Source organism: Mixophyes fleayi, chromosome 2, assembly GCF_038048845.1.
Source record: "Mixophyes fleayi isolate aMixFle1 chromosome 2, aMixFle1.hap1, whole genome shotgun sequence".
Lineage (NCBI taxonomy): Eukaryota > Metazoa > Chordata > Amphibia > Anura > Limnodynastidae > Mixophyes > Mixophyes fleayi.
The window spans coordinates 249,963,513-250,107,691 of NC_134403.1; the positions used below are offsets into that span (position 1 = coordinate 249,963,513).

The 144,179-nt window shown below is 42.4% G+C and overlaps 2 protein-coding genes across 6 annotated transcripts; both read right to left on the reverse strand.

Annotated features, from left to right (window-relative positions):
* Positions 1-8,642: 8,642 nt before the first annotated feature.
* On the reverse strand, positions 8,643-68,489 carry SYTL1 (synaptotagmin like 1). Of its 5 annotated transcripts, none has more exons than XM_075195798.1 (15): positions 68,388-68,489; positions 50,704-50,926; positions 26,973-27,121; positions 26,753-26,852; positions 26,363-26,408; positions 17,642-17,687; positions 16,749-16,837; positions 16,539-16,643; positions 15,343-15,509; positions 15,100-15,157; positions 14,190-14,351; positions 12,105-12,183; positions 11,812-11,911; positions 10,679-10,884; positions 8,643-9,121 (listed from the first exon to the last, which is right to left on the reverse strand). In XM_075195798.1, exons 2-15 carry the CDS (start codon positions 50,826-50,828, stop codon positions 8,985-8,987), a joined length of 1,569 nt encoding a protein of 522 aa, XP_075051899.1. In that variant the 5' UTR covers positions 50,829-50,926; positions 68,388-68,489; the 3' UTR covers positions 8,643-8,984. The 5 variants fall into 5 exon arrangements, with proteins under 5 accessions (XP_075051899.1, XP_075051896.1, XP_075051898.1 ...); XM_075195795.1 differs by having other exon boundaries at positions 15,055-15,157; XM_075195797.1 differs by lacking the exon at positions 68,388-68,489 and adding an exon at positions 52,421-52,451 and having other exon boundaries at positions 15,055-15,157.
* Positions 68,490-107,852: 39,363 nt separating this feature from the next.
* On the reverse strand, positions 107,853-117,939 carry TMEM222 (transmembrane protein 222). Its single transcript, XM_075195800.1, has 6 exons — positions 117,774-117,939; positions 115,778-115,862; positions 113,266-113,297; positions 112,112-112,208; positions 111,872-111,999; positions 107,853-111,789 (listed from the first exon to the last, which is right to left on the reverse strand). Exons 1-6 carry the CDS (start codon positions 117,893-117,895, stop codon positions 111,702-111,704), a joined length of 552 nt encoding a protein of 183 aa, XP_075051901.1. The 5' UTR covers positions 117,896-117,939; the 3' UTR covers positions 107,853-111,701.
* Positions 117,940-144,179: the final 26,240 nt, after the last annotated feature.

Genomic DNA, 144,179 nt, shown 5'->3' on the forward strand with positions numbered 1-144,179 from the left:
TGCTTATCGCCTGCCTCCGGAGGAACGCTCCAGAAGACGCTCACTAGGCCTTTGTTGATATTGTGGCTAACCAGGCCACCTAGTTCGTTCCTGTCCTAACAAGGCAGGAAACGCCAAAGCCTAAGCGCTGGCGAAGAGGTGCGCTTAGGCCTTCAAATTGTCTCTTCAGAAAACTCTTTGTTGGACCCTGGACATCTAGTCTTCCGTGACAAATCCGCGGACCTAAAAGCTTTCTTCGAAAGCGGTGCAGCAGATAACTTCCTGGATATCCACTTGGCTCAGATGCTTGAGATTCCGGATATCAAGTTGGGATCAAGCATTACCATCTGCGGTTTGGATGGTAACCCCTTGCCTGGGGGTAGAATACTCGTGAAGACTTCAATGGTTCGGTTGTTTGTTGGAGCCCTCCATGCGGGGGAGCTCTCATTCTTCCTAATTACCTGTCCCTTTGCTCCGTTGATTCTGGGGTATCCTTGGCTTCGCAGCCATAATCCTCTTATTAATTGGAAAAGAGGGGAGATCATCCGTTGGAGCCCAGAATGTTCCGCTTCTTGCCTGACTCTACCCATTAGAGCTCTCCAGCCTAGTCCAGATTTGCTGCCTGCACCCTATCGGGACTTTAGTGACGTATGCTGCAAAAGGAATGCTGACTCACTTCCACCACATCGAGAATATGACTGTGCGATTGATCTTGTACCGGGTTCCAAGCTGCCCAAAGGGCGTCTATATTCCTTATCCATCTCTGAGACTCAGGCCATGGAGCAGTATGTGGAGGAAAACCTGAAGAAAGGATTAATTCGCCCCTCTAAGTCTCCTGTAGGAGCCGGTTGCTTTTTTGTATCTAAAAAAGATGTCAGTCTTAGGCCTTGCATCGATTTCCGTGGTCTCAATAACATCACTGTTAAGAACACGTATCCTTTGCCGTTGATTTACGTTCTGTTCGACCAGCTTAAAGCAGCCACTATATTCTCAAAGATTGACCTCCGAGGTGCCTACAATTTTATTCAAATTAAAAAAGGGGATGAGTGGAAAATTGCCTTCAACACTCAGTCGGGACATTATGAGTATCTTGTAATGCCATTCGGTTTATGCAACGCTCCGGCAGTCTTCCAGGACCTAATCAACAATGTATTACGGGAATTCCTTGGAAAAACAGTCGTTGTCTATCTGGATGACATACTAATCTATTCCAAGTCTTTATCTCAGCATCGTCAGCATGTTCGCCAGGTTCTATTGAAATTACGGGAACATTACCTTTACGCAAAATGGGAGAAATGTGAATTAGAGGTGTCCACAGTGGCCTTCCTGGGGTACATCATCTCCTCATCAGGATTCGCAATGGATCCCGCTAAAGTTCATGCAATTCAAGATTGGGTCCTCCATACTAACCTGAAGGCGATCCAAAGATTCCTTGGATTCGCCAATTATTATCGAAGGTTTATTGGCTCATTTTCCTCTTTGGTGGCTCCTATCAACGCTCTCACCCAAAAAGGAGCTAACCCAGCTTAGTGGCCCCCAGAAGCATTGGCAAGTTTTTCAGCTCTCAAAGCTGCATTCATCTCTGCACCAGTTCTTAGACACCCTGACCCAGAACTTCGTTCATTGTGGAGGTAGACGCCTCGGATGTTGGTGGAGGTGCCATTCTCTCGCAAAAAGACCCGCAGAGTAAAAAATTACATCCTTGTGCTTTTTTCTCTAGAAAAATTTTCGCCTGCTGAAATTAGCTACGATGTTGGAAACCGTAAATTGCTGGCTATTAAGTGGGAATTGGAGGAATGGCGACACTGGTTAGAGGGAGCTGCACATACCATTACCATCTTCACTGACCATAAAAACCTCCAATATAACCAGACCGCAAAAACTCAATCCCAGGCAGGCCCGCTGGGCTCTGTTCTTCACCAGATTTAGGTTTCTCATCACATTCCGCCCAGGTTCCAAAAATACTAAAGCCGATTCTTTGTCCCAAAGTTTTATGGCACGTCCTCCTCAGTCTCCTGACCCACTGCCTATTGTCCCCTCGACCTCTATTCATCTTGGACTAACCCGGGATCTGGGAGCCACACTTCGACAGGTCCAGATAATTGCTCCAGTTCAGACACCTGCTAACAAATTATTTGTTCCGATTCAACTAAGAAAATCCGTCCTCATGGAGAGTCACGACAACCGCTCAGCGGGTCATCCTGGAATTCGTAAGACCATTGAAATTCTTTTCCGCTGGCTTTGGTTGCCCACCTTATCTGCTGATGTGGAGGCTTATGTCCGTGCTTGCCCTGAATGTGCCAGAAACAAATCTGCTAGAAAACGTCCTCCTGGTCTACTGTTACCCTTGCCTACTCCAAGCAGGCCATGGACCCATCTTTCGATGGATTTTATTGTTGACCTTCCAGTATCCGCAGGTCATAACACCATTTGGGTAGTGGTGGACCGATTCAGTAAGATGGCACATTTCCTTACCCAAACTACCTGATGCCAGGACCTTGGCCACCTTGTTTCTTACACACATCTTCCGTCTCCACGGTCTTCCAGAAGACATCGTCTCGGATGGACGGTCCCAGTTTATTGCACAATTTTGGAGATCCTTTTGTAATTCCATTGGAATCAGTATCAGTCTGTCCTCTGCTTATCACCCTCAGTCGAATGGTCAGATGGAAAGAACCAACCAGTCCTTGGAACAGTTCCTACGTATCTATGTTTCCAAGTTCCACGATAATTGGTCCTCTGTTTTGCCATGGGCGGAATTCGCTTATAACAATTCCTGCCATTCCGCAACACACACATCCCCATTCTTCTGTAACCTCGGGTTTCACCCGAAATTTAACTCTTTTTCTTCTACTGTTCCGAGTGGTGACTCCGGAACACCTGCCTTTACTGCCAGGTTGAGGTCTGTCTGGAAAAAGGTGCGCTCTGAAATACGTTAAGCCTCCTAAAAATCCAAAGCCTTTGCTGAACGCCATCGTGGTCCATGTTCGTTGAAGGTGGGGGATCGAGTCTGGTTGTCCACACGGAACATCAAATTAAGACAACCCTGCAAGAAGTTGGGGCCCCGATACATTGGACCATTTACCATTGAAAAACGGATAAATCCAGTAGCATTCAGGCTTAAGCTACCACCTTCTTTAAAAATACCATGTACGTTTCATTGCTCTCTTCTTAAAAAAGCTGTTGCTCCTAGCAAATTCAATCAGCCTTCCTCTAACAGGCCCCGGCCTCTGATTGTGAACGGAGACCATGAATACATCGTTGAGAGAATCCATGATTCAAGCAAAGTTCAAGGCCAAGTCCAGTTTCTTGTACATTGGAAGGGCTATGGCCCGGAGGACCGATGTTGGATACCACATAGGCGTCTTCATGCTAAAAGACTTTTTTAAGAATTTTTTAAGAAGTTTCCCACAAAGCCTGGATGTTGGGGTTCCTTGACCCCTCCTCAAAGGGGGGGCACTGTTAGTCGCAGTTGCCGCGGGCACCAATGCGACTGCTACTTTTCCTTGGTTACCGTTCCGGCCGTCGTATGACGACTGGGACGTTACATCCGGTCCCGACATCCCGGTTGCCTAGGCAACAACCGGGACGCCTGCAATCACCTGTCGCACTGCCCGGCCAGCTGTCAGATAGCCGGGCGCGTGCGCACAGGGTTAGTAAAAACACAGCCAATAGTGGCTGATTTAGGGGGCCCTTGTGACTTGTTTCTGGCTGTTGCCAGTGATTCATTATGCAGCTACTGGGCTGATTATTACTGCTGGGTGCCTTTTGGTCTCATTGGCCAATAGTAACACTATAAATTAGGTTACTCCTGTGGAGGTTTCTTGGGCATTGTTCTGATTGGTCCTTTGTACTATTTAAGGCAGTGAGGACTGAGCCTCACTGCCGGTTATAGCGTACTGTTTCAGTACTGCTGCCTGCTTCTTTGTCCCTGTGTTTAACCTAAGATTGATTTCCCGTGTATGACCCTTGCCTGTTCCTGGACCCTGAACCTGTGCTTCTGACCCTGACCTATTGCCTGAACCCGGATTCTGATTCTCTGCTAGTGACCCTGATCTTACACCTGTCCCGGGATCCTGAACCTATGCCTGTGACCCTTGACCTTGGTTTGTGCTCTGGATACGTCGTCTACTGCCGACCCCGATTCTGGCCTGGACCCCACGCTGCTGTCTGTCATAACACTCTATTCCTGGGTTCTCCTTAGCCGGTACACATCTCTCGACCCTCTGTTTGTCTGCAGCCAAGTCTGTCCCTTTACAATGCAGCGCCGCTTTAAATTTAATCGCCGAAGACGCTGAACACGCCGGAGTTGAAGAATCCGGACATTAATACATTTACCCCTTGTAGTGCAAAATCAGAAATATATAATGCTGGTATATTAGAATTTCAGCACCAGAAAATACCTTTTTTACAAGAGGGGAATATCTGACACCCCAAACACTTGTAGTGCAAATTCAGAAATATATAGTGCTGCTATATTACAATTTCAACACCAGAAAATAGCTTTTCTCGAAGAGGGGAATATGTGACACCCCAAACACTTGTAGTGCAAATTCAGAAATATATACTGCTGGTATATTAGAATTTCAACACCAGAAAATAGCTTTTTTAGAAGAGGGGAATATGTGACACCCCAAACACTTGTAGTGCAAAATCAGAAATAAATAGTGCTGGTATATCACAATTTCAGCAGGCAGAAAATAGGCTTTTTTTAGAAGGGGGGAATATCTGACACCCCAAACACTTTGTAGTGCAAATTCAGAAATATATAGTGCTGGTATATTAGAATTTCAACACCAGAAAATAGCTTTTTTAGAAGAGGGGAATATGTGACACCCCAAACACTTGTAGTGCAAAATCAGAAATATATAGTGCTGGTATATTAGAATTTCAGCACCAGAAAATAGCTTTTTTAGAAGAGGGGAATATGTGACACCCCAAACACTTGTAGTGCAAAATCAGAAATATATAGTGCTGGTATATTAGAATTTCAGCACCAGAAAATAGCTTTTCTACAAGAGGGGAACATCTGACACCCCAAACATTTATAGTGTAAATTAGGAAAAATGCCTCCTCTATACTACTCTCTTCCTGCTCTCTTCCTACTCTATTCCTACTCTATTCCTGCAACCTAACCCTTCTCTCTCCCTCTCTCAAATGGCGCTGGATCGCTGTGGAGGCGGCTATTTATTTGGTCTAAAAATCGCGAAATCCGACGACATCACAATGACGTTTTGCCTCGTTTTGGAATCTGAATAGGCGGGAGAGTACCGAGCCAACTCAGCTCGGGACTCGGATTCCGGGCAGGTTCAGTTCGCGGGGGAACCGAGTCTGCCCATCTCTAATTTGGAGGGAGGGAAATAGGTTTATATACTTAATGTGTTTGCTATCTAATGTCAGGGTTGGTTGGAGGAAAAGAGATCTATTTAGCAAATGTGAATATTATTATTTTAATGTTGTGGCTGGAGGGAGGCCTAATTATAAAACGTGGGTGCTATTGATTTAACACTGGGACTGGTTAGAGTTTTCTTAATTTTATGTACCCAATTTTTTTACAAATAGGGCCTAAAATATTCCAGGATCCAGACAACCAGCAAATGAGCTAAAGTAACCAGCAGCCACAAGTGGTGAAAGTAACAAGAACAGGTAGGAGAGAGCAGGATAGTCTGCCAACTGTCCTGAATCTGGTGGGACAGCCCCGAAATTGGGTGACTTTTTCGCTTAGGACAATTTGGAGGTATGTCCCGCTTCACCATGTACTGCTCTTGAAGGGAGAACTGTGTGCACCTAACAGTAGTGCACACAGTATTGCCTGTGCATTTGTCTAAAATGATAACCATGCTACATCATATGGGGTTACCCTGTCTAAAGTGCCCAGGCCCCCCAGAACCTTAATCCAGCTCTGGGCCTGGGCATAAAAACATATATATGGATTAAGTAACACTAAAATAGCCTCTTTATATATAGACAAATATATATTGTACCAAAAACCATACTTTAAGTATGGGCCGCTACTTATGGGCCAGTGCTGTGTGCTTGCCCCCCGGGCTAAAGTCTGCCAGCCATCCCCTGCCCCCTAATTTCTGTTCTCTGGAGACTCATCTATCCATTGTTTCTTTATGTGCAGTTATAGAGGTATTGTTTCTTTTGTGAAATAATATGTCCCTGTTAACTTCCAAATAATTAACAATGCAAAATCCATAAACCCCTATATATAGACATATTGTTTATCCATGATTATGTTTTTAGCCTGGTTTTCAAGTTGTTGTTGCAAAAAGGAACACTATATATGGGTTTTTCACCCTTCTATTCACTATTGTCTATACATTTATACATTGAGACAATCTGGATTATTTGCAGCATATGCTGTTAGTACAGAATTATATCTTGCAGACAAAGAACTTCTCCAGCCAGTAAAAACTTGTTTAATGAAATGGGATTCAATGAGAAACTGTTTCACTGAGATTGTAAAAACAGTTTATCTCACTGAATCCCATGTGTGGTGCCCCAAAGCCCCGTTTCACAGCACAGAGGAGTGCATAAGCGCTTTTAAAATGCAGGGCTACAAGGGGTCAATTGTGCTCCTGGAGACTTGTGCCCAGGAGTGATTGACAGGAGGAGGATGAAGGTCCTGATTGGCTGGGGGAGTGACAGGAAGAGGATGTGCTGGAAGGAGGAAGAGAGAGCCGCATGGTAGAAGAAAAAAGGGGGCTGATGTGCAGCCGAGCAGAGAGGAGACTGAGCTGCTGCCGGAACCGGTGACGTTGCCAGCAAAGCGGACGGAGAACGGCTGGGGACACGCAATGGGGCGCCAAAGACAGTCTCCACTAACTGCAGAACACTCTCAAGGTAAAACCCTAGCCTGCAGTGTACTGCCCACACCCCAGTGTCAGGGGGAAGAGTGTTAAGAGAATCTACCCAAAACTGCCATTTCATTCTTGTACAAAGCAGGATACTGTTCCCTTTGTGGGAGCTCTTCCCCCAGATCATACCTTTACACAGGCTGTAGGGAACAATAAGACTGTCGTTTCAGCTATATCCTGTGTGTTGCTGATATCTGGACCCTATCCCCTGTTTCAGAGCACATGTGCTAGTAGAGATTTATTGACTGGTGAGAGAACAGCGCCATCTTGTGGCTGAACTGAGTAACAGCCCTGTGTTCTACTATAATACTCAACCCAGCCTACAGTTTTTAACAGCTCCCCTTTTCAGAGGAAGTACAGAGACTTAACCGGGACTGTTAACCCTTCTGGAAACCTCTGCAGGACATTTGAACACTACCAAATTCCTGTGCACAGGTCAGCCCAGGACTGAGTGGAAAATATGATAACACTACCGGGGATAATATTGGTGCACCAAATGTTTTAGAGGGATGTTAATGTTATGTGATTTACCTAAGAGTTGATTTATTGATATTGAGGGTGTGACATTCAGCGTTAGTGATACCGCTGCGATTCAAGTTAACCCAGTAGTAGATGCTAAGAGTGGGGCGCCTGACCCAGAGGGAATAGCACGGTACCCCAAACGCTTGAATTGGAAGGAGCCCTCTAGTGGGCGCGTAAGTGACCGTAAGAGTCTTGATTGGTTATTATCGATGGTTACTTGCATCATCACCAGTCAGATATCGTTAACTTGAGAGTAGTACCTGTGATTACCAGTGTGCCTTATTAGACAAAGTGCATTGAAGATGTTATCGCTATTGTGAGTTATACTCACCAGGTGTATGTTATATGTTAAATGCTATTGTGCTCTATACTGACAAGACGTATTATTTTGTCATTACTATTGGGCTGAGGGGGTCAGTGGCGCGGTGGCTTACCAAAACTATCCGTACCGCATTCTCAATAAACCGAAGTTGTTTGACCAACCCTTGTCCCTTTCATTGAAGTATTTATCTCCTGGCAACCGGATATCCAAAACAGAAAAGAACCTGACTATAGAGTACTCGACCACCACACATGTGTCTCTAAACAGCCTTCTCAGAGCCACATTTATTTTTATGCCTGAAAAACAAGGACCCTGATGCTGAGTGAGTACTATGCCAGTTTATGTAGCGTATCTTGCATTAAATCGCTCAGAGCATGCCATGAAAAGTGGGCACACACATTTGTATCTATGCAGATTGCCCTGATTCCACCATTTACAGCCACTTGCATCTAGAGAGGCGGGACATGGAAGGGAATGGGCGTCCTAACGTAGACCTAGTACAGTAAGGCAGTGTTTGCGCATATGCAAACGTATGCAGACCAGGACACAGACACGTATTTTCCTGTCCAAACTGTATTGTTTGAGAGTGGTGAAGGGCAGTTGCAAATAGTGGATAATGATGGTCACCAGCAATAGCTAACCATTTACAGATCTCGTGATTGACTGTGTGAGACTGCTCCGCTGACGCTAATATGTGCTTTCTTCATTGCACGTGCATGTGCTTTTGTACGCGTGTTTAAGCAATTAGATTATGCTACTGGTGCAGACCCTCATGTCTCTTGCACCTTTATTAGTGAATGCAATTTGCAGTTGCGATTTTATGCGCAGTTGCCGCCAAAGGTGTTTTATAATGTTGTGTGATAGCAAGGTTAGTGCTTCCTATAACCACGTCTATTTATTTAAATAACTACTTAAATATTAATGTGTTCACAATTTAAATATGCTTGAAAAACATATACATAAAAGTACACATCTTTTATTAAGTTTTTGTGATACAGATCTTCTTTTACTATAGTTTTTATTTCAGGGGCAGTGTCTCTGAACTAAGTGTGATTTTTCTTTTTCTGTATTGCACATTAGCAGAGCTGTTCAGGTGATATAATGGAGTACATAATTTCTGGGTAATCTAGTAGTCCTAAACAGTGTCTGGGATTAAAATGTAGTTTTTCGTTAGGAAAAAATCCATTGTAAAATAATATTTGCCATTTGTGGCAAATATTAGTCTATCAGTGTTGTGAAAGATTTGTCTGCTGGGGTCTGAATGGGATCTCATCTCAGACGTCTGGACTGCATGGAAATCAGCGAGGAGTCAGGTTCTGTCTTAGAGGCAGTGTCACTTCTCTCCATTCTCCTGGATTTTTTATGACTGTCTCCCAGAATATCTTCTCCTGTTCTGTGGAATCCATCCAGCTGACCGGAACATTATAACTGCTCCCTGAAACATCCAAGAAGAATTTTACAAAACATTCAAGATATTACCTCACCTAAGAATAATATTAATAAACTGTAGAACATGTAAACCATTGCTAAGACAACAGTGTATATTCCCAAGCACAATGCTTACAAAAAAAACAATAGTGCTGCTTAGTGGACACAATAGGAAGGACAGACATAACAGAAAAATGTAAGCACATTCAGGAAGTAGCTATTACTGAAGAATACAACTAAATGGAAGGATTGATAGGCCAATGTGTTTTTTATTAACATTGTATGTTTCATAATTATATTTTAATCAAAATACAATAGTGGTCAATTTATTAAACTTGAATTTGTCTTGGTATACTCTCACCATACTGTGGAATGAACAGCATATGAAGGTACATGAATACTCTCTCATTCATTGTGCCCCACAGTTATTGCAGATTAGCGTTTCAGGACATTCCTAGCATTCAAGTATTATTCTGCTCAGGGGATGGCTGGCTTATTTTAGCCCGGGGGTCAATATTCGATTCAGCAGCCTATAAGGTACATTTTAAAGAGAAAAAAATGCAGGTGGCCCAGTGATAAAGCCCAAGGTAGTCCACTATGGGACCGGTCCGGGGGGCAGATGCCCCGCAGGCCCCAAGCCTAGCCTGCCCCCGATTCTGCTGTCATAAGGGATGTACTTGACCAGCAACAATGTACAGATATAATGTTGCATTCAAGCTCTACTGTGAAATTGCAGGAACTGGGATGCCTCATGGCAATGTTTTTCCATTTGTCCAGTGTTTACATTCTGTAGCTTAATGAGTAGACTGGGGCTTTGGCTGCCATACCCTATCTGTGACAAGATTCCGCTAACATGCAGAGTCACTTAAGTTTTGTTTTTTTTACTATTTTCTCTCTCTATATATATATATACATTAATAATTGTCTGTACATATGATGTTGTCACCTAATAAACTGGCTTCTCACACTATTCTGAAAAATATTCCCTCTCTTACATTATTATAGTAACTGAATTCAGCAGAAATTAAATTATATGTTCACTATGTGCTTGGGGTATAACATTGTGACAGTGATTCCCAACCTGTGTGCCAGAACAAATCTTTGTGTCAACTAAGAGGCTAGATATGTCATAAGCACTTAGGTGTTATAAAGAAGTTGAAAAATATGCAACAGTTCATATGTGAACTATATTTTCATAAAAAGCTAAAGAGTCAGCCTACATTTGCCATTCATTTTACATTTACTTATATTTCTTTCTGATTATGGTATATTACAATAATTTAACACAGGTATGTCCACCTAGAAAGCATATCACAGGAATTATGTTGACATTATGTTGCTGTTATAGTGACCCAGAAACCCACTAGACATTTGAAATGAAGTGCATTTGCACATTGTAATTATGCATCTCATACAAGATTTGCTGCACTGCATGGCATGTGTGCACACCTTGCCGCTGCATTTTCATCTACACATATCTGACACTTGTGGCCCCTTGTGCTTTTAATGGTAGATATGGGGCGTTCACGTGCGAGTGGAGTACAGTGAAGGTGTTGAGTTTTACCTCGACCAGTGCTGAGACGAATTCCTCCCAGTGGTTGACTAGATATAGCTCCTTGATCCCAGACTCTGAATTCCACACAGGCTTCGGCCAAGTCCTCTACACGGAAACCATCATAAACCATAGTGTGATTGTACGCTGGTCTTAAGCTACGTGGGATCACTCGTGTGCGCTGAATACTGGTAGGACTGTCATCTGGGAGCACACAACTGCACAGAGGGAAGTCAGGGGTGAGAAACTGGCAGGACTTAATAAAGTTGAGTCACATATGAGGTAACGGAAGAACCGGATAGATGTAGAAGTGCAAATGGAGTAACATACAGCTGCAAGTATTAGGGATTTGAGAAGTGGGACAAGATTAGGTGCCGTAGTTTGTGTAGAATCGCTCTGCGCTTGCCCAGAACTGGACCATATGCCAGTGATCGCTACAACATCCAATTAATCTTCCAGTGCAAAGGACCCTTACTATGTACAGCCTATGATTTCATGGGCGGAATGGGGAGGGGAATGGGCGTATGCACGTAGTCAATGTACAGTAATGGAGTGCCAACCTCGATCACACTTCTGTTGTATCACTTGCACCAGCTACAGGTCGGGTGTAAGTGCCAATTACTAGTGATGATAACTGTGCATGTATGCTAGATCATGCGTTTGCAATCAGGAGCAACTATAAAAATGCATTTTATGTATAGTAGACATTCATAACACCCTAATAAATCTCTTTTATGGAGATTTTTTTTTTTTTTTTTTTAAAAAACAACTTTTCTTATGTTTTCATGTTTTGTCATTAATGACTATATTATTAACAGGTGACATTAAATGAATAGTTTTTTTTCTCTGCATACTTTTGGGACTTTATATTCCCCATATGTATTGAATGTTATCCTGCAGTGTATTGTCTATCAGAGCAGAGCGCTGATATCATATATAATATATATCTGTTTCTAGAACCGTATTCAACAAGAAATATTTCTACAGATGCGCTCCTAGTTCAATACAGACGTGTCTTTGCCAGATTTACGCGTGCTTTTAAAAAAAGGCAATTTACGTTTGTTTTGTGTGCTGTAATGTATCAGAAGTGAAAAGGATGAAAGCACAAATTTAAGTGCAAAAATTCACTTTTTCTGTAATTATACCATTTTACGTAAGAACTGACATTCCCAGCTTTATGAGGAACAAGCTGTTGAGCCTCCTTCACCCAAATGTTCAGTTCTCCTGTAGGTGGAAGACCTAAACCTGCCAGAAGGGAGAGAAAGTATTACAATGGTAACTCAAATGAAACAGGTGAAGGAAAAGGGGTTGGCTTACAGTATAACTTTTTGGGGGAATGAAGAGAGGAATAAAGATGAGGCAGTCATAAACTATTTAAGGCATGGAAAATAAAAAACCATGAATAAAGAGAGTAAGCATAAAACTTTGGAAAACTTACCATCAGCACCCTGGGGATTGAATTTGACAGCCAAATTGAGCCTTCCTCGACTATACAAAAAGTCTGGTGAAAGTGGTGTCTGTGGGAGACAAAAGAGATCAGAGAAGGTCTCCAGGTTGTTAACTAGAAGGGCATTTCTAGAAGGTCAAACATTTCATCAGATTACAGAGGGAAGTAAAAAAAGAAAGCAATGTGCATAGTAACGAAACAGTTAAGGAGCAATAGGGGATATGTAGCAGTGGATAAAAAAACAGCTGGACTGTTAAGGATGGATCATTGCATTAATGGCTTGATATAAGTCAAAAGGGCATAGGACAAATAAGCAGAGGTGACTAATAAAGGGCTCACTGTGTATGTTCCCATAATCTTCACATCAACCTTAACAACTTCTTAAACATTTATATCAAATAAACACACAGAGTCATATATAAGTTTGCTAAAAATTGGAGGACATTTATTATTATATTAGTATTAAACTAAACCTATGGTGGCGGAGAAAGGGCACTGCGATACAGCTCCCAAGCTGATATGACCAGATAACGTGGAAAACTGGCGCAAACCGCCGTACATCCACTAACCATGGGGAACACATCCCAAACTATTATGCGCTGAATTGGCGTCAGAGTGACTGCCCCTTCTAAACTCACGCTGCCCTCCCTCACCGAGCCTGACAAGGGACCTTCCTGACCGAAGGACCAAAAAAGGAGTTACTGGTGCCTCTAAGGGGACAGTGACCTGCGGCCAACTACCTTTGCGCCCACCAGGGCCGTAACTAGGGCTGTGCGACAGGGGCGATCGCCCAGGGTGCAAAGATGAAGGGGGCGCAATTTAGGAATATTTTAGGTTCATTTGGTTAAACTTGAGGATTAGGGGGGCGGCATTTGTCTTTCTCGCCCCAGGCACTAGAATTCTAAGTTACGGCTCTGGCGCCCACTAATCAGCCGCTGAACGCAGTGCCTTCCTACCGCAAACCTTGCCACAAATGATACTTTAACTAAGGAGTGGTTGGGTGGGATCTCGTGCTGAAGATTGAGGCAAACCAGGAAGTGCCGTCTGCTATATTCAATCCAGGACCCTCCCACAGGAGCTACCATTGGTCGGGCCCCACCCAATGTTAACCCCTTCAGGTAAGTGTTTAGCCTGTTACAAACCCTGTCGCCCTTTAAGTGCGTTCAACCTAAAAGCCTCACTTGTCATTACAGCAGAGTAGAAACAAGTTGGATGTATGAACTCTGTTTCACACAGAGGCAGGGGCGGATTGGCCATACAACCTACTGGGACTTTCCCAGTAGGGGAACTAAAATGTTCCTTGCCCCGGAGGTAGGTTGGGCCGACCAGAAGCATAGGCTGTGGTATTTTGTACGGGTGCTGGTTAAGCCCCGGAGTTATGTTTGGCAAACCAAGAGCGCGGGCCTTGATGCAGCTTTAACGTGGCAGGGGAACATTTTACAGGATAAACAATGTGGGTGAAGCGCACATTCATAATAGCAGGATTTGGAACCCGTTTCCTTCAAAGAGTCAACTTAGATTCAGTGCAAGTATAGCTACTTCAGGCTGTCTTGCGGAGCGTTAAATTTAGCCCAGAGGGGTGTTGGTTCCGGGCGCCTGGGGGACGGTTGTCCCGATAACATACAAATGCTAAAGGCGCTTATAAATAGACATGCAAAATACAGTGTTCTCCCGCTATCATAATTATTATTAAAATAATAAACAAAAGATTTAAATTTGCCAGCAAAGTCGGTGTGGTGTCTTTTATTATAGCACATAATGTTTGAGGTTGAAGCAGAAGGTCTGATGTTATGTCATTTTATGTATACTGTATCAAAAGGAACATATGATGCCAGCTTGCCCATCTCATAATATACATGAATCATTATAATAAACATTAATCACTCTATTTATGAAGATGTAATTGTCAATATGTACCTAAAGTCATATTTTAATATGGCTCTCTCAAATGTGCTTTTCATCTAATTTCTTCAAACTATAATAAAAAAAAAGGGCATAATTTAATTATGGCACAGCGTAGCCTATCTTTCTGAATTTTAGACTGAGGACAGATATCTCTTTCATGATGAGACTCACTCGTGGCTGAAGGTTGTGCCAGGCAGGCTGAGTTTGGCTCCAGTCCCAGGTTGCAAGATCCAACTCTACCTCTCCCAAGAAAATGTTCCTTGCTAGTGATCCCCGATGCCACACGGACAGGTTTAGGAAACGGCTTTGTAGCTCTGACCTCTCAAGCTTGTACTGTCATGCAAGGAGAGACAATATTGGAGATACTCTCGACTTACCTAACTGTTACATTTCTGAAATTTTGGTCAAAGTCACATATATTACACAAGTAAGGAAGTGCAATCTGTTTTAAGTAAAATTAATAATGTTTAAGTATAATCTTTCTGAGATCAGTCCCGTTTTTTTTAAATCTGTAACGAGAGTGTTCACTTTCAAGAATTCAGACAGCTGGTACATTGGGGTTAACAAAATGAGTTGAGGCATGATCCTAAAGCATGCATGTGGCACTGACAGGGTAAGTCAGAATGAACAAGAGGAACCCAAACCCCCACTCTGGCATATACATTATATTTAACAAATGCCACAGACTCTGCTAGGTGTAAGTCTTCATTAGGTTTTCTGCCATAGTATATAATAATTCATGGTCAATACATGTACCTTGATAGTTACTTGCCAGAGCCGTAATTTAAAATTCTAGCGCCAGGGGCGAGAAAGACAAATCCGGTCCCCCTAGCACTCAGTTTTTACCAAATGAACCTAAAATATTCCTAAATTGCGCCCCCCTTCAGTGCTGTGCCCTGGGCGATCGCCCCTGTCGCACAGCCCTAGTTACGGCCCTGCTTGGCACCCTATGACACTGTCATCGTGTCACTAAGAATCCTCTATGGCTATAATGACATAGTAAGGTAGACTGAGGTTACATATTAGTTAAACCAACCTTAAGGGTTTCATTGAAGAGAGGATCCAGAGTTTTTTTCTTCACCTTTGTTTTCCTCTTGCCTTGCACAGATTTGTCAGGGAGTAAATAACACTTCACATACCTAGGGTATAGAGAAGAAAAGAGAAGTTAAATACCCCTCTTCTGTCAAGACCCTTTCAATAATAACACGGAGAGCTGAATTTAAGTGAACCATAATTTAGGTCACATCTCTTTAACAACTAATGTATCTCTACCTCTTGAATATATTAATTTTCTCAGTAACACTCTGCATTCCCACCCACTCACGAGTTAGAAGTCTGCTTGTGTGCTGGTGTTAGGTCCCTGCACTGTATAATCAGGACTCTCAGCTCCTTCTTGGTTGCATCGTATTGAAGAGAGAATTGGATCCAGCCTTGGACCTCTAGTGAACGGAACTCTCCTGCACTGAACAGACTCATCATGCTGCCTGAGAGCTGTAAAATAAAGAATGGGTTTCATAATCTGACACAAGAAGTACAATTCAGGTTAAATACTGCAGCAGGAGCATTTGTTCACGGAGCAGAAATGCTTGTTCCAAAGCACCTCATAAACAAAAACCCAAAATGTAGACTTCTAAGTAGAATTAAAAACATTGTGATTTCAGATTGGATGTTCTCATTATCAGGAAAGACTAAGGGGCATATTTACTAAACTGCAGGTTTGAAAAAGTGGAGATGTTGCCTATAGCAACCAATCAGATTTTAGGGCCTGATTCATTAAGGATCTCAACTTAAGAAACTTCTTATTTAAGTCTCCTGGACAAAACCATGTTGCAATGCAAGGGGTGCAAATTAGTATTCTGTTTTGCACATAAGTTAAATACTGACTGTTTTTTCATGTAGCACACAAATACTCGATAGCTTATTTGTACACTGAAATTTAAAGTTGATATTTGTCTGCTACATGAAAAAACAATCAGTATTTAACTTATGTGCAAAACAGAATACTAATTTGCACCCCTTGCATTGTAACATGGTTTTGTCCAGGAGACTTAAATAAGAAGTTTCTTAAGTTAAGATCCTTAATGAATCAGGCCCATAGTTATCATTTATTTAGTACATTCTACAAAATGACAGCTAGAAACTGATTGGTTGCTATAGGCAACATCTCCACTTTTTCAAACTTGCAGTTTAGTAAATATACCCCTAACACTTCAATAAATCTGCCATAAATGTTTCTTGATGTGATCTTAAAAGGGAGCTCAACTTATTTTTTTCTATTTATCAAATAAACATCCCACAAGTATTACAACGGCAAGGAATAACTTTCCTGGCTAACAGATTAAAATAAAGAGTGTATGCTGGCCAGGTTGTCAGTACAACTGATTGGATGCCAGCCATGGCGTGTCCAATAGAGACACACAATTGCATTAATACACTGTTATACAAAATGATGCATTTGCATATCATGATCATAACAAAAACAAAACAAAACAGTGCAAAGAACAAATACATTTGTCTTACAGATTTACTATCCAACGTTGGCACAGATGGACTGTTGTTGAGACTCCTACGTCCTTTATCTCCTGGGCCCTTCATGATAGCTGGGTCATGTTCAACATGATTTTCCTGAAAAACAAGCACGTCAAACACTGTAAACTACCATATATACTGTATCAAAATTTCAATAATGCTGTTGTCACTATGATGTTCAGTATTTCTTGGCCAACTTACCTCTCTTGCCAGAGCAACTGGAGATAAGTTTATCTCTTCCATATCCATTTCTCCAATGCTTGGGATACGACGACGGACAGGAAAAAGGTCTTGTGGTACATGGTGAAAAGTTGTAGAGACAAAATGAAGCAGTAAGTGAGTGTCAAATGTGCTTTAAGTATCAAACTCTCTCCTCCATTACCTCATAATAATTCACCTAAAGAATTGAAGTTTTTAAGTTGATTCTGCAACTACCCCTCAAAAAAACACAGTTTTTCTGTCATCAACTGACGGCTTAGCAGGGGCACACGCAGGGGGTGGGGGGGTTGTGGGTCTCCAGAAACCCCTCCTCTCCACTAAAGAAGTGCCTTACATAGCGGCACTGTACTATACAGCAGCCGTGGTGCTGTAAAAGAAGCATCCGCTGTATAGTACAGTGCTGCCGAAACTGAGCTGCGCGGGCGCATGCGCGGCAGCTCTCTCGCTTTTTTTTGGGGGTGGTGGAGCGGAAACCCCCCCTTAAAAATCCTCCATACGCCCCTGCTTAGTGGTACTTAAATGTTAGGTCATGCTCAAATGAGTGTCTCAGAAGAGTAAGACATTGCTAGCAAACTCTTGTAACCATTCTTTAAACTGTGATAGTGTGAGTTCAAGGGAGACACTACTTCAATCCCCACAGATTTCTGGACACTCTGCAGTCTATGGCAATAGTCACACTCAATAATCTCCACAGAGCAAAATTCTCTGCATAATCCTTTTTTCTTATTGTTAATTAAATATTAGCTTTATAATGTGGCCACTGTATGATATGATGTGGGCATTCTATAAACCTTATTTATAATATGCTAAGACTTAAGTGGGATGCGACAGTGACAAACTGAGCGGATGGGTGATGCAAAGGTATGGTTACTAACCTGGTGTGTCACTTTCCTCTTCCTCTTTTGAAGAGCTGTAACCATCCTACAAAGGAAAGAAGATCTATTAACGACAAAACCTGCCAGGCCTGAATCCATGCTATAAGTGTAAAGCAATATGTGCTAATTAAGACAGTATTTCTACCACCAATTAGCTTCAGAAAAATGTGCTCAAATCTGAGAGCTGACACACTAATGACTGAGACTAGCTGGCTGTCAGAATGCATTTCAGTTATTTGTGGGAAAATATTATATTGGGCCCCACAAAATATTTTTGTTTACTCTGCAACTTTGACCAGTTTGTGGGCAAGGCAAAGGAGGTATTTGTCATGGGCTCTCATGGATCAGGTTTTCAATATAAATGTAAAAGGAATAAGGCTATATTTGTTTTTTAACCAAAGTTAAAAACAAAACGACTTATTTAATCTGACTATTTATAAAAGGCCAAACAGCATGTGTGAATAATTTGCCTAATTTTGTGATGGGATTTATTGATTGATGCCTTGGGACCAGGCCAAGCACACAATTGAGTAAATTTTAGCTTTGAAGTGGGAAACAGACCTGAGAGCACATCTCCTGGAAGTAATTCGGCATGAACTTTAAAGATTAAGGAGGACATTTTCCAAAGGCCATTTTGGTTAATGATTTTGAGAACATGAAAGTCGATGGATTTCCTATCCTGTGCTTTGGAGGGTGAAAGCAAAATCAGGGGCGATAAACCAGTGGATACTGCAAGTGATTTCCCCTAAACGCTGATAACTCCCCCTAAACCACTGTCATTTTTCTGAATTTTTTTTTGAAAAATTAGTTTAGCATAGATAATTTTTATTGAGCCCTAAAAACTTGAGCGACAGACCCACTAAAAAAGACCTCCCATTTACTAATTTTCAGCGTATACCAAAATAATAAAGAAGCACAAAATATACGCAACTCCTCTGAGTTGCATTGACTCAAAGTGTAAATTGTATGTTGCGTATAAAAGATAGGTATAAAAGATGCGTTGTGGAAAAGTTAGCATACACAGAAGCATCTCCAGAAGGATATAAATACATTAGAAACTGTACAAAGAAGGGCAGCTAAAATGGTGCATGGCCTACAGCACAAAACTTACCCGGAAAGACTAAAAGAACTTAATATGTATAGTTTGGAGCAGAGAAGGGAAAGGGGGGACATGCTAGAAACTTTCAAATATATCAAGGGTTTGAAAAAGGTACATGAGGAAAATATTTTTCAAAATAAGAGAAGTACTAGAACACGTTGACATGCACTGAAACGGAAAGAAGTAGGTTCAGAGGAAATTTGAGGAAAAACTACTTCACAGAAAGGGCAGTGTCATGATTTCTTCTGTAGCACAGTTCTTTCCTCCTCTCCAGAGCCGGTGAGTGCCGATGCAGACTTTCCCGAGTGCTGGACTGCACTTGGAACGCAAGGCGGAAGTGAACGGATGCTGACACAGATCAAAAGTTTAAATTGTCTAATTCTTGTTGTTCCAATGCGTTTCATTCACAAACAGACTTTTTCAAGGATACTACTTGCTGTGAGTTGGGACTATATATACTTCTGCCTCCAATTGAATATACAACGCTTTGACTTATTAAAAACTTCACTGACTTCAATAGAATAAAAACAATAATACTTTGTCTTATTTAGAGTATATTATCACATTTGGGTACATAATGAAATAAAAGATTAAATTACATGAATTTTGATTATATTATAGTTTGTAAGAAATGAGCCTAAATCAAAATTTAGATTCAGACCCATTGGGGCAAGGGTCTTTAATGCAAAAATCCGTCTAGTTACTATTTTGGAAATATGTCTGCTATAGTCACCCCCTCTCCAGTCTTTAGTTACATGCTGGATTCCTGAAAAAATTAGACCATCTGGATTTTTATTGTGGTGGAGTAAAAAATGATTGGACACGCTGTGGGTGGTAAGTCCTTTTATGATATTATTAATGTGCTTCGCAATGCGGATTTTAGTTTTTTTTTGTTCGGCTCACGTATTAGATTCTGCATCGGCACTCTTTATCCATCTTTAATATACGCCAATGTTTCTTAATAGATGTTTCAAGTGGTTTGATATTACTGCTATACTTTGTGATAAATAATTTTTCCATTTTTGATGATGATTCTCTGGATTGTTTATAATTCAAAAGATCTTTCTAATCTTGGACCTTTACTTTTTCTAAAGAATCTTGAACCAATTTTTTGTTATATTTCCTTTCCAGGAATATCTATTTCAATTCCTCTCTTTGTTTTACGAAAGTTTCCCTTTGCATACAGTTCTGTCGAAGTCTTTTGAATTGGCCTCCAGGAATGTTCTTAATCCATGTTGGATGATGATTGCTGCTAACTAGCAAGAAATTATTGGTGTCAACGCAATCTCCGAAATCTTCTTACGGGTAGTAATATACCATTACAAGAAGATAAAACTACAACCCTTAATAAAGGTGTTTTCTATTGTAACAACTGAGTGGGATATAAAAAGAAAGGTAAATTCACAACTAAACCCATTACAGAAATCACATCTAAGGTTAATCATGAGTCATTTTATATAAAAACCCATATGGATTGCATAGAAGAAAGAAGAAATCATGACAGGGACAGTGCTAGTTTAAGATGATCTGTGTTTTATACTCAATTGTTGAAGGCGATCCCACTGTTATGTGCCTGCCAACGAGGTACTCCATCCTACTCATTTCATCTGTAAAAGAGCTATAACATTTACCCACTAAGGAATTAGTAAGGGCACCTTGTGTATGCTAACTTTTCCACAGCACTGATACTTCTTTTATACCTATTATTTATACCCAACATACAATGTACACTATGAGTCAATGCAACTCAGAGGAGATGCATACATTTTGCGCTTCTTTATTATTATTTTGGAATAGAATGAAGTTTGAATAGAAGCTGCACTGCATCAACATAGGGAGTGCTCATTATTATATTTTACTGATTTTCAGCGGTTTGACAGTGAGTACATTTGAGATTGTTGAGAGTTTTCTGGTTGTTTCTTGTACTTTTGTTCTTTATTTGTCTGTTTATTTATTATATTCTGTCTATTTTACTTTATTTCTTGTCTGTTTTTGTGTGTGAGTGCTTTCTGAGTGTCAGTTTTGTTTTTGGGCTTATGTGCTGTGTTGGTACTTCATTGAAGTTTTTTAATTGAACATATGAAGTTAGAAGCTTCTACTGTTTTTATTACCAGCATACTTACCACCATCACCAATAAGTTATTGCTATATGTATGAATTTTATTAAAGTGTATCTCACATACAATGGTTATATTAGCATTTTATAAATAGAGATTGCTGATCTGTAATTATGCTGTAATTATCTACTTGCTACCATGCAGGCCTGATCCAGAGTAAGTGGTCAGGAGAAATGCCTGGCAATCCCGGGGAGATAGTGAGCCCTTAGATAAGAGAAACAATGTCAATGAAGTACAGAAATAGGTAGCTAAAATTCAAAGGATAAAGCAGCAATTATCAAATATGCAGCTAAGACATCTGCTTTTATTATTTACTTAAATATTGTCTCACGCCTGTCTCCCGTGGCTGCCGCCCGGGAGCCGGCAAGCCTACCTTTCTCTTGATTCCCCACTCTCCTCTGGCTGTCATGTCGGCGGCGGTTCTGCGCATGCGCAGAGACCGTCTCACCTTTCTTACCTTCCCTGCTCTTCCATTGGCTGTCTGTTATTGGCACTCCTTTATAAGGTTTCTCCCCTCACCTCTCTGTGCTGGTTCTTCTCGTTAGACTCCTGGCCTGGAAGCAGCTACTGTGTCTCCCTCTGGATCGCTATCTCTCTAGTGTACTGCCGCAGATCATTGCTCACCAGAACCACTCATTAGTGGTAACTACCGCAGATCATCGCTCTCTATCTCTCCAGTGTACTGCCACAGATTATCGCTCACTACATCCACTCCTTAGTGGTAACTGTTGCAGATCATCACTCTCTATATCTCCAGTGTACTGCCACAGCTCATCGCTCACCAGATCCACTCCTTAGTGGTAACTGCCGCAGATCATCGCTCGCTATCTCTCCAAGCCACAGATCATTACTCACCATACTCGCTCCTTAGTGGCAATCTGGTACCTACCTTCACTACCTGGTGCTCGGTTCTCTCACACCTCTCACTGGGAACTTCCCTAGAGGGTCACGACCTGCAGGGTGGAAGCCGTGAAGCCCAAATTCCCTTGCGGGAAACCCTGGCGAAGACCTTCCACTCTGTTAGACTCCACGCCTCTGGGTGAAGTACTGCCAATCCCAGCTGAGACCCAGAAGGATACCACTCATCCTAGTAGATTTGTGACAAATATAGATTTTACATTTTACATTAGGTCTTTTTAACTCCAGAGTTCAATGCCACCTCCTGGTGAGAGCACTACTGTGTTGCATGGAAATGTTGAAGACATTGATTGACAACAGTGCCAACAGTTAAATGATTGGCATTGACAGCTAAAGACTCTTTGGTCCTAGTGAAAAATGTACACATGGTGCTGCCCATGAAGAAGCAGGGCTGTTGAGTAACCATTAGAGATGTTCTAGTCTTGAATTCTCACCAGAGTGCTATGCTGTGTTCTCATTGCACAGTGCTTTTAATTTAGAATGCCTTCTAAAATCAGAACATTCTGATACTTCTTTGGTGGCAAAAAGAGCATAAGAACCAAGCGATCATGGTCAGGCTGCCTGCTTAAATAAATACTTTGGTTATTTATTCCTTGTGTGTGTGGATTCACCTTCATTCTATCTGCTTGTGTACAGATTCCAGCTGTTATCTTCTGTGTGGATCCTCCTCTCATCAATCTATGCCTGTCTCCCCTACTGGCTATCTGGGGTAGTAGCTTCTGGAGCCATTTCTGAGTCTCGGGGTTCCAGCTTCCAGTTCCAGGCCTACCCCAGGTTCTGAGTTCTGAGCTGTCCAGGGCCAGTTCCAGGCTTAGTCTGTTCGGGAGGTTGCCATCCCTGTATATCCTCTTCCTGAGTTCTGAGTCTTTCCAGTCCCAGTTGTGGTACTTTATTTGCCTCAGTCGCTGAATTATTGGAGGTTCTGAGTCTCTGGTCATGGATTCAGGTCCTCCCTGTTCCCTCATCTAGGTTCCAGTCCATCAGGTCCAGATTCCAGACATTTATTTCAGTATGGAGTCCAGTCCAGCATTCCTCCTCCTAACATCCATTATACGGGATTAGAGCAAACTCTATGAGCAAGACATTCATCCGGCCTCTCAGTTTCCACTAGACTCCTGCCACAGCTAGTCCCAGGGGTCCCGAGACGGATCCCAGAAACCCTAATGCCGTGACAGGGAAGGCAGTGGTGGATTAACGTAGGCAATGAACAGTAAGGGCATTTCAACGCAGATGCGATCGATCTAAGTCCTTGGTTTCTCGTAAGTATGCTTGGTTTCAGCTGTTTCATTTGCATCAGCTACAGGGCTGGTGTAAGTGCCAACTGTTAGTGATGACTGACATGGCAAAGTCTTTGTTTTAAAAAGCTAAACGTATGCATGCCACTATTTAGCACATGTGTATGTAAGATACACTATAGAAAAGCATTCTTTGTACAGAACATATTGAAAGCATCTTGATTTATATATTGAATGTAAAAATAATAAAAATGTTTTCATTAAAAAATTATAGTTATATTAATATTGTATAATAGTTGTTTGTTTATTTTATAATGTAATATAATATTTTTTGTATGTGATCTGATGTGAGTTTATATTACACATCTGCTTGTACGTATACTACAGTCTGTTCTGTCTGTCTACGTAAGGCAAGTACCATTTAGGCAGAGCATACTTACACCCCGATTCTAATCGAAATGCATCTTGAGATCCACTTTAAATTGAATGTGGTCGGAACTATGCTCAAATTCCGTGCTCTCTTTTAAAATGCAACTTTCATGCAAAGTGTGTCCAAACATGAATCAGGCCTCTTTTGTGGGATATCACTGATTAAAAACTAGTTATAAGCATATGAATATCTTCTGTTTTTTATTGTATTACTTATTACAGGTCCTTGTAGTTCGCCATGATGTTAATGGATGATGTATTAGTAATATTAAATAGGATTACCATGTGTGGAGTTTAGTCTCCAGCCCAAGACCTGGAATATTAGCTCACACAGAGCCCGGCGCCACAAACTTTCTCAACTGACAGATCCGCAGATCCTGCTAAGTGTTTACGATCCAGATGTCCCCCTCTCTCTCTCAGTAATCTTCACTCATATTTTATACCCTAGTCACATTTTTGACCACCTAAAGTCTTATAAGGGCTGGAGACGAGATGTGGAATTCCCAGCACACAATGGGGCCTATATATTAAACCTTCAATTGGCGTCTATTCCTTGAAAACAGCAGTTTTCGGGGAATAGACGCCAATTGAAGTATTTGCCTCATCTATCAACAATGCATCTATCAACAGTGCATTCTGCTGCACTTTTTTTCATAATACATAGCAGTCCCCATAGATGTCTATGGGGACTGCTATGTACCGCAATTTAGCAAATTTTGAAAAAAACTTTTGCACATGTGGTAATGTGGTACCGTTTCTGATCCTTTTCAGCACTGTTATGCTCTGCTCCAAAGAGCAGAGCTTTACAGCGCATGTGCAGCCCTGTCACATGACCCAGGTCCTTCGGGTCAGTGCTGTTTTGATGCCTGTGTGCATGCCCGAGTTATCAATCGGTGCATGCGCACAGGATTTGACAGGAGTAACAAAGAAGCCATCCTGGATCGCATTACGAAGATGGAGTGGTAAGATGTTTTTTTTCACAGGAACAGTAGTATATCGGAACTGCTGTTCCTGTGTTGGTTTTTAATAAATTTGAGAAATATCAATGCAATAAGGATTGAAAGATATTTTTATTTTTTTGCAAATATGGATAAATGTGCCCCTATGTGTTTGATCGGATTAACAGCAACTCTGGGGGTAGCAAGGTTGCTATTTAATGTAGCAGACACATTGTATTCACATGTCTCCATATACACACAGGGGACATAGCAAAAATACTCTAATTTATTAATTAAACATTTTACTACATATTAAGGAACCATCTTAAACACAGTGGTCTCTTAATAAGTGTCGGTCTGTCAACAATGACTGTGTGGATACTGGGCAGCACGGTGGCATAGTGGTTAGCACTTATGCCTTACAGCACTGAGGTCATGAGTTCAATTCCCGACCATGTCCTTACCTGTGTGGAGTTTGTATGTTGCCTCCCCGTGTTTGCGTGGGTTTCCTCCGGGTGCTCCAGTTTCCTCCCACACTCCAAAAAACATACTGGTAGGTTAATTGGCTGCCAACAAAATTGACCCTAGTCTGTTTGTCTGTATGTCTCTGTATGTGTGTGTGTATGTTAGGGAATTTAGACTGTAAGCCCCAATGGGACAGGGACTGATGTATATGAGTTCTCTGTACAGCGCTGCGGAATTGGTGGCGCTATATAAATAAATGATGATGATAATCTATTTACCTGCTCAACTGCACAAAGTTTCACCTGGGTTTTATAGTGCCACAAGATCTCTCTGAAAGTGCTATTTTAAAAATATATGAATGCAGCAGTATGGTTTTCTGCACAGAATACGCCATACCTGCCAACTCTCCCGGAATGTCCGGGAGACTCCCAAAATTCAAATCAGTGTCCCGGGAGAGCAGACAAGTCTCCTGCATCCCGCAATTCCCTGGCCAGAATAACGCGATTTGCAGTGAATCACGGCATTTTTACAACCCCCCCCCAACAAAATGTCATTTCCGTCGCGGGGGCGGGCCAAAATGACCAGACTTGCCTGAAAGTAGGCAAGTATGGTATATGCATATGGACATCACAGTACATAATGCAGGCACATTTAAAACATATATGAAATACATATGCCCCCTTTGACTTGGGCATTAACTACAACATATTTTCTATCATAATGAAGTCTGTCATGATGGGACCAGGGATAATAGTATCATCCCCTATTAGTGTGAGGAATGAGGAACAGATTGTCTGGGTGATAAGGTGATAAGTGTCTTTTTGTTTCCTCACATATTACAAAACCAAATCAATACTACTACTCTTAAATGCTTAGACATGTGAGTTATTTTAGACACTTTAAAAAAAAAGTTAAGAATGTGGGGCCTGATTCATTAAGGATCTTAACTTGAGAAGCTTCTTATTTCAGTCTCCTGGACAAAACCATGTTACAATGCAAGGGGTGCAAATTAGCATTCTGTTTTGCACAGTTAAATACTGACTGTTTTTTCATGTAGCACACAAATACTTGATATCTTATTTGTACACTGAAATTTAAAGTTGATATTTGTCTGCTACATGAAAAAACAGTCAGTATTTAACTTATGTGTAAAACAGAACGCTAATTTGCACCCCTTGCATTGTAACATGGTTTTGTCCAGAAGACTGAAATAAGAAGCTTCTCGAGTTAAGATCCTTACTGAATCAGGCCCGTGGCTACTAAAGATTAGGGACATGGGAAGGGAAGACACTAGGACCCTGCTAGCCCTGTTCTAGATGCATGATTCTGTCTCAAGTTCTGAACAGTTCATTTTACAATTATCCACAACATAAAGGCTACGGGCCTGATTCATTGGACTCAATGGACTCAATCATTTAAATGCACTTTTATTATAACATGCATGATGACAATTCCGTAGATCCATATTAAAATACAACACAAGTGGCTTTATAATTTAATTTTCGGTTGTACGCACATACCTGTATATCATCATGTGGTTGTTGTGGGGGAGGCTCGCTGGACAACCTGTGACAAATTCCATAAAAAACGTACTAGATTTAAAATAGTTGAAAATGCATGCTGTGAATTTATAACCATAATATAACGTATGCATTATTCAGAGGAGATTTCCAAATTCATTGAGTTAGTAAGAAGAAGCCTTGTATTGCTTTGCACAATTTTTTCAATTTTTCGCGCATTTATGAATACATTGTGAATTATTTATTCTGGAAGAAATATAAAAGCACAAATATATTATTAATAATTTATTGTATGTCAGCTAATAACCTCAGAATGTGTCATAAAGCCAGTGTTCCATCCTTCTCCTTTCATTACATTTAACAGTAAACTCTTGTCCCTTCATGTCTTACCTTGTTACAGGCTTTTGTGTTTCATACTCTTCAGGTTGCTCACTCTCATAATCCCCATTGACTTCTGTGTCATCCAGGCCCCAATTATGGTCCCATTCACCTTTTAAAACAAGATTGTTCAATTATTTAAAATCCCTGTTATATGGATGCACTTTCTCCTAACTGTTTTATGGTCACTTCCTAAACACAATGCTAATAGGTATGAGGAACAATGCCCGACCTCTGGTCTTCTTCTTCCTCCGGATTGATGCCCTCACAATATCAACTCCACCTACTTGACCCCAAGGACGTGTTGTCCTCACATCACTGAACCAATCACCAGAAAGTCGTTTCAGTGCACGAGGATCTGAAAGAGATGACCGTAGCTTTCTGCAAGGAGAGAGAGGAAACTACCATTTACTGCTTTATTACATTTACTAATTATGCATATGTAAACAGGCCTGGATTTAAAATGTTTCCTCCTTCCCTAGACCCTTTAGCAGTTTCACCTCACACAATATGCCCTTATATCTCATCTATATAAAATAAGCATTCTCTCCAAGCAGGGCCGGACTGGCCATCTGGCACTTCTGGAAAATGCCTGAAGGACCGATAACTACATGTGCCAGTCTGCATGCCCACTCGAGCAGCTGCTTGGGTGGGCATGCGGATGGCTGGATCGGATGTAACACGGTAAGTGTGTGTGTGTGTGTGTGTGTGTGTTTCCCCACATGTTGCTATAGTGTGTGTATGTGTCCACATGTTGCTATAGTGTGTGTGTGTGTGTGTGTGTGTGTCCACATGTTGCTATAGTGTGTGTGTCCACATGTTGCTATAGTGTGTGTGTCCACATGTTGCTTTAGTGTGTGTGTGTGTGTGTGTGTGTGTGTGTGTGTGTGTGTGTGTGTGTGTGTGTGTGTGGCCAGGTTAATATAGTGTGTGTGTGTGGCCCCATGTTAATATAGTGTATGTGTAGCCCCATGTTAATATAGTGTGTGTGTGGCCCCATGTTAATGTAGTGTGTGGCCATGCTAATATAGTGTGTGTGTGTGTGTTGCCCCATGCTAATATAGCGTGTGTGTGTGTGGCCCAATGTTAATATAGTGTGTTTGGCCATGTTCATATAGTGTGCGTGTGTGTGTTTGGCCATGTTCATATAGTGTGCGTGTGTGTGTTTGGCCATGTTTATATAGTGTGCGTGTGTGTCCACAGTATTTTAAATATAGTGTGCTAGCGTGTGTGCACATGCAATATTTTAATATAGTGTGCATGTGTGTGCATGCGCGCAGTATTTTAACATAGTGTGCGTCCATGCAGTATTTTAAAAATAGCATGCCTGTGTGTGTGCGCGGAGTATTTTAATATAATATGTGAAGGAAGAGAGGATCTTAATATAGTGTGGGAGGTATGCTATTTAACGGTGGAATGTAGGTGGGGGCTAATTATTTAAGGTGAGGCGAAGGAACCTTTAATTTAATGCCAGGGTGGTTTAGGGATATCAATTGAATATGGGGCTGATTTTGGGGTGGAGGGCTATTTATTAAATGTGAATATGAATTATTTATTGCCGGGGAATGCTGTGGAAAATGGCTATATTTATTAAAATGTAATGCTATTTAATTTATTGCTCGGACTGTTTGGAAGGAGGGAAATATGTTTTGAGTAAATGGGTATACTGTTAATTTAATGTTGGGGCTGGTTGGAGGGAAATAAGTTTGCTTTTTAAATGTGAATATTATTATTGTGGGGACTGGAGGGAGGCCTAATTATAAAACGTGAGTGCTATTGTTTTAACACCGGGGCTGGTTGGCGTTTTTTAAATCTCATGTACCCATTTTTGTTTCAAAATAGGGCATCCAATATTCCAGGGTCAAGACAAGAAGGAACTGAGCTAGAGAAATCAGCTGCTACAAGTGGTGAAAGTGACCAAGACAGGTAGGAGAGAGCAGGACAGTCTGCCAACTGTCCTGAATCTGGTGGGGCAGTCCTGAATTTGGGTGACTGTCTCACTTAGTCAGGATTAAGTCCGACTGCAAGGATAGTTGAGAGGTATGTCCCGCTTCACAACGTACTCAGGGCCGGATTAAGGGAATGGAGGCCTCTGGGCTAAGGGGACCACCATTCCTCCTCGAGGCCCCCCTATGAGAGCCGCCAACCCGTGCCCCCCCCCCCCTGAGAGCTGTATGCTCCTTACTGAGGAGATCTCGTGAGAGTGAGACTCACAAGATTGTCTCAGTAAGGCGAATACTGAGCGCCGCGGAAGAACTACAGTGACAGCAGCATTGATCGGGCCGGGGGCGCCCCCGCCCCGATCAATAATGCTGCCGAGCACTGTCAAGGGCCTCCTGGATGCCCAAGGCCCCTGGGCTGTAGCCCAGTTAGACCTCAGGTTAAACTGGCCCTGAACGTACTGCTTGTGAAGGCAGAGCTGGGTGCTTCTAACAATAGTGCCTGTGTATTTGTCTAAAATGATAACCATGTTATATAATAGGGGCCCTGTTGTCTTAAATACCCTGGGCCCCCTGAACCTTAATCCAGCTCTGGTTAGGGGAAGGGAACTGATAGCTGCTCCCAGTTCCCGGACAGGACACAGACTTAAGAGCAAGCCGAGGAGCTCTATGTATCACAAAATTTGGTAATTTCATGAGACAAAAAGCTTCCCTGCTCACTCTACAGGAAGTTCCCACCCTTATGGATGTCAACAGCACCAGAAGCATAGATAAGTACACTGGGCTGGGGTGTCATAATATGCATGGGGGGATGGCGTGATGTGGCTGGGAGGGCGTGATAAATGTAATGTTTTATTATAATGAATGTATTGATGCCCCATGTTGGCCACACCCACAACACAATGTGGTCACTCCCTTTTCGGCGGCGCCACTGCGCGGTGGCACATAGTTCTTTCCTGCTGAAACTAAAGTGGGCCTGTGTATTTTAAATGCCAGGGCTGATTTTTAGTCCCTGTCCGGCCCTGTCTCCAAGTGATTAAAAGTGATTCTGAATGTTTTACTTAGGCGAGAAATATTCTCCCAATTCCAGGAGAAGTACAGATACATATAAAATAAGAAAACACAAAAAAAATTATATTTATATAAAAGCTGCCAGCATGAAGACACTCTGGCTGAAAACACCCATAAGGTATATACTGCCTTAGTAGAACCAAGATATTCCAAGGTTCAGTTGTTGCACACTGACAATGAGCCACCAAAGTGCATTTGGTATCCATGTATCTGTTCTGCCTTAGATGCCTGCAGCCCCACTTGATGACCTACATAGCAAGCTATTAGTGTGTCAGATTGTCTTCATGGTTGAACCCTTTGAAGATAGGCCGACAAGCATATTCTCAAATCAAACATTTGCCCATTCTTTTCCTCATTGTTAGAATGTGATAATGAAGCCAGTATAATCTACTGCTATGATGATTATTAATTATTATTATTATTATTATTATTATTAATATTTATTTGTATATCGGCAGAATGTTTCGTAGTGCTTTACAACTGGGCACAAACACAGTAATAAAACTAGACTGGGTATTACAGACAGACAGAGGTAAGAGGGCCTTGTTCGCAAGCTTGCAATCCATAGGATAATAAGAGTTTGATATATGAGGTTAATTGCTACATATTGCATATTGGTCCTGTCAAATAGTAAGGCTCTGAAGATCTGAGTGTCACGGTCGTCTGAATTTCTTGATCCGATTCGGGACCCTTGGGACTAGCTGGAGCAGGAGTGAAACAGAACTTAGCAGCCTGGATGATCTTCTTGCTCATTGTAGAATATAGCAGGGGAATGAGCAGTCTAGAAATGTTGACAGGAACAGTGCACTAGTAATGCAGACAGGAACAGTGCACTTTGTAATTCTGACAGGAACACTGCACTTGTAATGCAGTCAGGAACACTGCACTTGTAATGCAGTCAGGAACACTGCACTTGCAATGCAGACAGGAACACTGCACTTGCAATGCAGACAGGAACACTGCACTTGTAATGCAGTCAGGAACACTGAAGCCAAAAACTATCCTCTGGAGAGAAGTGTGTTGTTCTGTCAATGAACAGATCACAGCAGCAGGTTTAAATAGGATGTCCCAAACAACTATTGGCTGATCAGTTCATGTGATCACAGCTTCTGAATCTGGTTGGTTTGGAATGATCACCTGACTGCATCCAAGATGGCCGCGCCCATGCAGTAGAACAAACAGTATGTGTTTGTTTACAAACGAAGATGTGGAGAACAGGAATGCTGCAGATGACCAGAAGGGACCCAGGTAGCCATGATATGACAGCGGCGGATGAGGTAAGTGCGGCTAAAATCCCGATTTGTGACACTGATCATCTATATCACTGATCCTTTGCATTGAAGTGATGGACACTAAGAATACAGTTTTCCATGGTTATGGTTTTAATTATATGGATTGCAATGGCTTAAAAACTAGATTGACAATACCTTGCTCTGTTTTTAAGTGGAGGCTTTCAATGTTTCCAGAAAATTAATTACCAGAGAAATTTTGATCCAAAGCTGTTGTTTGAGATGGCGACACGTGAGTATTAAACGTATATGTCTACATAGACCGGCGGTTCCCAAAGTGTGCGCCGCGGCTCCCAGGGGTGCCGCGGCGCTGTCACTGGGGTGCCGCGGGTCAGCCATAGAAAAAAGAAAGCAAACAGAAACTTACCAATCTGCGCGGCGCTAGGACCCTGCAGCCTCCTCTCTCCCGCAGCTGTCACTGAATATCAACGTCAGTGACAGCTGCGTGAGAGAGGAGGCTGCAGGGTCCTAGCGCCGCGCGGATTGGTACGTTTCTGTTTGCTTTCTTTTTTTCAATAGCTGGCACCTGGCGCGGGGCAGAGGAGGAGGGCAGATGGCAGAGGAGGGGACAGAGGGCAGAGGAGGGGGACAGAGGGCAGAGCAGGGGGGCAGAGGGCAGAGGAGGGGGGCAGAGGGCAGAGGAGGAGGGCAGATGGCAGAGGAGGAGGGCAGATGGCAGAGGAGGGGGACAGATGGCAGAGGAGGGGGACAGAGAGCAGAGGAGGGGGACAGAGAGCAGAGGAGAAGGGCAGATGGCAGAGGAGGGTGACAGCATGAGAGAGGGCAGAGGAGGGTGACAGCGTGAGAGAGGGCAGAGGAGGGTGACAGCGTGAGAGAGGGCAGAAGAGGGTGACAGAGGGCAGAGGAGGGGGACAGCGTGACAGAGGGCAGAGGAGGGGGACAGCGTGACAGAGGGCAGAGTGCCTGGTTGCAGAGGGGGCAGTGTGCCTGGTTGCAGAGGGGGCAGTGTGCCTGGATGCAGAGGGGGCAGTGTGCCTGGATGCAGAGGGGGCAGAGTGTCTGGATGCAGAGGGGTATTTTTGCATACACCTAAATAAGTATTTCTGTCGTGACCTAAATACTTATTACAATTTTTTGACCCAACTACTTCTAAAACAGGACTGCTCAGTAATTATTTTGGAGGGGTGCCTTGAAAAAATTTAGAGACTCTAAGGGTGCCGTGAACTGCAAAAGTTTGGGAACCACTGACATAGACCCTTTTCTAGCCCTGTTTGGAGGGATTACACAGTCTGTGTTGTTGCTGACCTGCTGTTTTGTCTCCTGACCTTGATCGACCTCCTGTTGTGACCCTTGCCTGTACTTTGGACCTTGCCTGTTTGCCTGTTGCTTTGACCTTTGCCTGAATACTGGATTCTGCCATTCCGCTTGTGGACCTGACCTCTGCTTGAATACTGAATCGCTTGCTTGCTGCCGGCCCCGACCCTTTGGCTTCAACCTGACTACTCTGCCTGCTACGTACCCCTTATCTCCCCCCCTGCCAATGACCACCCACTTCAGTCTGGGCTACCACCTCTGGTTCCAACTGCGCTACGGCCTTCATAGATAAGCTTTTACTGTACTGAGCTTAACACCTGGGGTCATCCAAGTACCTGTGAGCACATAAAACTCTACGGGAAACTACCTGTTCTAAAAGCTTTTCTTGGTGGTTGATAGCCCTAACATTATAACCAGCCTATAAAGAAACATTAAGAGGAACTGTATGGATGGATGAAAGCGGGACTAACCCAACCCCAACTCAGGTTCTGGCTGGTTAAATTCAGACCTTGTCCCAGGTGGTTCAAGACTTGTCACACCGGTTGTCTGCACAAGAGCAAGCTTCCAGAACTTCGCAAGCTGCTTTGGCACCAGCAGTTGAACCTAAATTAAATCTGCCAGATTGATTTTCTGGGGATAGAGCTTCGTTCTGCAATTTTTAGGAGAGCTGTAAGCTCTATTTTCATTTGAGACCCCAGTCTTCTGGCTAGGAACAGCAAAGGTCGGTATTATCATATCCCTTCTCCAGGGTGATCCACAATACTGGGCTTTTAGTCTGGCCCCGGCAAGTCCAACCTTGCAATCGGTGGATGCTTTCTTTAAGGCCTTGGGTCTGCTATATGATGAACTGGACCGTGTGGCCTCGGCTGAGGCTCAACTCCATTTAGGCGATGGTCTTCTGACAGCGAATGGAACAATCCTGCGTTAAGCAGTCAATTTTGCTTAGGTTTGTCGAAACAGATGAAAGACGCTCTTGTACAGTATTCTTCTCCAACATCTTTGGAGACCCTCATGCAACTCGCCATAAAAATTGACAGACGAATCAAGGAGAGAAAGGCAGAGAAAGAAATGTCCTCTTATTCATCATCCACTTTTCTTTCTGCCCCAATGGACAAGGAAGATAATGCAATTGGATACCTATCATCTCTCTCCAGAGGAAAAAAACAGAAGATGGACTTAGGGCCTTTGTCTATACTGTGGCATCAAGGGTCACTTTTCCCGCTCCTGCCCTAACAATTCGGGAAAAGAGCTGGCCTGAAGAATAAGGGGCGGAGCTCGCCTAGGTCTGCAGATCATCTCCTCCATAAATGTGTTTTTAGTTCCTGCACATATCACTCACGATTCATGTTCCATTGCTGTTGCAGCCTTTGTGGATAACGGTGTCGCTGGTAACTTTTCCGCACATCGGATTCGCTCATTCCTCTGGGATTCTTTCTATGAAGCTTCATTCTGCTATCACTGTCTGTGGACTGGATGGAGGTCCGTTGCCTGGCGACAAAATTTCTTATGAAATGCCTCCGCTGCAGTTAACTGTGGGTGTCATTCATTCAGAAACCATGTTATTCTACCTCATCATCTGTTCCGTTAATATTAGGTCATCTTTGGCACTCTCTCCATAACCCTGAAGTGGATTGGGCTAAAGGGGAAATTACTCAATGGAACTCCCATTTGTCACAATTCACGGCAGGGAATATGGTTCCTGGGAATGTCATGCAGAAGTACAGGTACAGGTACAGGTAGGGAAACTCAGTGAGCAGAGATCTTGTAGATTAGTCACACTGAACAGCTGAGATGAGATGTTGGAAAGGATGGTAGACTCTGTGAGCTGATATCCAGGAATGAGCAGAGCTGAGTCAGACATGCAGAAATATAGGAACCAGTAGGCGAGCTCTGTGAGCGGAGATCTGTAGGTTAGTTACACTGAAAAGCAGAGCTGAGATGCTGGAAAGGATGGTAAACTATGTGAGCTGACATCCAGGAATAAGCAGAGCTGAGTTAGACATGCAGAAATGCAGGAACAGGTAAGAGTGCTTTGTGAGCTGAGAATTGTAGATTAGACACACTGATGCAGCTGAGCTGAGGTGCTGGAAAGGATGGTAACTCTATGAGTTGATATCCAGGAATGAGCAGCTGAGTCAGTCATGCAGAGATACAGGAACAGGTAAGCTGGAGCCAGGGAGCCAAGTCTTCACACAGTCAGGGTTGACAAGCAAAAAACAGGCAACTGGGTGTTGGTCCAGGTGCCTTAAATAGTGAGGTGATGACAGGCTGGACGAATGGGAGCAGAGAGAAGGAGTTCTATCTGACAGGATGGGTCTGTGCATGCGCAGACCCGGAATCAAGATGGCCCGCCACCATCCGACGGATGCGGCGCCCAGCGTCAGTGGGGATCCCCACATTTGGCAGGTGAGAGTATCGAGCCCCTTGTGTTGGGGCGATATGTTATACCATTGTTCGCAGTCCTGTTTGACCTTGCCCCTCTGGATTCTGCAACCTGTTTCTGAACAGTTTATTTCCCAATGCCATGAATTCTGGGATGTGTTCTTTAAAAAAAGTGGCTGACTCTCTGCCTCCACATCGGGATTTTTGTTGTGCCATCAAGTTAATTCCAGGTTCCAAATTGCCTAAAGGAAGATTGCATCTGCTCTCTGGTAACCGAAACCATAGCCTTGCAGGAACATGTGGAGGAAAATTTGCAAGAAGGCTTTATTAGGCCTTCAAAGTTTCCAGTGGGAGTTGAATGCTTCTTTGTTTCCAAGAATGATGGTGGGCTACGTCCTTGTAGATTTCAGAGGCCTTAACAAAATTACTATAAAGAACACTTAACACCTATCCCCTTCCCCTCATCTCAGTTCTGTCTGATCAACTAAAAGGTGCTACTATCTGCACCAAAATTGATCTTCAAGGTGCATATAATCTCATCCACATCAAGGAGGGTGATGAGTGGAAGACGGCTTTCAACACCCATTCTGGCCATTACGTGTATTTGGTCATGCCATTCCGCCTTTGTAATGCGCCCGCTGTCTTTCAAGACCTCATTAACAAAGTTCTTTGGGATTTTCTCCATCAGTTCGTCGTGGTCTAATTGGAGGACATATTAATATACTCCCACTCCTTGTCACAACACGGACGTCATGTCCAGCAGGTTCTCCACAAGTTGCGAGACCATCACCTCTTTGCCAAACTTTAAAAATGTGAGTTTGAAGTTTGGAAAGTATCATTCCTGGGATATATAATCTCTTCTACTGGATTCTCTATGGATCCAAGCAAAGTCCAGGCCATCCTGGATTGGGTACGACCTATTAAGCTGAAAGCCGTCCAAAGGTTTCTGGGCTTTGCTAATTACTACCGAAGATTTATCTATGCTTTTTCGGATCTGGTGGCTCCCATTGTTGCCCTTACCCGGAAGGGGGCAGACCCTGGAAAATGGTCCCCAAAGGCTATTAGTTCTTTTTTAAGCTCTTAAAAGAGCATTTAACATGCTCCTGTCTTGAGGCATTTGTTCTGGAGGTTGACGATTCTGATATAGGTGCTAGGACTGTTCTGTCTCAGAAGCACCCTTGTAATCACCAACTGTATCCCTGTCCTTTCTTCTCCCGTAAATTCTCTGTTGCAAAGACCAACTATGACGTAGGCAATTGAGAGCGTTTGGTCATCAAATGGGCCTTTGAAGAATGGCATAACTGGCTGGAAGGGGCCATTCATGTCATCTCAGTCATCACTGACCATAAGAACCTCCAGTACATACAATCTGCTAAAAGGTTGGGATCCTAGGCAAGTGTGCTGGTCATTGTTTTTTACCCGCTTCCACTTCATTATCACTTATAGACCTGGACCTAAGAATATCAAGGCAGATGCATTATCCAGAAGTTTTGTTTCACATCATCAACATCATCATAAACATTTATTTATATAGCGCCAGCAAATTCCGTAGCGCTTTACAATTATGAACAAACATTAATAAAACAATACTAGGTAATACATACAGACAGAGAGGTAAGAGAACCCTGCTTATTATACCATCTTCTGTTATTCATGCTGGGTTGACAAAAGAATTCGGTATAACTCTTCGCAGATTTTAAAAGTTGGCTCCTTCAGAAACACCTGCAAACCGCTTGTTTGTACCTGTCCACCTTAGGAAGGCTGCACTCACTGAAGTTCATGAAAATAAGACCGTCGGACATCCCGATACCTTAAGACCACAGAGACTCTCTCATGCTCCGTTTGGCGGCCCACCATGTTTTCACATCAGAAACAAGTATATGTGATTTGACCCATTACATCTGTATTGCTATTATGCATGTTTGGAAATCAGATCGGAAATAAGTGTATGTGATTTGACCCATTGCATCTGTATTGCATCTATATGGAAGATTAGACTTTCATGCATTTTTATTAGGTATGGTTTTATAGTATACGGCCCCCATACTAAGGCCTATAATTTATTTGTAGTCCTCTGTGTGTGTCAGCCCCTTTCCCTATGCACCAAGTCTCTAATTGTATATTTTAGATTAACCATTTGGAGTTAACAGGCTTATCTCCTTTTGAGGCAATGGCAGCATCCAATTCCTTTTCCCCCCTACCCTTTTTTAAGAGCTCTTACCAATCATCTCTTTTGTTTTACAGATGAGCTTTTACTACACTGAGCTTAAGACCTGGGGGCATCCAAGTACCTGTGAGCCCATGAAGCTCTACGGGAAAGGCGGCTGCTAAAGGTGAAGACCTTGTTACTACCTGTTCTAAAAGCTTACCTTGGTGCTTGTTAGTCCTAACAAGGACCAGAACTTTTCCTAAATGTTTTAATAAGTAGGCAACTTCATTGCTGCAAGGAGGGTGTTCACAATAGTAGGGAAAGGCCTCTGATCAGCATCACTCTCCTTTAAAGATCCATACTGTTAAAGCTAGTTTGCAAGGATCGGGGTGTAACATTGAACCTTGACTTACAAGGTGAGGAAGTGGTCGAAGCATGAATGACACATTCTCCTCCATGCTGACGACCAGTAAACCTGGTCCTCCTCAGCCTGATCTTCTCTGTTCTGATTTTTCTGACTACACTGGGTGATAAGACTAGAAATGGAAATAGGTAGCCTACAATGCCGGTGGTAGTATGTCAGCCCCCACACCACAAAAAATTATTTTGCGCCCTCCTCTTTTATAAATTATTTGTTCATTTAATAATGCTTTTTATTTTAATACAAATCATACAATACCCTCTCACTTTAGCAAAGAGAGTAATACAAATAAATACATTAAACAGCAAAAATGAATTGCTATATGAATAACAAAGATGAAGAATATGTATTCTTTGTAATAAGATTTTACTTTTTGGCAATTTGGTTGTGCCCCCTTTTTATCCCACTGTGCCCTTTCATTATCACACTGTGCACCTTTATCACACTGTGCCTTCTCCTCATCTACACTGCTGCCCGCTTCCTTCATTAACATTGCTGTCCCCATCATTCATCAACATTACTGTCCCACTCCTTTTTCCACATTACTGTCCCCCTCCTTTTCCACATTACTGTCCCCCTCCTTCTGGAACATTACAGACCCCTCCTTTATCCACATTGCTGTCCCCCTCCTTCTTGAACACTACTGTATCCCTCCTTATTGAACGATGCTATCCCCCTCCTGTCTCCACATTGCCGTCCCTCTCCTTCTTTAACATTACTGTCCCCCCTCCTTTTTCCAAATTCCTGTCCCCTTCTTTTTTCAACATTACTGTCGCCCTTATTTTTGAACCTTACTGTCACCCTCCTTTTTCCACATTTCTGTCCCCCTCTTTCTTGAACATTACTGACCCCCTCATTTAACACATTCCTGTACCCCTCATTCTTGAACAGTACTGCCCCCCACCTTTTCCACATTACTGTCCTCCCCTCTGTTTTCCACATTACTGTCCCCCACCTTTTACAACGTTACTGTCCCCCTCCTTTTTCCACATTACTGTTGCCCTCCTTCTTGGACATTACAGACCCCTCCTTTATCCACATTGCTGTCCCCCTCCTTCTTGAACACTACTGTACCCCTCCTTATTGAACGTTGCTATCCCCCTCCTGTCTCCACATTGCCGTCCCTCTCCTTCTTTAACATTACTGCCCCCCTCCTTTTTCCAAATCCCTGTCCCCTTCTTTTTTGAACCTTACTGTCACCCTCATTTAACACATTCCTGTACCCCTCGTTCTTAAACATTACTGACCCCCTCATTTAACACATTCCTGTACCCCTCGTTCTTGAACATTACTGCCCCCCACCTTTTCCACATTACTGTCCCCCACTTTTTACAACATTACTGTCCCCCTCCTTTTTGCACATTACTGTTGCCCTCCTTCTTGGACATTACTGTCCCCCTCCTTTTTCCACATTACTGTCCATCTCCTTCTTGAACATTACTGCCCACCCTCCTTTTTCCAAATTACTCTCCCCCTCCTTCATGAACATTACTGTCACTCCTCCTTTTTCCACATTACTGTCCCTTGCTTTTTCCACAAACTATTCTCTCTCCTTTTCCACATTACTGTCCACCTCCTTTTTCCACATTACTGTCCCCCTCTTTTTTCCACATTACTGACCCCTCCTTCTTCCACATTACTATCCCCACCTTCTTAAACATTATTCTTCCCCTCCTTTTTCCACATTACTGACCCCTCCTTCTTCCACATTACTGTTCCCTCCTTTTCCACGTTACTATCACCCTCCTTTTTGAACCTTACTGTCACCCTCATTTAACACATTCCTGTACTCCTCGTTCTTGAACATTACTGACCCCCTCATTTAACACATTCCTGTACCCCTCGTTCTTGAACAGTACTGCCCCCCACCTTTTCCACATTACTGTCCTCCCCTCTGTTTTCCACATTACTGACCCCTTGCTTTTTAAACAAACTGTCGTTCCTCCGTTTCCACCTCCTTCTTGAACATAACTGTCCCCCTTCTTTTTCCACATTACTGTCCCCCTTCTTTTTCCACATTACTGTCCCCCTCCTTTTTCCACATTACTGTCCCCCTTCTTCTTGAACATTACTGTCCCACTCCTTTTTCCACATTATTGTCCCCCTCCTTTTTCCACATTACTGTCCCCCTCCTTTTTCCACATTACTATCCCCACCTCCTTAAACATTACTGCCCCCCTCCTTTTTCCACATTGCTGACCCCTCCTTCTTCCACATTACTATCCCACCTTCTTAAACATTATTCTCCCCCTCCTTTTTCCACATTACTGACCCCTCCTTCTTTCACATTACTGTTCCCCTCCTTTTCCACATTACTGTCCTCCCCTCTGTTTTCCACATTACTGTCCCCCTCCTTCTGGAACATTACAGACCCCTCCTTTATCCACATTGCCGTCCCTCTCCTTCTTTAACGTTACTGTCCCCTTCCTTTTTCCAAATTCCTGTCCCCTTCTTTTTGGAACCTTACTGTCACCCTCATTTAACACATTCCTGTACCCCTCGTTATTGAACATTACTGACCCCCTCATTTAACACATTCCTGTACCCCTCATTCTTGAACATTACTGCCCCCCGCCTTTTCCACATTACAGTCCTCCCCTCTGTTTTCCACATTACTGTCCCCCACCTTTTACAACATTACTGTCCCTCTTCTTTTTCCACATTACTGTTGCCCTCCTTCTTGGACATTACTGAATCCCTCCTTTTTCCACATTACTGTCCATCTCCTTCTTGAACATTACTGCCCACTCTCCTTTTTCCAAATTACTTTCCCCCTCCTTCTTGAACATTACTGTCACTCCTCCTTTTTCCCCATTACTGTCCCTTGCTTTTTCCACATACTGTCCTCCCTCTTTTTCCACATACTGTCCTCTCTCCTTTTCCACATTACTGTCCACCTCCTTTTTCCACATTACTGACCCCTCCTTCTTCCACATTACTGTTCCCCTCCTTTTCCACGTTACTATCACCCTCCTTTTTGAACATTACTGTCCCCCTTCATTTTCCACATTACTGTCCCCCTACTGTTTCCACATTACTGTGCCCCACATTCCTGAACATTACTACCCCCCTCCTTTTTCCACATTACTGTCCCCCTCCTTTTTCCACATTACTGTCCCCCTCCTTTTTCTACATTACTGTCCCCCTCCTTTTCCACATTACTGTCCCCCTCCTTTTTTCACATTACTGTCCCCCTCCTTTTTCCACATTACTGTCCCCCTCCTTTTTCCACATTACTGTCCCCCTCCTTTTCCACATTACTGTCCCCCTCCTTTTTTCACATTACTGTCCCCCTCCTTTTTCCACATTACTGTCCCCCTCCTTTTTCCACATTACTGTCCCCCTCCTTTTTCCACATTATGGTCCCCCTCGTTCTTGAACATTACTGTGACCTTCCTTTTTTGCACAATTTTGTCTCCCCCCTTCTTACTTACATTACTGTCCCCCTGTCATGAATCAATGTAGAAATACAGCAAATGAGCCATGTATAAGGTGAAAAAACAAATAATGTTTATTGCTGGAGAGTATGAATAGATGATGAAATAATGAGCTTGCAGAAATTACCAGATGCACAGCAGTTGCAGGTAAATGGGAGGTGAGGAAAGATTCCAGGCAGCATGTACAGGGAAATGCACAGGTAAGTCCCAGGTTCATATAAGAAACAGGTCAGCAGAATGTATGTTGAGATAGATCTCCAGCAGCATAAATACAGGAGCACAACAGGAGGAAGTGACCAGGATGTGACAACAATAACCAGCAGTGTATGCTGGGAATGACAGGTTTAAGAAGGGACACACCCAGGTGCAAGGAATAATTAATTACAGGGCAGGTTAACCCCTGATACAAACAAGTAAGGCACAATAGCAGCACCTCTGGTGAATAGAGGTACTGTTGCAACACATAAAAGAACCACAAATAATAAAGTCCAAAAGTCCATGAGGCAGATCTTTACACTCCCCCCCCCCATTTTCCACATTACTGTCCCACTCCTTTTTGAACATTACTGCCCCCCTTCCTTTTTCCACATTACTTATCCCCTCCTTCTTGAACATTACTACCCCCTTCATTTTTCCACATTACTGTACCCTTACTTGTTGAATATTTCTGCCCCCGCCCCTCCTATTTCCACATTACTGTCCTCCTCCATTTTTCAAATTACTGTCCACATCCTTTTCCACATTACTGTACCCCTCTCTCTTGAAAATTACTGTCCCCCTCCTTTTCCCCATTACTGTACCCCTTCTTTCAGGCCATTATTGTCCCCCTCTTTTTTCCACATTACTTTCGCCCTTCTTCTTGAACATTACTGCCCCCCTCCTTTTTCCACATTACTGTCCCACTCCTTTTCCACATTACTGTCCCACTCCTTTTTCCACATTACTGTTCCCTTCCTTTTTGAACATTACTGCCCCCCTCCTTTTTCCACATTATTGTTCACCTCTCTCTTGAAAATTACTGTCCCCCTCCTTTTCCCCATTACTGTACCCCTTCTTTCAGGCCATTATTGTCCTCCTCCTTTTTCCACATTACTTTCGCCCTTCTTCTTGAACATTACTTCCCCCCTCCTTTTTCTACATTACTGTTCAACTCCTTTTCCACATTACTGATCCCCTTTTTCTTGCACATAACTGCCCCCCTCCTTTTTCTACATTACTGTCCCCCTCCTTCTTGAACATTACTACCCCCTTCATTTTTCCACATTACTGTACCCTTACTTGTTGAATATTTCTGCCCCCCCCTCCTATTTCCACATTACTGTCCTCCTCCATTTTTCACATTACTGTCCACATCCTTTTTCCACATTACTGTACCCCTCTCTCTTGAAAATTACTGTCCCCCTCCTTTTCCCCATTACTGTACCCCTTCTTTCAGGCCATTATTGTCCTCCTCCTTTTTCCACATTACTTTCGCCCTTCTTCTTGAACATTACTGCCCCCCTCCTTTTTCAACATTACTGTCCCACTCCTTTTCCACATTACTGATACCCTTTTTCTTGCACATAACTGCCCCCCTCCTTTTTCTACATTACTGTCCCCCTCTTTGTCGAACAATACTGCCCACTCCATTGTCCACACTACTGTCCCCCTCTTTCTTGAATATTACTGCCCCTTCCTTTTTCCATATTACTGTCCCCCTCCTTTTTCCACACTACTTTCCCCCTTCTTCTTGAACATTACTGCCCCCCTCCTTTTTCCACATTACTGTCCCACCAGTTTTGGAATATTACTGCCCCCTTCCTTTTCTACATACTGTACCCCCTCCTTTTTGAACATTACTTTCCCCTTCCTTCTTGAACATTACTGTCCCCCTACTTCTTGAATATTACTGTCCCCCTTCTTTTTCCACATTACTGACCCCTCTTTCTTTAACATTACTGTCCTCTCCTTTTCCACATTACTGTCCCCATCCTTCTTGAACATTACTGTCTCCCTCATTTTCCACATTACTGTACCCCTCCTTCCTTATCATTACTGTCCTCCTCCTTCTTGAACATTACTGCCCCCTGCTTTTTCCACATTACTGCCCCATCCTTTTACCACATTACTGTCCCACTCCTTTTTCCACATTACTGACCCCCTTTTTCTTGCACATTACTGCCCCCCTCATTTTCTACATTACTGTCCCCCTCTTTCTCGAACAATACTGCCCACTCCATTGTCCACACTACTGTGCCCCTCTTTCTTGAACATTACTGCCCCCTGATTTTTCCATATTACTGTCCCCCTCCTTTTTCCACATTACTGTCCCCCTAATTTTGGAATATTACTCTCCCCTCCCTTTTCTACAAACTGTACACCCACCTTTTTGCACATTACTGTCCCCTTCCTTCTTGAACATTACTGTCCCCCTCCTTCTTGAACATTACTGTCCCCCTCTTTTTTCTGCATTACTGTCCCCCTCTTTTTTCTGCATTACTGTCCCCTTCATTTTCCACATTACTGTACCCTTCTCCTTAACATTACTGTCCCCCTCCTTCTTGAGCATTACTGTCCCCCTCTTTATCCACATTAATGTCCCCCTCCTTCTTGAACATTAATGTCTCCCTCCTTTTTCCACATTACTGACCCCCTCTTTCTAGAACATTACTGCCCCCCTCCTTTTCTACATTTCTGTCCCCGTCCTTCTTGAACATTACTGTCCCCCTCTTTATTCTGAATTACTGTACCCCTCCTTCTGGAACATTACTGTCTCCCTCATTTTCCAAATTACTGTACCCCTCCTTCCTTATCATTACTGTCCCTCTCCTTCTTGAACATAACTGTCCCCTCCTTTTTCCACATTATTGTCCCCCTCCTTTTTCCACATTACTGTCCCCTTCCTTTTTCCACATTACTGTCCCCTTCCTTTTTCCACATACTGTCCACCTCCTTTTTCCACATTACTGTACCCCTCCTTCTTCCACATTACTGTCCCCCTCCTTTTTCCTCATTACTGACCCCCTCTTTCTTGCACTTTACTGCCCCCTCCTTTTTCCACATTACTGTCCCACTCCTTTTTCCACATTACTGTCCCCCTCATTTTCTACATTACTGTCCCCCTCTTTCTCGAACAATACTGCCCACTCCATTGTCCACACTACTGTCCCCCTCTTTCTTGAACATTACTGCCCCTTCTTTTTTCCATATTACTGTTCACCTCCTTTTTCCACATTACTGTCCCCCTCCTTTTCCACACTACTTTCCCCCTTCTTCTTGAACATTATTGCCCCCTTCCTTTTTCCACATTACTGTCCCCCTAATTTTGGAATATTACTCTCCCCTTCCTTTTCTACAAACTGTACCCCCTCCTTTTTGCACATTACTGTCCCCTTCCTTCTTGAACATTACTGTCCCCCTCCTTCTTGAACATTACTGTCCCCCTCTTTTTTCTGCATTACTCTCCCCCACCTTCTTGAACATTACTGTCCCCCTCATTTTCCACATTACTGTCCCCCTCCTTCTTGAGCATTACTGTCCCCCTCCTTTTTTAACATTACTGTTCCCCTCTTTATCCACATTAATGTCCCCCTCCTTCTTGAACATTAATGTCTCCCTCCTTTTTCCACATTACTGACCCCCTCTTTCTTGAACATTACTGCCCCCCTCCTTTTCTACATTACTGTCCCCGTCCTTCTTGAACATTACTGTCCCCGTCCTTCTTGAACATTACTGTCCCCCTCTTTTTTCTGAATTATTGTACCCCTCCTTCTGGAACATTACTGTCTCCCTCATTTTCCAAATTACTGTACCCCTCCTTCCTTATCATTACTGTCCCTCTCCTTCTTGAACATTACTGCCCCATCTTTTTCCACATTACTGTCCCCCTCCTTTCTCCACATTACTGTCCCCTTCCTTTTTCCACATTACTGTCCCCTTCCTTTTTCCACATACTTTCCACCTTCTTTTTCCACATTACTGTACCCCTCCTTCTTCCACATTACAGTCTACCTCCTTTTTCCTCATTACTGACCCCCTCTTTCTTGAATATTACTGTCCCCCTCCTTCTTGAATATTACTGTCCCCCTTTTTCTTCTGCATTACTGTTCCCCACCTGCTTGAACATTACTGTCTCCCTCATTTTCCAAATTACTGTACCCCTCCTTCCTTATCATTACTGTCCCTCTCCTTCTTGAACATTACTGCCCCCTCCTTTTTCACATTACTGTACCCCTCCTTCAACCACATTACTGTCCCCCTCCTTTTTCCTCATTACTGACCCTCTCTTTCTTTAATATTACTGTCCCCCTCCTTCTTGAATATTACTGTCCCCCTTTTTCTTCTGCATTACTGTTCCCCACCTTCCTGAACATTATTGTCCCCCTCATTTTCCACATTACTGTACCCGTCCTTCCTTAACATTACTGTCCCCCTCCTTCTAGAACATTACTGCCCCCTCCTTATTCCACATTACTGTCCCCCTCTTTTTTCCACACTACTGTCCCCCTCATTTTTCAACATACTGTACCCCTCCTTTTTGCACATTACTGTCCCCCTCTTTCTTGAACATTACTGCACCCCTCCTCCTTTTTCCACATTACTGCCCCCTATTTCTTGAACATTAAATTCCCCCTCCTTTTCCTCATTACTGTCCCCCCCCTTTCTTGAAAATTACTGTCCCCCTCCTTGTTCCACATTACTTTCCCACTCCTTTTTCCACATTACCGTTCCCCTTCTTTTAACACAATACTGTTCCCCTCCTTTTAACACATTACTGTCCCTTCCTATTTGAACACTACTGTCCCCCTCCCTTTTCTTGATGTTTCACAACACCTGGAGATCCACAAGTTGGCCAGGCCAAGTCTAGACTCTCTAAGTGAAGCTGTATAGGAAACTACATTTTTGTTTTCTCTGCATATAATGTGCATAACAGGCAAATAGTTTTAGAGAATCAACTAATGCTTCTGCTATAAAGCTGACAGTCAATTTGACCTCTTGAAGCTCTTTTACAATACCATAAGTTATTTATAAGTGATCCAGTCACACTCCTCCCTCCCTTGGCCATGCGGGCAACCAACGTGCCATGTCCCAACGATTTGGCTCCTGATGCACAGTCACTTAGGGTTTCCGGGGGTGACCCGGGGGGATCCGGCTCTTCCTGCCGAGACAGTCCATCCGCATTGCTGTGAACCTTTCCTTACTTGTGAATTATGTGAAAGTAATTCATTTTAAGGGCAAGGCTCCAGAGCAGCAATCTGCCATTTTCCCTTGAGGTGTGTTGTAGCCACTTTAAAGGATTATGATCAGTCACCACAGTAAAATTTTGTCCATACAAATAAGGTTGAAGTTTTTTCACTGCCCAAACATTCCTTCTCAATTGTGGCATATCCCACCTCTCGGTTTAGCAGTTTTCTGCTCAAATAGGCCACAGGGTGCTCCTGCCCATCTGGCCCCACCTGGCTAAGTACTGCTCCCAGTCCGTACTGTAACGCGTCAGTTTGCACATTAAAGTCCTTGTCATAATTGGGCGCCAACAGTACTGAAGCACAAACCAGGGCTTCCTTTAACGACTGAAATGCCAGCTCTCAAGCGGGTGTCCAGTCAACTACTTTGGGGAGTTTCTTCTTAGTGAGATCTGTCAAGGGCTTCGCTACAGTGCTAAAGTGTGGGACAAAACATCTGCAGTAGCCTGAGGTGCCTAAGAAGGACAGTACTTGTCTTTGGGTTGTGGGCCGGGGCCAGTCTCGGATTGCCTCTACCTTAGCTGGTTCTGGCTTATCCCTACCTCCCCCCACACGATGATCCAGGTACTGCACCTTTAACTTCCCCATTTGACACTTGTCTGCTCTGATGGTCAGACCTGCCTACTGAATTTTCTCCAACACATGCCCTACATGTTTCAGATGGTCCTCCCAGGATTACTGAAAATGGCAATGTCATCCAAGTAAGGTTGAGCAAAGCCTTTATACCCTTCCAGCAGGTAACCATCCACACACTGGACGGTGGCTGGCGCATTCTTCATCCCAAATGGCATGGTCTTATACTCGAACAGGCCAAATAGGATGATGAAGGCCGACCGTTCCTGAGATTTGGAGGTCAGCGGTATCTCCCAATACCCCTTGCTCAAATCAAAGGTGGAAATATACTTTGCTCCAGCTAACTCGTCTAACAGAGCGTCAATTTCGGGCAGGAGATAGGCATCAGACACAGTCACGTCGCTCAACCGGCGGTAGTCTACACAAAACTGCGTTGTCTTGTCCTTCTTGGGAACCAATAAACGGAGTATGCTCATAGACTATGCAAGCATTTCCTGTACCTGCTTGTATATATTTTCCTTGGCCTCTGGTGAGACCCGATAAGCGGGTTGCCTAACTGGCCTATGCTCACCAGTGTCCACATGGTGCATCACCAAGGAGATCTGAACGGGCTTCCTACTGAACTGAGTTGCAATGGGCCACAGGACTGCCTCAAGCTGCTCCCATTTGCGGGCACTCAACTGCTCATCCCAGCCCACTTCCTCTACACCACCTTCAACTCTGGCATCCGCAAGGAGGTCAGGTAGTGGTTCACTTCCTGGTTCCTAAGTCAGTAAGCAGCAAACAACTGCTACCGACTCCACACGCTCGTGGTATGCCTTCAACATATTTACGTGGTAAGTCCGCTGCCTCCTACCATCGCTATCAAATTACACCACGCAAGTGATGTCACTCAGGCGTTTTAAGACCGGCACACGTGCCCTGATCATACTAAGTCTTCTGTTTCACCTGCGCTTCTGCTAGGTTAGTCTGCGCAAGCCCCAAGATATTTTCTAACCAATCTCTGAGCTTCAACACATACTCCACCACAGAGACATCCTAGGTGGGTAGCTCCCCTTCCCAAGACTCCCAAAACAGGTCAAGAGGCCCACGAACTCTGAGCCATAGAGTAGTTCAAAGGGGGAGAAGCCAGTAGACTCCTTTGGCACCTTCCGATAAGCAAACAGGAGGTGCGGCAGGTAGCGTTCCCAGTCCCCACACTCCGAAGTTGCAAATGCCTATAGCATCTGCTTCAGAGTGACATTAAACCGCTCGCACAGTCTGTTAGTCTGGGGATGGTAGGGGGCAGTACGGAGTTGCAGCACTCCAAAGTTTGCCCAGAGACACTGGACCAATTCACTTATGAATTGTGTCCTTTGATCAGTTAAGATCTCACTAGGGAGCACTACTCGGCTAAATACTCCTAACAGTGCGTCCGCTGACTGGTGCATGAAAATCCGCCTACGGATATTTCGCCGCTTGCCGCCAGAAATCTGTGACAGGCTGGGCTGCCTATGCCACCCTGTCTGTTGCTGCTGGGAACCGGCTGGGCTTACTTTGCCACTGTTCCCTCTAGTTATCCCAAATGCACCCTCCCACCGCAGTAGGAGGGGCTTTACAAATGCTGCCACCACTGGACTCCTTTACCGGCATCCAGAACCGGGTTTCTTCTGGATAACTGACGCTGCTAATGTACCCTGTTACTGGTGTACCTGGGCTGGTACTTCTGACCTCTTCCTATGGATCAGGGTTGCTGTGGATGAACCCCCCCAGGCCTATCACACTGGCCAGAGCTGCTGGGTAGCGGGCAGAGCGGTGGTACTGGATGCTGGGTCCAAACCTCAGAAACAGCCGGGAACGGATTCAATTTTGGGTCTAATCTGTAGGTCACAGGATTTTCAGCATGGAAGACGTTTTCAAGCAGGTCATGAGGCAAGTGATGTTTATTTGCAGTCACACTGGTTGAAGGTACCAGTGATCAGGTCAGATGGAACCAGAAGAACAATTTTCAATACAAGTCAGTGCTTTTGATACAGATTTGGACACAGTTTCACAGGGTAAGCCAGCCCCCTTGAGGTCTGAGCTATTTTTAGAATCAGGATGCAATTTGTCTACCCAAACACGGATTTACATGCAATGCAAAGCTAACAATATTTACACTTATCTGTGATATCCTAAAACTTGCTGTGAATTCCTACATCTTGTGCTGTGTATAATGTTCAGACAGGTTCTAACACTCTGGACAAAAGGCCACACAGTAATGACACCCTGCCGGGCCTTCGGCCAGAGCAAGCATTTGCAATAATATAAATAAGCACCCTGCGCTATTTCCTTTAAATAAATTTATACCATAAGCTATTTATAAAGTGATCCAGTCACAATAAGATTAATCAATTCATCACTTGCCATTTCAAAAGGATCAAATCACGTAAAGGTAAGTAAGTGAGTGGTCTGTGTCTGTGTTGTGTGTGAGGGCAGCAGGGGGGGGATGATGTCAATGTTGTGTGTCTGTGTGTTGACAAGGGGGTTTGTGGCAGTATAATGTGTGTGATGGCACAAGGGGGCTTGTGGCAATGTAGTGTGTGTGATGGCACAGGAGGCTTGTGACAATGTAGTGTGTGTGTTGGTACAGGGGACTGTGGCAATGTAGTGTGTATGATGGCACAGGAGGCTTGTGGCAATGTAGTGTGTGTGTGTGTGTGTGTGTGTGTGTGTGTGTGTGTGTGATGGCACAGGGGGCTTGTGGCAATGTAGTGTGTGTGTTGGCACAGGGGATTGTGGCAATGTAGTGTGTGTGATGGCACAGGAGGCTTGTGGCAATGTAGTGCGTGTGTGATGGCACAAGGGGCTTGTGACAATGTAGTGTGTGATGGCACAGGAGGCTTGTGGCAATGTAGTGCATGTGTTATGGCACAAGGGTTTGTGGCAATGTAGTGTGTGTGATAGCACGGGGCTTGTGGCAATGTGGTGCGTGTGTGATGGCACGGGGCTTGTGGCAATGTGGTGTGTGTGTGATGGCACAGGGGGCTTGTGGCAATGTAATGATGTAGTGTGAGGTAGGTAGTGGCTAATTAATGGGTGTTATTTTGTTTGAGGGGTGATGGTGGGGCAATTTCAATTAATAGTGGGGTTGGTACAGACTTATCAATGTAGGGTGGGATGATTAATTTAATGTTGGAGTGGTTTGGGCGCTATTAATTAAATGTGTGGCTGAGTTTTGGAAAAACTATTGCTATTTCTTAAAAGTGAATGCAAGTTATTTAATCTATGGTCTGAAATAGGTTTATTTAATAAATGTGATTACTATTTAATGTTGGGGTTGTTTGGGGGAAATAGGTCTTTTTATTAAAGGTGAATAAACTTATTTTACAGTCAGGCTGGTTGCAAGAAAGGGGCACTAATAATAAAACATGAGTTGTTTTGATTTAATGTCGGACTGCATAGAGGCAGGGAGGCCTACTGTGTTCACTCATTGCTGGTATTTCTATATCTCATGTACCTATTCTATTTCCAAACAGGGAACCAAGATTCCAGGATCCAGACAAGCACAACTGAGCTTAGGACCCAAGCAGCAGCAACAAGTATTGAAAGCGGGAAGAACAGGTAGGAGAGAGCAGGGCAGTCTGCCAACTGTCCTGATTCCTGTGGGGCTGAGTTTGGGGACTGACCCACTCAGTCAGGACTTTGTCCCGACTACAGGGACAGTTGGGAGTTATGTCCCACTTCACACTTCTATGCTCATGAAGGGGGAGCTGCATGCACCTAACAGTAGTGCAAGTAGCATTGCTTGTGTATTTAAAAGGGAATTGGAAGAGTTGGAGAGCTACTAAGCACTGTCTAAAATTATAGCCATGCCCCCATGCATGCTGGTCGCGCCCACTGGTTGTGTGCCGTGCAAACCCCTCTCCTCAAATCCTGCGTTTGCCCCTGATAACATAATGCTATAATGCATGATATGTGACAGAAAAAAACACGAATAAAGCAATAATAAAATATTCTAAGTGTGCTCAATGCTCATTGGTGAGTCCTTGATTTTGTGTGTTCTAGAAACTAAAGAATTAAAAGCTCAGTCAAATGAGAACTCTGCCCAAGGAATGCATTGATCAACTGATGTTTGCAACGCTGCTCAATAGCGTTTCATAACAAACTCACTTTTTAACACTATCATTTCCAGAGAGTATAGCCTTCAAAAACTTGCAAGGTAAGTCATTTTTTAATCACTTACCGTACACGCTGCTCGTCTTTCTCCTTTAGTTCTGTGTCTCGCTCTAGAACCTGAATTATGACTCTTTGCTCCTCCCCTGTCAAGAAACTGAGATCCAGAAGGTCCCCGCTCTCGTCCATTTCCATGCTTTGCCCACATTGGCCCCCCACCAGTAAGGGGCACAGGTCAGGTATACCAGGTAAAGGACTATGGGTAGATGTCCTTCAAGATAACCACTTGGCAGCTAGGGAAGCACATAAAGCAAAGATGAATATGTATTGTATGGCACATGAGGCATATATTAATACTACCAGCATTATGTATTTACTTAATTATATCACTGTACAGGAAAGTTTTACACTTGCACAAACAAACTACTTTATAACTGTATAATACACACATGCTTTGTACACAAAATTTTTAGATGCATGTCACAAAAATGTATACAAACATAATTAACACAACTATTTGATTTAATTTAGGTAAATTAACAGAATACATACATAAAATATGCCCTCAGGATGTAAACAAAAATCACAGAAGGATATTAATATGTCATACAGCATACATACAACTTACATCATGCATACGGTTGCTGTTATTTGGCGGTGTAAGGACAGGATGTGTTTAATTCAATTACCACAAACATCATATCAGGAAGTGATGAACAGCAGATGTCTGGCAAAGGAGGGGTTACAGAAAAATAATTTCAACAGACTACTAAACCCAATTTTTAAAAGATGATACATTTGACATAAGGCTCTGATTATGGGGAAATATTTTCTTCCAATACATACCAGATTTCTTACCCATAAGCCAAATAAAGAATTTGGAGATTAATGAGGGTGACTTTGAGGCAGAAACTAAGATGGCATTGATTTTATCCCATATACCAATACCATATCCTATATACATGTCTGCTTTTGTGGTATACACTTCAAAAGACAACAACTGTTAATTTAATTTATGCTAAATCTATCGGCAAGGTAGAAACTATTAATTTACATTTATTTAAGTACTATTAATTCCCTTCATTTTACTGCTCCCATAATGTGCTACTCAAGACAGCTTCTTCAGGTGGCCTCAATATAAGGCCTGACAGCAAAGAATCAAGTTTTACCATGATATAAGTGTGTAAAATTATATATTTGACTACTAAAAATCCATTCTCATATAGAATCAACTAGTATTTTATGTCAGTGGCTCTTTAAAGCTCATCATTGACAGAGGAGTACTGGGGCGGGAGCATTACCTGTGAACTGGAGTGTGCACTGAAGCTCATTGAAATTCACCCCACCCAGAAAGAAAATACTGACTTAAAGAAAGAGAAGGGTACAGTGGTAACACTTGCCACCTTTACTCTGCTATGCTACACAAAGAAATGAGGAACGTAATCTCACGACTCTGGTTACATGTAAATAAGCCTGGTAGACATCCTCTTTGTAACTGAGTACTGCAATGCAAGCTTATAACTCAGCTATGACAACTATGTGCAATAGCCATTATTCCTGGGCTATTTATAGAATCTTTGAGTTATTGGATATATATAAAAAGTCTCGCCCTCACAACTTACTCTACACCTTGAGCCATTTGATTCTGCTTGCATGGGGAAGTTTGTGTTTAATACAACTGTAACGTAGCCTGCATAGTGCTGCATATTTTCAGTTTCAGAATTAGACATTTGTAGGCCCATAGCAAACTTATTGTAATGGCCAACATGTACATGAAGTAAACTCACTGGATTTATCACCTCCTCTTGATTACTGAAGCTCCCTCTGCTAACGGTAAATAGCTGCTGTTATATCAACAAATCAGAACTGATCTGTACTGTTAACAATAACCAATCACATACTTCAGATGAAGCTTACACTTACTACTATATGCTTCAGGGGCAAGCAGGATTTGTAGAGAGGGGTTTTCACGCATATATATAAGAATCCACACTTTATTTCAGGCCTCTCATATCTCTATTCCCAACCCTGGACCTGACCTACCTTTAAAACTCTCCAAAACAAACATCTTGAACTCACCCACAAAATTTAAAACTAAATTCAGATAAGACACTTCATGGGGTACCTTTCCAGCAGACAAGGTTTTAAGAAATTCAATTGAATTTTAGAAACTATGCATCTTTTCACCTTTAAGGTAAGGCATAATCTCATTCCTTTATGGACTCTTGCAGGAGTCATTCCTCGGATTTCAAAACAGACACAAGAGTATGTGGGTCCTGACCGCCTCCTCCCCCCTCCCGAGGAAGAATACCTGGAAACAATTAGGGAATGTATAGCATCTAACTCAATGTCAACCTTGGTTGAAGAAAACACCTATAAAGTACAGGTGGTACTACACCCCTGTCAAAATATCAGTAATTTTCAATTCCTGCACTCAAAATTGTTGGAGGGATTGCTGACAAAAATTCCATCATATTTGGTGGACCTGTCTAAATATCTCTGCCTATTGGGACAGAGTGCGAAACTATTTAGCCTCTCCCCTTCTGTGTCCTGTCATTAAGGATCCTGGACCTTTCTTCTTTGCTATCCTCTACAAGAGGCAGATACACTAAACACTCTGCTAAGCTAGCCTGCCATATTCTGTTGGCAGCCAGATGTCTCATTGCTAAATCCTTGACACCCCGCGCATGGAGAAAATTATGTAACATCTACACAATAAAGAAAACACCTTTATCAGGTATGGATTACTCCAACAGTCAAAGCTCATGTAAAACTTAGCAATATAAGCTAGTCTCCTGCATCTGACACTCCTAGGAACAGAAGTCTCGGAAACAAAGAAAAAAAAGAAGAATGTTCTTAACCAGGGCACTCTGAAGTCCAATAAAGTGTTTTTAATGTATGTAAAATTCATAAATACCTGGTTCAGAGAAATATTAAAATCTAGAAAGTGCAAAAGTGATAATGTGAATATTTGCGAATTAAAAACATTTCTATCAACTGGTCTTAGTGTGATATGTATGATTCTAATTAGTACACTCTAAAGTGTGTTTTTATTTATTATTTGGCTGGTATAGAGTAACCTTAGATCCATTCAGCCATTCCAATTGTAAAGATGAAATGCAAATAATCTCTGAAGTTAAATATATATGAATGGCAAGTGATGAATTGCTCCTGATGAAGTCCCGTTTTACCGGGACGAAACGCGTTGAGCCTACTACCTAAACATCTATCTGCACTCCTTGATGTAAGTGCATATATTTATTTTTTAATAAAGCGCTATTGTATTTTTTACACCTCCTTTCTTGTCATTATTGCTGCCAATGACTGAGATTTGAAGAGAGGGATTGTACAACTGATCCTCCAAAGGATTGATTTTGTGCCAATTTGAAGAGACCATCTGGTACGCAGTTTATATTTGTATACCCTTTTTTGGGTTGGTACACACGGGTGTCCTATATATCATAATTGTTGATTTCTGGGCATATGTGTTTCTGCACGATAAGGAAGTCCCATAGGTGGTATATATTTCACAGGTGGTGTGATTGCACATCCTGACAATACTACTCTATGTTGTGTTCTGTTTTCTGCATTGTCCATTATTTTACCAACTGGGAGGAACAATTTATGAAGAGGATCTTCCTTCTCTGATTAGACGACCCATCAATACCTTATGGTACGCATGATATTATATCCATTTATGCTATACAAGTGGTAATACACATTGAGGCGCCCTGCCTGTCTTCTGTTACAGTGTCTTCATTTCCGGATTAACCATCTGGCTACAGGGTATCGTGGCTGTCGCTCATACTTGAGCTATCTATACATCTGGAACTTTTCTGCTTATTATACTGCAATATTGTGACTACGTTGTGGTTGTGAGCGCCATTCTATATATCTGTTTGTTTGTTATATATATATGCATTTTAGCAATGTGCATTTCTTCAATGCTTCACACTCCAAAAGGCGATCATAGATGCTAAGACCTCCAAACTCCTATAATGTAGGACATGAATAAGGGAATATATTTCTTTTCAATTCGGATCGCCTTCATTCGGTATTCATGTACTTATAAATTCTTTCATATTTATAAGGGTTGGAGACTTGTAAAATGTAAGTATCCTTCATTCATAACATTGTTACTTTTCATAACCCTTATTAAGAGGTATATTGCAAGTGAGTTCTGAATAGTTGAATAGATGAAACCTATGATTTTAGGATTCTTATACAACTACCATAATCCAATCAATCATTTAGAGATGTTTCTTATAAATACAGGTATTAATTCATATAGTAAGTAAAATTCTGTTCTGTAATCTCACATCTCTATCCAAATATGGTATTCATATGGTAATATGTGAGTAATTGTCATTAAATAGTCTCAGTCCTTAAGCAAGTAATTGCCCCCTTTTGCTCTGAAAAAAATATCACCACCTCAGCATTGAGTATCCATTTATGATGTATTATAATAGAATCCAAATAGTATGTTTGATGTCCACCATGGCAACAATTAGCCTATATGCCGCATTCAAACTTACAGTAATTTCACACGTGAACCATCATTTTATTCAGTGTTTACTGCGAATGTCAAAGTGATTCTTGCAGTAAATGGAAGCACTCTATCAAACCACAGATAATCTTATACTGTTGTTAAGCTACAGGAATTCTTATAATAAGGCATGACTATTACTACATAAAAAAAATCTTATTGTGGGTTCTACACAATTACTTATACACACAACAAAATTAGAGGATAAGGTCTGGCGCTTCCTATAAACGTCTAGAGACCATACAACAGATAAAATCTGTATATATATATATATATATATATATATATATATATATATATATATATATGTATGTATATAAATATATATATATATATATATATATATATATGGACACGTTTGCACTCACACATGAGATTGTGTTCACAAAAGATCTACATGAGATGTGTACGGAGAGGAAACATCCTTGAGTTCTGAATGCCGTGGATAATTGAAATCAAGTATTCATTGCATCCATATATGGGATTGTGCCTGGAGGAGACATTAGAAGTAGAGATGGTCACTGACCCCCGTGTTTTGGTTTTGTATTCGGTTTTGGATCTGGATTACCTTTGTGTTTTGGTTTTGGTTTTGCAAAACCGCCCTTGCGTGTTTTGGTTTTGTTTTGCTATTTTTGAAAAAAATACAATTTTTTTGGTCTAAAATAACCTACTTTAGTGCTCCACCAGTTTCTTAGATAAGTGAGGTAATTCTAAAGCTAATAAATTATGAAAAAACAGTTTAATCCTTGGTAGGCCGTCCTTAATGCGAACACTTGTCTGCAAATTATACAGTCAAACCTGGTTGTCTACCTCCTCCATCTTTGATTATTGGCAATGTAGCCATCGTCTTTGGGTGTATATTACACCCTACACTTGTAGTTGAATATTAAAAAAGCAGCCTGCACAGACTGTGGAGCTAGAAAGTTAAATTAAATGGACCACGGTACTTTGGTGGCTATCTTTGCCCCCCCCCCCCCCCCCCGCCCTCCACTTGTAGTTGAATATAAAAAAAGCAGCCTGCACAGACTGTGGAGCTCGAAAGTAAAATTAAATGGACCACGGTACTTTGGTGGTTATCTATGCCCCCCCCCCCCCCCCACCCTCCACTTGTAGTTGAATATAAAAAAAGCAGCCTGCACAGATTATGGAGCTAGAAAGTACAATTAAATGGACCATGGTACTTTGGTGGCTATCTAAGCCCACCCCCCGCCCTCCACTTGTAGTTGAATATAAAAAAAGCAGCCTGCATAGACTGTAGAACTAGAAATTCGAATATACAAAGAAATGGACAAAGGCAGTTTGGTATCTGTCTGCATCAGACCCCCCCCCATCCACGTGTAGTAAAATAGAAAAAAAAGCAGCCTGCATAGACTGTATAACTAGAAATTTGAATATATAAAGAAATGGACAAAGGCAGTTTGGTATCTGTCTGCATCAGACCCCCCCCCATCCACGTGTAGTAAAATAGAAAAAAAAAGCAGCCTGCATAGACTGTAGAACTAGAAATTAGAATATACAAAGAAATGGACAAATGCAGTTTGGTATCTGTCTGCATCAGATCCCCTCTCCACTAGGAATAAAATAGAAAACTATTCAGCCGTTACATAATCTAGAATATAAATAGAAATTGAGAAAGGCAATTTGGTATCTGTCTGCATCATAATCATCAACATCCTCATTAGCGCCCTCGTCACCTCCATAAATCTCCCCCTCATCCTCTTCTATTTCCAAAGTGGCATCCTCAATTTCTGTATCACCGGCTACACTTGGGCTGTTCAGGTACACATCAGCAGAACTGCTGAAAGGGCCCTTCTTTATGGGTACACTAAAAGAATGCTCACGATTACACATCCCACTGTTGGATGGACTCTCCACAGGGATCAGTATCATTTCTGATTCAGAGCAAACATTATCCTCCAATGCCTTACTGTTATCTTGCAGCTCGGCTTTGACGCGTAACAGTAGTTGTGCACCACTTGTAGGCTCGGTAACATTTTTGGATCTGCCACTAATAGCCAAAGGTGAAGGCCTCATTCTCTCTTTGCCACTGCGTGTGTAGAATGGCATGTTGGCAATTTTTTTTTTATCGGCACTTAACTTTTGCTCAGTAACACTTCTTTTTCGCTTCAACACAGTAAATTTTTTGGGGGTTTTTGTTTTTTGCACTGATTTGGAAACACTCTGTTGTTTGACATCGCCTTGGCCAGATGACGTACTGGGAACACTAACATCAGGACTGGTGACAGAACCTGGTTGCTCATTCTGATAATATGTGGACTGCTTTGAATCCTTTCTGAGCGCAAAGCACTTGTAGTGGTAAAAATTATTTGGCAAGATGCTGCTGACAGATCTGACTTTTGACAGCCAGAAATATTTGTGCACAATTAGGGGGGACACCCCAAAAGCACTGGGGAGTGCTAAAAATTAGTTGGTAGATACTGCTGACAGATCTGCCTTTTGACAACCAGAAATATTTATGCACAATTATGGGGGACACCCCAAAAGCACTGAGGAGTGCTAAAAATTATTTGGTAAGATGCTGCTGACAGATCTGACTTTTGACAGCCAGAAATATTTATGCACAATTATGGGGGACACCCCAAAAGCACTGAGGAGTGCTAAAAATTATTTGGTAAGATGCTGCTGACAGATCTGACTTTTGACAGCCAGAAATATTTATGCACAATTATGGGGAACACCCCAAAAGCACTGGGGAGAGCCAAATATTAAAACAAAGTTATAAACCTCTATACTCCTCTCTTCTCTAGCGATTTTTGTTAGAGCAATTGCAAGAAGAATATTGTATTCTCTGTCCCTGCTCTAATCAGCCTGTGACTATACCCTGCTGTCTCTCTCTGTCAAATGGCGATGGATTGCTGTGGAGGCGTGTATTTATAATGTTAAAGTATCGCAAGAACCGAGCCCCGAGATCCGACGACGTCATTATGACGTTCGGCCTCAATTTAGATTCGGAGCGGGCGGGAGAGTACCGACCTCCTCAGCTCGTTACTCGGATAGCCAAAGTTCGGGTGGGTTCGGTTCTCAGGGAACCGGACCCGCCCATCTCTTATTAGAAGGAAGATCATGGATTTACTATAAACCCAAAGAAGTGATCATCTTACGGCCCAGTAACCTTTAATTATTCAATAGTATTTTGGATAATGTGTCCTTATGTATATAGAGAGATTTTATCTGTTGTATGGTCTCTAAACGTTTATAGGAAGTGCCAGACCGTATCCTCTATTTTTTTTGTGTATATCTAATCTAATCTATCTAATCTAATCTAATCTAATATATCTAATCTAATCTAATCTATCTAATCTAATATATAAAAGAGAAAATTTGTCCTTCTGTCCTTCTGTCTGTCTTTCTATACAAATCCACATTTTTCAAGCGAAGATCATGAAATTTTGCATACGAGTGTATTAAAACATGACGGAGGCAACTAAAAAAATTTAAAATTGAAATTCATTACGGGGTGGGGGTGGCAAAGGGGGTAACACCTAAAAATCATCGAAAACGAACATAACTCTGGAATGTCTGGAACAATTTACACCAAACCTGGTACACAAATGACTTACAGTCTGACAACAAATATTGTGGGGGCAAGACACCCCTAGCACTCCTAAGGGTGGGGGTGGCGAGGGGGGTAACACCTAAAAATCATCCAAAACGACCATAACTCTAGAATGTCTGGAACAATTTACACCAAACCTGGTACACATATGACTTACAGTCTGACAACAAATATTGTGGGGGCAAGACACCCCTAGCACTCCTAAGGGTGGGGGTGGCGAGGGGGGTAACACCTAAAAATCATCCAAAACGACCATAACTCTAGAATGTCTGGAACAATTTACACCAAACCTAGTACACATATGACTTACAGTCTGACAACAAATATTGTGGGGGCAAGACACCCCTAGCACTCCTAAGGGTGGGGGTGGCAAGGGGGGTAACACCTAAAAATCATCAAAAACAACCATAACTCTGGAATGTCTGGAACAATTTACACCAAACCTGGTACACATATGACTTACAGTCTGACAACAAATATTGTGGGGGCAAGACACCTCTAGCACTCCTAAGGGTGGGGGTGGCGAGGGGGGTAACACCTAAAAATCATCCAAAACGACCATAACTCTGGAATGTCTGGAACAATTTACACCAAACCTGGTACACATATGACTTACAGTCTGACAACAAATATTGTGGGGGCAAGACACCCCTAGCACTCCTAAGGGTGGGGGTGGCGAGGGGGGTAACACCTAAAAATCATCCAAAACGACCATAACTCTGGAATGTCTGGAACAATTTACACCAAACCTGGTACACATATGACTTACAGTCTGACAACAAATATTGTGGGGGCAAGACACCCCTAGCACTCCTAAGGGTGGGGGTGGCGAGGGGGGTAAGACCTAAAAATCATCCAAAACGACCATAACTCTGGAATGTCTGGAACAATGTCTTGGAAGAAGTTCCAAAAAAAAGGGGAAATATATTTTTTCTGGATGCACCCGGAAGAACAGGTAAGACGTTTCTCATCAAGTTGTTACTTGCTAAAATTCGAGTACATTCCAAGATAGCTATTGCTGTGGCCTCTTCTGGAATTGCTGCAACTTTGCTCCCTGGTGGAAGAACAGCACATTCAGCTTTCAAGTTACCGCTTAATCTGGCCCGAAGTGAAACTCCCATCTGCAATATCACTAAACGAACAGAAAAAGCTAAGATTCTGCAGGAATGTCAGGTCATTGTATGGGATGAATGCACCATGTCACACAAAAATGCTTTACAGGCCCGCAATCAAACACTTCAATTTTTAAGAGGCAATGATTTACTAATGGGTGGAGTCACTGTTGTATTGGCTAGAGATTTTCGACAAACATTGCCGTTCATTCCAAAAGGAACAATGGCAGATGAAATTAATGCATGCCTTAAATCATCACATCTTTGGAGGCATGTTCGCACTTTGCGACTAACCACAAATATGAGAGTTTCTCTGCATGGCAACACAATGGACGGTCAGTTTGCTGATCATTTGTTAAATATTGGGAATGGTTTAATGCTGCTTCATCCAGTAACTAAAATAATTGTGTAAACAACATCAACTTAAACATTCAAGAAAAGTTGCCTGGAAAAGCCATATTATACAAATCAATAGATACCGTTGTTGAAGAAAATGAGGCTGTGCACTATCCTACTGAATTTTTAAACTCTTTACAACCTCCCGGAATGCCACCGCATAACCTGGTACTGAACATTGGATCACCCATTATGCTTCTCAGAAATTTAAATCCTCCAAGACTTTGTAACGGTACAAGATTAGTAGTCCAAAAGCTCAATTCTCATCTCATTGAAGCAACTATTTTGACAGGCTGTGCAAAAGGTGACAATGCTTTCATTCCACGCATACCTCTCATTCCATCTGATATGCCATTTCAATTTAAGCGTCTACAATTTCCAGTTCGTTTAGCTTTTGCCATGTCTATCAATAAGGCCCAAGGACAATCTTTACATGTAGCTGGAGTCAACTTGGAATCACCTTGCTTTTCTCATGCACAATTTTACGTTGTGTGCTCAAGAGTTGGATCACCAAGAAATTTGTATGTATTTGCCCCAAATGAAGAAACGAGAAATAAAGTTTATCAAGCTGTTTTGAAGTAATTGTTTATCGGTTCGTTCCATCATATACAGTTCAAATACAGTTTGACATTTTCACTTTTCACCTTCTACTGGTCCAATTTTAACATGATATTTACATGTATGTTTAATATTTAGATTGATTTTTGTAAATAAACATTCTTTAAATCCCGGGCAACGCCGGGTATTCTGCTAGTATCTAATATTTTAGCATTTTTGGGTGGTCATGTTTTGAGGAGGAGGAGCTGCTTCCTTAATTAGTGTGCCTGTTGAATCTGTGATTTTGACAATTACTAATTAATCCAATTTAAAACTTTCATATTGCACATTGGTAGCTAAAAGAATGCACTGTGCTTTCCCATTCATCAAATTCATCAAAGTAACTGTAACTCCATGCGGTTCCTATAACAAGACAAACACTAGGTTCTCCCACACACTTTATTATTTATATATTACAAAACACCTATTTCATCTTAGGGTACATAACATAGGTAGAGTGTCTGCTCTGTAATTTTTCTGTAACTTTATCCTGTCTCAAATGCTTACTCTTGTCGGATTACCCAACAAATAGTGTGAATAGTTCACTATCATGCTGTTTCATTCATTACCTGCTGCCTGTTCACTTTACCTGACTCTGTATTAATATGTTTACTTACCACATTACCTTAAGCATTTCAATCTGTCTGCTCCCTTCGCCCCTGCTCTCTCCCTTCACCCTGTACTTCCCTCCACCCAGTCATGCTTCTCCCCCTACCTCTGGATCCCTCTGCTTCCCCAATACAACATCCTCATCCTCACTTCTTCTCCCTACCCTGACATACTTTTAGCTAAATCAAAGAGCCATGTCTCCCTTCTCATACTTCTCGACTTATCCACCACTTTCGACACTCTCAATTTGTCTCCTCTTCCTGACACCCTTCACTCCATTGGCCTTTATGACACTGTCTTTTCATGGTTTGCCTCCTGCCTTTCAGGCCACTCTTTCAATGTGTCTACTTCCAACTCTTGCTCCACTCCTCATCTTCTATCAGTAGGTATCCCCCAAAGATCAGTTCTTGGCAATCTATTCTTCTCTATTTCTTCTCTCTGTGAACTCATACGCTCTTTCGCCCTCCAGTACCACCTCTACACAAATGGCATCTGGCGAAATCTATTTTCCCTCCTCCTATCTCTTACAATTTTTTCCTATCCTGTGTGTCCAACTGCCTCTCAGTCATCTCCATCTGGATGTTCCAATGCTTCCTCAAACTTAACATATCTAAATCTTTCCTCCTGCAACTGTCACTACCTATCCCCACATCTCCCACACAGTCAACAACATCCCTCTCTACCGTGTTCCCCGGGAGAGCTCCATCACTGACCTTCAACTCTCTTCCCCTCTTAAAACCCCCTCCTGCACCCACCTCAAAGACTTCTCCCACCACTTCTGCCTCTCACCAATGGAACACCTTCCTTTACTCTACTAGATTCTCCTTCAACCTACAATACTTCAAACACTCCTTCAAAACCCACCTCTTCATGCTTGTCTACCCTACCCCCTCCTAGAACTTTATGTCCACTCCCTCGACTTCCTTTGCTCATAACAACCATTCGTGTCTCATTTGCACCTACTGTCTCTCATTACCCCTCCCTCTAGAATGTAAGCTCTCATTGGCTATAGGGCTGCTCCCTGTACCCTATGTCACAGGGGCAAACGCAGGATTTGTAGAGGGGGGTTTCCACACCATTCCGCCAGTGGGCATGACCAGCATGCATGGGGGCGTGTCTATAATTTTATACAGTGCTTGGCTGCTCTCCAACTCTTCCTATCCCTACAATATACATGGGCAATGCTGCGCACACTACTGTTAGGTGCAAGCAGCTCTCCCTTTTCAAGCAGAGTCGTGTGAAGCGGGGGCAGGGTCAAGCCACCTCAATTATACAGTGTCCCAAGCTTGGAGGGGGGTCCCAGGCACTAGGAAACCCCCCTCGGTTTGCCTATGCTCCAATCTATGCTGATTTAATAATGGCAGTTTTGATTCTAGGAGACTGTTCCGCCATCACGACAGTTAGGACTAAGCTACCTTCCAGGGGATGTAGCATCCCCCAAATGTGACTCTTCCACAACCCAGCACTGGCATGGAAAGGACTCCTTGTCAGAGGCCGCACCGTCCTGAATAACAAAGCTCAAACGTTGACAGGTATGCTTTTGCATAGCACATTTTGTAGCTTTGCTGGACCTGTCACACAACAGGATTTTTGGATACTAGCCTGCACAATTCATACCTTCTTCTTTGAAATCATGGTTCTTAAGTATACCTCTTCTACCTAGTAATGTGTATTTAACTGTAGAAATGTTTTATCAATTCTCAAACCACTCAGTTCAACACAATGTATATTGTCACCTTCCAGCCTACAACAAACTTTGGTACAAGTCTACTGTGTCTAATGGGAAGTCCAGGTTTGATAACACATACACCAATGTCAGGACGCACAGGTAGAACTGAAAGATCAGACGTAAACAATTAGACAAAGGGAAGACAAGCAATTAGCCAATAGAGGACAACAAGAAGCAAGGGGTCATCCACAATAAGATAAGGAGAATATCTCTGTTTATAATCTTCAGGATTCAGGGGGGCAGTCCTGCACACTTTAGTGAACATGAGTGAGCATGGGCGTGATGAAGCACTTAGAGGTAAAATAATATTAATATACTTATTAATATACTGTATACATCATTCATAAGCAGCAAGATCTCCCTCAAAAATGAACCGTATCACAGAACAATTACTGGTATGTTCCATTGCTGGGGAGTAGTACTGATTTGGTTTCCAGTACCAATATCCTTAACCAAGTCCTGCACAAATACCAGATGCCAGGTAATCACGCCAACTGAAGGATGCCATCTACCAACTGGATGAGCAACACTTGTGCTGACACACATGGATACAATCATGAAGCAGAACCAGTGTTTAGTCGCCTTCAGCACTTGAGAAAACCTACCAGTCACCAGCACTTTACAGGATAACGTCAGTGTTCCGCCGTGTCACCCTCTGAAGCCAACTTCACATGTCGGCAGAGACTAAGAGCTGAACTGATTGAGGGAGAAAAAGAGAGAGAGAGAGAGAGAGAGCTGCTGCGCATGCGCTGTATTATACTACAATACAGCACCACCGCGGACGCTTCTTTGACAGCGCCGCGGCTGCTGTACAGTACTATGTAGGGGCACTGTTTAGCCCACTTTCTTTGCGGAGGGGGGGGGGGTTCTGGAGAACCAGAAACCCCCCCTGCGTGCGCCCCTGTGTCTCATGTCTGCATACTTCTTACTTCCCTGATATCACATATTAAGCTGATTTTTTTTTACTCACACTTGCACAAGTATCTGTGCTGGCTGTAATTAACTTATGACCTGCCATACCTATACAATGATTGTTCGGCACCACGGAATCTGTAGCGCCCTATATGCCATGGTCAGAATGGGCCACACAATAAGTACAATCTAAAGCAGTGATGGGCAACAGGCGGCTCCTGCTTGATGTCAGATTTCTTTTTGAATGCTTGCAACAGTTGTTTATCCTGCATTAAAATGCCTGTTGATAAGTTATTATAGATAGGTGTCTTGTTCTCTGATTAAATGTATTGTTTGACTTATCACTGAGATTAAGAGTGGTGTGCGGCTCTTTTGAATGTTACAGGGCCGCACTATACAGCCCCTGAAGTGTATCAGGTTGCATATCACAAAAGTAATTTACTAAGAGCAAAATATGAAAGTACGTCACATATAGTTGACCACTGTGAGTAAACTTGCTTTCTATTTTTGACATGTAACTCTATGCAAATGATTTGTGTAGCCAATAAGGGATTGAAATCTGAGATGGGAATGTACATGGCGGAAAAAGTAAAAAAGTAATTTTAAAGTCCACACTATAACATTTAACCCATTCCCTTAATTACATAATTTTCCCCACACCCATAATATACTGCTTGTTGGAGCACATTTATGTCTTAATGAAGTCTTGAAAGAAAGGGTACATCAGGTCTGTCATTGTTACATGTGTCACATTTGACACATTTTAATATTACACCAGGATAGTACATGAGGTACTGCATTGAATGAACTGACAACTACCCGGTCTTTGGCATCTCTGAGAATATGTAAAAATCAAAATGCATAATCTCCACCCCCAGAAACTCATTAATTGTCTCATTCCATAACAAGAATGTATTTTTTGTATGTGTGTACAATAGGAGACCAATTCTTGCACCTAGCCAATGTTTCTCAAGGAATAAATACCCCAATCTGCCCAGGAGGAGCAACATTTGTATCCCCAGTTTATGGCATGTTGATGCGTTAATTCATGTACTTTCCAAAACAAATGGGCACAACTACATAGAAATAGGCATATGACATTAGAACGTGGAATTTCTGCCCCTTCTGACACAAAAAAAACATACTGTTATGCTTTTTTAACCCTACTGTATTGTGCCATATTTTTTATAAAGCACATATATGTTTGGTGCAACATATTAGTGTATTTTTTGAAAAACATTAAACAGATGCATGCGGAAAGGTCACACGGGGCAGTGGGCAGCATACATGTGTCAGGTCTTAAATGTGTTTATGTGTATGAGAAGTTACTGCTATGTTGCAAAGAGTCAAGTCGCTACAGGACAAGCAAGGGAGGAGGCTCGGCAATGCTAAGTTACCCTCCCAAAGACCCCGCTCTGCTCTTCCAAGCAATGCTGTGCCCTCCTGCAAAGTTTGCTGTGGGACCCGGCAATATAGCATTCTCTCCCATTCAGACAAGAACATAGGTGACAGAGGAAGCTGTTTTGGGCATAGTGAGGCGTATGGGTGCACGCCCAGAACACTGCATTTTTCTCCTAGGAGCCGCAAAAACAGCAGAATCACACTCTCCCTGCTTCTTCACAGCTTTATTTTTTAATTCAAATATACATAATGCAATCATCCTTCCCTCCATTATCCTGAAGGCACAGTGTTTTTAGTGTTATGAGGCAGTTCCAGACACTGATTAGCGTCTCCAGGGATCCAAATCCCTGGCATTCCAAATATCTCAGCAAATGCAAAGTTGTTCCCATACCACTTTGCGCCAATGGAAAAAATCTTGCTCCAATGCTGACCTCCTCCACTACAAATGCCTGTCTACTTACTATAGTACCCTCTCTTTTGGCCAAGCAAACCTACTTTGAGTACCTAATATCCAGACAATCGAACAACTCCCACTGCCTCTTTGCCACCCTCAACATGCTTTTCTGCCAACATCTACTACCCTTTCTTCCCTCACAGCTCACGATTTCACCAGCTACTAAAAGCCAAAATCGACACCAACCATCAAGAAATTTCCTCACACCAGGTCCAGAACCCACACCCACCTTCTCATCCTCTCCCCTACCTACTGTCAGGCCCTCCTCTCCTGTTACCGAGGATGAAGTGTTCATATTCCTCTCTTACCCCTTGAATTTCTTAATTCTTTACTCATCCACTCTCTCCTCTCCCCTCATGCTTGCCAGCTCACTTCCTCAACCTGTCACTCACTGCAGATTCTACAAACATGTACTCATCTCTCCTAAACTACCTCGACCCTTCCTTTTTCCCCCTTTGCTTCCAAACAACTTGGGTAACTTGTGTACAACCACCTGACCCACCATCTCTTTGCTCACTCTCTCGTTTACTCTCTGCAATCAGAGTATCTCCCTTCACATTCCACCAAGGATGCCCTTAACAAAGTGACCAATTTTCTACTCGTTGCTAAGTTGAACAGTTACTTCTCCCTACTTATCCTCCTTGATCTCTCTACTGGTTTGAATACAGTTGACGACCGTCTTCTTCTGCAACCGTCACTGACATGGCCTTCATGGCACTATTCTCTCTTAGTTCAACTGCTACCTCTCTAAATTGTCCTTCAGTGACTTTTCTACTCCTCTTTAAACCTGTGTGCTCAACTTCCTCTACGCCATCTCCTCTTGGATGTCCAAATGTTACCTAAAGTTCAACATGGAGGTCTTTATCTTCCCCAGTTCCACTAGGCCCTCAACTGCACACTCAGTTTCACACCACACATTCAGTCCCTTCAGCTATCATGTCACCTTCTTCTTCAAAACATAAACAGACCACACCCCTTTCTCATTCTGAACATTACTATTGGCACCTACAAGCTCCTGCTTTTTAGCCATCCCTCACCCTTCTACAACCACTACAATCCATCCTAAATGCCACTGTCAGACACCATCTTCCTTGCTCGCTGCTCCTATTCTGGTCCCCACTTATGGTACTCCCTAACCTGTCTAATCAGACCTCTCCTAATCTTTAATCTTTCAAGTGTTCTCTTAAAACGACCTCTTCACTATAGGCGATCCTACCCCCACCTCATATACTTCTTCTGGGTATACTACAAGCTGGTCCCAATCAACCCTAATCAACCTCATACTTGTTATGTTTCTATGTATTAATTTGAATTTTGTATGATTTTTTTTTTACCAACTGTTTGGGGTTGTGGAGTTTTGTGTCTCATTAAAAATAAAATTTTATGATGATGTTAACGAAAACAAGGGGCAGCATAGGAGGACACAATTCTGACATATTAGTTGGACCTTATTGGATCCATTTCTCAAAGATGAAAAAGAGCTAGGGCAATATGAAGAAAGCAGTAAGCAAGTTCACTCAAGTGATTTTAGCTGGTGATGTATACGCCATACGACAAATGATGATGTCAAAACATACATCTGGATGAATCTGCAGATGGCTGTTGCCTTGGCTTCTGGCTCTATTACTCCATGTGACAACATATATCCCATTTAGGGCAATTTGTCACAGGTGAACACACTTAACCGAGACCTAGCCACTGATAGTGGATGTAATCCCCAGCTTTAGCAACTCTTGATATTGTTAATTGTTTTCAATCTAGGCTAATGCCTCTATCCAGACTGACATCTGTGTCATCCACAAAACAGATCATCAGCAGGGCCGCATGCAGAAAAGGCACTTTTTCAAAGATTTGGTTAGAGAAGTCTGACAACATGTTAGTGACACACAGGGGAGATTTTCTGTTCCACACACTGGAGATGTGGGTTTCAGTTGGTTATGTTAAATACATTGACAGAATAATGTAAATATGTTTGTGTTAGAAATATGTCTACCCCCTGGCTTACTTGTCAACACAGTAAAAGAATGTCTTCCACCTGTCAGCGCGTCGCATAAACAGGAAAAGGGATCCCTCAGTACCGCACACACACACAAGGTGTTGCCTCAATTTGTCTTACCTAGATACACAGGCAAGAATCCTCTACGTCATATGGAAAACAGAATGTCCCTTTCTCTATATCACTGTTAATCTCACACGACAAAGGCTGGTTACTTACACAAAAGAGGAACTCAAGAAAGATGTGTGCGTGTGTGTGTGTACATACGTGTGTACACTGTTCATTGTGGTCTTCACTACCAAAATATGTGTCACAAAATGATATCTGCTAAAACAAAAAAAAACCTTTCTTCCATAAAGCCAACTCTTCACCTCTTTTGCATTTCTCTCTACCTTTGCTTTTAAATTCCCATGATTGTCCCTTACCTGTGTGTGACTGCACAGATCCTGTCCAGGTGTACAGGCAATTTGTGTGTTGGCTCAGGTATGTGAGTGTGTGCATACAGTAATTGTAGCACTGAGTCACTGCATAACACTCCACCCACCAGGCAGACACACCTCTTACTGGGGTACACATAAAACGAATACAACATGCTATTAACTTTATCTGTACCGGAAGAGTTTCCAAGTGTTCCTCATTTCCAGTTTAGTTCTTGGAAGCTTCAGTACTTTACAATGTTATAGATTTGTAATACTGACTCACTGAATATTCTGCAGCTGTTCTTGTTATAGATGCTAAAAGTGTTTACAACAACTGTGAGACCATGTGCAGTTATCATGTAATATTGATGTGTAACCAGCCCGCATGTAAATGACCAGCAGTGTAAAAAGCAATATATGTATGATAATTATTCCAGAGTTGGCAATTTGTATTAAATATACATAATAAACACATCATAAAATTTCTCTGGCACTGAAGGGGTTGTAAGAAATTATTGTTCTGCTTTGCAGAGAGCAGACACTATAATGCCTGAGGCCACATCAACTCATACTTGCCTTTTATGCACACACATAGCACAGTCTCTTGAATTTAGTTTTCACTTATCATGTACAACATTTGCAGATTTGACAGCAAAAGTAGAGGTTCTTTGTTCTTTTCGTGGGGCCCAGAACAAATGAAACTGGCAGGGCCCCTCCCAGACTAATTTAAAGGAAAAACAAATGCAGGTGGCCCAGTGACTCATTCCAAGGTTGTCACTATGGGACCGGCCTCTGGGGCATATACGTCTCTGGATGCTGGGTCCTGTGAAGACTTATGCGCACAGCGCCTCAGCACTCAATCAAGCTGTGTTGCGTGATTTAGTCAGTGTAACAGCTCATGAGCAATGGAATGGATTGGAAAAAAAGGGTTCCTTAGGAACCTCTTTTTTCCAATCTATTACACTGACTGATTTACTCAACATACCTAGATTGAAGTGCCGAGGAGCTGTGCGCATGTGCATAAGTTTTCACAGGACCCGGCATCCAGAAACGCATCTGTGCGGCGAGGAGAAACGGCCAAGTGGAAGGATGAAAAACGTGGACCAGGTTTCCCGGGCAACTATCCCAGCATACAGGTGACTTCGTTGAACACCTCCGTCCTGTACAAACAAGCTGCTGTTGCAAGGTACTCTGCGTGCTTGTGAATAACCCACTTCCAAACTGTGCCTGCTATACACCAGCCGCTGCTGCAAGGTTCTCTGCGTGTGTGTAGATTCTATTACTACAAACTGTGCCTGTCACCCGTTTATTTGTAGAATTTACATTGGAACGGACAATTGTTACCCATTGATATTCTCAAGGCCGGATTAAAGGAATGGAGGCCCCTGGGCTAAGGAGGCCTCCATTACCTCGTGAGGGCCCCCCGGTGAGCCGAGCCGCCCCCAAGGCCTTACCTCCTTCTCCTGGCATTGCAGTCCTTCCCCGGCGCGTTGTACGCTCTTTACTGAGATCTCGTGAGAGTGAGACTCACAAGATCTCCTCAGTAAGGAGACTACAGCGCGCCGGGGAGGGACTGCAGTAAAAGTGCTCAGCAGCATTGATCGCGCCGAGGGCGCCCCCGCCGCCGACCGATCAATACTGCTGCTAAGCACTTTCAAGGGCCCCCTGGATGCCCGAGGCCCCTGGGCTGTAGCCCAGTTAGCCCTAAGGTTAATCCGGCCCTGGATATTCTATGCAACCAAATACATCTTGGCATCACAGCCCACCAAGTGGAGCACTTGACATAACAGAATTTTTTGGACTACATTGAAATCTTTCCTCCTATTAATTTGCAGCAAGACAGACATTTATAGATTAATGCCAACATTTGGACTTGGTGTTTATCCAGGTACACCAAATGTACAGAGGAAGTTGCCTGCATTTTTATTGTTATCAGTGCACTGATTTATTTACTTGTATGACTAAATTGTATAATACCCATTAATATGGGTTTTGTTACATTTATTTGCAATTTGGAACTGTATAAACAATAACATTCACTGCACACAAACACACTTATTTTGGGATCATCTATATATTACCAATCTTGCGCCTGGGATTTAATTAACTAGCAACTAAATAAAACGACTTACCATATGTTGGTTGCTGCAGCCTCTCTGCTGCTTCTTCTGGCGGCAGGAACATCAGTGGGAAGTCCATCACCTGACTGGAAGAGGATCACATGATCGCAGGGGCAGAGCAATCATTCCCCAATGATTGCTCTTCCCCTGCGAACGCATTCAGATGCCTGGCTGTCACAGTGACAGCCAAGCTGACGGCAGCAGCGGGGACACTGGGAACTGGAGGACAGCGGATCCCCTGCTAAGTCTGTGCCGCCGGGCCCCCTGGTGTGCCCGGGACCGGTACAAGAGTACCCCCTGGACCCCCCTGATGGCGGCCCTGTCCACATCCACAAGTTTCCAGGAGGTGCCTACTCGTTCGGGAGGACTCTCCGATATTCAGGAGCCTCCCAGAAATTCTAGGAGAGTAGGCAAGTATGCTGTAGCTCCACTATAGGCAGGGGAAAGCTGGCAAAATTAGTCCTAAGGGTAAAACACAAGCAAGTGGCCCAGACTCTTCTAACAGTAAGCTGTAATGTGAAAATGGGCCTGGTTAAAACAATATGGTGTGGTTTGTCTAATGTGGGCATGTTTTTAATGTGCCAATAAAAATATATATCAAACAGCTATAATTAACTTCTCCATCAACCAGCCCCATCTCTCTACTAGGCAATGTAGATACTATTCAAGTGACCTCTGTACAATACAGAGAGCATTCTAGTGACATCTATATAACACAGAGTTTTCTAGTAACAACTACAGATACAGAAAGTATTCTAGCGACGGACTTACAATACACAATATACACAAATCTCTGGCAACTCTATTATACAGACCCCAGATTTATGGTAGCTTTTTACCTCCCCCTACCCAAATTTTTCTTGGTGATAATTAGAACTGAGGGATGACCTAAACCCGAGGGATATTAAAAGCTGTAGTTTGGCGTATATAACCATTTTGGATTACTGAAGGTTAACAAATTGAGTAGGTGTGGTGATGTACAGGCAAGTGTCAAGGAGTGGGATGGAGATAGATCCCACTCTCAGCTAAGGACAGCAAACCCTCCCTCCCATTCCCGAGTCCTGGTGCAAATGTTCATTTCCTGATCGAGGTACAGTACAAATGGCCATAAGATGCATGGGCCGGTACTGGCAGTGAAGTGTGGTGAAGAGACTCGTGGATGAAGGCCTTGGGAGGTATGAGCTGTGGTTCAGCTATGGAATGTACCTGGGACCACATGTCGATGGGCCTTGGTACGGTTTGGATGTCGAAGGCCGTGGCAGGTCCGGGCTGTGGTTCAGCTCTGCAATGTACCTGGGACCACATGTTGATGGACCTTGGTATGAAGCAGACGTGATAAGCACTCACGAAGGTAGCAAGTCTTTGACATGGCAGGTGAACACTGTACGGTAGTAAACAAAGTGGGTAAGCACACATTTATATTAGTCAGGTGTTTGGAACCCGTACCCTGCGAAGAATCAGCTTACGTTCGGTGCAAGTACAGCTCATCTGGGCTGACTTGTGGTGCATTACGATTAGCCAAGAGGGATGCGGGTTCCGGATAGCCTGGGGACGGTAGTCCCATTAATGGTAACAAACAGTGTGCGTTTGTGGATGGACAAGGTTGAATACAGTGTTCTCCCGCCATCATGGCAGCTCCGGTTTATTTAAATAAATGAGAGTTATTTTGCCAACAAGTCGGTGTTGTGTCTTTTATTATATTACCTAAGATTCCGTGTTAAGACTAAGGTCTGTTGGTTATGTTATCAACTATAAGCATTTTAATTGAATTATTTACTGCTCCATTCTGTCTCTTGGCATGCTAGAAACGTTTGGCTGTGTGCCAGAACGCTACCATACCCAGTAGTCAGCTTTCAGAACTAGGACTGGTGAATAGTTATAATTCACGACTGTATGGTGACCTCCTGACTCTAATTGGTGAATGACCATCATAGTCGCCATGCAGGGTATGACAGCATAGAGTAATAGATAGATATACCAGCGCTCACCCTAAATGAATAAGCTGCCAAATGGGGAACAAGGAGAGGTGATCCCTAAATCTCTCCAAATATGGGTATGACAGCATAATGGGTTACTGTGGGGCTGCACAGTTCATGGCTGTGTCAGGCGACTGAGCAACAGACAGTGGAGGGCCACAGCCATTCCAATTGTGTTTATGATAAATCACAATTGGAACAGACAGGAAGCATCCTCTGTCTGGCTTTTAGCAGCCATCTCTGGCTAACACTTCAGCCACAGGCAGTCCAGCCAGTACAAATTCTATTGGCCCAGGGTCAAATTCCCTCTGGTCCAGGCCACCTCTGCTGTCTATGCCATAGGTTCAGACACTATATTCAGGCCACCCATATATGCTTAAAAAGGCCTACCTGTTTCACAACAACTTATCATCTCCACACATGGAGCACAGCTGTCATATTCCAGTGATTGGTCACAAATTACTAATTAAGGATTTCTGGCCACTGATTAACTGTACACAGCAATTTCTTAAAGTAACTATGGGGGAAAGAAAACATATATTTAAGTCTTAAATGTTTTCACTTTTTCAATAAAATTGGTATTGTTTGTTCTCTTGCTACAATATTTATTTGTATTATGCTCTGTTTGTGTATTTCTGATCATGTAGTGCTGTAGAATCTGTGGCATATATATATGCTAGGAAGAGAAAATCATTTCTTTCCAGAGAAAAAAAAACAATGGATTATTTAGAAGGGCACATACAGCAGTTCAAAATTACTTTTCTGTTGAATAATCACACAGAAGAACTGAAATGGGGTCCGATCATGAATATCACTGCGAGTGGTCATTAAGAAGTTAAGAAAAGGCAAGTCCACACCCACAGTTTATTTTTATACACATTATCTACAGCTTGCACATGTCATTAAAACGTTCCACAAATTTCATGTCGGCGCATAAAACATGTACTTGTATACAATGAGCACATTTTATACACCAGTAAGACTATGTTTCAGAGAAGATTCACAGCTCTTGGATAGGTTTCTGCCTGCACTTGAATCCCCACCCCTGTTGTGTTATTTGGGATTGTCCCAAGGCAAAATGTTCTCCCAGATGGACTCTGCTGCCTGTATTCTCATGCACTTCCTACACCTGAAATGCCACCTAATTAACTCCAAAACAGTTTTCAGGTAACAAATAGTGCATGTGCTGAAATGGGCCATGATGGGCTCAGTTTTACTTATTATTTTTTATACACAGTCAACAAACATATAGACATGTTATTCTGCAAAAAATGTTTTATTTATTTACATATCTGTATTTATTCTGTATTTAGTGCCCTGCTTGTGAGAGTTTAGAATCGAGATATTAAATATTTATTGTTAAGAATTGGCGCTATCAGACTTTTTCTGCTCAAAGTAAAATTAAATCCATAAACTGAAATTGACACTAGGAAGTGAGAAAGGGAAAAAATGTAAATAAAAAAGCAAAAGTATACGTTTAACAATATCAATACTGTGGTAGAGAAATTGTTGTATTTATCTTGGGCCTGATTCATTAAGGATCTTAAATGAAGAGGTATCTTATTTCAGTCTCATGGACAAAACCATGTTACAATGCAAGGGGTGCAAACTAGTTTTCTGTTTTGCACATAAATGAAATACTGACTGTTTTTTCATGTAGCACACAAATACTTGATAGCTTATTTGTACACTGAAATTTAAAGTTGATATCTTTGTGCTACATGAAAAAACAGTCAGTATTTAATTTATGTGCAAAACAGAAAACTAGCTTGCACCCCTTGCATTGTAACATGGTTTTGTCCAGGAGACTGAAATAAGATACCTCTTCATTTAAGATCCTTAATGAATTAGGAACCTTGGGCCTGATTCATTAAGGATCTTAAATGAAGAGGATCCTTATTTCAGTCTCCTGGACAAAACCATGCTACAATGGAAGGGGTGCAAATGAGTGTTCTGTTTTGCACATTAGATAAATACTGACTGTTTTTTCATGTAACACACACATATCAACTTTAAATTTCAGTGTACAAATAAGCTATCAAGTATTTGTGTGCTACATGAAAAAACAGTCAGTATTTAACTTATGTGCAAAACAGAACACACATTTGCACCCCTTCCATTGTAACATGGTTTTGTCCAGGATACTGAAATAAGGATACTCTTCATTTAAGATCCTTAATGAATCAGGCCCCTTATTAACTACACCACACAGAGGAAGCCTCTTGCTGACCATTGGAAAGCATAAATGGGTACTTTAATAGTGATCTGCATTAAAATCCCTTTTTGTCACTGAGTAGTTGAATCATAGCAGGAGGAATCACAGCAAACACCTTGCTCAAGGAAACTAGTCTGGGTAGCATTAGGGGAAAAATGGAGCCATGTGCGCAGCACCTGCACGTTAACTGGGGAATGGGCCTTAAGCAGTGCTTCCGGCTGATCCGTGACCTTGGCCAGGATACGCTGAACTCCTGGGGCACTTCCGGGCTGGGTGAGGACCACGGTAGTTGGCGCAGAGGTGTCTGTACCGACAGGACTCCCCTCGACCTCATCGTGTTGTTGTACAAGAAGCAACGATTCCTAGTTTGTCGAGGAGTGCTACGCCTCCAGGAAACCTAGTGCTCCGGCTATTTGGGTTGGGACCCCGCTCGGACGCATCACACCCACCCATGTCTCCACATCTTTATAACCAAAAGGAATAATCATCTGCCTGCTAGCTTTACGCCTTAAGCGCTCATCATAAGTTTGCCAAATTTCAACTCCGTCATTGATAAACATTTCGTTGATCAGGTGTAGGTAGCGACAGACATGGATGAGGGCTACTGGTCTAGTATCTATGTAGGCAGCTGCAAATACGCAACAACCCTTTAACCAGATAGGGAACAGGCGGTACACCTCCTCGCCAACTCCCCCTTCACTGCAGGCCGTTAGTGTATTTTTTTTGACCATGTCCGTAAGGGAGAATATGTCCATGTATAAACCCTTATTAATCTTATCTTTAGCACTGCACTGAATTCTGGCAGCAAACCATCTCTCCCCGCGAAGCATCAGGAACTGGGCCACGGTGTCTGTAACTCTCGGGAGCTTATCAACCCCACAATGAGCATACAATAATTTTAAGAGATTGTGCGGATTCTTGCCCTATGGATCTTATTGGCTGATAATGCAGGAGACTTAACCGCAAATGGGTAAGTGCATGACATTTAGACACACACATGATTTTAAGTGCGTTTGGGGTTTGCTGCAGAGATGTGCAAGTCGCGGCCCTCCCAGACAGTTACCAGCAAGGTGTAGGTGAACTAGACTGTCACGAATCGTGGTCTTAGTCCTGTTTACACCACTTTGCGGTACCATATAACCATACATCTCCCTCCTGGTCGAATGCAGCATTCTATCCTGGGACAAGCGTGACTTCTGTCTGCAGTACTTGAGGCTGTCATCTTGGGTGAGACATTTGCTAAACATCCTGCTGAGTCTGAACACATGATCTTGTCTATCAATTAGCTTCCTCTGCAGACTATAAAAGTCTCCTCCTACTCTCAGCAAATTACCAGTGCAACACTTTCCTAGTTCCTGGTTCAACCACAGTTGCTGTTGGTTTTGCTGCTTCATTCTGCCTGCTGTATACAGATCTCAACCCTTCATGTGAATTCAGCTTCATCCTGGATCCTGCTTCAATCCTCCTGCTGTATACAGATCTCCACCATTTAACCTCTGAGGGAATTCAGCCTCATCCTGCTACTGTATTATGGACTTCTCTGTGCGAGTTCAACTTCATCTTGCTGGCTGTTATATGACCTGCAAACCATTAACCTACTGTGTGAATTCAGCTGCTTCATCTCGTTGCTGTTATATGAACTGCAAACCATTAACCTTCTGTGTGAATTCAGCTGCTTCATCTCGTTGCTGTTATATGAACTGCAAACCATTAACCTTCTGTGTGAATTCAGCTGCTTAATCTCGTTGCTGTTTTATGAACTGCAAACCATTAACCTTCTGTGTGAATTCAGCTGCTTCATCTTGTTGCTGTTGTATGAACTGCAAACCATTAACCCTTGTGTGAATCCAGCTTCAGTCTGCCTGCTGAAATAAATACTTTGGATATTTATTCCTCGTGTGGATTCACCTTCATTCTACCTGCTTGTGCACAGATTCCAGCTGTTATCTTCTGTGTAGTTTCTCCCCCTAACATCCATTATACAGGATTAGAGCAAGCTCTATGAGCAAGACATTCATCCGGCCTCCCAGTTTCCACTACACTCCTGCCAGAGCTAGTCCCAGGGGTCCCAAGACGGATCCCAGAAACCCTATTTCCGTGACACAGAGTATTCGTGAAGTCCAAAAGTCAACCATGTGGGCTATGCAGGTACCAAATGAGCAGGCAGAAGCGGAGTCAGAATGCTGAAAGGTCTATACCAGGAAATCAAAATGAGTCCAGAGGGAGATCCAAAGAGTAGTAAGGCAGAACCGGGTTAGAATCAAAAAAGTCAGGTATGCACAGGTAACAAACAAGTGCTGGTGAACTAGAGACCTAGATACTCTGGCACCCTAGTGGTGCCAGAGTTTAAATACATGGCAGTGGCCTGTCATTGGTGGGCATGGGATCAGGAAACTCCGATGGCGGGCACATGCGCCCGAACTTCCGTCCGAGAACCAGAAGTAGCATCCTGTTGCTTAGCAACGGGATGCCTGAAGGACATAGAAGGCGACCGTCCTCTGCATCTAGCGTGTGTGCGGGGATGTCGCCTGACAGTACACCCCCTCTCCACTGAAGATGCGTCCTTTAAAGGGTTTTCTCTTGATGAAATCAGCCAGAAGACGAGGAGCATGATTATCTTCCTTATACACCCATGATCGCTCTTTGGGTCCATAGCCCTTCCAATGGACCAAGTACTGGGAAGGCCCACGCAGGTTACGGGTATCCAGAATGTGACTCTTTGCCAGATGCAGTTAGCAGAGGCTGTGGAGGAGAAGATTTGCGAGAAAATCTATTGAAGATCAGTGGTTTCAGCAAGGACACATGAAAGGTATTGTGGATCTTCAGAGAGGGAGGAAGGCGCAGGCTATAAGTTACCAGGTTGATGACCTGTATCACTAGATATGTTCCAATAAAATGTGGAGCTAGTTTCATGGATGGCACCCGAAGCCTAAGATTCTGTGTGGAGAGCCACACTTTATCACCCAGATGAAGAGTAGGCATTAAACTGCGATGACGGTCTGCAGCCAGTTTATACCGTTCTGAAACTTTTAATAGATTTTCTTTAGTTGAGGCTCAAATATGAGTGAAATCTTGGACCAGAGAGTGAACAGCCGGGACAGTAGGTGTCAATGGAGGAGAGAAATCAGATAGGATGGGGTGGGAGCCAGAAATCGTAAAGAAGGGGGAGGATCCAGTGGAACCATGTACGATTATTACAGGCGAATTCAGCCCATGGAAGCAAGTTGCACCAATCATCTTGATTACCAGAGGAAACACAGCAGTGAAATAGTTCAAGATCCTGGTTTACACGTTCCATCTGACCATTGATTTGAGGTTGAAACACAGAGCAGAACTTTAGGTTAACTCCTAGATCTTTACAGAAGGCTCTCCGAAATTATGATATAAATTGTACCCCTTTATAAAAACTTGAACGAGCTTGGAAGCAGATGGAAGCTCCTTCAATGGGATGAAATGGGCCATTTTTGAAAATCTATACTATTACCCAAACAGTATTGAAACCCACACTTGGAGGTAAGTCAGTGATGAAGTCCATGGAAAGACTCACCCAAGGATGTTCAGGAACTGGTAGAGGTAAAAGAAAACCTGACGGAGGGTGCCTAGGAATTTTGTTTTGGGCACATATTTCACAAGAGGCTATGAATACTTTAAGATCGGTCACCAATAGCTTTGGGACAACAGAGAGGACTTTTTTAACCCAGCTTGGCCAGAAAATATAGTAGCATGAGCCCACTGCAGGGCTTTGAGGCGAAGGTGGGGTTCCAGATAAGAACACCAGCTGGAAGTGTCCTGAAAGCTTTGGTTAGAGCAATAATATTGGAAGGTTAGAGATTGAGAGGAGGTTCAGATGAGGAAGCAACATCAGATTCGTCAAATGACCAAAATATAGGGCATCTGCTCAGGAATTGTGAGTACCAGAGTGAAAGGTGAGTTTCAGGTTGAAGCGAGCAAAGAAAGAAGACCACCTCGCCTGCCAAAAATTCAGACAGTGAGCGTCCCGGAGGTAGATAAAAATTTTGTGGACTGTGAAGGATCAGTGCCTCTGTAGGGCTCCTTCAAAGAGGTGGCACCATTCTTCTAAAGCTGACTTGATGGCAAGTAATTCTTTATCACTGATCCTGGAGTTGCGTTCTGAGGTGGAGAATTTTTTAGAAAAGAATCCACAAGGACGGAGGATACTAGAGGGTGATTTCTTTGAGAGCACAGCTCCGACCCCAACCAAGGAGGCGTCCACTTCTAAAAAAAAAAGGGTCTCCTTTGGTCCGGTTGAGTCAGGACAGGTGCAGATGAGAAACCTTCTTTCAAGGAGAAAAATGCTGAGATGGCCTCGGGGGACCACACCCTAGGATTCGCTGATTTTCGGGTGAGAGCTGTGATGGGAGCAATTAGTGTGGAAAATTGATTAATGAATTGCCTATAATAATTAGTGAACCCAATAAAACGTTGAACAGCTTTCAGACCAATTGGTAATAGCAAAAAAAAATTCCGGTTCCATCTGCAATCCAGAGCCAGAGATTAGGTGACTAGGTGTCACGAACATCCAGCCTGTCCCATATACAGCAATCTGAACAGCTGGCTGTGACTGGCACTTAACAATGAATGCGCCTTTTCTGCCACCACAAAAGATATATTATGGTGTCCTTACGTTCACCTGAACCACTTATTAATGTTTCACACTTTAATCACATACACATGTATGGGCTACGTAAATTCACAAAGAATCACGGAGAATATACTAGATTAAATTTATTTAATCTGAAAAATGGTTCCAAGGCTTAGTTACATAAATTAATAACAAGACATACAATATGTTTGCACAAATAAGTTTCAGAAAATAAAATAGGAAATAAAATCACTACTTACTAGATGAGACCTGGGGGTAAATGTATGAACCTTCGGATTCTTTAACTCCGGCGAGTTCAGCGTCTTCAGCGCTTAAATTTAAAGCGGCGCTGCCTTGTAAAGGGAAGTTTCCCTTTACAAGGCAGCGCCGCTTTAAATTTAAGCGCTGAAGACGCTGAACTCTCCGAAGTTAAAGAATCCGGAGGTTTATACATTTTCAACCTGGTGTGAGGGAACACAATTGAGGAATATGGGACATTTCAGTCTTGATAGACCCCCTCATGAAATGTCTAAGTCAGAAGATTTTAAACCTTTTTCCACATAGCTTTCATCCCCCATCTTTGGAGTTTAGCTGTCAATAAGGACAGATTTAACTCCCAAATGTCACAGGGCTTTCAGGGTGAGCTAGGTGTCACGCTCCAGAGCCACATATGCGATGGTCTCGCCGTTGTTATTTACCTGTGTTTCGGTAGCGGTGTTCTGCCGGACGGACTCCACGCCATCTTGCCGGTTCTCCCGCGCATTTATTCAATTCACCCAATCTCGTGTCCTACTCACCTATTTAAACCGCCTCCTGCTCTGGTAAGATGCCAGATCTTCTAGTCTCTTCTCTTGAACAGACATCCGCTCTTCTGGCTTCTGTGATTCTCTTTTTTTATTCAGCTGCAGATCAACGCATCCTTGTGTCCTGCTACTAGAGGCTGCCAAACACCCCAGGGCTGCTATACCTACTACAGCTGCAGATCATCACATCTTTGTGTTACTGTTAATAGGGGCTACCAAGCACCCCAGGACTTCTACATCTATTTCAGCTGCAGATCATTGCATCAGGAACCGCCTACCTGTTCATCTCCTCTGTCCCTTTAGTTGGTTCTTCTTGCAACCTCGCTCGTCACCACCTGAGAGAACCACAACCTGCATTTAGGGAGACGCTAAGTCCATACCTCCTTGCGGGGGTCCCTGGTGAATACCTCCCTCTCTGTTAGACTCTGCACCTCCTAGGGGGTAGTATCAATTCAAGCAAATTGTACAGAATCATTTCCAGACCACTCAGACATAACACTAGGGATGTCCTGAGATTGTGAATGTTCACAGGACCTTGAAATCTCACCTCTGCTTGAGTGGCTAGATGGTTTACAACTTTGGAGCTTCAAACTCCTCCAAGATCCTATCTCTTCCTGGTCTGGCTATTTTCAACAGATTAATGACACTTGCATAAGTTCAAACTCATGTCATCTAGCAAAGCACACATTGAGATTACATTACAAGGATACATACAATATACGTTGTCATACATGAATTCAACAGAAAATAACAATCAGTCATTAGATATACTACATCAGGGGTGTCCAACCTTTAAGCTTCCCTGGTCCACATTGGAAGACGACGAGTTGGTTTGGGCCGCACATAAAATACACTAACCCTAACTATAGCTGATCATCGAAAAAAACATAGAAAACATAGTTAACATATTAAACTTACTTGGAAATGAAGTTAGTAAGAGTTAGGAAACCTGTTGCAGAATCATGATTAAAGCAGTAGTCCCATTACCAGCTACAATTTAACTTACCTGCATCTGTCCCTTAGTGGGGTTCGGGGAATTAAATGCCAAAAACTTTTTTTTCCTCTCTTTCTGCACTCATGAATCATTTTTTTTATTGACCAGTTTGAAATGGTCACCGATATAGGTAGCCTCAGGAGGACTAATAGAAATCTACAGAGATTTAAAGATAGGGTGGTGGGAAAAATGGCTCATGGAGCAGCCTCCGATGAGGGTAACAGTGGGTAATATTTTCACCCTACTCAGCACTTATTCACTGCAAGCGCCACACGGAGGAGGAGACCAGGGAGGGGGCCGGAGCGCCAGCTGACGTGACCGCAAGGTATTTTCTTTTTTTGCAGGATTTTTTTTTTCAGTGCTGCCCACTTGCCACAACCAAAACTCCTGCTGGGCCACATTTACAGGCATGCTGGGCCGTATGCGGCCCGTGGGCCGCGGGTTGGACAACCATGTACTACATAGTCATCACACTAGGTACACCAAGAAAGTAATTTGTGGTACCTCAAAAATACAATGCTCGAGTTTACAAAAGAGTTTGTTCTGACGTAGACGAGACAGGACCTCTTTTACATGAAAACGGTGGGTAATGAAATCAGGCAAAAAAATTAATATATTATCCAGATATACCACCACTGATTTATAGAGAAAGTCTTGAAAGATCTTGTTAACAAAAGACTGAAATACAGCTGGGCCATTGCAGAGCCTGTAGGGCATGACGATGTACTCAAAGTGCCCATCATGAGTACTAAAGGCAGGCTTCCATTCGTCCCCCTCACGAATCCTGATTAAATTATAAGCCCCCCATAGATCTAATTTCGAGAGGATCTTAGAGGCACTGATCCGATCAAAAAGTTCAGAAATAAGGGGGAGAGGATACCTGTTTTTAACAGTAATAGCGTTTAACTGCTGACAATCGATGCAGGAGCATATGATTCCATCTTTCTTCTTAACGAAGAAGAATCCTGCGCCAGTTGGGGATGAGGATTTCCTTATGAAGCCACGCTGTAAATTTTCAATGATGTACTGGGACATAGCCTGATCCTCTGGAAGGGAGAGGGGATAAATTCTACCCCTGGAAATTGGCTTACCAGGCAACAGGTCAATTGGGCAGTCCCAAGGATGATGCGGGGGAAGAATCTCAGAGGCTGTTTCCCGAAAGGAGGTATAGGGAGCAGGAAGCTCCAGCTGTAGGGAGAGCACCTGACAAGATATAGGAGAAGTACTCTGCTTCTTGGGTTTAACTGCGAGGAGACATCTCTCGAAACAATGGGAACCCCAGGAAGGTACCTGTGCTGAACTCCAATCGAATTGAGGAATTAATGGTCTGGGGTAAAACCAAGAATTCAATCCATTCCGAATGCAAGACCCCTACCGTCAGACGAACAGGAGATGTAACCTTGGAAATGAAACCGTTGACGCCGCGATTAAGATCCACGGCAATAGGAAACAACGGCTGAGTCAAATCTCAGGTAGATATTTGGAGATGCGATGCCAAGGTGGCAGAGATTAAATTTACGGCAGCATCGGAGTCCACGAAGGCAGAGGTCACTAGGGAGCCACTAGGAGTGTCCAGAGAGATTGACATCAGGAAATCTGATTTTGAGGTGGAATAGGGAGTGGAAAGTCTGACTCCTAGAACGGCCTCCCTGTCATGGACTAGGAGGGAGCGTTTCCCGGCCGTTTAGGATAGGAGATTAACAGATGACCAGCCTCCCCACAATATAGACAGAGATTATGTTTTAACCTTCTGTCCCTTTCTTCAGGGGACAGCTGAGACCGTCCTATCTGCATGGGTTTGTCTGGAGGAACTGGATTCGGGTTCTGGAAGCGAGGAGCAAGGCAGGGAACAAAACATCTGGAAGAAGATCTCTCTTGGATACGTTCCCGGAAGCGAAGTTCAACCCTATTACATAGGGAAATTAGGGAATCAAGGTCCGCAGGAAGTTCATGGGACACCAACGCATCTTTAATTTTATCAGAAAGTCTCTGCCAGAATGTTAATACGAGTGCCATCATCAAGCTAAGACGGAAGTGTACCGCATATTGTCTAAAAGTTTGGAAACCTTGGTGTAGGGAAAAGAGACTGGAAGTTGCGGATAAACCCCGGCCCGGTTTGTCAAATATCTTCCGAAACGCTGTGGTGAAAGAAAAGACGTTCTGTATAAGGGGATCATCACGTTCCCATAGGGGTGAGCCAGTTCTTGTCCAGAGTGTAGGGAGGTGATGAAAGCCACCTTAGAGCGTTCGGAGGGAAAAGATCCAGTTTTACATTCAAAATGAATTGAGCATTGGTTCAAAAAAACCCAGCATCTTTTAGAGACTCCATCAAATTTCTCTGGTGTTGGCAGCCACAAAGAGGAGCATGCGATTGTCACAGGAGCAGAAGTAGGAGGACCGGCTCCGGAAAAGGTGACAGCAGACTGAGAGCAGGCAAGTCAACCTGGAGTGAGTAAAGACGAGAGGCTATTTCTTGAATACATTAAAGTATGGTTGTCCAACCCGCGGCCCGCGGGCCGCATGCGGCCCAGCATGCCTGTAAATGTGGCCCAGCAGGAGTTTTGGTTGTGGCAATTGGGCATCAAAAAAAAATCCTGCAAAAAAAGAAAATACCTTGCGGTCACGTCAGCTGGCACACCGGCCCCCTCCCTGGTCTCATCCTCCGCGTGGCGCTCGCAGTGAATATAGGGGGTGACGTCATCACACCCGACATCCATTGCGTAGCGCAGCACAGGGGAGTCACCCGCGCAAACTATCAGCAGCAGTGAAAGATTATCCAGTATCTTATTGTTGTTACTCTGAATTTGGACTTTCTGCACCATGCAATTATGAACTAGCTGTGTTCTCTGTATGTATCTAATATAAATATTAAGAGATGAATGTATTTTTAATATTTTAAACCATTTTAAATGTGCAGTGCTGAGTAGGGTGAAAATATTACCCACTGTTACCCTCATCGGAGGCTGCTCCATGAGCCATTTTTCCCACCACCCTATCTTTAAATCTCTGTAGATTTCTATTAGTCCTCCTGAGGCTACCTATATCGGTGACCATTTCAAACTGGTCAATAAAAAAAATGATTCATGGGTGCAGAAAGAGAGGAAAAAAAAGTTTTTGGCATTTAATTCCCCGAACCCCACTAAGGGACAGATGCAGATGCAGGTAAGTTAAATTGTAGCTGGTAATGGGACTACTGCTTTAATCATGATTCTGCAACAGGTTTCCTAACTCTTACTAACTTCATTTCCAAGTAAGTTTAATATGTTAACTATGTTTTCTATGTTTTTTTCGATGATCAGCTATCGTTAGGGTTAGTGTATTTTATGTGCGGCCCAAACCAACTCGTCGTCTTCCAATGTGGCCCAGGGAAGCTTAAAGGTTGGACACCCCTGCATTAAAGTAAACGGGCCTGCTCGGCGTTGTGTTTTTCGACCTTATGAGCCAGGTGGAGCAGCAAATCTCGAGCTGAGGGTTCACCGGGGGGCCTCGTAGGTCATGGCCAGAGTATACTGTCACGAACTTGCTCTGAAGGTCTTACCTGCCGGTATTGGCGCTCCTAAGCTAAGAGGTGCGGAGTCTAAACACGCCTCAGGTATTCATTAGGGACCCCGTAATGGGGTTTGGGGTTCGCTGGAGAGAATGCAGGTCACGGCCCTCCCAGACAGATACCAGCAAGGTGTAGGTGAAGTAGAGTAGTCGTGAATTCCAAAAGGTCAAACCATGCGGGATATACAGGTACCAAAGGAGCAGGCAGAAGCAGAGTCAGAATGCCGAAAGGTCTGTGCCAGGAAATCAGAATGAGTCCAGAGGAACATTCAAAGAGTAGTCAGGCAGAACCAGGTCACACTCCAAGAAGTCAGGTATGTGCAATAAACAAACAAGTGTTGGAGAACTAAAGACCTAGATACTCCGGCACCCTAGTGGTGTCAGGTTTAAATACATGACAGTGCCCTGTCATATATGGGCGTGAGATCGGCGGTCAGAACAGCTGACCACCGACAAGAGGCGCTGATGCGTCCGAACTTCCAGCCGAGAGTAGCGCCCCATTGCCAAGCAACGGAATACCTGGAGGGCAAAGAAGGCGATCGCCCCCAGCACCTGGCATGTGTGCGGGGATGAAACACACGGCAGTTCACAGCACATTTAGGAAACATTGCCACACACCAGTTGCAGAAAAGAAAAGTGATGCCAGATGGAATTGTCCTTGGGCCATCCCACCCACCCATATGTTAAAACGCTTTAACAAACTCACACAGAAACAGGAGGGGTAGCAGGTACAGTTTAACAAACCAAGCACTTCAACGGCAAGGAATGTCACTTTTGTGGCTGAGGTGCTTGGCTTGTTTGAGCCCCCACAAAACAAGAAACCAATGGGCTTAAGGCAGCTAAGCTAACAGTGCTGTCAATGAACTATAAGCTGGCTGGTTACTAATCGCTAGAGCAACGCCACAAATACACAGCAGTTCATAGCACATGTAGAAAACATTGTCACACAGCAATGACTGAAAAGAGAAGTGGTGCAAGATGGAGCTGTCCTTGGGCCCTCCCACCTACCCTTATCGTAGATAGTAAAAAGGACATGTACAGTTTAACAAACCAAGCACTTCAGCGGTAGGGAGTGCCACTTTTGTGGCTGAAGTGCTTGATTTGTTTGGGCCCCCACAAAACAAGCTAATAAGGGAAGCTAACAGTGTTGTCAATGAACTCTAAGGGCCGGAGTCATTAAGGAAGGAAAGGCAAAAAAAGGAGTAAATGTTCTCCGTGACAAACCATGTTACATTGCAAGGGGTGCAAATTTGGTTTATTATTTTTGATATAAGTTAAATACTGTTTGTATTTTCATCTAACACACTTGATAGCTTTATTTTTACACTGAATTTAAAGTTGATCTAGGACATGCCCTACCCTAACTATAAATCTCTCCCCACATTTTAAATTTACTTCCCTCCAATGCCCAGGTGCAAAGTTACTCATTTTTTTATGCTTTGCTCTCCTTAATGACTCAGGCCCTAAGACTGCAGCGTGCTGTCTGTTTGCTCTGTCGATTAGTAAGGGCACAAACGGCAGTTCATAGCACATTTAGGAAACATTGACACACAGCAGTAGCAGAAAAGAAAAGTGGTGCAAGATGCAATTGTCCTTCGGAACTCCCACCCATTCTTATGCTGGATTGATATAATAGGATTGATGGGCTGCAGAGTAGACAAGGTTATAAAGTCAACAATATAATGACATTGACAGTATTGTTAGGACACTAGTTGCAAAATAGACAGTATATATTACGTTGACAATTCAAATGTAGACAGTATTATCCCCAACTCTAACCCTGTCCATATCCCTATCCCTGTCCCTATCCTTACACCTGTCTTTTACCATATCCCTAGCCCTATAATAATACTGTCCACATTTGAATAGTCTACCTAATCATACTGTCCACCATGTGAATTGGCGACATAACTATACTGTTGAAACCTGAATTGTCGAATGTTACACAAGACCAAAATGTCAAACAGTGCAAGATGGAAGTGCCCTTGGGAAATATGTTAAAAAGGTTTAACAAACTCACAGCGAGACAGGAGGGGTAGCAGGTACAGTTTAACAAACCAATGAACTCTAAGATTGATGGCTTTTCGCTGTTCCTCAATCCTCTAAAGAATGTGAAGGGTGCAATTCCATCTTGTTACCACCTCTTGCTTCAGTTGGTGGCTGGGCAAATTAAATTGTTCTTGTAGCTGCTGCAATCTAATTGACAGAGCAACGGCACAAATACATGGCAGTTCATAGCACATCTAGGAAACAATGCCACACAACTGTGGCAGAAAAGAAAAGACCAGCCACCCTTATGTTGGATATCAAAAAGGACATGCACACTATAACAAATCAAGCACTTCAGTGACAAGAAGTGCCACTTTGTGGCTGAAGTGCTTGGTTTGTTTGGGCCCCACAAAACAAGCTAACAATTGGCTTAAGGCACCTAAGCTAACAGTGCTGTTAATGAAGCAAGATGTTGTTGTCATCATCCTTAGCCTCATCCATGTGTACATCGTCCTCACACAATATTAATTCATCCCCAGTGGAATCCACCATTACAGAAGTCTCTGTACTTTGATGTTATTTCCGGTAAAGGCCTTCCTCTTGGAATTTATAGTTTATTTTGATGGACATCATCTTCTACACATTTTTAGGGAGTAGCCTCCAATGCCGATCACTGACAAGGTTCCCGGCTGTGCTGAAAACTCTTTCCGAGTGTTATGATCTGCCTTGTGTCTCTAGTGTTTTTTTATTACCCTGCAGTACCTTTGATCCTCCAGAGGTGCTGCTGTTCTGCCTTCCCCAATACCAGGGGTTAACTAGCACAGTTAGTTAATCATCCACACCTGACTGTGTCTTATATATTCCCGCCTATCCCAGTATCCTTTGCTAGTCATTGATGTTCCAGAGCCTGTTTATGTTTGTACCCTGGATCACTGCCTGCTTTCCTTGTTTTTGTAGATATCCATGCTTAGCCAGTTCCTGGTTCCTTGTACAGCATTAATTAATTATCTATATCTCTCCTGGAGGTAACCTGACAATTGTATTACTCCTGCTAATTTGCTATTGCTAAATATCTGTTAATACTCTGGCCCGATCTGTGTTCATTGCATCCTGTTTTCTCTGCAATAAACACTTCAATGTTTTTCATCATGGCCATAATTGCAAGACCTAGTTTGTGGAACAGAATTTGTAACAGAATGACCAGCCTAAAAAAAAGCCTTGGAGTCGTGTGAAAGATCCTGCTTCAGATTTGTTCCTGTCTGCCTTACAAATGAATGAACTGCCTCTGCTACAGTGTCTTCAAACGGACATAATTTCGTTACGCTCTCAGTTGGCTCAATTTTCTGCTTTACTTTTGGACTCACCGAGGAAACTGTCAGATTCTGTTTCTCCCAATTCCAATACTGTTGATTTGCCTTAACCAACTTTGTCTGCTGCTGAATCTGTCGAAGTCAGCAAATTGGATAAAGTCATTTCAATTAATATCGAGCAAACTTGGTTGTCTTTGTCCGAAAACATGCATAGAGCACGCTACGGCGTGGAAGGGCATGTCCAGCCGCAACACGTGGCAATAACACTTTTTACACTTTTGTATACATTTGCACAAACACACACATTTGTAAATAGTACACATTAATCGTAGTTGCAACACATAGTTATTTATGTCGAAATATAATAGTGTTTATGTGTGATATTATAAGTTATATGCATATTAGTAATACATATGGTACAGGTTAAAGGAAATGTGTCATGTCTCGTATCATATTAATCCCCTTTACATCAGCAGCTGTCCGGTTCATTTGGTTAAGAGATCGCACATTGCATACACTAGTTATTGATGTTAGGGAATAAACCTTTAATATGATGCTGACTATAAAATGCTAATGGACTAGTTGTAACTGGAGTCTTGGGGGGGGAAAAAGGAGCATATCCCCTGGAGAGATGACCCCCACCTTTGGATTCTTTAGTTTGAACTAGCCTATGATCTGCAACCCCCTGGATCTTCCTGAAGCCTGGACCAATAGAAGCAAGCCACACCATCTGCATTGTTTTACTGTATTTCTGTTTGCATATAAGCAGAAGCTTTTTACAGTCATATTGATCACAGACTTCAGACCTGAATGACTGTTCACTGGATCCAGAGCGCCTGCGATAAGTAACGGCTGTACTTATTATTATTTCGCTTGAATTATTCTGCTACTTTTTGAGAATAAATATTTGTGCGTTGGAAACACAAATTGAGATTCGACAATCGTTATTGGATAGTGACAAAACGTGCATAACAATTTGGGGGCTCGCGGTGGAGGTTACGTTGCCGGACGATACGCAAGACCAACGGATTTCGGTTCCACAACAAAGGGTGGAGACGCGTCATATACGGGTATGTACGTAATGTGTTCAAAACCTGAATTTTACTCTGTGTTGTGAAACCGAATGTCCGTTTTGCATAATCTGAAGGTGCGCTAACTTGAATCTAGGGGCAAAAGAGAAAACTGTTTATTTTTATTGTCATATTGCGTTTTAATATATTGTATTGCTTAGCGTATGTGTACTTCCTGCCTAGCGTATGTGAACTTCCGGTAGATTTTCCACGTGGTCAAACAATCATTTTGATAGCTATTATACATGCATAGTATAATCACTTGTGAAAGCCTCTGAAACGTTATTACTATTGTTGGGAACTTTGATTTTCTGCGCAGAAAAGGTGTATATTGTGTGATTTTGTAACGTAGATACACTGTTTTATTGTGGATTGTGCTCAGTTGCTGTCTGACGAGGCAGGTTGCCCAACTGAAGGACGGTATACGGGGCAGGTATACCAAATGCGAAAATAAAAGGGGTTTTCGCAAAGCGCCACTGTCAGGATGAGAGCATAAATCTGATATGCTGAAATAGAATATTGGATGTCTGGACCCAAAATAACTCTTTGCATGAATACCTAAATTAACCTGATATTCAATTCAGATAAAGGTGTGACCAAATGAGAACAGGAGCAGGTAACTGAATTAGGTAAACCCTTTGTGCCTAGGTGCAAATCTTGGAGACTCTAATATAAAAATATGCATGGTCTTTATGCAAGTATATAGAAATATGACCTTCAAAAGGAAAATGTTGTCATAGTTCATATTTTGGGGAAATCTGGATGCCACTCCGTACTGAGGGGCAAAAACCACACAAGGGTTTTAAAACATAGATACCAACTACACAGGGAACAGCCATAATCACCTGTATTTCAGGATGAGATTGGATATTGTTGTAATCTCATCATATTTGGTATTTAAACGTGCGGGAGATTATGACCGTTTTATTGAGGGGGGTGTTATTTGTCTGAGATATATCTGTGAAAAATTACCAACAGGTCAAAACTTAGGAATAGTTTGACCAAACCTGAGGTAACACCCAGGGGACATTTCCGCCCCCACATTAGCATTCACACTGCCCCTGTGAATGCTGTCCCATTTGAGTTTGCTTAAAAATCTGTGTTCTGAGGGGAAAAGCTGTCAGACTTCTGGGGAAATCAAGTTACATTGATAAGCTGTCCATCTTCCTAGCCAAATTCCCGTTGGCCAGATGCAATTCATGTAAGTGCAAATCTGAATGTAATCCTTTTTATTTTAAACTGTTTTTGCTTGTTATGTCAAATTTATTAATTGTTATTCCTTATTTTTGTTATCTGTATGCCCTGTACCTTTTGTATATTAAATTTATAATTTAATAAATTGCGTCCTTGATACTCTAAAGAATCCATAGCCTGTTTAGAAGAGATTGTTTGTCCAGGTTACCCTGTGTGTGATTTGTTGATACATTTGATTAACAAGCTGTGTGTGCTTATATTTACATTTGGGTAACAGTCTGGAGGTGTGAAGAGTTAACCCTGTGTGTGCTGGTGTGAGTCTTGCTAGTTTGTGGAACTAGAAGCCTGTGTGCCAGAGTGGGACAGTATATTGGGGTCCTATTGCCCGTACCCAATAGGTGGTGGCTGAACTTTGAAGTGTCTGGGGGGGTGAGAGCGCTGTGTTTGGGGGCGATTCCGTAGGTCTATAACCTGTGTGATAGGTGAGAGAGACTGCGGGCTGAAATCGTGTGTGACCTCATACAGCAAACACCCCAAAGTCATGGCAGCTGGGAGCGTGTTCGTGACAGCCACCAATAGGTCGCAAGGCTTACTGATAATTAGTATTAGTAAGCGGTGCGATCTAACCGTACGGTATGGACAACCGTGAGTGTGAATTGGAAGAGCAGCTTGGAGGAATTATATTGGAAAGGCTGGTTGATTGTATCGACTTGGTGCTACCAGTTATAATAAACTCAACAGATTTTGTGGTAGAGCCGGGCTATCGAGGAGCTGATAGCCCTGGGGCCCACAGTGATATTTCTGTGTTAGGTGTCCTCGTTTGGTACGAGAAAAAGCGAGTGGACGCGGCTAGAGGAAATACGTCCACGGCCATTAAAGATCTCTAGCGGTAGATTGTTTGTAGCAAAGGGTTGAAAGTGTTTGTGGAAGTGTGGTCCGCATAGATTGGTACTGTTCAACATAGGTGCTAAGCATACACTATAGATGGCCAGGGTACTGCCTAAAGAAGGGCCTATTGGTTCAGCGAGGTTTCTTATGTGCAAGAAATATGGTGAATACACAACGATGTATTGCGACACGTGGGTCAAGATGACCAAGGATTGTGTTAGGCCTTTCCCAATAATAGGAAGTTTTAATTCAGAGGTACTAAATAATGTAAAAGATAAGGTGAGGTTGATTAAGTCAATAAAAGTGAGAAATAAACATAATGATTGTTTGAAATTGTGGAAAATGGAAGGCAACACGTGGCAGAGCAGTGAGTGCACAGCGGAAGTAGGCGTGGCGAAAAGCGCGCGCACAGCGGAAGTAGCCGTTGAGAAGCGTGGAGAACTTAGCGCAAGCGTGCCCCCGCCACCCTGTGTGGGGCACACTTGCGCTAAGCTCTCCTCCCGCCACTCTGTGTGGCGGGAGGAGTAAGTACAGCCATTATTAAAAACAAAAAAAAAAGGAATTTGCTAAGTTATATCCTGTTTTAAGTCAGTTTAAAACAAGTGTTTATGAAGAAGAAGATGAACCCACTGTAATTTCAGCCATTGCCCATGCTGTTAATATGCTAGAGGTTCAGCGTAAGTATGGAAAGGGGGCAATGGCTGAGATAGGTGAGAGTAGTGTGACCACTAGGAGGGATAACATCCAAAGTACTGAAGTAGTTACTCCTGTAGATAATCCTGAAGATAGTGAACCGGTGGGTACGTATCCAGTGATACAGATAGTGAAATAGCAACAGATTACTTCAGTAGAGGTAAAGCAGCGATAACACGGTTCACTGGGATATTAAACATAGGTGAGGATCCACATCACAGGGAGGTAGCTGTAGGGGTATTAATGGATGGTCTTAGGGAAAATTTAAAGACGAGGGTACAAACCTCATTACCTAACTGGAGAGGCATCACAGTAGATTCTCTTAGGGAGTCTGCTGTGGAGCATGACAAAAATATCTTTCGAAAAAAGGAAGAGAAGAGTGATAGGTTAATGACGGTAAGTCTACAGGCTCTAGAGGGAATGCATACACGACCACCAGCATACAACCCCCATAGCAAGAAACATAAAATAATCAGATGTTTCAACTGTAACGAAGAAGGACATTACATGAGAGATTGTAAGAAGGAAAGATTCAATGCACATAGGGGTGGGTCACGTAGATATCCTCCAAAGAGGAATTCACAAAGACAAGAAGACTCATACCTGCCCGCGCATGTTATAGCAGCAAATACTGTGCAGAAAAGCGATAGTCAGCACTAGGGGTCAGGTCATACCTGTAGTCTACAGCCAGTGAGGTTAACTGAGAGTCTGAGAGAAGAACCAACAATGATAATTGACATAGCTGGTAGGAAACAAACTTTTCTTGTAGATACAGGGGCGGCCAGATCTGTGATAACCTCTCCTTTCAATCTACAGGTGACCAGTAAAACTATTCCAGCTATGGGGGTAACGGGAAGAGTGTTACATTATCCTTTAACTGAACCCACAGAAGTTACTATTGGGCCCCTGCATACCAAGCGTTCGTTTCTCTTGGCTGCAGTAGCTCCTACTAACTTGCTGGGAAGAGACTTGTTATGTAAAATAAGATGTGTCATATACTGTACCCCAGATGGTGTGTTCCTAGATATACCAGAGAAGGTCATCCATGAGGTACAGGATATTTTGGACACCCCTCAAAGGTTAATGTTGCACTCTACCGTTATAGAACAAAGTCCATCTCAAGTAAAGGGGATGTTGCTGGAAATACCAGGTTCCCTATGGACCAGAGATGGACAGGACACTGGATTGATGGCAAATGTAGCTCCTGTGATGGTAAATCTAAAAAGTGGTAGGATAGTTCCAAAAATCCTACAGTATCTATTACAACCGGAGGTGGAACTAGGGGTATCCTAATCCTGTTATTGAGAGGCTGTTGCAAAAAGGGATTTTAATTCGTACATCCAGCACAGCAAATAGTCCCATTTTCCCTGTGAAGAAGAGTGGGGGGAGGGGCTATAGATTAGTCCAGGACTTAAGAGGAATTAATAAAATTGTTGAGAGCCAATTCCCCGTAGTGCCGAATCCAGCTGTCATCCTCATGCAGATTCCACCGTCTGCTAGTCATTTTACTGTCATTGACCCATGTTCTGCTTTCTTCTCAGTCCCTCAGTCCCTCTTCACCCTGCCAATACTTTTTTGCATTCTCCTACCAGGGAGTGCAATACACATGGACCAGACTGCCCCAGGGGTTCATTGACAGCCCCAGTATTTTCTCCCAAGCCTTACATGACTGTTTGCAATCCTTTCAAGCCCGCAATGGGTCTGTTCTAATTCAATATGTGGACGATTTGTTGCTGTGCTCTGATTCTTTTTTGTCATGTTTACATGATACTAAATTGTTGTTGCTTCATCTTTCACAAACAGGGCACAAGGTGGCAAAGGATAAATTCCAGCCATGTCAGACTAAGGTAAAATACTTAGGACACTGCCTCACCGAGGGGCTAAGACACCTGACAACCGACAGGATTGAGGCTCTACAACACATGATTCTGCCGCAGAGCCAGAAGCAGATTTGTACCTTCCTGGGGATGTGTGGATACTGTAGATCCTGGATCCCAGGTTTTTCTATTCTGGCATTACCATTGCAGGAGCTAGTCTCTTCCTCAAAACCAGAACGTGTTGTACACACAGAAGAGTCAGAGCAAGCGTTCTTTAATCTTAAAGATAGTCTGACTAGAGCACCTGCATTGGGAATACCTGATTATGAAAATCCTTTTGAGCTATACTGTACGGAAGCTGATGGTTGCGCAGCAGGTGTCCTCGCACAGAAACATGGTGAAGCTAGCAGACCGGTAGCATACTACAGTGCACAATTGGACACTGTGGCAAGATCACTCCCAACATGTCTCAGAAGTGTAGCAGCGACAGTTCTACTGGTAAGTAAGAGCGAGGATGTAGTATTAGGACATGATTCAACTGTCTATACACCTCATGCTGTATCCGCTCTGTTAAATTCAGCCCAAACCAGACACGTTTCTTCAGCTAGATTCACAAAGTGGGAACTAGCTCTGATGGCACCCTCAAACATCACCATCAAACGATGTAGCACCTTAAATCCAGCTACATACCTTCCATATGTGTCTCTAGAGACACAAAGGGTGGGAGGTGAGGAGACCCTGGTCGATGATGAGTTAGGCAAGAGTACTGACACGCATGATTGTATGGAATACCTGAACCAGACCTTAACTGCCAGGCCCGACATACATGACACCCCCTTAGAAAATGTAGATTTTACATTTTATACAGACGGGAGTTGTCATAGACAGACAGAGATGGGAGAACTATGTACTGGTTATGCTGTTGTAGACGATCAGGATGTTGTAGAAGCTAGACCCCTTGGCCCACCTCACTCAGCCCAGGTGGCAGAACTAGTAGCATTAAGGAGAGCTTGTGAGTTGGCAAAGGGTAAGTCAGCTCATATATACTGACTCTAGGTATGCCTTCGGGGTAGTGCACGATTTTGGGGCCCTTTGGCGTCTTAGAAACTTTACAACAGCAGCAGGCACGCCAGTGGCACACTCACATCACATAAAAGGACTTTTGACAGCGATACAGTTACCCAGGACAGTAGACGTCATAAAGTGTAAAACCCATACCTCTGAAGAAGACCCGGTGTCATTGGGCAACAACAGGGCAGACAAAGCTGCTAAATGGGCAGCAGGGCAACCTATGACTGTATCGACCGAGACTATGATGGTTTTTCAGACATTAGACATGCAGAAATTAATTGAAATGCAAGATTTGTGTTCCCTGCAGGAAAAGGCGGTCTGGAAGGCGAAGGGATGTGGTCAAGAGTCCTCAGGACTCTGGAGAGATGGACAAGGTAAGCCTGTAGCTCCCAGAACATACTATCCAAGCCTGACTGAAGCAGCACACGGTCTGACTCACCTGGGTAAAGAAGGTATGTGCAAACTAGTGAGAGCATAGTGGTGTGCTCCTGGATTTTCCTCTCAGGCTGGTAAGAAGGCAATGTCATGTCTTACTTGTTTGAGGAAAAATGTTGGGAAAACTATTCCAACTGAGCCATCCCACATCCCTCCTACAGACGGACCTTTTCAGGTAATACAAATTGACTATATCCAATTACCACCTTGCAGGAATCTAAAGTATGTGTTAGTATGTATTGAAGTGTTTTCAAGTTGGGTAGAAGCATATCCGGCAGCCACTAATACTGCTGTGTTCACTGCAAAGAAAATTGTACAAGAGATTGTGTGTAGGTTCGGTATCCCTAGAATCATTGAAAGTGATAGGGGTACCCACTTTACTGGTGATATCTTCCAAAATATGTGTAAGCTCATGGGAATCAGTAGCAGACTTCACACCCCTTACCGACCACAAGCCAGTGGTAAGGTGGAAAGAGTAAATGGTACTATTAAGAACAAGCTTGGTAAGATAATGGCTGAAACTGGGTTGGCGTGACCTGAAGCTTTGCCACTAGTCCTCCATAGCATCCGAACCACTCCTAGACCTCCTCTTAATCTGTCCCCCTTTGAGATACTGTTCGGCCGACAACCTCATTTGATCGTGAGTCTGCAAGACGACTTAAAGTGTAATAATGAAGTGACTGTACAATATCTTATAAATATGAGCAGACAGCTAAAGCAACAACAACAAAAACTAAAAATGCTGTTACCTGGTATGCCAGAAACAAACTGTCATGATGTTGAACCTGGGGACTATGTTATGATCCGCAATTTCCAGCGATGGAGTGGCGGTTTTTGTTTTTCTTTTGTTCCAGGATTTTCCTTGTTTTTACTTTTCTAGGACACTCTTTTTGTGAAGGAGGATGGAGAACAGAGGCAGGTTCTGGTAGTGATACCGATGAGATGGAGATCGAGGAAAAGTTACTAGAGTACTCAGAGCAGTCCAATATCAAGCTTGGTCCAGGGGTTATGAAAAGGTCTGCTAGCTCGGGAACTCAGAGACAGTGTGAGGGGCTCTTGTCTGATGAGTATTGTATCTGCAAGTTCTGTGACTTCCTAGTTGAAGAGAAGTGCATCCAGCGATGCCAGTCCACTAGTAATCTGGACTTGGGCGGGCATCCTCTGGAGGATTATCACTCCCTAGTGGGTAAGGTTCTAAACCAAACTGAGTGCTGGGTGTGCTCACATATGCCTCAGGGACAGCATGACATAGGACTAGTGCCATTCCCACTAAACATCTGAGGTACTAGAATTGAGGGGAGGGAGGCCCATAGAAGGGAGGTACAATAACACTAGGTCCCCTAGTCTGAAGCTTCGACAATACTCCTTAGACAGATCTTTACTGTGCCTAAACATCTCTCATGCAAAGCGTCTGGAGAATTGGGAAGCTGACCTATCAGATCAGACAATGGCTCACCACACTCATTTTGGAGACTTGCAAGGTCACCAATAGGCAGGACTGTTGATGGACACCACAAATTAGGGTGTGAAACTAAACATAAGAAAGTATCCATTGGAAAGGTCTCTATAGGAAATTGTAAGAATGTCATCCATGCTGACACGTGTCTCGAACAAATGGAGACACTAGGCATGTGTAGTTTTGTCAAACCCTTATATGAAATAATTAATGGGCATACTGTTCCTTATGTTCTCCCTGATGATGTGTACTTTGTTTGTGGGAGAAAAGCTTATTCCTGGGTGACTCCGAGTTCCAAGGGCCTGTGTTTATTGGGTAAACTGGTTTCTGAAATCATGACTATTACTCTCGAAGAAATGGTCACAAGACTACATCACCACCATACATACACACACAGTACGAACACCGTGGCAAGAGAAATATGATTACTGGTGAGGAACCCATAGCTACAAAATTGATTAGTGAAACCGCTGGTTTTCAAGTTATGGTTGCTCTAGACTTCACCAGGACCGCTCGGAGAACTTTAAACTTTAAATATATTCAAGACCTAGCTAAATTGATAGACAATATCACCGAGATGTATGATGACACTTTCAGGTATACTGGAAGGGAGCTACAAGCGTACAAGGAGTTGGTGCAACATAGGTTGGTACTGAATTATCTCACCTCTATTACTGGTGGATACTGTGTGACTTTGGCCACCCACTCTGATGTCAAATGTTGCACATACATCACCAATAATGCAGATGACCCCAAAGAGGTTATAGATCGGACGATGGATGAAATTCTGCAACTGAAATGGGAATTTCAAAGGAACCATAATTCTTCGTTATATGAGGTCGGGGAAAAGGTGGCAGGTTGGATCTCATGGTTGAACCCTGTGAAATGGTTCTCTGGTCTGGGGGAGTGGGTACAGGAAATGGTTGCTAGCGTAGGTAAGCTCCTTCTCCTTATACTGGGTGTCATCTTAGCAATTGGTTTATGTGTCAAATGTGTTCCCACTGTGTCGAAGTGTGGAAAACAGTCTTCTGGGAGAAACACTGAGAATGAGACTGAAAGGGTGGTGAGTGATACCGAGATCATGGTCTGTGAAGAAGTGTTGTATAATCCTGAACTTGAAATGGTGATTATGTGATAGTTTATTACACTATCAAAGGGTGGAGCTGTCGAAGTCAGCAAATTGGATAAAGTCATCTCAATTAATATCGAGCAAACTTAGTTGTCTTTGTCCGAAAATATGCGTAGAGCACGCTACAGCGTGGAAGGGCGTGTCCAGCCGCAACACGTAGCAATAACAGTTTTTACATTTTTGTATACATTCGCACAAACACACACATTTGTAAATAGTACACATTAATCGTAGTTGTAACACATAGTTATTTATGTCGAAATATAATAGTGTTTATGTGTGATATTATAAGTTATATGCATATTAGTAATACATATGGTACAGGTTAAAGGAAATGTGTCATGTCTCGTATCATATTAACCCCCTTTACATCAGCAGCTGTCCGGTTCATTCGGTTAAGAGATCGCACATTGCATATTCTAGTTATTGATGTTAGGGGATAAACCTTTAATATGATGCTGACTATAAAATGCTAATGGACTAGTTGTAACTGGAGTCGTGGCGGGAAGAAAGGAGCACATCCCCTGGAGAGATGACCCCCACCTTTGGATTCTTTAGTTTGAACTAGCCTATGATCTGCAACCCCCTGGACCTTCCTGAAGCCTGGACCAATAGAAGCAAGCCACACCATCTGCATTGTTTTACTGTATTTCTGTTTGCATTTAAGCAGAAGCTTTTCATCTAGTGTTCAGTCATATTGACCACAGACTTCAGACCTGAATGACTGTACACTGGATCCAGAGCGCCTGCGATAAGTAACGGCTGTACTTATTATTATTTCGCTTGAATTATTCTGCTACTTTTTGAGAATAAATATTTGTGCGTTGGAAACACAAATCGAGATTCGACAATCGTTATTGGATAGCGACAAAACGTGCATAACAAATCCGTGCAAACAGCACCTCTAGTGCTATAACAAATTTGCATTTCACTAAGAACTACTGTGTAACAAACTCCAGGTTAACAAGTGGTCAACACCCCCATCTGACCGAAGAGGAGCGACGACGCAGAAGGACTAACAAATTATGTTTTTTCTGTGCAAGTGATGTACATTTTTTACAAGACTTTTCATTCCACAGAACACGACAGTCTACAGAACCGTCTTCTGTTTACTCTACTCCTCATTCCGGATTTGTTTGCGCTTCACTTCCCGTTTCTACATTTCAATCTGTCCTGCTCCATGGCATGGGGCCCAATCCAACAGCTCCAGTTGCCGCCTGTCCTGTGGTGCCAGCTCCAGTTGCCACCTGTCCTGTGGTGCCAGCTCCTGACTGCTTCAACGAGGTGCCAGCTCCTGCCTCCAGCTCCGAGGTGCCATCCTCTGCTTCCAGCCTCGAGGTGCCATCCTCTGCTTCCAGCCTTGAGGTGCTATCCTCTGCCTCACGTTCCGAGTTGCCAACTGCTGCCTCTGGTTTCACGCTGTCAACCTCTGCCTCCAGTTTCACGCTGCCAGCCACTGTCTCGTTTCACGCTGCCAGCTCCTGCCTCCACTCCAGAGACTTTGCCTGCTTAAGAGGGGGCACTGCCCTTACAGCCTGCTCCAGAGGGGGTGCTGCCTTTTCAGTCCGTTCCAGAAGAGACGCTGCCCTTACAGTCCATTTCAGAGGGGGCCCTGTTCCTCCAGTCGTCTCCAGAAGGGGCCCTGTTCCTCCAGTCGTCTCCAGAAGGGGCCCTGTCCTTCCAGTATGCTCCAGAGAGGGCCCTGTCCCTCCAGTCCGCTCCAGAGAGGGCCCTGTCCCTCCAGTCCGCTCCAGAGAGGGCCCTGTCCCTCCAGTATGTTCCAGAGAGGGATCTGTTCCTTCAGCCCGCTCCAGAAACATTACTGACGGTTCAGCCCGAATTGCCACACAGTTTGGTTCAGCCCTAGTTGCCTTCTGGCCTTATCCGGTACGAGGCTTCTCACAGTGCTGTCCGGTCCGAGACTTCTCACCGTGCTGTCCAGTCTGAGTGGTGTGCCCAACTTTCCGTTTCATTTGGGAACTCCTGTTCTGCCGTCCCAGTCAGGACCTCTCCAGAGATTGCTGCCCATGTCGTGGACTCTCCAGAGACTGCTGCCCACGTTGGGGACTCTCCAGAGACTGCTGCCCATGTCAGAGACTCTCCTGAGTCTGCTATTGAACCAGAGCGCCCAAAAGTCTGCTACTGAGCGCCCAGAAGCCTCTTTTGAATCATGAAATCATCCTCCAGTTTTTTTTTTTATGGAGACCTCAAACAATTGACTACAGTAGTTTCAACTTTGTATCAAACTGTTTCAAGAATCTCCGGATTACTTTGCTGACTAATTTAATTAAGTGGGATCAATAATCACGTTGTTCAAAAGGGAGCCACAAACTTGGGCCTTCTCATTACTTAATTCTGATGACCCCATTATTCATAATACCATGGACTAAACTAATGCCGTTTATCAGAAATACACTTCATCAACAGTCAAATCTCCTGGTCAGAGTTCTCCTGTTTCCATTCCAACCACTGTATCCTGAGTTCATCTATGCATCTTGCTTCCATTTCTCAATCTATATCTTCTAAAAAATAAAGAGAACAATAAGGAAAAACCTGTTCCCCATCAGCATCAATCACAACCAATACAAACCTTAGTTGCTGGCTTTATGAGTGTATCACCATCTTGTCATAAAATAAAAGTTCCTGGATTTTTGTTTTCTCTGCAATAAACAGTTCCATGTTTTTCATCATATGGCTGGCTCCATGGCTATAATTGCAAGACCTAGTTTGTGGAACAGAGTATGGAACACCGAGTACACACTGGAGGGTGAGCAGCTTAGGTATTGCAAAGAGAGTTTGTACATGGGTCTCCAAATTGTCTTTTTTTTACTCCCATTATGTACAGGGACTGTCTGACGTGTCTATTTGTATGGTGTCGTTAAAATAATCCTCCACCATCCTTTGGATGTTGATAGTGGGATCAGATGGAGTTATGGCAGAGGTGTGACAGTTTTTGGTCAATTCTTTTAGACCAGACCAGATGTCAAAATGTTGTGCTGAGTCATCTGCATCATCCCTGAGTCTCTTGGGAGATGCCAACATGTCACGTACCACTTGAACTGTCATCTTGCTCACCAGGAGCTCCCTGCATCTCTTGAGATCTGGGTCAGTTGGAAGCAAAGAGAAGACATAGCTCTTAAACCTAGGATCAAGCACAGTGGCCAAAATGTAGTGATCAGATTTCAAGATTTTTATAACTCTTGAATCCTGGCGAATACTTGATCTACAAGTCCAACATACTTACCATAATTGCTTTGTTTCATCTCCTCCTTTCTCAAGCTGCTTTTCCAAAAGTCTAATTAAGGGAATCACTTGGCTCAAGCTAGCAGTGTCTGAACTCACTTCACAGGTGACTACTTCGAATGTTTTCAGCACCTTGCACAACACGGAAAGTATTCTTGACTGCGCTGGACTACAATACGTAGATATACCTTATAAGGGCACTGCCACCCTTCCTGTTTCCTGTGTCAGCTATCAGCAATGTAACTGGAGAGTGACAAGCACACTGCTACCCCTCCTGTTTTTGTATGAGCAATGGCACAGAGCAATGTCACTAGAAACTGATAAAAAGAACACTACCTTCCCTCCTGTTTCTGTGTGAGCTGTGGCACAGTACAATGTCACTGGAGGCTGCCAAGAACACTGCCACCCCCTCCTCTTTCTGTTTTAGCTATGATGCTGGCCAACTACACTGGAGACTGCCAAATACGCTGCTACCCCTTCTGTGTCTATCTGTGAAATGGCGCAGGAATCTCCGTGGAGAGCGGTATGTATAGAATCCAAAACTTGTGAGATCCGACGATGCAACAATGACATCTTGCCTCATTTTCAGTTCCGAAGGCCCATCAAATTACCGAGCCGACTCGGATCTGCTAAGTTCGGGTGGGCTTGGTTTTTGGAAAACCGAGCCCGAGCATCTCTACTTCCTAGTGAAGTGGGAAGGATGGGAGCCTCCATGATGTGGATTCATGACGTGGGCTGGGACCAAAAATCATGCCCCACCCTTACATCCTCATACTTCTGCTACCCTCTGGGATCTCCCAGAGGGAAAGAGTAAAAAGTTGATAAATATGTGCTAGGGAGAATTATGGGAAAATAAACCTTATCCGGAAAAATTGCAAAACACAAGCTTTATGAGAAATAGAGTATAGATCTCATACATGAATATACAGAGAATTATGCAGTATTGTAGGAAAACAGAGAAAATGACCATATGAGCAGTATATTACTATATATATATATATATATATATATATATATATATATATATATATATACACACAGAGCAAATGGCCTATACCCCTTATGTCATGCTTTGCAGATGGCTGCAGTTCAGCATCTCCTACCTAGAGGCTGCAGTGCCTTTGTATGATCCTTAAGCTTTCATCATTACTCCTGGATCCTAAACCTGTGTCTGGCTTTTAAGAGACTGCATTTCCAAGCAATCTGAGCCAGTTCATCAATTTTCACTGTTTCTGTTCTCCCTGTTAAAATGCCTGTGAGCTGATACTGATTTCCTCCAATGTATTTGACTCCTACTTGTTCCTACATTTTGCGCCCCCTCTTGTGACCCAGAACCAGGCTTTGTTTGACCATGCTCCAAATTATTCGCTGGTATTATTGTGGATCCAATGGCTTCTGACTCCCGGCTTGCCTGACCCTCCTTTTGCCTGATTCTCCTGCAGATCATCTGGTGCCTCCAGACACTCTATACTTGCAGTTGTTTGTCAAACTTGAAAAAACAGTGTTCAGCTTTCTAGCTTAACCTGGTAATCCATACAACCTATACCTCCAGTCACCTGTCAAACTTGGAAAACCAGAGACTTCAGCTTCCCAGCTTAACCTGGCAATCCAGACACTCTGCATATGCAGTCACCTATCATGCTTTGAAAACCTGGTTCTCCAGTTCCCCAGCTAACCTGGGGCCTGATTCATTAAGAATCTTAACTTAAGAAAATTCTTATTTCAGTCTCCTGGACAAAAACCATGTTACAATGCAAGGGGTGCAAATTAGTATTCTGTTTTGCGCATAAGTTAAATATTGACTGTTTTTTCATGTAGCACACAAATACTTTATAGCTTATTTGTACATTGAAATTTAAAATTGATATTTGTGTGCTACGTGTGTGCTACATGCAGGGCCGCCATCAGGGGGGTACTCTTGTACCGGGCCCGGGCTCACCAGGGGGCATGGTACAACAGCGCAACACATACTTACCTGGGGGCCCGCTGTCTTGCAGTCCGCTGGTCTCCGCTACACTGTTTTCAGCCTGTCTGTCACCGTGCCTGGCTGTCACGGTGACAGCCAGGCTGAAGACAGAGTATCGGAGATAAGCGGACTGCAAAACAGCGGGCCCCCAGATAAGTATGTGTTGCTGTTGCTCATGGGGGGGTGACCCGGGGGGCCCGTAGTGGGCCCCATGACGGCAAAGCAGTGATAGCAAATGAAAGCAGAGAGCACAGGGAAACAGCAACAGAAACAGAATCCTAACAGCCACGTGTGTAAGCTAAGAGAGCCGTGGGGTGTACACATAACAGGGTCTTAGTAGAAGGCTGCACACACCCCTATTACTACCACACTGTTGCTCTATTCAGAAGCAACTTCACATCTAGGTAGGTATACTGTTACAAACCTCTGCTGTGGCTCGTTTGTTTACTTGGGTGGTTGTGTCCTGGTCGTCGCCCTGACATTTCTGCCCCCTTCGTCCCGGGCGCGTGCACTGTGCACATTAACTAACAGCCTGCTGAGGCTGATTGTGGTCACTAAAGTTGTCTTCTGATTGGCCCATTTTAGTATATAAGGCAGTGAGCGCTTAACCTCCCTGACGGATATTGCATTCTGTGTGTCTCACATTGCTGACCATCTCCTGTCCTGTGGTACTTATTTAATATAGAGTCCTGTTGTGACCCGTGGCTTGGTTTTTGAACCCTGCTTGAGCTCGGACTGCTTCTGACCTGTCTGTATTTTGGATAATCCTTACTTGCAACCTGCCCTGACTTCTGGTCTGTCCCTGATAATCCCTGTTTGCTACTGACCAACGGCCTTGGGACTGTTCCTGGCTTTGCCTCCTGTATTCCGGGTTATCCTCCCCCTCTGTGCTACAGTCACCATTGATAAACTTTTACTATACTAGAGTGAAGTCTTGTGGGCATCCAAGTACCCGTAAACACTGCTAGTTCTACAGGAAAGGCGGCTGCTATAGGTAAAAACCTCTATTCATCTGTTCTAAAAGTTTTTCGCTAGCCGTAACACATACCAGAAATCAAAAAATATTTTTATTTAAGGGCTATACAAAGCATTTATGTCACGTACTTGACTCTTTTGTATACTTACTGCGGTCTGTCACATAGTCCTGCGACTCAACAGTAAGCTCGTAGGGCGCGCAATAATTCTGCATCCACCATGCTCCAAGATCCTGCTGGGTTGGATTATCCATGTCCATCTTTAAAAGATGCAGTCACATGACCGCATCAATGGCTTGTCTCTGCTCCCTCATTACTCTTTTCTAAGCTACAATGGAACACATTTTAACTGGGTCTTTCAGATTTAATTGAAGATGAATCACACAAACTGCCAAGTTCCCTGGTTGACTTGATATCCTAGTGCAATCGAGTGGACAGCTGCTTCTGAGAACATTCCCAAGAAAAGTAACAAGCCATTGGTCCAAAATTAGGCTGGCGCCTAGACTCCAACCTCGTCAGTTAAGTTCGGAAGAACCAATGCAATATGGTCGTTCTCATCTCTCAACAGAAGAACAAGAGAGGAGATTTAAGAATGTATGCAGAGTCTGGACATTTGTTTGATTATTGTCCCAAGCGTTTAGGAGAGGTCTAGTTGTTAAGGAATAGGATCTCTCTGGTTTGTCTGATCTGTCGTCTGTGTATTACTGTTGCAATCATGTGTAGGATCAATCCTGCAGTTCACTGCTTTAGCTGGTTGCTTGGTAAATAGCAACAAGCTTCTCTTCAGCTCCCAGTCTGACAGCATCAGCTGTGCTATTACTTACTGACACAGATGCAGCTAATTATCGTGTTTCTGATTGGTCCTGCTGCCATTATAAACCTCTTCCTGGCAGCATACCTACACTGTGAAAGTTTCAGCTTGACCTAGTATGTCTTGTATCCTGACCTGTACGGTTATCAGTGTTTGACTTGGATTGTTTAAAGGATTCTGCTGTCTTCTCTGCTCCTGACCCTTGGCTTGTTAATAAGATCTCCATACATATCTCTGGCTAGCATAAAAGATTATGCTGTCTTCTCCTACTCAAGACCTTGGCTTGTTTATTACTCTGCATTTACCCTTGCCTATCTGGCTCTGAGTTATGCTGTCAACATCCTGGTTGCTCACTACCTCCTACCATATTCTATCCACTCCACTGGGCAAGGGGCAGATCGAGAACTGGTACTACCCAAGTTTCCTGGGGGTAACTGAGTAATGTGGAACGCATCAAGTTCCTCAGAAAAGGGGGCTGCTAAAAGTGAATATCTTGTTGAGGATCTTGCACTACGCTGTCAGTAACACTAGTTAGGCTCCATCTTGCATTCTCCTTTCCTCTGGTCATGGTAACTGTTCGATCTCAGTTAACTGTGCCTATTTTGCCTTTGGAAGTTCCATTGATGACAGGAAGACTACTTGCGGCAAGATACAGTACTGTACTGCTTCCCTGACCCTCCAGGTAGCGGCACTGTATATAGACTTTTGCAGTCTTTGAGATTCTGCTGACTACCAACTCCAGATACTTCTGGACCCTCCATGGCTTAGATTACAGTCTTATGTGGATTGGTCATCTGCTCAACTGTCATACTTGTTTACCCAAAATAACTCTTTTCCATGGAGTTTCTGCATTGTTCACCACTGTGACTTCCTCTGTCTTCAGTAAACAAACAATTGAAGAATCTACCAGCTTTAAAAAAGAGAATGTCTAATGATTTGAAGGCTGCGGGAAATCCTGATTGGGCGTGAAAGGGAATTTCGTAAGTGGGGAGCAGCACGGATGAAGTCTTATAGAGCGAGTAAAAGGTGGTTACTAGAGACACGACAAGGCCCACATCAGAGGTAGATCTAAGAGGGCGGGAGGGAGAGTATTTTGATATGAGATTTAAGATGTATGATGGGGTGGTGTTGTTGAGGGCTTTTGTAGGTAAGGGTGACTATTTGAATTGGATTCTGGAAGACACAAGTAGCCAGTGTAGGGATTTGCAAAGTGGTGAGCAGATGTGGAGCGGTGAGAGAGGAAGTTCAGTCGTGCAGCAGCATTTAGCATGGATTGAAGTGTGGATATATGGGTGTCAGGAATGCCAGATAGCAGGAGGCTGCAGTAGTCAAGACAGGAGATGATGAGAAAATGCATAAGAGTTTTGGTAGCATGTTCAGTAAGAAAAGGGCATATTCCGGCAATGTTTCAAGGTAGAAACGACAAGACTGGGAGAGAGTCTGGAATTGAAGTTGAATGGATACTGGCTGACTTTACAGAAGGCTTGGCATTATCCATTGGAATAATAAATGCCAATGTAGAAACCCTAACTCATCCTATACCCTACACTCCCTCTTCCTCTATGTGTCTGTTTATTCAATAAAGCTTTGGGCTTGTCTCACCCTCCCTCAAACCCACCAAACCATTCTCTCATCACTGTTAAAGTTTTGTTGAATGTCTTGCCTTAATTTATGCACCCTATCCTATATTTGTGTCTGTCTCTTGATAAAGCTTAAGCCTGTGACCCCCCACCCCCCACCTCTCACTTACCATTCCTTCACATCCATTTTTATTTGAATCTGTTATGCTGTTTAAGTTTTGCATGGTTAGTGCAGTACCTGATGTATGGTGTAGGATGTCATATCTTGTATCTTATGTCTTGTATGAATGAATATGTTTTGTTGTGTACCCAACTGTCCCAACCCTCCCTGCATCATTCATTGCTATAGGCTTGGGGAGTCTGAAGAAACAGCTGTTAATTGTGTTACTTGATGGCTCAATCTTACTTAAAGGGGTTGTAAATCCCAGCCCTCTTGCTGCCTTTAACAAAGAAATTTGAAAGGAGGAATTGTACACAGTGCAATGAGAGCAGCACAATATGTATGGGCCCTCACAGCCAATTATATGCCCTCCACAGATTGGTTATGTATCCCTCTAGGATACGGATATCTCACACACTTTAAAAATTTTCTTCATAAATACAATATAAATGCTCAAAGAAGAAACAATTTGGTTGTTTGAATTTTATTTTACATAGGAGAGATGAGCTTTGCATCACTATTTTTTGATGTTTTTAACATTTAGATATTCAGGGTCTCATTTTAAGGCAATTTGATTCCTACAGCACTAGTGCACCTGGGTGGCCTTCCAAGTGCATTTCAAGGTACACTAATGCTATCAGGACATGCCATCAAAAAAGGAGTGTGCCTAAGTGTGCAGAGAAGCCACAAAATCTTATGGTACCATCTTTCTCCTTAAATACACCTCAGCTTACCCTGTGTGAGGGAAATTCATTACGTGTGGCAATTTTATGTATATCTTTAACATTGCTGAGTGCACTACGCTTCTTTGCCAAAGTGCAACATAGAGACACAAAATGGTCCCATTAAAAGTCTAGAACAATACTTAACTTCCGTCAGCTCTGAGCTAGAACAAAATTCAAGACTTTTGGGGAATTGGAAATGGCTTTGTCCTGCTCTGCACAGCAAGGAAAATCCCTAAAAGTGTGACATCTCTAGCGTTTTTTGTCATTACAACAATTATCTCTCTTCAAAAATAAATCTTGTTTCTACACTACTCCCCAAAATTAGTTCGCCTGCTTTGTACTTTGCAAGTAACGTCCTGACTCCACCCTTTGGCCTGTGCAAACGCAATTTATCTCCGTAAACCCATCACGGACAGGCTACGTATTGTTCTAGCCCCACATGCTCCATCTACTGTTTGTCAGTTTGGGAGACTGAATTCAATAGATACTCTAATCCATGGCAATCGCACCTAAAATGAAAGCAAATGGCCAAGTACTTCAGCATAGGTCAATCCAAGTATGCACAGTCTTTACTCACAATCAGGACTCCTGCAATCCAATGAAATCACAACACATGAGAACGTCTCCTGTATCCATTGATAGTGTCGTTCTGCTTATTTAAAGCCTTTGGTATCAGTCTAAGAAGAATGAAAACTCCTATGAGTATATCAAAAATTAGATATTTTATTGCGAGTTTGTTACAAATACAATAAAAAGGGTTCCATGGATAAAAAAAAGCAACACACATTAGGATTATTTGCAGTGCCAATTACCATTTCGCCCACAGAGGCTTTCTCAATGCAGATATCTATGGTCAAGCCAGCAGATTGACACCTTAAGTTTTCATGCATCAGAACACAATAATTAAAATACTGATCATCGTTACAGCCAAACTAGCAAAAACTTATCAGAATACTATGAAGCATATATCTAAACTGGAAATAATCTCATATAGATTTGTATGCATTATGACATTCAAATGCACTAAATTAGTTCATAGTTAACATTACACCCAAGACAGCCACAAGGAACCTAAGTTAATGTAACCACCAACAGCACCTCTGCAACAATCAACTCTCTTTTATTATCTTCCCTCTTACTTTCTAGGACTAATTGGAACTGGTAAATATTCATTGTCTTTAAGAAATAAATCTGCAATTACTTGAACTAAAAAGGAAATCTAAACCAAGAGTGCTTCAAATAACAAATGGAGCCAACTCTACCACAGAATCACATCCACAAAACTCAATTACATATAAAACTGCAAAAATTGTCTCAAACACAAATAAAATCAAGCAAAAAAAAAGAGCAAAAACTGCAGCCCAAAAAAAGTACAAAATAATCCTTACGGACTAATCATGTGAGCACTATTCACATGATAGCACAGTTAGATTTTGCATCTACTGTATATGTTATATAAAGGTGCTGAAATCCATTCTATACATCTTTAGTTTTTGTCCTTTATACATTTTTTGAGAGATTTATTAACACTAAGATAATCACAACAAAAAGAAGAAATAAAAGAAGAATTTGGTGATTTAATATTGAGACTTCACAATGAGTATTATATTGGACTGCTGGTTTTTTTTTGTTTTTACTATTTTTCTGTTTGATTTTACTTGTTTGAGACATTAGCACAATTATTCTTCACTATATTTGCAATTACTTGTACTAGATTTAATCAACAACTGTACTCCTAATTGTTTAAAAGATTTTCATGCATCATTCAAACAGGTTAAAGGACAACTACAGCCCACAGATGCGAACCACTGAGGTAAAAGTTACTGAAGTGTCAGGTTCACACTGATTACCTCCACAACAGGAGCATGAGGTTCCACCCATATCTTTAGGACAACATTCTGAGCAAATCTGATATAGGTCAAACAGTAACCTGAGCATCCATGACATCACTGGTCCAAAGCAAGTCTGTAAACCTGCTGGAGGTAATTTAGGAAGACACAGGCCTACTCCTTTCTCATGAAATGCCTGCATAAATTAGAAGTACGCCTAAATGTGCCGAGAGGTGGAAAAATCTAAAGAGAGAACAGACTGTGCAAAAGCCACATCAAAGTCCAACTTCCTACCACTAATCACCCTTTTCATTCAATTGAGCTTTTAAGTATTTCTTCTAAAATACTGTTGGGTTCAGCCTTATTTTGGGCTTATTAATTAAAGTTAGTGAACAGTTGGGCCTTCTTTATTACATGTGGCTCCTCATTGGTGTGTTTAAAGTTTTGTTTTATATTGGGCAAAGTACACCTAGACATGTGGTTCTCTAAAGCCCAACAGGAAGGTGCAAACTGTCTTCCATTAAAACTATAAGACCCAATCTTAACAACCCAGATAGTGGAAAACTTAAGTCCTTCTGCACAGTGAAAATATCACTACATCTCTGGCATAAATAGGAAGGTCCCTAAAAAAAATGCCCTCTCCATATCTATTTCATTTCAATAATCTTTCTCTGAAATCTAAAATCCTGTTTTTGTGCTGCTCCGAAAAAGTAGGCACAGCGATTCACCTATTCCGTACTTTATAAAAGGAACACAGTCACTTTGTCCAATACTATTGGCTGATGTAAACGGCTGCTCCTACACAAACACCGCCAATACTCCTTGTAGACCTATGTGCTCTGGCACATCTATGATCTTATGAAAATTGAGGCACACAGCACCTCTCAAAGGGGTTTTGCACTGTGCTTCAACCATTTTGCACTTTTTAAAATATCTAATACACTTTTCAGTTATTTCATGTGTTTTATTCATTTCAATAATACACCTTCAAAATATATTAATCGTAAAGACTAACTTTACTTGCTCTTTAAATTAGGAAGACTTTGACAGGAGGATTTTAATGTACTGGCAAATTATACATTTAGGTTGTCTCTTTTTTTGACTAATTGATGTCTATCTTGCACACTGAAGGATCAATCACAGTGGTACCTGCGGTTGGGGATGCCACCTATTCAATGGGAAAAAGAAGCTGCATTATCATCACTGTCTTTTGGCTGCGTCCAGGGAATAAGGGAAAACCAAAATCATACTTGGGGTAGATTTACTAAAGCTTTTGAAAAGGAAAAATGGAAGTGTTGCCCACAGCAACAAATAAGATTCTATCATTTCTTAGACAGATAAATGATAGTTAAAATCTGAATGATTGTTCAGGGAAACACCTACGCTTTTCCACCAGTATGCATCACCTTAGGTTGCTCTTCCACATTTCTTTCATCACTTCTGCATTTAGCTTTTTCATTTTTTGTACCTTTTCTTTATCTTGCAGCTGGTCGTGTGATTTTTACAGAGATAACGACTCACAATGTCTTGTTCTTCAAGAAATTATTTCCACTCTTTTCCAAGCAACTAGGGAGGTGTTGTTGTCCAATATGTCACGTGAGCAATAAATTGAAAAGTGTCTAAAACCTTATCAATAATTCTAGTTTAACTGTATATGTGACTAGGGAACTCCATTAACTGTCATTTGAACAGAGTGCAGATGTCTGCCATTCCATGTGCTATCAACTTTTCAATCATCTTCTGTGCAGCAATCTAATGCATTGCAGCAATAGTATTGACAGACTAAATTTTAAATGGTTATGAATTATACATACACACTCAGTTGCCACTTTAATAGGTACACCTGCTCATGACCGCAAATTTCTAATTAGCCAATCTTGTGGCAGCAACTCAATGTATAAAAGCATGCAGACATGGTCAAGAGATCCAGTTGTGTTCCGACCAAACACCACAATGGGAAGAAATGTGATCAAAGTGACTTTGACGGTGAAATGATTGTTTGTACCATACGAGGTTGGTTTGAGTATCTCAGAAACTGTTGATCTCCTGCCGATTCCACGAACGTGACAATGAGTTCAGTGTACTCCACAATCACCAGATCTCTTGGATGTGATGGAAGGGAAGATGTGCAGCATGAAAATGCGGCTGACAAATCTGCAGCAACTAATTGTGTGATGCTATCATGTCAATTCTCTAAGGAATGTTTCCACCACCTTGTTGAATCCATGTCACAAAGAAATCAGGCTGTTCTAGTACTAGAAAGGTTTACCAAATAAAGTGGCCACTGAGTGTGCGCGCATAAATATATATAAATATAAACACACGAACAATCTCTACACAATCAGGTGATTGCACAAATGAAATACAAGCAATGGAATTTTATTTACAACTGTACTGTGCTGTGCTTATGAGTGAGTTCTTGACACTATAATTATTTGTTTGGCTATATTACATGATGGCCTAAATTCTGATTGTTAGTAAGAGTACCTGCATATTCGAACGATACCACAAAAAAAAATATCAAAAACAAAAATTTCCTGTAATTTTCCAGATAGTTTAAATAAAATTGATAGAGGAGTCATGTGAGTCTCAAGAAAAATGAATGTGGGTAGATAATTTCCACAATTTGAAGACACTGTCCTCTCTTCCATCTCACAAGTAATTCCAGGCAGGGCGAAAAGTCAGGCTGGCTGATAATCACTTGGGAGTCCGCATAGTATATTTCACCGCAGGTGTAAGGTGAGAATGACTGTGAGAATTGCCCCTACCAGCAAAATGAAGGGAACCCAGGTCTTCAGGAAGGCTCCAACACTAGAAGTATACAAAAATTACATATAAAATAACAGTGTGCTATATCTGTATATTTAAACAATAGTCAACTGCATACGCTCACCTGACATATCTGCTGTAAATCAGACTCAGGATGCAGAGTTTCACCATATTCCAGGATGTGTTATTGTATTTCATAAGGTTCAGCGCCATAGCCACATGGGAATGACAGTTATCACAGCAAAGGTTGTGCTACACAGAGAAAACAGAAATATGTAACACATCAAGTAAATGAGAAAAATACTGTACTGCTACTAACACATAATGTTACTTTAAAAGAACATTTGGTCGGGAAGCTACCCACCATACGATGTTTGTATTCTTCAGACGCGTCATGGACTGCTGTATCCCAAGAATTAGCGCCACTGGCATAAACAAGACTAGGATCTAATTGCCAATATCTAAAGAGAGGATAAGACAAGACGTAAATGAGACTCAATAAGAAAAAAAAAATAGGACAGCAGAACATATGTTGGCTGGATGTCAAAAACCACAATTATGCAAAGACAAATCTGAGCTAGAGATATATATATATATATATAGCAACAGAAAAAACAAGTAGGGCGCCCCAATGTGTATTATCACAAATATGGTGTTGGGAAAATGTAATAACTGCGTACCGTAAGGATGTATTCTCCTTGCTACATACTTCTACTTGTAATACTAATGGGGCATTATATATTATTCTCTTTGGCCCATTATAAGTTGTTATCCCTTAACTAACATAGTGGTGTAATTATCAAAACAGGTCACAATTTGGGGTCACAGTGGTGTATATGTCAGGTACCGCAGGCCTGGTCAGGGCACCCTGATATGCAATGCCTGACTTAAATGATATTGCATCAAAACAATACAAAAAGTGATTATAGTATAATAACTAGAGAGGATTTTTTGAACAGGGCGATTGAAAGGTAAGTATAGGGGGATTTGAAAAAAAAGTGATATATATATATATATATATATATACACTATGTTTTCTATGTTTTTTTGGATGATCAGCTATCGTTATTGTTAGTGTATCTTATGTGCGGCCCAAACCAACTCGTCGTCTGCCAATGTGGCCCAGGGAAGCTAAAAGGTTGGACACCCCTGATTTAGATGGTCTAATAAAAGTTCTGGATTTAATAAAACCTTCTGAAAAGTCAAGAAAGAGGTTTGATTGAGCATTAATGAGCATATAAAGATCAAATTATATACTCCTTATGAATCAGATGTTTTAGATGGCAGAAATACCTCAGTATATTAAGCCAAAGTGACGTCCACTCTTCCCTTTATCGTCCTAAACAAGGCTAGTGTGTATGCAGTCCATGGACCGAGCGATCGGAACATCGATCGCATGTAAAATCGCTCGGCATAAAAAGTTAGTTGAAATTTCTGTAGTGTGTACCCAGCTTAAGAACTAGAGCTGGCCATGAAAAGTTGGAAAGGAAGATGTTTTATTGTAAAAAAGGCACTTACTTGACTGGCTTCCCAAATGCCATGCAGTCCTCCTGTAAACAAAATAAATGGTTGTAAATTAGATATAATAACGTAGTTACACAAAATTATACCGAGCATAAGCTTTCCCTTGTACTATACACAATTAGGCAAAGTATTTTTAGGGGTCAGAGTGCCTTTATGCCCACGTCAGATCTGATCTGTATCTGCCATACAGATGAGTGCAAAGCTTTACAACTCCAGTCCTCACATAACCCACATAATGACATTGGTCATGTTTTAAGATTATCCTTAATCATGGTGTGAAACAATCTAAATTACCTGGATTGTAAATGTCCCATCTGCTCCTACTGGGGAACCCTTTAAAATATGATCTGTTGGTGGTGCTTGAAGATTATCAGATTAAAAACATATATCCAATTAAACGTGTATATATAGCGTGGCAAATTCAGGTTTTCATAAGATTAAAACAAACATAGCTAAGATATTTCATTTTAATTTCCCACTATTCGCCATACATTTATTAAAATGTTAAACAACTTTTAATTATTTTTCTTGGCTAAATATATTGATATTTAGTGTTCTCCCCAGAAAATTTTGCCAGCCGGGTGGCATTAAGATGTAAGCAGGTGGGGGCAGTTGTACACACTGCTAGCTGTATTGCTCACATAGTGCCTCTTCTAATAGGAGAAGCAATGGTTTATTCTATTGTAATAGGATTCTGTTGGGCTCCAAGAGCCAGATGGCAAGTAAAAACAGCCGGGTGGAGCACCCAGGAAATCGGTACTGGGGAGAACACGGATATTAGTCAACAGAGATATGTTAAACCATATGTTTAGGGTTTATCTATTAAAATTGAAGTGGACTTGAGGGGGACTGGGAATCCCTGATTTTCGACGCTATTACCTCTCCGCTCAGCTTGCTCAATGCGTTCTGTGGTGTAGTTTAACTCCCTTCAGGGTCTGGGTCGAGATCGAGGCTGAGAGTCTGGGTATGCTTTCCCTATCTACTCTCCTATGGCTCCCACGGGCTCGTCGACCAAAACGTGTCTCCCTTTATCCGGTCATTACACATTCCCTGGCGGTCTGGGACTCATGCTCTCAGAAATTTGGCCTCTTCCCCCATCCCTCTCCCCTAATTCCTTTGTTTAACTCCTCAGACTTCGCTCCAGGCCTTACTCCTAAAGCATTCTCCTCGTGGACCTCACAAGGGGTCCGTTTCTTCACCTCTACGACTATGTTCCCCTCGTTTTCTGACATCCAATCGCAAATAAATATTCTCACTAAATTATTCTACCAATTCCTCCAGCTCCGCCATTTTCACCATACTGCCAAAACTCGCCTCTCCTCCCGTCCCCTTACCACATTTGAACATCTTTGTCTCAGTCAGTCCTCCACGAAAGGCCTTATTTCAACATTATACTATGAACTTGCCCCACCTTCCTCAGACCTTAGAGTTTCGCATGAACTGGCCTGGGAACGTGACCTTGGTGAAGTTCTTTTGAGTGAGGAATGGTCGGAGATATATGAGAATGCTGCCTCCAGCTCAATCTGCATTAAAAAAAAAGAGAATGTCTATAAGGTATTGTACCGTTGGTACTACGTTCCCTCCCGGATTCATAAAATTCTTCCAGACTCTTCTGATCGCTGTTGGCGCAGGTGCTCCCATGAGGGTAACTTTATCCATATATGGTGGACTTGTCCCAAATTATCAAACTTTTGGGCCGAGATTAAACACCTGATCCAATCGATTCTCCAGATAGCAATACCATTAGAGCCTACATTTTTTCTCTTGCCCTTGGGGGCGCCAGCGGCGACTCAACACCAGAACAAGTTAGCTAGGCACATCCTGACGGCAGCTACCTGCCAAATTGCAGCAGACTGGAGGCAGCAATCTCCACCTTCGCTTCAGGCCGTTATTAACAGAGTTTGGCCGGTTCAGCGCCTGGAATACATGACCAGCATCATCAATAGGACATCAAGATCGTTCACTAAGGTATGGAGCCCATGGCTCTCGTTTTTTCAGGCTTACTCCCCTTTCACTTGACTCTACACCTACATATATCCGTCCTCTTTTCGAGAACCCCTTTCTTCCTTTCCTTTTCTGCTCTAGTCTCTCTTCTCCTCTCTCCCTGCGTTATACCCTCCACTTTCGCTGCATTTCGCTCTCTCCCTTACATCTTTTAAAAAAAAAAAAATTCTGGTCATTCTTTATACACGTAATTTGACCTCTTTGCACTGATTTTTTACGATATTCTGTTGATTTTATATCATGTTTTATGTGATGTGGGTTTTTTTTCTTGCTGACACTGCATATCGGTTTTGTTTGTTATTTGACCTTCCAAATATAAAAATTAAAAAAAATTGAAGTGGACTTTTTTCCTTCTTATTACATTGTTAGTGTAGTGTAGTTAATTAGCTCTATAAAACACAATTACATTTTGGATTAAGTGACTATAAAACAAAAACATGGGATACCCAGGACAGCTTTAGAACCTCTATAACTGACTTTATGTATTCCATACTTTACTCACAGACACATAATAAGGTCCGGCAAAATCTCGGATGACACCAGATGATGTACAAATTCCCATATGACCAATGAATGGAAACAGCCATCTGAAGAAGATATGCTCAGGTTAACATTTAAAGTCTGAAAGATGATTATACAATAATAATACCAGTTTATTTAATAAGAGAAGAAACGGTTTGCATTATTAGGCTCACTCCAATTTTCTCAAATTGGCAAGGTAACCAAAAAGTTCACAAGCATTTATAAGTAAAAAGATGCAAGATTAAGTGACATCTATTACTGATGTTTCTGTATGCGTTACTAAAAAAAAAAATAAACCTGTAGAATCTGCTTAGATTTGCTTGGAGAACAAACACTCAAGACTACAACCCTCTGACCAACATTGCTGTGTAACTGGATAATATGGCCCACTAGGCACTCTAACTCTACATTCTGGCTGGACCAATATGCAATGTGTGGAACTTGCCCTCATGTATCAAACTCCCATTGTCCTTTAGATTGTAAGCAGGGCCCTTTTACCTCATTGTCTGTATTACCCAGTATTGTTTTATTACTGTGTTTGTTCCCAATTGAAACGTGCTACGGAATTTGCTGTGGCTATATAAATAAATGTTGATGATGATGAAAAAAGTATATTACATGAAGGGTTGCCAACAATCCACCGCCCAAATAATGGACAATGATGGTGGGTTATTATGTAAATTAAAAAGTGTGGCATTGTGCATATATTCATATTCATTTCTGATTACCATATCAAAAGATGAGGCATATTTGATGCCAACTGATAGAAAGCTGACCCATAGCTGGTGCCAAGCATCATGTGTTGAGCAATACCTGGTGTCAAGTATAATAAGCTCAGCCATATCTGGTGTCAAGAATAATACGCTGATCATTAGCCAGTGCCAACTATTGGGCCATGGTGTCAAGATTAATCTGCGGAGCAACCATATTTAGTGTCACATGTAGAAAATTGAGCCTTTTCTGATGCCAAGAAATATCTGCCAACCCATGTATGGTGCCAACTATTTAAAGATGAGCTTCTCTAGTGCAAAAAGATAATATTCTGAGTCTTACGTGGTACAAGCTTTATAAAGCTGAGCCCTTTCCAGCGCAAAGAATACTATGCTGAGCCATACCTGGTACCAACCATAGAAAATAGAGCCCAATCTGGTGCCATGAATAGTCTGTTGAGCTCTCCTTAATATAAGTACTTAACCCCCTGAGCTGACTATCAGGACTCTCTTTCTCCACCACAACTGTCAGAGATCATCTAATCGCTTTATAGAACACTAATTAAAACGCAATGCTATCAGCCAATAAGTGTTCACTTTTTCCATGATCTCTACACCTAATGGTGGAAGAGAAGGAAATTAACTCAGCACAGATCCAGGAAGTGGGGAGTTGAGAAAGATAGGGGCTGATTCAATTGTAAGCTGTGTGCTGCGGAGTGTCTTCGAAAATAGTTGCAAAGGCACTCCACGGCGATGCAACATTGCAGATTTTTCTGGCACCACATAGGAGGTTGGGGTACCATAGTACCGTAAATGTGTGCATATGTATATCGCTTAGAATTCAATTTGTGTCCTAGGGGCAAATAGAATCTGCCTTAAAACAAGACGTGACTGAACTTTTGGCAACCCCAATCACACCTCACCTTAGAATTCAATGACCTGTGTATAAGCACTCTACATGCAGCTTCACCACTTTGCATGGTAACATACATAATATACTTAAAATTTAATATAAACGGGAATATTACCTAACTTATCTTAGGGTTACAGCTTTAAAATACAGGCATAAATATTATAATACATTTTGATGTGGTATATCAACAGATGTGTAGGTGTCAATAAATATATATATTTTGTGCATACAAACCTAAATCCATGTGTCACACAAACATATACATCCATGCATGTAGACAAAGAGAATACTCTACTAAAAATGTAATTTATATATTTACATGGTGTCTATAATAATATATAAGCCTTTCTTACGTAAGCACAGGTATTGGTGTCCATACGACGCAATGAGGGAAACGACTTCGCTCCGGGTCTGGCTTCATCTTCTCCTCCACCACTTCCGCCATCACGGGTAGCAATACAGTCGCTTCCGCCATAACTATAAGTTTCCCACAGAGGCTTCACTTGCCGTCGTGACGTCACATCCGCCATTCCCTAATTTCCGCAATGCTAGTTTTTGTCTGAATTTAATTTTGGTCACACGTAAAGTATCCTTCCTGTTATTCCACTATGTTCAGTAACTTTATATTATTTTTAGCAATCTTTTGTAAGCACCCTGGCGTATTGTTCAAAATGTCATTGTGAAAATGTAAAATAGGTAGCGCGCCTCTTGGTGGACGCTTTGGGTATAATCTGAATTGATCGATTACAGAGCGTGATAGGATTTTCAGATCGTTAGACTCTGCTTTGAGGTTTGTTAAAACGTCACCTCAGCTTTGTTAAAAATGTAAATACTGGGCATATTTTATCTGACGTAAAGGTCTAGTATTACAAACTGTTGACAAAAAGAACCAGTGGCGTTGGGGGTGGATGTTAAGCCACAAAACACTTTTGTCTTAACCAAGTTAATTGGGTTATTTTGAACAGTAATTACAGTTGGTCAACAGCAGGTACTTACTGAAGTTTAATGTTAGCAACCAGGCAATTGGCTATAATTATATACACATATACATATTTATATACATATACTCAGTGTCGGACAGGGGCATGAAGGGCCCACTGGGGGACTGCAACACTAGGGGCCCACCAGAGGGGATGTGGTCAGCCATCATAGAGGCGGGACCAGAAATTAGAGGGGGAGTGGTCAGTCCACGAAAGACAGCTAGCACCTTAGTGTAGTATATAAAGAATGCAGTGTGTGTATAAAGAATACACAGTCTTGACCTGCCCCTTAGATTGGGCAGAACAGTCACCAAAAATCAGGATTGTCCCACTAGACCAGGCTTGGTTAACCTGTGGCAACTCCAGGTGTTGTGAAACTACAAGCCCCAGCATGCTTTGCCAATATATAGCAGCTTATTGCTGGAAGGGTATGCTGGGACTTGTAGTTTCACAACACCTGGAGTGCCACAGGTTAGCCAAGCCTGCACTAGACTCAGAACATTTGACAGACTGTCCTACCTGTTGTTGTCACTTTTTCCACCTGTGGTTGCTGGTTTCTTTAGTTGCGGCTTGTCTGGATCCTGGAATGTTGAGGGCCCTATTTCGAAAAAATAATGGGTACATTTAGAAACGCCAACCATCCCTGCCATTAAATCAACAGCACCCACATTTAATAATTAGGCCTCTCTCCAGCCTCAACATTAAAGTAATAGTGCTCACATTTGATAAATAGATCCATTTCCCTCCAACCAACCCCAACATTAAATTAATAGTATTCCCATTTAATAAATAAACCTATTACCCCCCCTCCAAACAGCCCCAGCAATAAATTAATAGCATTTACATTTAATACATCCATTACCTATGACCATTCCTAGCATTAAATAAATAATTTTCACATTTAATAGATAGCCCTCCGCCCCACACTCAGCCCCACATTCAATTATAGAGTCAAACCTCCCTTAGCATTAAAGGTCCCATCACCCCTCCCTATGGTGTTCTCTGTGCAGCCCCCCTCACTATAGTTTAGTATAGTCAGCCCCCCCTATAGTTTAGTATAGATAGGCAGCCCCCCTACGCCACATAGTGCCCCCAAAACAATGTTATACCACACAGTAGTGCTCCCAATGTTATGCCAACCAGTAGTGCCCCAAATGTTATGCCACGCAAGTGTCCCCAATGTTATGCCACGCAAGTGTCCCCAATTCACACACACAAATTATATATATATATATATATATATATATATATATATATATAGTCGAAGTCAGCAAATTGGATAAAGTCATTTCAATTAAAGTCTAGCAAACTTGGTTGTCTTTGTCTGAAAAGATGCTTACGGTACGCTACGGCGTACAAGGGCACGCTACGGCGTGAAAGGGCGTGCGCATCCACTACACGTGGCAGCAACAGTAATCGGTCTTTTACCATACATTCGCACAAACACGCATACCTATAAAATAGTACACATTAATGGTAGTTGCAACACAGTCAGTTATGTCGAAATATAGTAGTATTTATATGTTATATCAGAGTTACATGCATATTAGTGAAATAAACGGAATGGGTTGAAGGAATAACATCATGAGTGGTATACTGAACCTTGTTACATATCCTACTGTTTGGTTCACTCTGCGAGGGAATCGCAGAGTGCATACACAAGTTATGAATGATAGGGAATTATGAACTACTTAAGACTAAGGAATCTTGGCGGGAAGAGCAGAGCATACCCCCTGCTGAGATGACCCCCTCCTTTGGATTCCTTTGTATGAACTGGCCAATGATGACGACTCCTTGGACCTTCCTTAGACCTGGACCAATAGATGCAAGCTATTCCATCTTCATTGTATTACTGTATGTGATTGTGTATATAAGCAGCAGCTTGTGATCCAGAGTGCAGACATCTTGTCCCCAGACTTCAGGATTGAATGACTGCACTGGATCCAGAGCGCCTGCGATAGGTAACGGCTGTATTTACTATTACTTCGCTTGAGCATATTTATTCTACTATTTGCGAATAAATCTTTGTGTTTTGGAAACACAAATCGAGGTTCGACAATCGTTATTGGTTAGCGACAATACGCACATAACAATTTGGGGACTCGTGAGCTTTGGAGGTTTCGTTGCCGATGATACGCAAGACCAACGGATTTCGGTTCCTCAACAAAGGGTGGAGACGCGTCATAAACGGGTAAGAACGCATGGTGTTCAAAACCTGAATTTTACTCTGTGTTGCGAAACCGAATGTCCGTTTTGCATTATCTAAGGCACGCTAACTAGAACCTAGGGACAAAAGAGAAAACTGTTTCTTTTTTTTCTGTCATTGTGCGTTTTAATTGTATTGCATTGCTTAGCGTATGTGTATTTCCTGCTGTGCATACGCGAACTTCCGGTAGACTTGCCACGTGGTTAAACAATCGTTTTGATAGTTATTATATGTGCATAGTATAATTACTTGTGAAAGCCTCTGAGATATTATTACTGTTGTTGGGAACTTTTGATTTTCTGCGCAGAAAAGGTGTATAGTGTGTGATGTTGTAACGTAGACACACTGTTCATTATTCATTGTGCTCAGTTGCTGTCTGACGAGGCGGATTGCCCAACTGAAGGATGGTATACAGGGCAGGTATACCGAATGCGAAAACCAGGTTTTCGCAAAGCGCTACCAATAGATCGCAAGGTTTGCTAATAATTAGTATTGGTAGGCAGTGCGATCAAACCGCACCGTTAGTGCGATTTGGTGAAGCAGCTAGGAGGAATTATATTGGAAAGGCTGGTTGATTGTATTGACTTTGTTCTCCCAGTTATAATAAACTCAGCAGATTTTGTGGTTGAGCCAGGGTATCGAGGAGCAGATAGCCCTTGGGGCCCACAGTGATATTTCTGTATTAGGGATCCTCGCCAGGGGCGAGAAAAGCGAGTGAACGCGGCTAAAGGAAATACGTTCACTGAGCATTAGAGATCTCTAAGTGTGGTTGTAGCAACAGAGTTGGTATATTGTTCAACATGGGTGCTAAGCATACGCTGGAGATGGTCAGTGTACTGCCTAAGGAAGGCCCTATTGGTTCAGCGAGGTTTCTCATGTGTAAGAAATATGGTGCATACGCAACTGTGTATTGTGACACGTGGGTCGAGATGACCAAAGCTTGTGAAAGGCCTTTCCCAACAATAGGAAGTTTTAATGCAGAGGTACTAAATACTGTAAAAGATAAAGTATGGTTGATCAAGTCAACGAAAAAGAGAAATAGACATAATGATTGTTTAAAATTGTGGCAAATGGAAGGTAATACGTGGCAGAGCAGCGAATGCAAACCGGAAGTAGGCGTGACGAAAAGCGCGCGCAAGGCAGATGTAACCGTTGCGAAGCGTGGCGAACTCAGCGCAAGCGCGCCCCCGCCACCTTATGTGGCGGGAGGGGTAAGTACAGCTGTTGTTAAAACTGAAACTAGAAAAATTGCTAAGTTGTACCCTGTTTTAAGCCAGTTTCAATCAAGTGTATCTGAAAATGAAGATGAACCCACTGTGATTTCAGTCATTGCCCATGCTGTTAGTGTACTAGAGGCTCAGCGCAAGTATGAGAAAATGGCTGAGATAGGTGAGAGTAGCGTGATCACTAGATTTAGTGAGAGCATTCTAAATCTAGAACCAGCAAATCCTTTAATGTCCCCTGAAGTTAGTGTACCAGAGGGTGCATTCCCAGTCCGCACAATATCAGTTCCCAATGGGAAACCGGATAAGGATGGTGTAGTTCTTTTAAGAAATGTTACAATGCATTGTGTTGGACTAGATCAGAATTACGTTCCATTATGACTGAATTCCCAGATCCTAGAAAAGAGTTGGCTAAGTGTCAGAAATTTGTTAAAGACTTAGGGAATGCCCACGAACCAACCAATAAGGATTGGCGTGTAGTGTTGAGGGCGTGTCTTCCTCCCAATACTAACATACAAAAATTCATTGAAGATTGTTTGTTGGAAGATGACACCTTGACTGATGAAATTAACCAAAAGAATATAGAACAAATTGTCAAACACTTAGCCATCTATTTTCCAGTAGTAGTAAATTGGAGTAAGATTTTCACCATTAAACAAAAGGATAGTGAAACAGCAGCAGATTACTTCACTAGAGCTATAGCAGCGATAACACGGTTTACTGGGATATCCAACATAAGTGAGGACCCACATCACAGAGAGGTAGCTGTAGGGGTACTGATGGATGGCCTTAGAGAAAATTTAAAGACGAGAGTACAAACCACATTACCTAATTGGAGAGGCGTCACGGTAGACTCTCTTAGGGAGTCTGCTGTGGAGCATGACAAAAACCTTTTTAGAAAAAGGGAGGAGAAAAGTGATAGGTTAATGACGGTAAGTATACAGGCTCTAGAAAGGGTGCATACACGACCACCAGCATACAACCCATATAACAGGAAACCTAAAGTGATCAGGTGTTTCAACTGTAACGAGGAAGGACATTACGCTAGAGATTGTAAAAAGGAAAGACTCAATACACAGAAGGATGGGTCACATAGATATCCTCCAAGGAGGGATTCACATAGACTAGAAGACTCACATCTACCCGCGCTTATTACAGCAGCAAATGCTGCGCGGGAAATCAATAGTCAGCGCTAGGGGTCAGGTCATACCTGTAGTCTACAGCCAGTGAGGTTAACTGAGAGTCAGAGTGAAGAACCAACAATGATAGTTGACATAGCTGGTAGGAAACAAACTTTTCTTGTAGATACAGGGGCGGCCCGATCTGTGATAACCTCTCCTTTCAATCTACAGGTGACCAGTAAAACTATTCCAGCTATGGGGGTAACGGGAAAAGTGTTACATTATCCTCTAACTAAACCCGCTGAAGTTACTATCGGCCCCCTGCATACTAAGCATTCGTTTCTCTTGGCTGCAGCGGCTCCTACTAACTTACTAGGGAGAGACTTGTTATGTAAAATGGGATGTGTCATATACTGTACTTCTGATGGTGTGTTCTTAGATATACCGGAGAAGGTCGCACATGAGGTACAGGATATATTGGACACCCCTCAAAGGTTAATGTTACACTCTCCTGTTATAGAACAAAGTCCATCTCAAGTAAAGGGGATGTTGCTGGAAATACCAGGTTCCCTATGGACCAGAGATGGACAGGACACTGGACTGATGGCAAACGTAGCCCCTGTCATGGTCAATCTAAAAAGTGGTAGGATAGCTCCGAAAATCCCACAGTATCCATTAAAACCGGAGGTGGAACTAGGGGTATATCCTGTTATTGAGAGGCTGTTACAACAAGGGATTTTAATTCGGACAGCCAGTACAGCAAATGGTCCCATTTTCCCTGTGAAGAAGAATGGGGGGAGGGGCTATAGATTAGTCCAGGACTTAAGGGGAATTAGTAAAGTTGTTGAGAGCCAATTCCCCGTAGTGCCAAATCCAGCTGTCATCCTCATGCAGATTCCACCGTCTGCCAGTCATTTTACTGTCATTGATCTATGTTCTGCTTTCTTCTCAGTCCCTCTTCACCCTGACTGCCAATACCTTTTTGCATTCTCTTACAGGGGAGTGAAATACACATGGACCAGACTACCCCAGGGGTTCATTGACAGCCCCAGTATTTTCTCCCAAGCCTTACATGACTGTTTGCAATCCTTTCAACCCCACAATGGGTCTGTTCTAATTCAATATGTGGACGATTTGTTGTTGTGCTCTGATTCTTTTATGTCATGTTTGCATGATACTAAATTGTTGTTGCTTCATCTTTCACAAACGGCACAAGGTGGCAAAGGATAAATTACAGCCATGTCAGACTAAAGTCAAATACTTAGGACACTGCCTCACTAAGGGGCTAAGACACCTGACAACCGACAGAATTGAGGCCATACAACATATGACTCTGCCGCAGAGCCAGAAGCAGATTCGTACTTTCTTGGGGATGTGTGGATACTGTAGGTCCTGGATCCCAGGTTTTTCTATTCTGGCATTACCATTGCAGGAGCTAGTCTCTTCCTCAAAACCAGAACGTGTTGTACACACAGAAGAGTCAGAGCAAGCGTTCTTTAATCTTAAAGATAGTCTGACAAGAGCACCTGCATTGGGAATACCTGATTATGAAAAGCCTTTTGAGCTATTTTGTACAGAAGCTGATGGCTGTGCAGCAGGTGTCCTCACACAGAAACATAGTGACGCTAGCACAGACCGGTAGCATACTACAGTGCACAATTAGACAATGTGGCAAGATCACTCCCAACATGTCTCAGAAGTGTAGCAGCAACGGCTCTTCTGGTGAGTAAGAGCGAGGACGTAGTATTAGGACACAATTCAACTATCTATACACCCCATGCTGTATCAGCTCTGTTAAATTCAGCCCAAACCAGACACGTTTCTTCAGCTAGAGTCACAAAGTGGGAACTAGCCCTGATGGCACCCTCAAACATCACCATCAAACGATGTAGCACCTTAAATCCAGCTACATACCTTCCGTATGTGTCTCTAGAGACACAAAGGGTGGGAGGTGAAGAGACCCTGGTTGATGATGAGTTAGGCAAGAATACTGACACGCATGACTGTATGGAACACCTGAATCAGACCTTTACTGCAAGGCCCGACATACGTGACACCCCCTTAGAAAATGTAGATTTTACATTTTATACAGATGGAAGTTGCCATAGACAGACAGAGACAGGAGAGCTATGTACTGGTTACGCTGTTGTAGACGATCAGGATGTGGTAGAAGCTGAACCCCTTGGCCCACCTCACTCAGCCCAGGTGGCGGAACTAGTAGCACTAAGGAGAGCGTGTGAATTGGCAGAGGGTAAATCAGCCAACATATATACTGACTCTAGGTACGCCTTCGGGGTAGTGCACGATTTTGGGGCCCTTTGGCGTCTTAGAAACTTTACGACAGCAGCAGGTACACCAGTGGCACACTCACAACACATAAAAGGACTTCTGACAGCGCTACAGTTACCCAGAACAGTAGCCGTCATAAAGTGCAAAGCCCATACCTTTGAAGAAGACCCAGTGTCATTGGGCAACAACAGGGCAGACGAAGCTGCTAAATGGGCAGCAGGGCAACCTATGACTGTATCGACCGAGACTATGATGGTTTTTCAGACATTAGACATGCAGAAATTAATTGAAATGCAAGATCTGTGTTCCCTGCAGGAAAAGGCGGTCTGGAAGGCGAAGGGATGTGGTCAAGAGTCCTCAGGACTCTGGAGGGATGGACAAGGTAAGCCTGTAGCTCCCCGAACATACTATCCAAGCCTGGCTGAAGCAGCACACGGCCTGACTCACCTGGGTAAAGAAGGTATGTGCAAACTGGTGAGAGCATACTGGTGTGCTCCCGGATTTTCCTCTCAGGCTGGTAAGAAAGCAATGTCATGTCTTACTTGTTTGAGGAAAAATGTTGGGAAAACTATTCCAACTGAGCCATCCCACATCCCTCCTACAGACGGACCTTTTCAGGTAATACAAATTGACTATATCCAATTACCACCTTGCAGGAATCTAAAGTATGTGTTAGTGTGTATTGATGTGTTTTCCGGTTGGGTAGAAGCATATCCGGCAGCCACTAATACTGCTGTGTTTACTGCAAAGAAAATTGTACAAGACTTTGTGTGTAGGTTCGGTATCCCTAGAATCATTGAAAGTGATAGGGGTACCCATTTTACTGGTGATGTTTTCCAAAATATGTGTAAACTCATGGGAATCAGTAGCAGACTTCACACCCCTTACCGACCACAAGCCAGTGGTAAGGTGGAGAGAGTAAACGTTACTATCAAGAACAAACTGTAAGATAATGGTTGAAACTGGGTTGGCATGGCCTGAGGCTTTGCCGTTGGTCCTCCATAGCATTCGAACCACTCCTAGACCTCCTCTTAATCTGTCCCCCTTTGAGATACTGTTCGGACGACAACCTCATTTGATCGTGAGTCCACAAGACGACTTAAAGTGTAATAATGAAGTGACTGTACAATATCTTATAAGAATAAGTAGACAGCTGAAACAACAACAACAAAAACTAAAAATGCTGTCACCTGGTATGCCAGAGACGAACTGTCATGATGTTGAACCTGGAGACTATGTTATGATCCGCAATTTCTTACGTTCAGGTTGTTTAACAGACCGTTGGGAAGGCCCGTACCAAGTGCTGCTGACCAGTACTACATCACTGAAGGTTGCAGAGAGAGACACTTGGGTCCATTCCACCCACTGCAGGAGAGTCCATAATCCGGAGAAAGTGCAAGACAAAACGCAGACCGACGACATAGAGCTGTCACTCGTGAGCCTGTTCCGGGAGACCTAAAGCCTGCAGTTGAGACACCTGAACCAGAGACGTTGCCTCAGAACTATCTTTCCAGCGATGGAGTGGCGGTTTTTGTTTTTCTTTTGTTCCAGGATTTTCCTTGTTTTTACTTTTTCTAGGACATTCTATTTTTGTGAAGGAGGATGGAGGACGGAGGGGAGTTCTGGGAGTGATACGGATGAAATGGAGGCCGAAGAAAAGTTAATAGGATACTCTGAGCAGCCCATTATCAAACTTGGTCTAGGGGTTATGAAAAGGTCTGCTAGCTCAGGAACTCGGAGGCAGTGTGAGGGGCTATTGTCTGATGAGTACTGTATCTGCAAGTTCTGCGACTCCCTAGTTGAAGAGAGATGCATCCAACGATGCCAGTCCCCCAGTACTCTGAATATAGGCGGGCATCCTTTGGAGGATTATCACTCCCTGGTGGGTAAGGTGCTAAACCAAACCGAGTGTTGGGTGTGCTCTCACGTGCCTCAAGGGCAGCATAACATAGGACTAGTGCCATTCCCCCTGAACATATCCGAAGTACTCGAATTGAGGGGTGGGAGGCCCATAGAAGGGAGGTACAATAACACTAGGTCCCCTAGTCTGACGCTTCGACAATACTCCATAGGCAGATCTTTGCTGTGCCTAAACATATCTCATGCAAAGCGCCTGGAGAATTGGGAAGCTGACCTATCAGATCAGACAATGGCTCGCCACACTCATTTTAGAGGAAGACTCGCAAGGTCACTACTAGGCAGGAATGTTGATGGAAGTCACAAGTTAGGGCGTATAACCAAACATAAGAAGGTATCCATTGGAAAAGTCTCTACAGATAAATGTGAAAATATCATTAATGCCGACACGTGTCTAGAGCAGATGGAGACACTAGGCATGGGTAGTTTTATCAAAACTCTGTGTGATATAATTCATGGGCATACTGTTCCTTATGTTCTCCCTGAGGATGTGTATTTTGTTTGTGGGAGAAAAGCTTATTCCTGGGTGACTCCGAGTTCCAAGGGCTTGTGTTTCCTAGCTAAACTGGTTCCTGAAATCATGACTATTACTCATGAAGAAATGGTTGATATTCACAAGACTACATCACCACCATACATACACACACAGTATGAACACCGTGGCAAGAGAAATATGATTCCTGGTGAGGAACCCATAGCTACAAAATTGATTAGTGAAACTGCTGGTTTCCAAGTTATGGTTGCTCTAGATCTCACCAGGACCGCTCGGGGAACATTAAACTTTAAATATATCCAAGACCTAGCCAAATTAATAGATAATATCACCGAGATGTATGATGACACTTTCAGGTATACTGGAAGGGAGCTACAAGCGTACAAGAAAGAGTTGGTGCAACATAGACTGGTACTCACCTCTATTACTGGTGGGTACTGTGTGACACTGGCCACCCAATTCGGTGTCAAATGTTGCACGTACATTACTAATAATACGGATGACACTAAAGAGGTTATAGACCGGAAGATGGATGAAATTTTGCAGCTGAAATGGGAATTTCGAAAGAGCCATAATTCTTCGTTATATGAGGTCGGGGAAAAGGTGGCGGGTTGGTTCTCATGGTTGAACCCAGCAAAATGGTTCTCCGGTCTGGAGGAGTGGGTACAGGAAATGATTGCGAGTGTAGGTAAGCGCCTTCTCCTTATACTGGGTGTCATCTTAGCAATTGGTTTAGTTGTCCAATGTGTTCCTACTGTGTTGAAGTGTGGAAAACGGTCTCATAAGAGTAACACTGAGAAAGAGACTGAAAGGGTGGTACCAGATACCGAGATCATGGTCTGTGAAGAAGTATTGTATAATCCTGAACTTGAAACGGTGATTGGGTGATAGTTTATTACACTATCAAAGGGTGGAACTGTCGAAGTCAGCAAATTGGATAAAGTCATTTCAATTAAAGTCTAGCAAACTTGGTTGTCTTTGTCTGAAAAGATGCGTACGGTACGCTATGGCGTTAAAGGGCGTGCGCATCCACTACACGTGGCAGCAACAGTAATCGGTCTTTTACTATACATTCGCACAAACACGCATACTTATAAAATAGTACACATTAATGGTAGTTGCAACACATAGTCAGTTATGTCGAAATATAGTAGTATTTATATGTTCTATCAGAGTTACATGCATATTAGTGAAATACACGGAATGGGTTGAAGGAATAACATCATGAGTGGTATCATACTGAACCTTGTTACATATCCTACTGTTTGGTTCACTCTGCGAGGGAATCGCAGAGTGCATACACAAGTAATGAATGATAGGGAATTATGAACTACTTAAAACTAAGGAATCTTGGCGGGAAGAGCAGAGCATACCCCCTGCTGAGATGACCCCCTCCTTTGGATTCCTTTGTATGAACTGGCCAATGATGACGACCCCTTGGACCTTCCTTAGACCTGGACCAATAGATGCAAGCTATTCCATCTTCATTGTATTACTGTATGTGATTGTGTATATAAGCAGCAGCTTGTGATCCAGAGTGCAGACATCTTGTCCCCAGACTTCAGGAATGAATGACTGCACTGGATCCAGAGCGCCTGCGATAAGTAACGGCTGTATTTACTATTACTTCGCTTGAGCATATTTATTCTACTATTTGCGAATAAATCTTTGTGCTTTGGAAACACAAATCGAGGTTCGACAATCGTTATTGGTTAGCGACAATACGCACATAACAATATATATATATATATATATATATATATATATATATATATATAGTATAAACAAATGGTTAATATACTTACCAAGCTCCCTACTCCTCCCTACTTCAGCGGTGGCGGGAACATCAGCTGACAGGGGGAGGGTCACATGATCGCAGCTGCGATCGCAATTGAGCAGCGGGGATGCCAGAGAGGACCCTCGTGAGGACGGGCCTCCAGGTAAGCTCCGCCCACAGGTTAAATGTAGTGTGGCCGTAAGGTAGCCCGCTGGGCCAGTCCGACGCTGCATATACTCATATCATACTTGCCAACTTTTGGCAAGAGTATTCCGGGAGAGGGGTGTGACTAGGGGGAGGGGGCGTGACACAGCCAAACACGTAATTTTGGCCCCGCCCCCAAGATGGAGATGCTGTTTTGTTGCGGGGGCGCAGCCAAAATGATGCGATTCAGGCTAGGCAGTTGCGGGATGCGGGAGATTTGCCTGCTCTCCCGCGAGCCCGTAAGACCGACCCGAATTTTGGGAGTCTCCTGGACATTCTGGGAGAGTTGGCAAGTATAACTCATATACATAGTTATATACACATATACAGGGCTTTTTTTGTCATTAAACGCTGCGAACGGTGTTCTGGTAACTTTTTTTCTCTCTGCGAAGCTGCTACAGTGCAGCACTGCATCTGTGTGTCCTGCTTGCGGCCGTGATGTCAGCGAGACGAGCCGGGATCAAGCAGAGAAGTGAGAAAAGAAGGTAAGCACAGACTACAGAAAGCGGGGGAGGGGCGCAAAAAGAGAGGGGGTGCAGAAAGAGATGGCTACAGAAAAATGTTTATAATATATATATATATATATATATATATATATATATATATATATATATATATATATATATACACACACACACACAAGTTAACCCGTGCATGAAACTCATGCGTTCTAGTCAAATAAAGATACTTAAGGTCTTAAAAAGGTTCTTGTCATGCACTTGGGCCTAGCCCAGGCCTCCTCAGGGGAAGATCGTTACTTCCCGACGCAAGCGCCCTTTTTAATGTGTGTTCATGAGGTAAAATTACCTCACGAAAATGAGTTTGACCCCTCAACTCGTAAATTTAGCCTTTACTACCCCTCCGACAGGGGGAAGGGGGGATGATGGAAGTTAACTGACTTGACTATTCTAATTTTTTTGTCAAATAATGTCAGTATACCAAATTTCAGGTCAATTGGATGAGCCCTTTCTGAGGAAATAGTTTTTTCCACACACACACACACACTAACGCATGCCTCTACACGTGTGTTCATGAGGTAAAATTACCTCACGAAAATGAGTTTGAGCCCTACCAAATTTCAGCCCTTTTTGAATTTTTTTTTCCCACACACACTAATTTAGTAGGTCAGTGTATAACTCTGCCCAGCAGGTGGCACTGCAACTTGTTTTTTTTTTCCACACACAGATGCCACTAAGCATTTATATATTAGATATATATATATATATATATATATATATTTGGATTTTAGAAGTACCGCCCTCTACGGCGATCCAAAGCCATTTCACAGAGGGACACAGAAGGGGTAGCACAGTCTGTAGAACAGTTGGGCAGTGTCATAGGTAGAATAGAAAGAGGAGGGGGTAGCAGTGTTCTTCAAATTCTAGTGACATTCAGGAGAGCTCCATTGCTAATTGTCTTTGCTGAAATACAAATACTAGGGCTGGCAGGCCTGCTGTCAATCTGCAGTCAAATTGTACTCTATTATATAGGTAACACACAAAGAGAAGAGCTCCATTGCTAATTGTTATTGCTCAAATACAAATACTAGGGCTGGCAGGCTTGATCTTCTTAATTTGCAGTCAAAGTGAACAGTGTTATCAAAATGTATTCACAGCAGTACAAAGAAGACCAGGAGCAGCAAGCAGCTGCTGGCACCAGTCATGATTATAGTAATCCCTCTATGTCATCTGATAAAGTGCAGAGTGTTTGTAAGTCAGGGAAACCAAAATGTAAAAAAACACCTTGGACTTTGAAGGAAAAAAAAAAGATCTGTAATCCAGGCAAAGTTATCTGCAGAAAAACAAAATGCCAACATGCCATTCTACACACGTAGTGGCAAGGAAAGTACGAGGCCTTCGCCTTTCTCTATGAGTGCTAGTTCTGCAACTGTCACTGAGGCATCTTCTTGTAAGGTCATTCGGACTCCAAAAGTGGTGTCCAAATACTTTTACGTATAAAAGCCGAGCTGGAAGAAACTGTAAGGCATTAGAGGAAAATCTATGTTCAGATTCAGAAATGACAAATCCCCGAGGAGAGTCTATCCACGAGTGTAATCCTGACCATTCTGATAGTGTACCCATAAAGAAGGCCCCTTTCAGCATTTCTGCAGATGTGTGCCTGAACAGCCCACGTGTAGCCAGTGATACACAAATTGAGGATGCCAATTTGGAATTGCAACAGGATGAGGGGGATATTTGTGTAGCAGACGAGGGCGCTAATGAGGATGTTGATGAGGATGATGTTGTTTGTGTAAGTCCTGCACCGGTGAAAGCAGTTCTTGCACATGATAACAAGAAAGCCATTGTCATGTCTGGGCATAAGACCAAAAAATCCACCTCTTATGCGTGCAATTATTTTTACCCAAATCCTGACAACAGTTATCTAGTCATTTGTAGCGTTTGTAAAGCCACAGTCAGTAGAGGTAGGGACCATATCCATGTTACGCCATTTGAAGCAAGTTCATGGCAAGCTTTTGGGAAAATCAGAAATTTATGAAAAAAAACAAACAAGCAGTCCATCATCAGCTAGGTCCCTTCTCTCACCTACATCCCGACGCCTGCAAACTACACCCACAACACCGTCCTCATCAATATCCTCAGTAGCGATCGGAGTTAATCCTGCATCCAAGTTGGTAAGGTTAGATGACTCCTCCACTATCCTGGATTCCTCAGAAGAATTCTTGAACGTTAGTCCCACTGCTGCTGCTGCGGAGAGTGAATCTTCATCCCAGAAGCAGACCAAGAAGAAGACTACTAGTAGTTTACACCAGTTGACTGTTAAACAATCGGTTGCAAGAGGAAGCAAGTATGAAAGCTGTCACCCAGTTGCAAAGCGGATCACAGATGTCATGGCAACTATGCTGGTATTAGATCTGCATCCAATATCCACTATTAATGCAGCTGGTTTTAGACAATTACTTGAGGTCTTGTGTCCCCGTTACAAAATTCCATCACGACACCATTTCACTAGAAAAGCTATTCCTCACCTCTACCAGAAGGTTCGTAAAAATGTAATTATTGGCCTACAAAATGCCATTCTACCCACTGTACACTTAACCACAGATATGTGGACAAGCGTAACTGGGCAAACTAAAGATATGACTCTGACAGCCCACTGGGTTGGTGATTCGCCTTCACCAGCAGGAACAGAAGCAGCAGGTACCCAAGGACGTCACATTTGTCAGAGGCAGGCTACTCTGTATCACCTGCTTCACTAAGAGGCATACAGCTAACAATCTGTTACAAAAATGAAGGGATGTCATTGCAACATGGCTTATCCCGCTTGGACCCTTCTCAGGTTATGTCATTTCTGATAACGTAACCAATATTGTGAGAGCATTACAGCTGGGTGAATTCCATCACATTCCTTGTTTTGGTCCCACAATAAACTTGGTGGTGCAGAGCTTTTTAAAAAATGACAGGGACGTGCAGGAGATGTTGTTTGTGGCCCGTAAAATATCTGGACAATTCTGACATTCGGCAACAGCGTGTAGGAGATTGCAGCAGCTACAAGAGTAAATAAATTTGCCCTGCCACCAACTTAAGCAAGAGGTGGAGACAAGGTGGAATTCCACCCTGTATATGGTTCTGCGGATGGAGGAACAGCAAAAAGTCATCCACACTTACTCCACAAGCCATGAAATTGGGAACGGAGGGGGGCTGTATTTTAGTCAAGCGCAGTGGAGAATACTTTCCATGTTATGCAAGGTGCTGAAACCATTTGAAGTAGTCACCTGTGAAGTGAGTTCACTGCAAGCTTGAGTAAAGTGATTCCCTTAATTAGACTTTTGGAAAAGCAGCTTGAGAAACTGAAGGAGGAGATGAAACAAAGCAATTACCCCAAGTATATTGGAATTGTAGATCAAGTACTTTATTTGCTTCACACAGGATCCAATAGTTATTAAAATCTTGAAATCAGATCACTACATTTTGGTGACTGTGCTTGATCCTTTGTTTAAGAGCTATATCTTCTCTTTGTTTCCAACTGACCCAGATCTGAAGAGATTCAAGGAGCTCCTGGTGAGCAAGATGACAGCTCAAGTGTTACGTGACAGGATGGCATCTCCTTAAGTTTCTCACTCAACTGCTGCTAGGAAAAAACTTAGCTTTCCCAAGAGACTCAGGAATGATGCAGTTGACTCAGCACAAAACCTTGACATCTGGTCTGATCTAAGAGAATTGACCAAATAACATGACACCTCTTCTGTAACTCCACCTGATCCTACTATTAACATCCAAAGCATGGTGGAGGATTATTTTCACGACAGCATAGAAATAGACACATCAGATAGTCCCTTTACATACTGGGAGGAAAAAAAGGGAATTTGGAGACCCATGTACTAACTCGCTTTGCACTGCCTAAGCTGCCCACCTTCCAGTGTGTACTCTGAAAGAGTTTTCAGCACAGCCAGGAACCTTGTCAGCGATCAGCATAGGAGGCTACTCCCTCAAAATATGGAAAAGATCATGTTCATGAAAATGAACTTCAAGTTCCACGAGGAAGGCCTTTCCCGCCAATTACATAAAAATACTGAGACTTCTGCAATGGTGGATTCCAGTGGTGATAAATTAATGTGTGAGGATGATGTACAAACTGATGAGGGTGAAGATGAGGCTGAGGATGATGACGATAATATCTTGCCACAGAGTTCATTAACAGCACTGTTACCTTAGGCTCTATCTGATCCTACTATCAACATCCAAAGAATGGTGGAGGATTATTTTTAATTAATTTGAACGGTATAAAGACAACAGTTTTATTAACAAAGAACAACGTTGCTTGCAGATGTCTAAATAGACATCCATGCTTTCATGATCTTATATCTATATATGTATTACCTTCCACTTTGCTGATGTTTCATCAAGTGTTTGTAATCCGCACTTTACATCAAAGTATATATTATAATTTTGTTGGAAATGGGGCTGAAGCTCATTGATGAACTTACTTTTTGCTGGGAATTACAATGGCTCTTTTTAGTGCATTGTCTGGCACCCTGGCTTGCTCTTGGTCTGATAAAAGCATGCATCCCAGGGGGGGCAGCGCTCGTGGCCATGTATTAGCTGTAGAATCACCTCAGTTATCCAAGAAACGGGTGATGCGATCAAATGAACCATAACAGGTTTCATGATCCAAGGACAATTACATCTTGCACCACTTTTCTTTTCTGCCACTGCGGTGTGGCAATGTGTCCTAGATGTGCTAGGAGCAGCTGTGTGTTTGTGTCATTGCTGTGTCGCTTAGCATCCAGCCAGGTTGCTGCAGTATTTGTTCGAAAGTGTATGAAAATAATATTGTGACCTGTGAGGTGGTCAAAATTGACTGCAAATTACTTGAAATTAGTGTTGAGATTAATAATAATGTAGGAACAAAATAAAAAAGCAAAATTACGTGATTTCAGCATATTTTTCTAAAAAATCCAGATCCAAAACACGAGGTTAATCCAGATCCAAATTGTATAAGTATCAATTAGTCCAATCCCACCAATACACTTCTTCCAGGTACGGAGGCAGCCTTCCTTCAAAACTCTGGTTGGTAAATCTGAGACAATAAATCCGATAGGTGCAACCGAAGGAAACAGTGCGTGCTATAGTATGATATTTTCAGGAACAATAGTCCAAAATACAGTGGATATAAATAAAGGCGTACCAGATATAAAATTCAAAGATGTTCATTAATCCATTAGAGTTTTAATTCATTAGAGTCTGGGTAGTTTCACAAAGATCATGTACGTTCACCCCAGTTTTGTGCCCTCATAAAAAGAAAATAGAAATACCAGAATAGTTTAGTATTGTCAGACAACTGGTGTGTTCAATAAGAAACCCATCACCTTATTACATGCGTACCAATAAAACAAAAGATTTTGCTTATCTGTATGATCTCATCTGGGTGTTAATGTTCACATCCGGTCCATTCCATCAACCGATATATAAGAAACAAAAATGTCCCACATAGTGTAGTATTCATTCAGTCCTGAAGTCTGTGGTTGAGAAGAGTGTCTGCTGGGCCCAGAGCTCCTGTTTATATACAGTCAGTGATACAGTGAAAACAATACAGATGATTTGGCATGTTTCCATAGGTTCAGGCTTCAGGACGGTCCAGTGTAATGCAGGTCATTGGCCAGTTCAAACAATGGCCTCCAAGGGTAGGGCGTCAGCTCTCCAAAAGATGCATACTAATCTTCCCACCGAAAGCTGGTTCAAATTGGTCTATTTACATTACACATACACAATACAATTCTGATAATTTATTCCCTATAATCCATAACTTGCATATGCAAGAAGCGATATCTTAGCCGATAGAACCGGACGTCTGCAAATAAATAGGGAATTAGAATGATATCAAACAATATGTGTTTCCTGTAACCTGAACCTTAAATATTATAATGTTATATACACTTTATTGAGATCTAACTATAAACTCTGCTACATTTCATCATAAATAACTGTGTTGCAACTATTTTTAATATGAACTAATTACAAGTCTATGTGTTTGTGTAAATGTGTGTATAAGTGTACGCACGTGTTGTGGTTAATTACACTCCTCCACGCCGTAGCGTGCTATTTGCATAATTTCAGACATAGACATTCTGATTGATAGATATTAATTTGAAATGACCATATCCAATTATTTGACTTCGACAATATATAAAAGTAGGCGGCATTTAGAACTACTGGAATTTGGTTATAGTAACATTTAGGAAAACCTGGATGTGATGATTTAAGACACAATGGGTCATCATCACCCTTTATTTATATAGCGCCACAAATTTCGCAGCGCTGTACAGAGAACTCACTCACATCAGTCCCTGCCCCATTGGAGCTTACAGTCTAAATTACCTAACACACACACATCTCTAAAGAAATGCAGGGAAAATGCTTCCAGTCCTGTGCTATAAAAATACTTGAATCTTTTGGATGATTTGAGACTGGTTTATATCTCTTTGCTCAAATTTGTTTAGTTGCCTACTAACACATCCTTCCAAAATTATCTTCATATTAAAAAAAGTCAGATATGTTTCTAAGTTTAACTTTTGCGAAACATGTTGGCACAATTGTATTTGATCAGTCTGCCAGAGTAACATATGAGCACCTCACCGCACTGTTGCATCTTTCCTAACGTCCTGACTTGCAACCTACCAGTCAAATCTCTCTCTATATAATATATTAATATGTGTACTGTGCGCTTCAAAAAAAAAAAAAAAAGTCATTAAAGATAATTCCCTTCCCTCATAAATGGCTATCCAGTGTGATCACCACAAAAGTGAAATTTTGCTAGCATCTGCAAGAAAACACTTCTTTTGTAACAATTGTTTATGAGTCCTAAATGTGCCCAGTGATTGGTGGTGGTTTAAATTAATAACAGTGCAGGGAATGTTCAGGGCCGTCAAGAGGAATTTGGGGGCCCGATACAACAGCTTTCTGGGCGCCCCTTCACAAACAGTAGGAAAAGGGATGCATGACGCCGCGCAGCGGCAGAGCTGTCAAAAGGGGGATGTGAGGGGTGTGTGGCCAACATGCGCTGTGGCTGCTCCTTTTTACACACAGCATTATGGGGGGAATGTAATTAGCCACAATGTGTCTCTGGAATGTCCGTGAGACACTTTGCAGCAGAGCCTTTAACAGAAATTTCTACTGTAATTGCCGGCAATGTGTGCGGCGCACTCCACATCACTGGCAATCGAATTGCCCCCATTATGTATTAAAATGGTATTGCTCTCACTTACCTGTTATTGCAGCTTTCACAAACTGGTACTAGATTCTTGTCTGGATCCTGGAATGCTGGGACCTGTTTGGAAAATGTACATGAAATGTGGAAAATAATTAGTGAACACAGTACACAGCACAGATCACGCAGTATATAATTATATAACAAGCAATATATGTGTGATAAAAATAATCATAGACATCTATATGTTTGAAATAATGAAACACAAGTGTAACTGTAAAAGAGAAATGACTGCCACTAGGGTCTCTGCAATCCCATACAAACATAATTACACAATAAAAATTAAAAGGCGCTCAAAAACCCTTAAACTCAATAATGATGAGAAAAAAATTACATAAAATTTTAAACTCCAAACCAATTCATTCATAAAGTAACATGGGGGGGATTTAATTGCTTTCTGGGCGCCCCTTCACAAACAGTAGGAAAAGGGATGCATGACGCCGCGCAGCGGCAGAGCTGTCAAAAGGGGGATGTGAGGGGTGTATGGCCAACATGGGCTGTGGCTGCTCCTTTTTACACACAGCATTATGGGGGGAATGTAATTAGCCACAATGTGTCTCTGGAATGTCCGTGAGACACTTTGCAGCAGAGCCTTTAACAGAAATTTCTACTGTAATGGGGGGGATTTAATTGCCGCCGATGTGACACACAGACATTGTGCTGGGCACATTGCCGGCAATTACAGCAGAAATCTCCACCTTCAATAACAAAAAAAAATAATTGTAGTATAATATTGTTAAGTGCGTATTGTCGCTAACCAATAACGATTGTCTTGATTTGTGTTTCCAACGCACAAAGATTTATTCTCAAAAAGTAGCAGTAGATATTCAAGCGAAAATTATAATAGGTACAGCCGTTACTTATCGCAGGCGCTCTGGATCCAGTGTACAGTCATTCAATCCTGAAGTCTGGGGACGAGATGTCTGCACACTAAATGAGGAGCTGCTGTTTATATGCACACAGAAATACAGTAAAACAATGCAGAATGGTATAGCTTGCTTCTATTGGTCCAGGTTTCAGGAAGGGGTTGTCAATCATTGGCTAGTTCAACCTAAAGAATCCAAAGGAGGGGGTAATCTCAGGGGGTATGCTCCGATCTTCCCGCCAAGATTCCTTAGTCTTAAATAGTTCATAATTCCCTATCATTCATAACTTGCGTATGCACTCTGCGATTCCTTCGCAGAGTGGCCCGGACAGTTGCAAATGTCAAGAGGAGTATTATGATACCACACATGATATGATTCCTTCAACCTGTACCATATGTTTTACTGATATGCATATAACTTATGATATTACGCATAAATACTACTATATTTCGACATAAATGACTATGTGTTGCAACTACCATTAATGTGTACTATTTTACAAGTGTGCGACTGTATGTAAAAGACTAAATACTGTTGTTGCCACGTGTTGCAGCTGCGTACGCCCTTTCACGCCGTAGCATGCCCTTTTACGCCGTAGCGTGTCGTACGCATCTTTTCAGACAAAGACAATCAAGTTTGCTCGATTTTAATTGAAATGACTTTATCCAATATGCTGACTTCGACAGCTCCACCCTTTGATAGTGTAATAAACTATCACCTAATCACCGTTTCAAGTTCAGGGTTATACAACACTTCTTCACAGACCATGATCTCGGTATCTGGCACCACCCTTTCAGTTTCAATCTCAGTGTTTCTCCTAGGAGACCATTTTCCACACTTCAACACAGTAGGAACACATTTGACACATAAACCAATCGCTAAGATGACACCCAGTATAAGGAGAAGGAGCTTACCTACACTAGCAACCATTTCCTGTACCCACTCACCCAGACCGGAGAACCATTTCACAGGGATCAACCAAGAGAACCAACCTGCCACCTTTTCCCCGACCTCATATAACGAAGAATTATGGTTCCTTCGAAATTCCCATTTCAGTTGCAGAATTTCATCCATCTTCCGGTCTATAACCTCCTTAGGGTCATCTGTATTATTGGTGATGTACGTGCAACATTTGACACCGAACTGGGTGGCCATTGTTACACAGTACCCACCAGTAATAGAAATGAGATAATTTAGTACCAGTCTATGTTGCACCAACTCCTTCTTGTACGCTTGTAGCTCCCTTCCAGTATACCTGAAAGTGTCATCATACATCTCTGTGATATGATCTATTAATTTAGCTAGGTCTTGGATATATTTAAAGCTTAATGTTCCCCGAGCAGTCATGGTGAGCTCTAGAGCAACCATAACTTGAAAACCAGCGGTTTCACTAATCAATTTTGTAGCTATGGGTTCCTCACCAGGAATCATATTTCTCTTGCCACGGTGTTCATACTGTGTGTGTATGTATGGTGGTGATGTAGTCTTGTGAATATCAACCATTTCTTTATGAGTAATAGTCATGATTTCAGGAACCAGTTTAGCTAAGAAACACAAGCCCTTGGAACTCGGAGTTACCCAGGAATAAGCTTTCCTCCCACAAACAAAGTACACATCATCAGGGAGTACATAAGGAACATTATGCCCATTAATTATATCGCACAGAGTTTTGACGAAACTACCCATGCCTAGAGTCTTCATTTGCTCAAGACACGTGTCAGCATAGATGACATTCTAATATCATGGAAAGAAATGGGGAAAGGGGAATGGGAAAACCGCTCCGCACAAGATAGTACCCTACCTCACTAATAGGTAAACTATTATGTGGGGGGTGCTAAGGTCATGCATATGAACATACAATACAATCCAAAGGAGGAAAAATAAGAATAGTGACCTAAACAAGCACTCCAGGTACATATAAGTAAAGAATTAATACATATTATTTTTATTGGTATGCATTAAAAATGGTACGTATAGATATACCACACAGATAAAAAAGCGAAATATAAAAAAGATTGTAGTGTTGAAAAGTATAGAATTTAAAAATAAGTTGACCCTGTGGTGGAGCCGATGAGAGTTTGTACTATTTCCAAAAGGAAAATCACTGTTATACAATCTCTTGTGGGAATATACAACACAAATTAGTTCATAAATATCGGAATAGGATGGCAGAAATTGAACATATTCTGCCTAGTGACAGCGTGTCACTTATATAGTCCTCAGTATATAGTGTTGTGTATATTATAAACTACAGATGGCAATATTTGCCTAGTGTATTCCACATATATAGAGATTTTATCGGATTACCATATGAATTAATAGTTATTTAAAATTCATAGGATACGAGCCTTATTTAGTGTATCAAGAGGTTTGCCAAGTATCTGATGGCTAATTCACATTTATGTGCACCTACTTAGGCTAATGAGTAGTAAGATTAGCTAGGTAACTTATATTTAATAGGTAATCACTATAGCATCAGTCTCCTCATCAAAACGCTAAGTCGCTAATAGTCTGTTCTCATGATATTTCATTGGTCTGCTATGTTGAAATAGCGAGTATAATAGCGCTGGTGAAATATTTGTGAAGGAATCTGAGTTGAAAATGTTCTGCCTAGTGACAGCATGTCTCAGTATTTGGTGTTGTATACAACATAAGCTGTGAATGGCAGTATTTGCCTAGTATGTTCCCCACTTATAGAGACTTTATCAGGTTACCATATAGCTTAAAAGGTGTTGGAAATTCATAAGGCACAAGCCCTATCCAATGTGTCAAGAAGTTGCCACGTATTTAGTGGCTAATTATCATATGTATATACATACTGGGGTTAGTGAATAGTAGCACTAAAAGTGATCTAGTAGCTCGTATATAATAGGTAATCTTTATATCACCAGTCTCCTCATCAAAGCGCTAAGTCACTAGTAGTATATTTCCATATAGTGATTCATTAGTCTATTAAACTGGGATAGCGCTAATAGAGTGTTTGTAGAGGAGTCTGAATAACAGTTTGTTGGTCTGTGTCAGCGGCAGAGCGCCGTGGTCGGCTCCACCTACTTCCGGGTCTGACGTCACACGACGTGACGTCACCCCGACGTACGTTTCGCTATTGCTTAGTCATGGAATTACTGGGCTACTGATTGTGAATGGCTTTTATACTACTGAGAACCAATCAGTTTTGTTTATGGATTACATCACTCCTAATGAAAGTCTGTTGTAATAATACATGGCATTACATATAGGGATTCTATTCAGGACAATTAAGTGAGTTTAAAACATCATTATACCCGATGGTCAGGTTAGTATAGCATACAAATAATTGTCTATATTATAATTGGTTTAAGTTGTTTAGAATAAAGCAGAATATGATGTAATTATTATACAATAATGGACTACTTATGTGCATATAATATTGTGTCAGCATGGGTTACTTAACTCCCAAATCATATGTAAGTTATGTATCAGGGGTTATTTATTAAGCATTTTCTAAGACATTGATCTGATGATAAAAGTGAGATGTGAAAAGGTATATAGAATTTTTTTTATATTTTATTGTTATTTTTATTTATATTTTTATTGTTATTAATTCTATATTTTGTGATTTTATTTAGTTTGTATTATTTTCTATTTATTTGTAGGGTACTATCTTGTGCGGAGCGGTTTTCCCATTCCCCTTTCCCCATTTCTTTCCATGATATTACATGCATCACTGAGTGTCTATACTCAGACTCTAGCTCCTGCACGGATATGACAATAACGTCCACAATAAATGAAAATTCATTTTGTTACAATTAGCTTTAGACTAATAATTAATTTGATATACCACCTGTATGACTATACAAGAAATCTATATATGGGTATACTGTAATACTCTGGGCAATCAACTTTGCATGTTGTAGTCCATATAACAACGGCATCTCCTATCTGGTAATATTGATCATCTAAAGATAACAAACAGCTACCGACCAAACCAATATCTAATCTATTGCCTTATCTATTGATATACCCCTCTTTAATAGGTAACCTAATTCCCCTAAGTGTCCTTCCAAATTTTTTGCTCTTAAAACTACGAGCAATTCACCCTCTCTTTGTAGAACCTAATAATGGCAACGTTCAACCTCAGAGCAGATCTCAGCAAGAGGTGTGATAAGTGGAAGGACAATCTTGGATCCATTTTCCCTGATCAAGATATACCTAATACCAGTCCTAATAATGATCCCTGGTTGGAAGATCTAAATCAATTAAAAATACTAATGCACAAACAAAGTAAAATATGGTGGAACATAACCACTACTGAAAATTATATAAAACAAATGATTACTCCACAAGGCCTGAGACCTAAGATATTCCCAACATACGAGTTAGCCACTAAGGAATTAAAGTCAGAATGGGAAATGGCTCTCCTTAAATGCTCCAAGGAATTGATGCTAATTATTCTAAAGCATGACAATCTCTTACTAGAGTCATACTCACGAGACATTGAACAACTTAGTCTCAAATTGAAAGAATATGAAACAATAGATTCATTTCAGAAGACATACGAAAGACATAAACAAGATTTAGATCGACTTGAGGACAATCTTATTGAAAAGAAAAAATCCAAATTCAATCGTGATCAAAGAGATTATGCGAATGGCCGCATTTTCAAATGGAAATACCATACCACCGTAAAAACAGGACGAAATACATCTACCAGTCCTGAATCGTCGGAATTAGAATCCTCAGACAATGATAATGACAACCCTTTCAACAGGAGTAGAACTCTTTCTAGAACTAGGAGAAACACCAATAAAAATACTTTTTTAGGGGAAACTCAGAGATCCCTAGGGGAGGACACTGGTGGAACAAATGTATTAGGAGGGGACACAAGAAATCTACGCGACCGCTCACGAGTTCCCTGGAGGGGCAAATATCAATACAACAGAAAATACAGGGGCAAATAAATGATTCCTTACAGATAATCAACTTATCAGACAGAATTCTAAATAATTCCCACACAAGATTACTGAGTTATGGTTTGACGTTTTCACCAGTGAATAATTTTGACCGTTTTAGATGGGAAAAAGATCTTCACCTTTTTACAAGGAAACTACGCCTGAACAAATTTTTTAATAACAATGAGCCCACTAACATACAAGAAATCACAAGAAACAACACATCTGTTCTTGTGGATACCAGAGAGGGTTTCGACAGACTCCTCAGCATCCCTATACCTATCCCAGAAGGAACAAATACTAGCATAAATCCAGTAATACCAACAAGGAATGTCAATCTGGAGGAGGAAGATAACACTGCTCTATCTATTTTAGAACATCTCTTAGAGGAACAAACCGATAGGATAATCATACCCAACCCAACCCCCCTGACCTACGTGTAAAAAAAGATCCACTTTCTGCCCCCATGATAATATCAGCCCACAAATAAAAGTGTTTGAGAATATGGTATCACGTGACCTAGATACCCTAAAACTCAAATCCATGAAGAACAAAAATAGAAAATGGGACAATTTGAGAAGAGATGAAAGACGAGCTATTCAAGAAATTCAATCTTGGCAAGATGTGGTCATTAAACCATCCGATAAGGGTGGAAATGTAGTGATTTGGCCTATTACTATGTACAAGGAAGAAATGCAGAAACAACTAGGAGATAAACAATGTTATAAATTACTTTTTTGTAATCCTCTAAATGATTTCAAATCGATATATGATCGAATGATCAAAAGAGCTCTAGATAGTGGAACAATCTTGAAATCAGAATTTGAATTTTTAAGCATTGATAATCCTAAAATACCAACAATATACCTACTGCCCAAAATTCATTAAAAAATGCTATAAAACCACCTGGAAGACCTATCCTTTCAGGTATAGGAGGCTTGACCGAACAAGCAAGCATCTTTATCGATTTACATTTGCGTGACTATGTCACTTCCTTACCTTCTTATGTAAGGGATACTACAGACATCCT

Excerpts from the sequence above, each read along its gene's own strand:
- TMEM222 (XM_075195800.1), bottom strand. The coding sequence starts at position 117,895 with ATGGCGGAAGCGACTGTATTGCTACCCGTGATGGCGGAAGTGGTGGAG. Across the intron at positions 112,000-112,111 it reads AAGAATACAAACATCGTATG|CACAACCTTTGCTGTGATAA; the intron begins GTGGGTAGCTTC and ends TTCTCTGTGTAG. Across the intron at positions 111,790-111,871 it reads ATTTACAGCAGATATGTCAG|TGTTGGAGCCTTCCTGAAGA; the intron begins GTGAGCGTATGC and ends GTATACTTCTAG.
- SYTL1 (XM_075195795.1), bottom strand. The coding sequence starts at position 50,828 with ATGGAAATGGACGAGAGCGGGGACCTTCTGGATCTCAGTTTCTTGACA. Across the intron at positions 26,409-26,752 it reads ACACAAAAGCCTGTAACAAG|GTTGTCCAGCGAGCCTCCCC; the intron begins GTAAGACATGAA and ends AATTTGTCACAG. Across the intron at positions 16,838-17,641 it reads AGAGGAAAGTGACACACCAG|ACCTTTTTCCTGTCCGTCGT; the intron begins GTTAGTAACCAT and ends ATGTACCACAAG.